The 121,327-nt window shown below is 42.6% G+C and overlaps 6 protein-coding genes, 1 long non-coding RNA gene and 2 pseudogenes across 8 annotated transcripts; 3 read left to right on the plus strand and 6 right to left on the minus strand.

The window, feature by feature from the left end:
* Positions 1-4,633: 4,633 nt before the first annotated feature.
* LOC128482764 (uncharacterized) lies at positions 4,634-6,664 on the minus strand. Its single transcript, XR_008351013.1, has 2 exons — positions 6,603-6,664; positions 4,634-4,745 (listed from the first exon to the last, which is right to left on the minus strand). It is a non-coding gene; the product is annotated as an uncharacterized LOC128482764 (long non-coding RNA).
* A 19,799-nt stretch (positions 6,665-26,463) lies between these two features.
* CTSB (cathepsin B) lies at positions 26,464-35,219 on the plus strand. Its single transcript, XM_053458653.1, has 10 exons — positions 26,464-26,565; positions 30,011-30,151; positions 32,424-32,509; positions 33,156-33,270; positions 33,361-33,479; positions 33,770-33,855; positions 34,122-34,268; positions 34,487-34,603; positions 34,745-34,873; positions 35,084-35,219. The coding sequence occupies exons 2-10, from the start codon at positions 30,026-30,028 to the stop codon at positions 35,158-35,160; spliced, it is 1,002 nt and encodes a 333-aa protein (XP_053314628.1). The 5' UTR covers positions 26,464-26,565; positions 30,011-30,025; the 3' UTR covers positions 35,161-35,219.
* Positions 35,220-39,193: 3,974 nt separating this feature from the next.
* On the plus strand, positions 39,194-47,479 carry LOC128484173 (tubulin tyrosine ligase 3-like). The gene is made up of 14 exons (XM_053460491.1): positions 39,194-39,208; positions 39,354-39,414; positions 39,601-39,710; positions 40,012-40,191; positions 40,399-40,527; positions 40,757-40,871; positions 41,022-41,102; positions 41,425-41,578; positions 45,105-45,253; positions 45,529-45,772; positions 45,932-46,367; positions 46,511-46,698; positions 46,916-47,036; positions 47,342-47,479. The coding sequence occupies exons 1-14, from the start codon at positions 39,194-39,196 to the stop codon at positions 47,477-47,479; spliced, it is 2,121 nt and encodes a 706-aa protein (XP_053316466.1).
* A 5,204-nt stretch (positions 47,480-52,683) lies between these two features.
* On the minus strand, positions 52,684-59,922 carry LOC128482749 (squalene synthase-like). 2 transcript variants are annotated; one of them, XM_053458639.1, is made up of 8 exons: positions 59,761-59,922; positions 57,977-58,074; positions 56,202-56,385; positions 55,951-56,079; positions 55,522-55,713; positions 54,756-54,932; positions 54,367-54,519; positions 52,684-53,468 (listed from the first exon to the last, which is right to left on the minus strand). In XM_053458639.1, exons 1-8 carry the CDS (start codon positions 59,857-59,859, stop codon positions 53,253-53,255), a joined length of 1,248 nt encoding a protein of 415 aa, XP_053314614.1. In that variant the 5' UTR covers positions 59,860-59,922; the 3' UTR covers positions 52,684-53,252. The 2 variants fall into 2 exon arrangements, with proteins under 2 accessions (XP_053314614.1, XP_053314613.1); XM_053458638.1 differs by lacking the exon at positions 59,761-59,922 and having other exon boundaries at positions 57,977-58,449.
* Positions 59,923-69,806: 9,884 nt separating this feature from the next.
* LOC128482752 (squalene synthase-like) lies at positions 69,807-81,187 on the minus strand (annotated as a pseudogene).
* A 441-nt stretch (positions 81,188-81,628) lies between these two features.
* LOC128484174 (squalene synthase-like) lies at positions 81,629-97,087 on the minus strand. The gene is made up of 8 exons (XM_053460492.1): positions 96,957-97,087; positions 89,340-89,437; positions 85,418-85,601; positions 85,138-85,266; positions 84,805-84,996; positions 82,481-82,657; positions 82,098-82,250; positions 81,629-81,829 (listed from the first exon to the last, which is right to left on the minus strand). Exons 1-8 carry the CDS (start codon positions 97,053-97,055, stop codon positions 81,629-81,631), a joined length of 1,233 nt encoding a protein of 410 aa, XP_053316467.1. The 5' UTR covers positions 97,056-97,087.
* On the plus strand, positions 93,569-93,687 carry LOC128487837 (uncharacterized; annotated as a pseudogene).
* Positions 97,088-99,490: 2,403 nt separating the features above from the next.
* On the minus strand, positions 99,491-107,212 carry LOC128482754 (squalene synthase-like). The gene is made up of 8 exons (XM_053458644.1): positions 107,114-107,212; positions 105,792-105,889; positions 104,352-104,535; positions 104,044-104,178; positions 103,132-103,323; positions 101,254-101,430; positions 101,026-101,178; positions 99,491-99,706 (listed from the first exon to the last, which is right to left on the minus strand). The coding sequence occupies exons 1-8, from the start codon at positions 107,210-107,212 to the stop codon at positions 99,491-99,493; spliced, it is 1,254 nt and encodes a 417-aa protein (XP_053314619.1).
* Positions 107,213-108,135: 923 nt separating this feature from the next.
* LOC128482753 (squalene synthase-like) lies at positions 108,136-114,465 on the minus strand. Its single transcript, XM_053458643.1, has 8 exons — positions 114,367-114,465; positions 113,313-113,410; positions 110,930-111,113; positions 110,646-110,774; positions 110,345-110,536; positions 109,571-109,747; positions 109,232-109,384; positions 108,136-108,669 (listed from the first exon to the last, which is right to left on the minus strand). The coding sequence occupies exons 1-8, from the start codon at positions 114,463-114,465 to the stop codon at positions 108,454-108,456; spliced, it is 1,248 nt and encodes a 415-aa protein (XP_053314618.1). The 3' UTR covers positions 108,136-108,453.
* Positions 114,466-121,327: the final 6,862 nt, after the last annotated feature.

Raw genomic sequence — 121,327 nt, forward strand, 5'->3', positions numbered from 1 at the left:
TGGAATCACCTCCAAGATACGAGATATATCCTACCCAGCGCGATCCTCTTCATATTACTCGAGCGACTACGAGCTCGCACCCGGACCGGAAATGTGGGAAGTCAGCGGTTTTGGGTGGGTTTGTAGGAGGATAGATTAGATCTCTGCACTGGGTTTTTTTTTTATTCTCAAAAATAGTTTTTTTTCCCTCCAACATTTCTAGCTTAGTGCTCTCTGTCAGCCGTTCTTCTCCAGGCCGTTTAACTCAACAATGTTGCGTCTTCGTTAAAACGCGCCGTGTTTATATAAGTATTGCTGCCAAATAGGCGTTACCGCACAAACAAGTCCTGAAACCAAAAAGATGGCGTCTCACCGCGACGCTTGTAGACGTGCTGCGGGGGGGGCAATTAGCTCCCTTTCCGTGAAAAGACCCGCGGCTGCATTACTTACAGGGGGTTGGAGGGGGCGCCCTGCGGCTTCCGTCTCCCGCAGGTAGTCTGTCCATATACCTGGATGGATAAGGCAGCCGCCATGTTTACAGGAGACACGTTTATCTGTGCTGGTTAGGGACACGTGAAAGCGCTGCCTTCGTGTATGTTGTGTGCGTGAGCCATTTAGTGGATACGGCCCACATACTCCAGGGCACGGTCTGTAACGTATGAGATCGATGCGTTAACACGGCTGTCACTCATACATGCATCCATCCATCCATACATACTTACATACACCTATACATCCTTACATACATGTAAATAATACCACATGTAACATACTAAACTTCTTCGGGACCAAACTATTTCACTGAATGACTCTAAAGACTAGGAATCCCATTTTATAAGTTTATAATTATTATTAATATATAATATAATCGTTTAAAATTAGTATTTCCTCTAAAATCCTATAATAATTGAAAGAGTATTATTATCCAATTAATATTATTTGATAATTGTAATATATAGAAAGTCAGCATTTCCTCTAAATATCATATGTTAAAACTTGATATTATTATAATTATTATCATCATTATTATGCTAATATTATATAATTGTTATATATAGGAAAATGTCAGTATTTCCTATAAAAAAAAGTTAAATTGTAAAATTATTAAAATTATTATTATTAAGAAGTTAATCTATAATAATTATACTATATAGGACACTATTAGTATTTCCTACAAAAATCTTATGTGTTATTAATAAACTAATTGTTTAATAATTGTAATATTTAGGAAAATATTAGTTTTTCTTCTAAAAAAATAAAAAGATAAAGATTGCAATTGTTATTATTAAAATTAATAAACTAATATGATATAGTAATTGTGATATATATAGGCAAATAGTAGTATTTCCTCTGAAATCGTATACCCTAATTATTAATAGTAATATTATATTCTAATTTTAAGATATGAGCTAATATTATTTCCTCTAAAAATCTTATTTGAATTTAAATCTCAATTCAGAAACGAAGCAGTGTTGATGTTTGCATTCCAGCCACGTTTGGGTAAAGCATAGCTGCCGACAGTTCCAAATTTTTCTGGGGCAGTCCCAGCAATACCCTTACGTGAAAAAAACCCAGTCCTAGAGCCATTGGGGGAAGTGTGTACTGGGCCCCAAGATTTCTGATGGCGGCTCTGTACAAACTGTTATCTGTCCTTGTTGCCATTCCCTTGTAGCAGTGATGGCGAACGTTTTTGGGCCTGAGTGCCCATTTCTGTGCATCAAAACAAGTTGCAGACCTCAAAGTGCCAACACTGCATATTAAACATGGAGAGGACGTTATTTCGGTACAAAATGACTATACACAACAGTATGCATCAATATAACATATTAATAGAAATAGATTATTTTAGGAAAGGCAGTGGGACCCAGGGGACATTTCAGAGGACTGTGGGAAACAAGAGATGCAAACTATTGAGCTTAAATAATAACAACAGAGAATTAAGTATTAGCTCTTTCCAATATCTGCGGTGGGAGCGGGAGGCGTCCGTCTTCCCGTGGTGCGCGCTTCACAGCTGAGCGCCGGAACAGCAATCACATTCCTATCATGCCCAGGCATATCCAGATTCCAGGATGTACTAGCAGACTTGGCATGATAGGAGTATGATTGCCCTATCTACCCCTTCTCACTCCCTTCTGCCCTATCTACCCCTTCTCACTCCCTTCTCCCTATCTACCCCCTTTCCCATGTCTCACTCCCTTCTCCCTATCTACCCCCTCCTAACTATCTACCCTCTCCCTCTTTGAAGTTCACTTACCTTTCAGGAGTCCTGCGGTGGGGGTGCAAGGCTCTGCCACTGTATGGAACAGTATAGAGTGATGGGAGTTATGATGTACTTTTCGAGCATAATTAGATCATGAAAAAGACATTGGAAATGGTACAGCATAACACCCATCACTCTCACACACTTACCAATCCACACATATACTAATCCACACACATATACCAATCCACACACATACTCATCCACACATATACACCAAACCACACATATACACCAATCCACACATATATACCAATCCACACACTTACCAATCCACACACATACACCAATCCACACACATACACCAATCCACACACATACCAATCCACTCTCACTTAATGCTTTCCTACCTTTCCTTTCTTCTTTCAGCTTCTTTTCCTCCTCTTCGCTCCTCTTCTTCAGTTCTTCTATCTTCTCTGTCTTCTTCCGGGTCAGAGGGCACGGACAACGGTGGGCGCGGCTTCAGTGTTGTGCGCCGGGATCTGACAACAAACCCCGGCGCACAGCAGCTGTTGCCGCGCGGATCACAAGGGAGCGGTATCGGAGGTCTTTAACAGACCCCCGGCTCCCTTGAGTGATTTTAAGCCGGGTTCAACCTGGCTTAAAATCACTCAAGGGAGCCGGAGATCTGCTAAAGACCTTCGATACTGCTCCCTTGCGAGCCTGCTCCTCCAGCGGCGGACATTACTGTCCGTATCTGGAGGGGTGCCGGGTGCCGCAAGTTGGCACCCCCCTGATGAGCGGCGGCGTCGGCGCCCCCTGGAGTGTGGCGCCCTGTGCGGTCGCACACCCCAAAGGCCGGCCCTGCGCGGGAGCCGACGCCGTGACTACAGTGTATGACTGTAGTCACGGCGTGCCCACAGAGACGGCTCGGCGTGCCAACAGCGGCACGCGTGCCATGCGTTCGCCATCACTGCCTTATAGGAACTATAACTGATGTGATTGCTGACAAAAGTCCTGAGTTCGACAGTACAGTCCTAATCCCCAAGCTTGTTTCCCTGGTGTCCATTAACATTTCTCATCAGTCCCTTAAAAGAGCCTTACATATGATGATCTAAGGAAAGTTAGGGGTGGTCCAATGGAAAACATCCCTGCCATGATGCCCGCATAATTTGGACGAGCATGACATCACAAAACTGGCTACATTTGTGTGACATCACACTCCTCTGGGTGTCCCGGGAAGTCTCTGTATCTAAGCCATGGTCGTAAATAGGTGCAGACATCCCTAAATAATGGAATGGATTCAAATCATTAGTCTCTATTACCGGTATTTATAAATCTCCAATGCTACCTGAACACAGCATTTCACTCACCCGACACTAGAGGGCGCCACCAGAGATGTCTTGCCTCTATTGTCTTTTATGGAGGTTCGGTGCCAGATTGATGTACTCTATATATATATATATATATATATATATATATATATATATATATATATATATATATATGATAATGGTATATCGGGATGCCGAGGGGCGGAGCTTGGGCGGTAGAGTGTCACTCAAAATTGACGCTGTCCTGCACAAAGCGGGACAGTTGGAAGGCATGTAATGACAACAACATTTTATCTTACATATATATATATATATATTGATTTTTATGGCGCCATCATATACCGCAGCGGTACAATGGAAAACAGGTCATAACAAGCAGTGCGTCTCATAACGATTTGGATTTATAGAAACCGCACGAGTTTACAATCTAGAACAGGACGGAATTCACCATCTTTCTCCCACTAATATATATTTTATGGGTGATATATAAGTATATTTCCGAGGACAGGATCTCATTAAAAGGCTGTCAGCGCCAACCACGCGGCAGACTGCTGAACCCCCCCCAGGCCAGTAAACGTCACTGACCGATTGGCTAATTAGAATATTTTCCAATGCAAATATTAATTGAAAGGAAAAAAAAAAAAACATTGGAGGGAAAGTTGGATTAACCCTGTGTACTAACGGCTTTTTATCATTAATAAATTCATTCAAAATATGCCAGGATTTGGGGATTATTTTCTGGAGATACTTTGTTTAACCCCTTAAGGACAAAGGCTGTATTCTTCATCTTTATCATAAACCCCAGGATTCTTCACAAAGTTCCAGTTCTGAGCGGCCATTATTTTCAGGGTACAAATAAGAAAACGTTTTTTATTGTTCTGTTTTAGGGTACATTAAAGGACTGGATCGCTCCTTCTCACACTATCATTTTTTTTAATGTATTTGTGGATTTTTCCATGTAAAAAATAAATGTCCAATGGAAGTTTCTGTTTTGTGTTACTTTTTCATAGAGCACCATAACACGATTAGACACCCAAAGAATAGTTCTTATAACTAGACGGTTGCCCCGCAATGATGTCATGACACTATAGCATCCCTTAAATTTCTATTAATGTTTACATTTTTTTTTAATTGATTGATTTATTTCATTTTTTGAATTGCGATAAACTGTTACATACTCTCCAGGCTCCTGTTTCCCAGTTTCATGATCACACAGTCATAAGCAAGCAGGGCTGGAATGAACCAGAAAAAAAATATTAAAAACATTAAAATTGCTCCAAATGTAGATACACAACTGTGAATTTGAAAATCGCCACTAGATGGCGCCATTAGCACACACAATTCTCTCTGAATAAAGCAAAATGGAGATAACTGATTGGTCAAACAGAGGATGGAATCTACTGTCCAAGGGGATGCCTTTCATTGGCCCAACGCAGAAAAAGATGTGAAGATACATAAGCTTTGAAGACCTCAGAGGTCTTTTCTTCAGATGCGATGCACAAGTAAACGGAGTAACTCCAGTAACAGTCCATTGTTTGCTTTCCAGTGAATATACCGTATTTGCTCGATTATAAGACGAGGTTTTTTCAGAGCAAATGCTCTGAAAAATACCCCTCGTCTTCTAATCGGGGTCGTCTTCTAATCAGACCTCAAATAGAGGTCTGATTATGAGACTAAGATCCAGATCCCCCGCACCGCTGCAGGGGACCTGGATCCTCCTTTTAACACCCCCCCACACACACTTACCGGTGCTTCCTGCTGTATTGCCGGGGCAGCGGGTTGACGTCTACGCGATCCGCGTAGACAACGTCCGCTGCAGCCGGAAGGAGGTGTGGCTAGCAGCGGGGGTTGTCTGCGTCCGTCGCGCATACCTTCCCCGACTGTCAGAGATCAGAGTTCCCCGCACTCTGATCTCTGACAGCCGGGGAAGTATGCGCGACAGACGCAGACAAACCCCCGCTGCCAACTCCACCTCCTTCCGGCTGCAGCGGAAGGAGACGTCAACCCGCTGCCCCGGCAATACAGCAGGAAATTGGAAGCACCGGTAAGTGTGTGTGTGTGTGTGTTAAATGGGGGCATAGGGCATTTCTGGAATGCCTTATACCCCTATATGCCACTCTGGCACTTAGGGGGTTTACATGGCATATTATGGGGCAGAGTGGCATATAGGGAGGTATAAGGCATTTCAGGAGGCAGAGTGGCGTTAAGGGGGCATTTAATAGAGCACCCTGCCTCCTGAAATGCCTTATACCTCCCTATATGCCACTCTGCCCCATAATATGCATTTTAACCCCCTAAATGCCAGAATGGGATATAGGGGTATAAGGCATTTCTGGAGGCAGAGTGGCACATAGGGGGTCAAAAGGCATACCATGGGGCGCAGTGGCATATAGAGGGTTAAAAGGCATATCATGGGCCACAGTGCCTTATTGGTGTGGCAAGCCTGGGGGCAGATGTGCGTAACTGGGGGGACAGGTTGGAAAATACAAGGAAATAAAAACCAAAAAAATATTTTTCTCAATCCTAGCTTTTATTAAAAAAAATAGTTTACATGAATTAACATTTACTGGTAAAAACTTTTTTTTATATTCAGGCTTTTTCTTTTTTTCCTAAGTTAATATTCAGATTTTGGGGGGTCGTCTTATAATCAGGGTCGTCTTATAATCGAGCAAATACGGTAATAAAAAATAATACAAGATTCTGTGGGATATGTACAGGTCAGAACCGGCCAGATATTAAAAATAATAATTAAAAAAATATATATGAATCTAAATACAATGAAGCAGCAAATATACAAAGTATTTGATAAAAGCAATAAAAAAATGTACACATAAAAACAAAAAAAAAACTAGCTGCTCAGGGATTTTTTACTATGGTTTTTAGTTTTATTGTTTATATTTTTTATTTTATTATTTTTGTTTTACTATAACATTACAGATTATGGGAATTGTCAGCATTTTCAACACGGTAATTCTTCTTCCCCATTTAGAGTATCCATCTGCGGTCCCTAAAAGAAAAATCATGTAACAAAGCTACTCTAAAACTGAGTTGCCAAAGCGCTTAATCTGTTTAACCCATTCAGTACCTACCAGACTTATTTGACCAGTCGCTAATTGCAGGAGTAGTTCCAGAAGATTGGAAGTTGGCAACTGTTGTAAAAAAAGGAAGCAGGGAAGACTCGGCTAACTACAGACCAGTAAGTCTTACGTCACCAGTTGGGTTTGGATGTTAAAACAGTTACATAGATAAGGCAATGGTTAAGTGACAGGAGACATAATCATGGGTGGATCCAGGGGGGGGCATGGGGCAATAGCCCTCCGCCCCTGAACGTTGGGGTATGCTAGGGAAGTAGGGATAAAGAGATAAGGAGGAGGGCTTCAGCGGGGTCACGTAACAAAGTGCCTTGGCCCCCGGCACTCAAAGGGTTAAGCCGAATTGTTTAAAATACAGTATTTGTGACATAAATAAAACGATCCAAATTTGGCTTCACTCTCCCATTTTTGCACCGATCTCTCGTGCTAGCGGCCGGGGGTCAGCGCTTAGTGCGAGGCAGACATCACAATGATATCACCGGCCCATCGTAGGACGAGATAAGCTCGGACACTCGAAAGAGCGGGCAGCGTCTGCGCGTTTGATGTCCGAGCCGTGAGCTTCTGCAGAAGTTTGTACTCCTGCCAAAGTAACCAGCATATCCCCCCCCCTTCCCTTTGCCTTTCTGCGGTCTCTCCCTAACAAGCTCCCCTCTACGGGGCCGAAAAGGAAGGTGAGGTCACCGGTGATGTCATGTGTTTTTAGTTCTGACTGCATGGTAGACAGCCTGGCCTGCCCGTTCTGGCGCCTACGTGAGACGTGAGCTGTCCGCACGGAGGCCGCCCTTAGCCCTTATCTCTTAGAGTGGCATGTTATGCCCTGGGAGGCACGTAGCGCGGCTTTGTATATGAAGACTTTATACTAAACAGATTTACTTTTTATTATTTATTATTATTGATATATTTTCTTCTATTTTTGCTTATTTGTCACATTTAAAGGCTTCAGATCATCCAATAATTTCTATATCAGACAAAGACAACGTGAGCAAACACAAAATGTCGTTTTTAAAGGATCATTTCATTTATTGCAGGTAAAGAGTTAATTGAAAACTATATCAGTGAAAAAGTAATTGCCCCCCCTAAACCTAATAACCGGTTGTGTCACCCTAGGAGGCAACAGCTGCAATCAAATGTTTCCAATAACTGGCAATGAGTCTTTTCCATGGCTGCGGAGGAATGCTGGCCCATTCTTCTTGGCAGAATTGTTTTCATTCATTCGCATTGGAGGGTTTTTGCCCATGAACTGCCTTTTAAAGGTCATTAAATAGCATCTCAATCAGATTCAAGTCAGGACTTTGATTTGGCCTCCAAAACGTTAATTTTGCTTCTTTTGAGCCGTTCAGAGGTGGGTGTTGATTGTGTCCTGCTACAGAACCCAACTGCGTTTGAACTTTAGGTCACAAGCTCATGGCCGGGCATTCTCCTTCAGGATTTTCTGGTAGAGAGCAGAATTCCTGATTCCATCAATTATGGGAAGTTGCCCGGGTCCTGAAGTGGCAAAGCAGCCCCAAACTATCACACTACCATCGCCGCCGCCGCCGACACACTTACTCGTACTCACTAACACACAGTCCACATCCATGCTCACACACACACAAGTACACATCCATGCTCACCAGGGCTGGCCCTACCATGGAGCAGAGTGAGGCAATTGCTCCAGGCGGCACTTTGCCGCCCCAAGCCCTTTTTTTTTTTTAAGGAGGAGGAGAGAGAGCGCCCGCTCGGCGCCCCTCTCTCTCCTCTGCGAGCCCTCTAGCTCGGTCTCGGTGCGGCTTGTAATGCTGAGCAACGGAAGATGACGTCATTTTCAGCGCTCATCATTACAAGCCGGCACTGAGCAGGGAGACTCGCCGCAGGACTGCTGAAAGGTAATTACAAAGGGGGGGGGATAGGGACGGGGTGGGATGGCAGAGGAAGGGTAGATAATTGGGGGGCGGCACTTTAAACTTCGCCCTAGGCGGCATTATGCCTTGGGCCGGCCCTGATGCTCACACACACAAGTACACATCCATGCTCACACACAAGTACACAGTGTGCAAGCAGTCTCGGTTTGACCGCGGGGTCACGTGACCTCCGATACGCTCCTCTCTCCCCGTGCTGGTTCAAAACAGTTTAGAAAGGGCCCTTCCAACCTGGAGTTACGCCAGTGGCTAACGGCTCTCGCTGGGGGGCAATTACTTTTTCACATAGGGCCAGGTAGGGTTGGAAAACTTTTTTTTTCCCTTTTATACACAAAGTCATCATTTTAAAAATGCATTTTGTGTTTTCTCGTCTTTGTCTACGGAAAAAAAAAGTATTTTCAGAGCGCACTTTGACAAATGACACAATTCCCAATAAATAACTTTGGGACGGCGCATTCTGACTCCCGACCAATGATTCAAATCCTATCTATTTCTTTATATATATTTTTCTGGAAATGGTTATAAATGATTCATTTAAGATCATTTTGTTTTCCGTGGAAATTTTATGGCTTTACCCAAAATCGAGATTTTTTTTTTTATTCCTTAAAAAATAAATCCTGGCAGTTGGTGCTTTTTTTTAAAAGAAAAATTATAGGAAACTATCAGCTAAGGGAGGAATCCTGAAATACCTGCGTTTTTATTGGTATCTTGGAGAAGCGAGTCTATCAGTTCACGTCAGGAACACTCGATATAATGAGGTCAGACACTTGGCTTTATCTCGTTGAGTAATGACAGCCACTCGGGCGCGTTACAAATTACCTGGCTCCCCGGTGAACCAGCAGAAGAGACATCGTTATCTAAAGTATTCGTCAGAATCCCGCAGTATTCACCAAGGAATCGTTAAAAAAAGCACATATTTTTTTCTTAAAGGGGAACTCCAATTCTTTTATTTCTACTATTAGATTAAAAATACATTTTCCAAAATATTGTTTCCTTTCATAAAGCAGCTCTGGGTTTTGCCCCAGAATATAATGTTTTCAGGTATTTGTTTGAGTTCTCGCTCTGTTATTTGATCCCCAATCTACTAGACAGCTCGACTCCTTATCATACTGCCTGCCGGAAACAATACAATGGAATTGCTCGGTCTTAATCACACAGCAGGACTCTCTCCTTTAATGAAAAGGAACGGACTTCATTAGCATCGCCATAAAGCATCATCTCAGTGTGGTGTTTGAGCCGGGAAAATAACCCAAATTATCACATGACTGACAGCAATGGCGGCCTTGGGTTATTACTGTATACAGCGCTGGGGGGGGTTATATTACTGTATACAGCGCTGGGGGGTTCTATTACTGTATACAGCGCTGGGGGTTATTACTGTATACAGCGCTGGGGGGGGTTATATTACTGTATACAGCGCTGGGGGGGTTATATTACTGTATACAGCGCTGGGGGTTATTACTGTATACAGCGCTGGGGGGGTTATATTACTGTATAAAGCGCTGGGGGTTATTACTGTATACAGCGCTGGGGGTTATATTACTGTATACAGCGCTGGGGGTTATATTACTGTATACAGCGCTGGGGGTTATTACTGTATACAGCGCTGGGGGTTATTACTGTATACAGCGCTGGGGGGTTATATTACTGTATACAGCGCTGGGGGTTATTACTGTATACGGCGCTGGGGGTTATATTACTGTATACAGCGCTGGGGAGTTATATTACTGTATACAGCGCTGGGGGTTATATTACTGTATACAGTGCTGGGAGGTTATACTACTGTATACAGTGCTGGGGGGTTATATTACTGTATACAGCGCTGGGGGGTTATATTACTGTATACATTGCTGGGGGGTTATATTACTGTATACAGCGCTGGGGGGTTATATTACTGTATACAGCGCTGGGGGTTATATTACTGTATACAGAGCTGGGGTTATATTACTGTATACAGCGCTGGGAGTTATATTACTGTATACAGCGCTGGGGGGTTATATTACTGTATACAGCGCTGGGGGGTTATATTACTGTATACAGCGCTGGGGGTTATTACTGTATACAGCGCTGGGGGGTTATATTACTGTATACAGCGCTGGGGGGTTATATTACTGTATACAGCGCTGGGGGTTATATTACTGTATACAGCGATGGGGGTTATATTACTGTATACAGCGCTGGGGGTTATATTACTGTATACAGTGCTGGGGGTTATATTACTGTATACAGCGCTGGGGGGTTATATTACTGTATACAGCGCTGGGGGGGTTATATTACTGTATACAGCGCTGGGGGTTATATTACTGTATACAGCGCTGGGGGGTTATATTACTGTATACAGCGCTGGGGGGTTATATTACTGTATACAGCGCTGGAGAGGTTATATTACTGTATACAGCGCTGGGAGTTATATTACTGTATACAGCGCTGGGGGTTATATTACTGTATACAGCGCTGGGGGGTTATATTACTGTATACAGCGCTGGGGGTTATATTACTGTATACAGCGCTGGGGGGTTATATTACTGTATACAGCGCTGGGGGTTATATTACTGTATACAGCGCTGGGGGTTATATTACTGTATACAGCGCTGGGGGGTTATATTACTGGATACAACACTGGGGGTTATATTACTGTATACAGCGCTGGGGGTTATATTACTGTATACAGCGCTGGGGGTTATTACTGTATACAGCACTGGGGGTAATTACTGTAGAAGCAGGTGGTGGGGCCGGCAGGGGGGCCCTGCCATTAGGTTCTTCCTGGGCCCCCAGATTTCTGATGGTGGCCCTAGCGACAAGCAGGGGATGTGTTTGAGCAAAGCCTAGGAGATGGGGAAAGAGACTGAATCCCCCCATGCATTAAGGTGCAGTTATAGAAAATGCATGGTACGGGGCTGCAGGTAAACCAATTCTGCCGTGCGAGGGGGATTTTTTTCGTATCCTCTTCACAGGGGAGGTCTGGTTCACTTGCTCTGCATTTCCCAACCCAAAGACGCTCTTACCGGGGAGCTCAGCACCAATTGTCATTAATCTCACTTACGGCCGCTCGCTATCTGTCTAAACAGGACTCGGGGGGCTTCGCAACGACAAACCTCAGCCGCACGTCATAAATCCCGCGCTTACCGTCCGGATGCGTGTTACAGGCACCGCGTGTCTAACGAGGCTTCATAACTTAAGGAGTAGTTGGACACGGCTCAGGGGAAACACGATAATGTCTCTCACCCCCAGATACGAGAATTCCACCCGGGACACAAAGGATCTGTTTGGCGGCTGTCAGGCGGGAGGAAATGTGCTGCAGCTTCCTGCTTTTCATTAAGAAATATTATTTTATTATTATTTTATTATTATTTTTTGATTATTTATTGATTATTGTTTCTTATTTATCGATAATTATTTCTCGATTATCATTTATTGACCATGAATTATTATTTATTATTTATGGATTTAAATAGTGCCATCATACTCCGCTGGCGAACAGTACGACCAATGGGTGTTTGACTGACAGGGGGGAGGGGCAGGGAGGCCCAACGAGGGTACAGAGGGGTAAATGGAGACCCAGGGGAAGGGGGTATTTCTACACCGGAGAACTCTCCAGGTGAGGCACGCCCACTCCCCGCCCAATTCTTACTTCCATACAGATTTAAGCTAACTAGAGCTAGACCCGCCCTCTCTTGACTTAACCCACCCACATTTGCGGTTAGCGCACCCGTCACTAAGCCACACCCCCCACACAAAGAGCGTGAGCTCCAGGTAGCCTGACCTGGGAAGTTCCAATGTTACATCCCCACAGAGGGGTATTTTTTTTAGGGAAGGCATTAAAGATGGCGGGTGTCACCTGAGTCATATCCCAGCGTGCTGCATTTTAAGGATGCTGCGCCGTGTAAGTTTACTAGGAAGGCCATGTCCATGGAGCGGTGGTCCACCGAGGGGCCCCCTGGTTATCCACCCCCCCCACTTGAATCGAAAAAAAAAACTTCCCATGATTTTTTAACCTTAAGTGGCCAAAAACATGGATTTTTTATAGCAATCCATTCCGACGGGCAATTAGGTATATAATATATCCACTAGATGGCGCTACATACTTACCCAACACCGGAACACATTGTATAGAAAGTGTCCCGCGTCAGCTTAACGGATTCATAAAAATGATGGTTAGCCTGTCTGTGTTGAGCCAGACCACAATATCAGACTCATTCACCTGCGTCTGATTTAACGAGACCGAATCTTTAGTGATACCTTTTATTGAGCCAGCACAGAAAAGGGTATACAGATCACATAAGGTTTCCAGACCTCTGTAGTCTCTTTTTCAGATGCTATTATACGACTAATATGGAAACCTGTGACATTTTCCAAGCAGCGATAAGACCACTTGGAATGGGGGCCGTCGTGGGGTCATTTATAATTAGAAAAGCGCGCCAAAGGGCTCCAAATATTATCAGATGATTCAAATCACTTGAAATAATTAGCTGTGGTTTTGGATTATTCCCAACTCTGACCCGGGGAGGTATTTTTTTTACGTACACCGGTGCCTAGAAGGAATATTTTTTTTTTTTTTTTTTTATACAAAGTAATTATACAAATGAATGAAAGGAAATGACTCCCAGTTTAACCCCTTAAGGACTGAGGGCGTAATGCAAAACATAGAAATATACAATTTGCCGGCAAATAAGATCCATTCCGGCGACGGGTGATATCCGGCGAAAACTATTTAAAAAAAACACCTAGCCGAGGCATAAATATTGGGGATTCCGTCACACTATACGCCGTATAATATGATTATTTCGTGTATAAAATGGTAAATCGGCTTATTTAGTGTATAAAATGGTAAATAGGTTTGTTTATAAAATGGTAAATAGTATTATTAAGTGTATAAAATGGTAAATAGATTAATTTAGTGTAAAAAAAATGGTAAATCAGATTATTTAATGTTTAAAATGGTAAATCGGTTTATTTAGTGTATAAAATGGTAAATGGGTTAATTTAATGTAAAAAATGGTAAATTGGATTATTTAATGTTTAAAATGGTAAATGGGTTTGTTTATAAAATGGTAAATAGGTTATTTTAGTGTAAAAAAAATGGTAAATCAGATTATTTAGTGTTTAAAATGGTAAATCGGTTTATTTAGTTTATAGAAGAGGAATTTATTTAGTGTATAAAATAGTAAATCGGTTTATTTAGTGTATAAAATGGTAAAAAGGTTTATTTATAAAATAGTAAATCGGTTTATTTAGTGTATAAAATGGTATTTAGTGTACAGAAGAGGAATTTATTAAGTGTATAAAACGTAGGGTTCATGAGAAATCCGCTTTCTCTTTTTCCGCTGTGCGTAACTGTTTATAGCGGCCGGTGATCTTCGCGTTTCTGCTCCGTGAATGTACGATGCGCACGTCTGCGGTGACCTCTCTCAGCAATGCTCTGGGAAGCGTCCCGTTATCAGTAATAATGGCCCTACTTAGCCTGGTGACCGGGGTCTGACCTGCAGGGCTGTCCTCACATCCACAGGAGCCCGGGTTATCTCGCTGACCCAACGGACCTCGGCACAATCTCCGGGCTGCTGCCGTCACAGACCTTCCCTCCTTCCCCGCATCCTCAGGAGCGTCTGGCGAAAACCCCAGCGCTGGCTCCACTTACTGACAAATATAGCCGTGCAGATAACCCGGACCCGGCGCTCGTATGGGGGCCCCGCTGGGATCTCTGCTTGGACATTCCTGGGATAACCGATGCCATCACCTGCTTGACAATTTCAGCCTTAACTCCTTAAACGCCAGAGACGCCAGCAATGCGTTATTCTGCTTAGATTGGGGCCCCTTCTCCTTCTTTACCAGTGGAACAGCAGCTTTAATTTAGCAAGATAGCCTAATTAGCCAATACACAATACTCTGCCCTGTATGTATTAGATCAACGCTCCCTGATGATGCAATAATGTAACCGGGGCGCCCAGATCTACCAAGTGTTCCCACCTGTGTGTTGGCACAGAGTGACTCTTCCCAATTTATTCGATTGGGGTAATATCACGCCGCGCCCGTGTTACACCTTGATCTTTTCCTTACGCACTTGTGCAGTATGCTTTCAGATGAAGAAGAGACCACTGAGGTCTTGAAGTAGCTTATGTGGCTATACGTTGTGTTTTGTCCCCTACCACTAGAGACTCTCGGACGAAATACGGCTAAATAAAATTTTCCTGGTTGACGCCGGTAAATAAGTCCTTCTGTCAAGACTGAGCTGAGTGAACCAAGAGAGTTGGAAACTATGCTACAATCATTATATATATGGAAATGGTTTGAAATCACCCTTCCCCCCTTCAAAAAACTATGGCTTCCTCCTCTCGTTATTTTCTCGGTGTCTCTGTTGGAAGAGAGTGTTTTGAGCTGTCTAGAGCTTGCGCTCTCCTATCAGGGTCTCCCAATCCAGGATTTCCACTATGGCTTCCTCCTCTTTCTCCAAAAAAACTATTTCTTCCCCCCTTATCTTCCCAAATGTTCCTGTTTTCATGCCCCTTTCGCCTTCTCCAGCGCACGCTGAGACAATAAGGCTGGAGCCCTTTCCGTTGGTTGAGAACATTAGCGCTGATAGCTTCAGACAGGGAGTCTCGGGCCAACTTATTGGGACGATCATGGTGTCGCCACATCGGAAGATGGTAAAGGCAGAGGTCAAAGACAACGACGGACAATAGGGATCATCAAAACAATACCGACGGCTCCAAAATATACCCTTCAGACTCTTTCTCTACTACAGCCATGCAGCGGAGACCGAAATGGAATTCTAGAAATCTTCGTGCCACCAATGAAATATTTCATAAATATTCCAAATTTAATATTTTATAAAATTTTAGCATTACATACCATTGGGTAATATTTCAAAATATTTTTTAATTATTTTTTTGGCGCTTAATATCTATAGATATATATATATAATAAAATAAATATAACAATAATCATTATAATATGTTTTTATTTAAAGGGGCAGTATTTCTTAAGAGATGTTATATTATCAGAAACTAGCAGTTTGCTAAAAAAATATATAAAATATATTAAATATATATATATTTATATTATATTATATTAAATTAAATATATATATATATATATATATATTAAAAATATATATAAAAAACAATTTGATTTTGGTGGCTAGATTATTTTAAGTGGCAAACAAGGGACGTCTGTGATATGCAGCCCAGTTATAAAGTTACAATATGGTTTCAAAAGAACCAATGAAATAATTTGATGTAAATAAGAGAATATGTAGAATTCCTAATGCTGTTTTCATTTAAGAATCACTGAAAATAAAAAAATAAGTACAAATTAGATGAGCCCTTTACTAAAATGTGCTTAACGATTTTTTTTTTATCCGTTTACGTTGAATTTAGTTATGATGTTACATTTTGCTCATTGAACAATACAAATAAAAACTACCGTTGGTCAAATAAGCAAATAATCTATATATCTGACTACAGGAATATTCAAATCTTACAAATCTAGTAGATTCTCAAATTGTAGGAAACAGAAAATAAAAAATACATTTATTGTGATTTAATAAAAGTAATTTTTTTTAATTAAAAGTAAAATAAAACATAAAAAAATATAAAATATAACATTTATTAAATCACAATAAATGAAAAAATATATTTATCGATTAAAACCCAAATGTGGAAAACAAGCAAACCCAAAAAGTCTGCAGCATTATTTTGACAGTAGAAATCCTCCTTTCCCCAATCACCAGGTATTAAGCTGCTTTTTGTTGCCCTTTATTTTTTGCTTTTTTTCCTCACATTTTGGTTTTTAAACAATCTGTATTATAAATTGACATTTTATACATTTTTAAATAGGACATTTTATTTGTATTATTTATTATTTAATGATTAAGCAAACTTGGGTTGCTTTAAAAGTAAGGTTTAAACAATCTAAAAAAAAAACCTATATTAAGCTATTTTGGTATATATTGGAATTTGGTTAATCGCGTTAAATAATTAAAAAAAAAACCCATAATAAAGAAAAAATATATTTTTTTTTACCCAAAGTACAAAACACTTCGAATCGGAACAGGTTAGAGAAATTGTCCACTAGGTGGCGCTCCAATGCAACTTAAATATTACCTAAAATCAATGTTTCAAGGGACACTGATGATGTCATTATGACAGTTTAGCTCGCTGCCGCACATGTCTTTCAGTGGCTGTGTTTGCTGCTCTTTGAGCAAGTGGCACCCCAGGCAAGAATATTCTCTTGCCCCCCACTCCATTCTTTTACGCAGATGACAATATTTTTAAAGCATGACAGGAAAGAGCAGTGAAGGCGCCGTGCAGAGTAGGCTGTGAAGCAATTATTATGCCAACACACATTCTAACACCATACACTGACACTCCAACAATACACTAACACGTTGTCCTTGGACACTTCACCCAAAGTAATTCTCTATACTGACACACACACACTCACTCACTCTAACACCGTACACCAACACCCAACTCAGTCTAACGTTATACACGGACACCCCTATACACACTCACTGTACACGGACACTCAAGTGTTACCAACTAGTACATGTAAAAGTGCTGCAGTATGTAGGATATATGAATGCAGTTCTACATCCATACTGCAGAGGGCAGCACTGTATATGAAATGCACATAAATCCCTAATAAAAATGCTGCTATGGCAATGCTACCCCTCACCGTATTCCTCTTTCTCTCTGTCATTCTGGAACTCGTATCCAAGTTAGTTTCTACGGTTTTGGCAGCCAAAAGTCTACCGACTCTCAGAATCCTCGGAATGTTACGTTTTCTTACATTTATTTCTAACCAAGAACATTAGTAACGTGTTTTTAAACTGCACATTTTTTTTTTTTTAGAAATTACTGTAAGATAAAACCTAAGGTTCAGAAAGTCTGCAGTACCATCATCTCTGTGTGGTGGATCATCTATCAGCACCAGTTACATTTAATATAGGGCTGCAACTAACGATTATTTTCACAATCGATTAGTTATTTTTTTCTATTAATTGGATAAAAAAGTAAATCAAAATTTTTCGTTTATTTAAAATAACTGGATGTTAAAAATAAATGCCATTCCGCACTCCCCAGATATGCCTTATATCCCCTATATGCATTATACCCCAGTGATATGCCATTCTGCCCTCCATGATATGCCATATACCCCTCTGCGCCCCCAGATATGCCTTATACCCCAGATATGCCCATCTGCCCCCAAATATGCCACTGTGCCCCTCAAAGCTGCCTTATACCCCCTATATGCCACTCTTCCCCCCCAGATATAACCCCTGTGCCCCGTACTCCTTGATGTCTGGTAGGGCAGGCCAGTGAACGTCTACACAATGCACGTAGATCTCTGCTGCTGATTGGCACTTCTATAACTGAGCACCGGAAGGTCATGTAACGCTGGTACTCCATGATAGAAGCCCCAGTGGAAGTGCAGGCAGTAGCAGAGGTTGTCTGCGCTCAAAGCACAGACGCCCACCTTTTTTAAAAAAAAGAGTCAGAAAAAGTGACTCTAAATTTTTACTCATATTGTTTTGGTTTTTTTTTTTGTTTTTTTTTTCAGGAAATTAGATGACAAGATCAAAAAATGTCCTTGTCCTGAAAAAAAATCTAAACACGAGCACCGCCAAAGTGTCAAAACATCCTTAATCCCAAAGGGTAACAAAATAAAACAGTCTGGTCATTAAGGGGTTAATTGTCTTTTATTAAGTGTAAACAGGGTTTCTTCTCCTGTCCAAGCATCCTCAACATTGTCATCTATTAACAATCTACGAGTATTTCTGTGAAGCATGCTCAATGTCAGAAGAAGCCCTCACTTCTCAACACTGCAGAAAGTCTCTTTGGAACAAACCACTTCGTGTAAGGAGGGGGGGTCATGTGGAATATAACTGTCATTTGTGAAAGAGGCAGCTGTGTGTTGGCCCTGAGGATTATTGGAACAAGGGCAGAACACCCCTATGGTCCTTGCACTGTGGTACAGCCTGCCCTGACTGTGATGTCATAGTGCTGTGATGTCACAATGCTGTGATGTTCTGTAAAAGCACATCCAGACACTGTGGTTGTTTCAGATTGTGAGCAGTAGCAGTACTGAGCATAACAGTTACCTGTCCACGACAGGCAGCGAAATCGCGATTTCTATTGACTTTGAAAAGACAAAATAGGCAGAGATTAAAAGGCCTTCATTCGTGTGACGGAATACCCGGCACATAGGCGCGAGTCTCTGCACCTGAACATCTTTGACTGACACCCGACAGGTACACGTTTCAGCCATCATGGAGCGCACTTGCTTCGGCACTCCTGGCCCTCGCACAAGCAGCAGAATAACATTCGCGCTGTGTGTATTTGGCTGGGCGCTCTTATTCGGCGGATCTCTACTTTCTGTCTATGGGTTCGCGACATGCCAGTCCGACAGCTGTATCGCCTACAAGGTGACGGGCCCGGTACTTGCCGGGTTAGGGCTGGCATGTTTAATAATGGCGGAGTATACTGTCCAACGAGAGAGAAGGAGGGAATTAGAAGGAGACCTGACAGATGCAGATAGCAGCTTCCTCTGCGGGAAAAGCCGGCAGTTTGTGCAGTTCGTGATACTCGGGATGCTGTTACTGGTTTGCGGGGTAATAGTTAGTATCCCAGGACTTGTGGTTCCAGCCTGCAAACCGGCATCCAACACAGACAAAACCCCTAAAGTCTGTGCAGCTCGCTTAGTGCAGGTAATCGCAGTCGCACTCGGCTTGTGTTACTGGCTGGCTGTCTGTGTGATCAGAAGCCGTGGTTGTTCAGCGAGCAGGGAGTCTCCTTCCTACGACAGCATCGATTTGGAAAGGGGCGACAATGATTCCAGCGGGGAAAATGAACACGACGTTCCATGGCTGCGCGGGACGACCGTACAAAACATCAACGAGTGTTACCCTTCGGAGCCGCCTCCAACATGCGAGGACATAAACCCTACTGAGCCGGATCCTGAAGAGAGTTCATCATCATCATCATCGTATCACTCGGTTTCCCAATCATCGGAGTCGAGTGACTATGAGCTCGCACCAGGACACTAAACGTGGAAAGTCTGAACTATTGGGGGGTTTTTTTTTCTAACATTTCGACTCAGTACAGAGTTTGAGCCGGAAGCGTCACCCAAAACATCACCTCTGACGATATCCAGGTCTGCAGATAAAGGACTGAAATCAGACCGGGTTTTTTGTCAGTGCCGGCACCGTACATGACGCCTGTCGAAATGTTTTTTTCCCCCCCGTGAGACTTCCGCCTTAAATAACGGATAAATAAAATGACATCTTTTCATGGTTGCCCCTCAAACAGTATCAGTGTGTGTTTGTGTGTGTGTGTGTGTGTGTTGGATGTACCGCGTGTACGAGGTCACATTATCGTATGGAATCTATAACATAAATCTCTTACATGTGAAATCAATGAGTTATCTCTGGCTTGGAATCACCTCCAAGATACGAGATATATCCTACCCAGCGCGATCCTCTTCATATTACTCGAGCGACTACGAGCTCGCCCCCGGACCGGAAATGTGGGAAGTCAGCGGTTTTAGGTGGGTTTGTAGGAGGATAGATTAGATCTCTGCACTGGGTTTTTTTATTCTCAAAAATAGTTTTTTTCCCTCCAACATTTCTAGCTTAGTGCTCTCTGTCAGCCGTTCTTCTCCAGGCCGTTTAACTCAACAATGTTGCGTCTTCGTTAAAACGCGCCGTGTTTATATAAGTATTGCTGCCAAATAGGCGTTACCGCACAAACAAGTCCTGAAACCAAAGAGATGGCGTCTCACTGCGACACTTGTAGACGTGCTGCGGGGGCACAATTTGCTCCCTTTCCGTGAAAAGACCCGCGGCTGCATTACTTACAGGGGGTTGGAGGGGGCGCCCTGGGGCTTCCGTCTCCCGCAGGTAGGCTGTCCATATACCTGGATGGATAAGGCAGCCGCCATGTTTACAGGAGACACGTTTATCTGTGCTGGTTAGGGACATGTGAAAGTGCTGCCTTCGTGTATGTTGTGTGCGTGAATACAGTGAATACCGCCCGCATACTCTTTATATTCTTTATACCCCCCTATTTGCCAGAGTGCCCTCTGATATGCCATCATAGAAGCCCCAGTGTAAGTGTATGTGTAAGTATAAGTGCCAGCAGTAGCAGAGGACGTCTGAGCGCATCGCACAGACGCCCACCGGCTGCCAGAGAGGAAGATCCAGGTCCCCTGGAGCGCTGCAAGGGATCCACCTCTCTGGCAGCTGGTGAACATGCACGATGCACGCAGACAACCTCTGCTGCTGCTGGCCGGTACTTTCGCCGGGTCTTCTATGGTGGAGCACCGGAAGGTAATGACATGCTGGATGTCCATGATAGAAGCCCCGGCGGAAGTGGAGGACAGTAGCGGAGGATGTCTGTGCACATCTCACAGACGCCCGCAGGCTGTCAGAGAGGAGGATCCGGGTCCCCTGCAGCGCTGCGGAGGATCTGGATCTTAGTGTTTGAGGTCGGGTTATAAAACGCAGGGTATTTTTCAGAGCATTTGCTCTAAAAAAAAACCCCTCATGTTATATTCAATAAAATCGATTCAACTAATCATTAATTAAATTTGTTGGCGAATTTTTCTTTATCGATTAGTTGTTGCAGCCCTAATGTAATATATTTAACAGGAATGGTTGCCATTGCAGCTTCCATTATCTAAGTCACTAATTAAAACTAATTATAGCCTGAGCGCTTTTATTTCCTAATCAGTGTAATTGCTTTGGAGATATTTAGTTTAACAATACACTTCATGAAAGTACATACTTTCCAAGTGTCCTTCTTTAGGAAGGCCAGTCCCTCTCTTGGCCTCAAATCAGCAACTTAACATGGGGACATAATGAGGAGGAAGAATCATTCAGATCACAGGAAGTTGAGATGGCTGCTCCCGTGGTAAACACAACCATCCCATAGCTTAATTTTGTGCGTACAAATTATAAAGCACAGGATACGCAAAAAACACGAGTGGCTCCCTTTAAGGGCAGGAAAGTCCGGGGAAGATTGGCTTAACTGTTCAGCATGGCGAGGGGTGCGTCTTTACCTCTCCTGTGCTGTCGCAGATCTCCTAAGTCTCCTGGAAATGAGGTTGTTTCCCCTCCTGTCTGAAACACACAGGCATATCCCTGATCCACGCTCTCCCTCTCTCTCAATGTCGCCCTACTTTCTCCACCGACCTCTTCCGTGACTGCAGAGGCTCTTCTTCTCTCGCCTCTTTTTGCTCTGTTGAGAAGGCCTTCAGCAAAAGGCCAGAGCCTCTGCGCACACCATCTCCCCCCGATTAGAGAAGCTGTCCCTGTGGGGCACCCCGTGTCTCGGCCCCTTCGTGCAAGTATTCTTGGAGTACTTCCGCAAAAGGCGGAGCCAAGGAACGTCCCACAGAGACAGCTGACCCCCGTTCCTCCAATGGGGAGAGGGTGCGCACGGACACACTGCTCTTTTACGGAAGCGCTCCGGGAGGCCTGGTCAACGGAGCTGATACCGGAGAGAAGCAGATGGCGGAAGAAGAAGAAAAAGAGGCGAGAGAAGAAGCGGAGCTGCGGGAAAGGAGACGGGGACACTGAAGCGGGCAGCGGGGAGGGTAGGGAGACTTTGGGTAGACTTAGAGGAATTTAAAAGAAATGCTGCTGTCTTTAATTATATATTTATTTATAGAGGCATTCTCTACAGCAAAGAGAGCGCGAGGGTAAGCGTGAGGGTACTGTAAGTGTGAGGGTAAGTGTGAAGGTACTGTAAGTGTAAGTGTGAAGGTACTGTAAGTGTGAGGGTAAGTGTGAAGGTACTGTAAGTGTAAGTGTGAAAGTACTGTAAGTGTGAGGGTAAGCGTGAAGGTACTGTAAGCGTGAGAGTAAGTGTGAAGGTACTGTAAGCGTGAGGGTAAGTGTGAAGGTACTGTAAGTGTGAGGGTAAGCGTGAAGGTACTGTGAGTGTGAGGGTAAGTGTTCGTAAGAGTGGAAGAAAGTGCGAAAATACTGTTTTACTTTTCTATATTTTTCCCTTAAAAATGTAGTTTTCTTTAAAACTGTAAAGGTGCGTCCTATGCGTTAAAGTGCATCCAGCGGACGGGGTGTCGCTTTTCATCTGCACATAATAAGGTTTTATTAGAATAATTACAAGGCGTGGTCGCTCTCGTGGGACCTGTAAAAGCAGAAGCTAAGCCCTGGCGCATGTGCTTCGTCTGCAGCCGCGTCCGGGAAGGAGGAAGTGAGATCCACCCCCTCCACACACGATATTCGGTTCTCCGTCGGAGTCACATGACTGGTGTCAGCACAAACAAGTCACAAGACTGGAATTGCGCAATGTGTCATGATTTACAACACAGAGGCCTCGGCTGTCTGCTAATGAATCACTTCCCTATCACCGTAGCACCTGCACAGCACCAAGTATACTGCGTGCACCGTAATACGTTTCCATTTCTCCTTTCAATTTCTGCTTTTCAGATCCCATTGTACAGCGCTGTGGAATATGATGGCGCTATATGATCAATAAATAGCAATAATGTCCAAATATGGCCTGTAGAATTAAACTACTTGTATCGCATAGAAAGTACACGGAACACAGTTTGCTTCATACACGCGTCATGCGTGATTAATACGAAGGGCCGGTGTATCTGGTCATGGATGCCATACGGAATAATCTGGGCTGGAAAAATTATTTTAAGAGTTTTTTGATCGTACATAAAAGACAAAAATGTACTTTTGTTGGGAGGCAATTATTACCGCATGTGTTAGGATATATACATTGATCCAGTGGCCTAAATTATTTGATACACCCCGGGTAACTGGCATATGCACTGGCACACATTTGTACACACTCACAGTAACACATTTCTACACACTCACACCAACACACATGCACACACACATACTCAATAACACACACACCCTTATACTAACACGCACTTACACACACTGACACTGACACATCCATGCTCTCACACACATTTACACATTCATCCATACTCACACGTACACACCCATGCTCCCCCATACATACATTATCCATAGACATACACTAACACACATCTATACGCACACACAGATACATGCTCACACATACGTACGCATACACATTCATGCTCACACACACATTTGTGCTGACATATTTACTCATACACATCAATGATCACAAATGTACACGCAAACATTCATGCTGACGCTCAAACACATTCGTACATATATACATGCTCACACACTTATACGCTCTAACTCCATAACAACACCAGCCTGTTCCGTGGATTCCCCACTTTTCTGAGGACCCCCCCCCCGCTGCCTGTGTGAACGCAATAAAATATATACCCCAGTGGGCAACCCCAAGCATTTCACAGTTTTGGCCGAATGTGGTGGAACTCTCTCTCTCTGTCTGATCTCTTTACGCATCAGCCGCTGGCTGGACCAAGCGGGGAGGACAGACGGCTGTCTCGGAGATCGCGTGAAACTAGAAGAGGGCACTCGGCCAGTCAATGATTGCCAGCGAGTGGGAGGACAATGGACCGGATGGTGCAATTACTTCCCGAAAAGTATGGCAGATACCAGTGTATGAAATAGCCCCGGGGTAAATGTGTGCGTGTGTACGTCTCATACGGGTCATGAGATCTAATGTGAGAAAACACCATGTGAGTTCTCACGCGCGACCAAGAAATTAAGCAGGTTTGTCCTTTCATTTTCTATTATCTCAGAATGTTGGTTTAAAGAAATACCTTTGAGAAGCCTTTTCCTGGAGCTATGGCAACAGCCAATCCGCGTGGCCCCAGAGTATGATCTAGAATGAGGCAGGTGTGGAAAGAATACGGGCCAAAAGCTATTTACGGATAGACGTGGGGAAAAAAAAGTGGTTTTACTTTACTGAGAGGGTGGTAGATAAGTGGAACATCCTCCCAGCAGAAGTGGTAGAGGGTAATACAGTGAGGGAAGTTAAACATGCATGGGATAGACATACGGCTCCTGAATCTAAGACGAGATCAACGACTGATTAAGGTCGGAGTCTTTTCAGCAGGAAAAGCAGGCGACTAGAATGGGGGCCGAATGGGGCCGATCTGTGGCTCCCTGGAGTAGTAAGAATCCTATCCTGAACCCAAGAGACAGAGGAGAATATGTTGGTACTCGTACACGGGAACAGGATGAGTTTGTCCCAAAGTATCAGCGCTTTTATTAATATTATTTATTGAGTTATATAGCGCCATCATATTCCGCAGCGCAGGTCCTTGGCCCGTGGGATACAGCGTCCCGCGCAGAGAACCGACGCCGTTCCGGAGCACTGCGTGTAATCCTTGGAGTTCTGCCAGTAAATCTATGATGTGAACCAAATGCTTTGGCCTGAATTCGGAACAGGTGGTGGGGTTTATGAAGTTGCTTCCCAGCAGAGGTGGTAAGTTCATGTACCAAATCCCTAACCAGAGATTCTCACTTTGGAATGTCTGCCTTATAACGGTCAAAATAGACAAGTTTTTGGGCTTACAGGGTGGGCTCCAAACCCCCCCCGCCCCCCCCCGCCCGACATATAATGTGTGTGGAGAAAGAAGGACGTTAGGGTTGTAAAAAAAAAAGCCCTGGTCATTAAGGGGTTAATACATTTAGAGGTTTTTTTTACTAAAATGATTTCTTTGGGTTGTGGCTAAAATTACATAATTTAACCAAAACGCCCTAAAACCGCCGGCCGCATAATCTGCCATCTCATTGGATTTACAGTCAAACAGCATCCGCTGATTAATGAGAACGAGCGCAGATAAGCATGTCTGAGACCGCAGTACAGAGTCCCGAGTACACCGACAGCAAATACTCTATAGACCCTATAAACATAGAACCTGCCGGCAGATCGGCCCCATCCGGCCCCCGTCTAGTCGCCCGTTTCTCCCGCTGTAAAGACTCAAACCTTAATCAGTCGTCGGTCTCGTCTTAGATTCAGGAGCCGTGTGTCTATCCCATTCGTGTTTAAATTCCCTCACTGTATAAACCTCTACCACCTCTTCTGGGAGGCTGTTCCGTTTATCTACCACCCTCTCAGTAGAGTAAAACCACCTGCTCCGCTGTAGAGAATGCCTCTATAAATAAATATATAATTAAGGACATCGGCATTTCTTTTAAATTCCGTTACGCCTACCTTATGAATAGTTCTTTAGTTGTATACATTTCTGCCCCATATTTTTGCCACACCTGCTTCTTTCTAGATCATAATCTAGGGCCACACGGATTGGCTGTTGCCATAGCTTCAGGAAAGGGCTTCTCAAAAGTTATTTTATTAGTGTTATTAGTGTTATTTTATGTGTTTAAACCAACATTCTGAAACAAAAAAAACACGAAACGACAAACCTACTTAATTTCAACGTCTGTGTTGCTTGAGTTTTGTTTTGTGACATCACATCTCAGCACAGGACGCAACATATGAAGTCATACGACGCGTCTGGGAGGTTTTATATGCATTGTACAGCGCTGCGGAGTATGACAGCGCTATACAAATCCGTACTAATAAAGATTGTAAGCTCCTGTGCGCAGGGCCCTCCTCGCCTGTTCCTGTATGTCATCAGGTTAAGTTATTTACTACTTATGTCCTGTCTACCCTTTGTACAGTGCTACGGAATATGATGGCACCATAACAATAACAAGGAATGTCCCTTTAAATGACATGTTAGGTTTTGGCAGACACAATTACCCCGGGGCTATTTCATACATTGGTATTTGACATACTCTTTGGGAAGAAATTGCACCGTCCGCCTTCTTGTTCTTCCCTCTACCACTTCTTCTGGGAGGCTGTTCTATTTACCTACCTCCCTCAGTAGAGTAAAACGTCCTTACTTCGCGTCCAATGCTGTCTGTGTTGTATCGGCAGGCAGTCCCGCGGTAACCGCTGCGTCGCTGCTTCGTTGCCATGGCAGCCCCTAAGCCAGTTTCGCCTCTTCCTGGATGAGAGTGATGGCTGATTTACTAGTCATGTGACCGAGTCAGGCGGTACGGGGCGGGCCTATGACCACCCCCGGACAGTTTATATAAGGAGCAGCCACCGGGCCAGCCCTGTCTATCCCTGATCGTTGTTTGGAGGGGTAACAAGTCCTAGGTAAGTGACCCCGCTGTTATACCGCCTGCTCCCCCATATACAGCTCCCAGGCCCCAGAAGTGTAAGCTCTTGCGAGCCGGGCCCTCCTTACCTGATGTCTCGGTTTGTCTGTTCTAGTTTTATCAGACCCTTTGATTGTAGGGACTGTAAGACGTGCTGCGGGAGTTGGTGTTATATAAAGATATCACATTTGCTTTAAGGAAGGGGGGGGGGTAGAAGCTGTATTGTAGACACTGTACTGGCTTTAAGAAAGGCCCCCTGCTTTATCCTTATACTCTGGAAAACCTGCGTTCAAGCAGATATTGAGGTTAACTCTGTCCATGCCGGCCTGGAGCTGAGGTTTGGTGGTGTTTACATTGATTTGTCTCCCTGTAATCAGCCATTGCTTTTTTTTGACACTATTAACGTCCTCTGTACCGCTGAGCGTTCCTTTAACACTTTGTCATAAAAAAAACGTATTTTGCCCCTGAGATTAACCCTTTTTTTCCCCACAAGGGGTATTGACATATTTTGTTGCCAGATAAGTAATGTTTCGCCCGTATCTTTGGGTCTGCGCTGTTAAAGTAGGCTTGTTTACTGTATTCCACCTATATGCATGCAGAGTTTTTGTAACCCTTTCCGTCTCAAAGATGCGAGGCTGGCATTTTTTTGGCTGGGCCGCTGTTACAACGGGGGGGGGGGGTTAATTACTGTAAATAGTACCCCTCCTCCCTCCGTTTGTAAAGTACTGGAAATTACCCCACACTGGTTAATTGCCAGGCGTATAGTGGGAAGGTGCCAGGAATAAAGATGGCGGCCGCAGCCGTGTCACGTGCTGAGGTTGTGGTCTTGTTTACACCATGCCCTTCCCGGAAGTTTGGCATGAAGCCGAGCCCTGCCCTCACTTTGCACCGGAAATAGAGTGGGGGGGCAACTCTTAACATGCTCAGGCAGCCCTTTTATATGCTAAGTTTATTGCTTGATCCGCCCAAGGCTTTAATGCTAATGGAGTTTTGTGGCCTCTGAAGCCCCTCGAAGCCTTAGTGCTAAAAACCAAATAATTGTCATGGGTATAATAAAGTTTTTATTGCCCCAAAGCAGGGGGAAGTTTGCTGCCTTTGCTTGACAGGTTTATATCGCTTATTCCTTAGCTTTCCTGATACAAAGCTCTGTTTTGCTGCCTGCCTGGTAAAAACACAAGCTAAGGGGCCATAGCGGGCTGGGTGGGGGCTAAAGGCGTCCAGCATGAGTGAGGGGCAACTGGAAGGTCCTGCGAACTGGTACAGGGCAACATCTCGGGCTGCGAGTCTCTGAACGTAGCATATGCTCATTATCGGTGCCTGTCCGCTGGGCTTGTAGCCACACAGAGCTGATATTATAATATAGTGCCATCATATTCCGTAGCACGGAATGAGTCGGGATCTCGGCCCTGCTGGATACTCCGGTTTACACGCCGCCTCGTTTTGCTCCCGATGAGCAGAAAAGGAAGTATCTTGTGTCTGCGTATTGCGGAAGGGAGGACTTTCGCAAGGTCAGCGTTTCTTCGGAGCCCTTTGTTGAGGCGGGTCGGGTACTTATAGCGTGTGACTTGTGCTGAGAAGCACTAGGCGGAGGGGGTCGTATTTTACTTTCAGCCTTGGAATTTTTTTATTGGAGGGGTTCGACCCCACGTGTGCCGCTTTAATGGCCTTTTCTAGTCTCTTGAGCCCCATCAGCAGGATATTTGCTCGAAGTGATTGCGGTGTTTGGGAGCGCACGGATCTTTGAGCAGGACCGTCACACGCTGTTGGAATGTAAGAACTGGAGACACTGTCCACAAAACTATCCCAACCGATGAGCGGAATATTCTAGTCTCCATAATCCGACCAGCACCGCTCCAACCGCCGCGTCCTTATAAACCTCACCAGAGAGCTATTATCGGATCCATTCCATACGGCTATGGGCTGATGTCATAGCGCACCTTCCTATGACTTCCAGCATCTAGGCCACAAACCATGGAATTCGCCTTTTAATTGCGTTCTTAATGACTCCGCTCCTGACCTACAAACCTCGGTGAATACAGAGCTTTGTAATCGGAGCTTTGTAAAGGCTCTACAGTTACATAGTTTCCCGGTTAGAGAGCAGCTTTGGTTTCTGTTTGGCCAACAAGCTGTCGCTCATCGGCGTTTGTCTGGTAACAGAGCTGGAAAAAAGGTCTCGAGCATCCGGCCTCAGTGTGTTAGTTTGAGCTGTGATAACTTCTCAGACTAACCTGCGACCGGAGGTCGTAATTGAGATTTTTTTTATTGATTTTATAGCTATATATATATGTATTTGCTGGCAGATCAGGCATATTTGTCCCATATAGCTAGGATTAGGTGGAAGGACAACAAAGCCAACCTTTCGATGCCTGAAAAGGCGCATCTGTCCTGAAACCACCCTCCAAAAAATAACACGGTGTGGTTATCTCCAGTCCTTTCCAGATCTTTACAGCCCTTGCTGTGAAGAAGACCCTTGTGTGTAAACCATTGCTGTTCTTGGTGGTATAGGTAGGTGCCCTCTTACCTCCTCTGTCCATGGAGTAAAGAAGTTGCCCTTGAATCTATTTGATCACTCTGAAATCGTGCCTTGAGGGGGGTGGTCTATTTTTCTGGAGTAAACAAGCCTTGGATATCTAGATGCTGCTCGTAGATATGCCGGTGTAACGAGACTCTTATGCTCCCTGTCACTGCACCAAGAGTGTGTTCTTGAGTAGTTTTTCAATGATTTGCTAAGAATTCCACTTGAGATGCTACAGCTGATGTTTCTTCAAGAAATCCCCACTTTAATCAAATATATGATTAAACATCTTAAACTGGCAGTGGAACAATGAACTTCTTGGGTTACACCTGCGGCCCTCGCCCTCTTTATGAAGTTTTATCTGGGTGAATTTCTAGAAGAATAAAATTTAGATCCAAGACTGTCTCTAGCAATACCAGCTGAGAACACCACTGTTCACATGAGATGACCCATGAGATGAAAGCTTGCATTAAATATGATTCTCTTTGTTGGCCATTAAAGTATCTGGGCTCGTGTCCACTGGTGAACATTGACCGTCCTTTCTCTGTATGAAACTGAAGTCTTGTTGGGTGTTTTGGCAAAGAATATAAACACAAAGCCATGGGCTTTTAGAGGGAAGGTGAGTCCAAGCCATCGACTCGCCATGGCCTACTGATCATCTGTTACCAAAATGGTAGACCTTACAATAGCTTTGCCAGGGAAACCTTTTGGTTCCCTTGGGTCCCAATTGTGTCTGACCCCACCACCTCTGCAAGCGTTTCCCCCTCTCTGGGGCAGATCTATAGATAATGTTCAAGGATAGCCTTGATAAGTTGATCATTGACCTTTTGTAGACGCCTGGTTTATCTTTCATCTAAAGCTTGTTTGACCGGAATGTTATAGTTGACACAATGTATCAATATTGTAACACTGTTTTTCCTTCCCACAGGGGGAAATATTCATCATGTGGACACCGGTAGCCCTCCTCTGTTTCCTGGCCACCCTGGCCAGCACTCGCAATGTCCCCCACTTTGCCCCTTTATCTCATGAAATGGTTAATTTCATCAACAAGATCAACACCACGTGGACGGTAAGACGGGAAACGCGTTCCTTGGCTTATAGGCCCGGTTAATAAATGGAATATGAATACCGTATTGGCCCGAATATAGGCCGCACTTTTTTCCCCCACTTTAAGTCTTTAAAGTGGGGGTGCGGCCTATATTCGGGGTCTAGCGCCCGACGCCTGGGAAATGCATGTCCCGGGTGCCGGGCAGGCAGCGGGGTTAGGATACAGATCCCCCGCAGCGGTGCAGGTGACCTGCATCCTACTGTCTGATACGCTCAGACAGCCTCCCCTGTCAGCACTTCCCACGGGGGTAGTACCGGCACGGGAGGTTGTCTAAGCGCGTCGCACGGACGTGCAGCGGCGATGCGCCGTTGCCGGTGAACGTGCGCACGATGCATTCTAACCCCTCCGACTTACCAGGGCAGACTCCCGGGTGTCTTGCAGGGCCGGCGGAAGACATCTACGCAATACGCGTATACAACTTCCGGTGCCGGCACTTCCGCTGAGTGGCGGCACCGGGAGTTATATACACTATGTGCATAGATGTCCCCCTCCGGCCCCGTAAGACACCCGTGAGTCTGCTCTGGTAAGTCGGGGGGGGGGGGAGGACAGAGTGGCAGCATATCTCGGGGAGGGGGGAGGACAGAATGGCAGCATATCTCGAGGGGGGGGGGGGAGGACAGAGTGGCAGCATATCTCAGGGGGGGAGAGGACAGAGTGGCAGCATATCTCGGGGGGGGGGGAAGAGGACAGAGTGGCAGCATGTTTTTTGGTGCTTTTTTAAAGAAAAAAACTCTTTAAAAAAGCACCAAACTTTTAGGGTGCGGCCTATATACGGGGGCGGCCTATATCCGAGCCAATACGGTAATTGAGGGTTTCTGCATGGACCGGTGTTTTTAACCCTTTCTCCAGTGAGTCACAGCGCCCCCTTCTGGTCAAGAGTCTGAGAATGTTAATGTTTGGTAGCTTAGGGTCTAATGCCCTTACAGGAGGCAGAAAATCTGCTATATAGAACTAGGAATTCTAGGCACTCCAAGATATTGTGAGTGACAGCTCTCACTTCAGTTATAGGAAGGTGCTCTCCACAAAGTATCTGAATATGACTGCACCCCATGAAAGGAAGCTATATATATATTTAAGAAAACTATTGTGATCTCTTGGCCTAATCTGCTAGGCTAACCCCCTGACTCCTTATATTGTGTGTGGTAGAATGGCTGTCATAATCTCCCAGCCAGGCACTGGATAATTAAAGCCAATAGGAAGGAACTTTTATAGCATTACTATAAAGAATAACTGTCACAATCACCAAACTGGACACTCTGACTAATAGAGGAATGGACTTCATTAGGATTGCCATAAAGCATCAGCTCAGTGTGGTGTTTGAGCTGGGAAAGTCACCCAAAATATCACATGACTGGCAGCAATGGAGCCTCCAGATCTGCGGATAGAAGGTTTGTTTCGTCAATGCCAACCAGCATTGCTGGGGGTGATATATTGCAGTATACAGAGCTGGAAGGAGTGGTATGTTCTGTTATGTTGTGCAGGGGGCTGAGTGTATAAATGGTATGCTGTGCTGGGGCTTATGCTCATAGAAAAAAGTTATGGACTTTGGCTTTAAGGATTCACCTGGTTACTTTTCGCAGCCTCTTCTGAAGGCATTACGCGCCTCACTTAAACAAGGAATGTATAAGCATCCACTCGGTCATACTCGCTCAGAATCTGCCCAGCTGAGTGGCACTTCAAAGAAATCAAACAATGACTGTTCTATAAACCAAACTGCCCCGTCTAATGGTATCTACAGGTTAAATCAAGCCGTGTCCATCAACAAATCCACATTGTTTATAACATGGGAGCAATCATTTGAACTTGCTGTTCTCGGTATCTGATTATTCCTCCCCTTTGTCCTTCCATTCCCAAGTCTTTGAACACAACCTTCACTGATGGATCACGGGAACACCCAGATCCTCGGGAACCTTTTCAAGCTCCTGTAGAAGCAAAGCTTCTAGTATCTAAGGAGGCTTTTTCCATGTGACTTGTAGGCATTGAGCTGTTGAGTTCTGCTCACCGTTCTATAGTTAGGGTTGAGAAGGTGTATTCTTGATGGTATTACCTGTAGCCGTCTGATGGTATTACCTGTAGCCGTCTGATGCTATTAGTGAAGTCACCTCTAGAGTCCCCAAAAGCTAAGGTTTCTTTGTTGCCCAAGGCAATTCAATAAACCACTTCAAACAGTTAAATACATCTGCCCCAACTTTTGCCCTTTAAGGACTTAACCCATTTAACTTCTTTCTTCCAGGCCGGGCATAACTTTATTAATGGAGATGTGAGCTACGTGAAGAAACTCTGCGGAACTTTTTTAGGAGGTCCCAAGCTCAAAATGAGGTAGGATATGTGACATCACCCCGCTGAGGTCATGTCTGTTTGGTGGAAGTCTATCAGTTCTGGCATTCTTCGTAAGGGAGGAGGGATAAGCGTTAGGGTTTCAGAACAAGAAATCAAATATGTTAGATCTGTCGCCTTCTGCCAGATATCTCTGCTTCTCTGGGGCAAAATACTGTCCTACCCCCCTGCCTTTTAGCCTTAGTAAAGTCAAACTAATGTGCCAGTTCTCCTTTAAGTTGGTTGGGAGACCCTGGTTGAGAAGTAGATGGGACCTTTGGCCAAACTAAAACTTGGTGCTTTGTGAATAAAGCTGTTTATCCACCTGGTCCTTCTTGATTGTATGGAACAGTCAGTTGGGTTGATCAGAACTTACAGATGGCCCTTAAGCTTTCGTAGATGTAAATCAGAACAGTCATTAATCATATATTTCTGGCTTGCCTTTGCTTTACAATGCTGAGGATATGATGATGGTCTTTGTCTTCCGGTTATTCCTATGATGATGGATGAGTAGAAACGTCCTAAGAATGAAATGAACCTACATTTATTAGAAGCATTTTTATATCTTAAAAGAAGTTGTTAGTTCTAAGGACTTAGAGTTTGGAGACCGTTGCAGTTTGTAAATCCTATTTGCTTCTGCTCCTGAAAGGTACTCCTTTGCTGGAATGATGAAGCTGCCAGAAAACTTTGACTCCCGTGAAGCTTGGCCAAACTGTCCGACGATCAAGGAAATCCGAGATCAAGGCTCTTGTGGGTCCTGCTGGGTACGTCGAAACATTCTGCGAGTTTCTCAATCGCTTCATTAGTGAATTTAATCGGGAACGTGGCATCTAAATAAATGCTCCTGCTTCCAGGCGTTTGGGGCGGTGGAAGCGATTTCTGACCGCGCCTGTGTCCACTCCGGGGGAAAAGTAAATATTGAGGTGTCGGCAGAAGACCTCCTATCCTGCTGTGGCTCGGAGTGTGGAATGGGGTAAGAAAAGGTTTTATTGGTAATACTATGGACTGTGCCATTGGATTAGAGGAGCAGCTTTTGATTTATATTGTGCTGTATAATGGTTTATAATCCTGGCTTCTACCTGTATTTAGAAAGCATTAACCTTCTACCTGTAGTAAGACCGCCTTGCTGATTATAAGCCTGACATTAACCTGGGAACTCAATAGGGGCAAATACATGGGGGCTGAAGCAGAAGTGTATTTTACGCAGTTTGTATGCAGTGTGGCTGCCTTTACATTTTGACGTTGGAATTGTTTCTTCCTTAGATGTAATGGGGGATACCCCAGCGGTGCGTGGCAGTACTGGACTGAAGATGGCCTTGTTTCTGGAGGCTTGTATGACTCCCATGTAGGTAGGTAAAAGCCATGCGCAGTGATGTCACGCGGCAATTCCCCACCCCGCTGTTACATGGGATCACGCATCGAAACATTGTTTAGCGAGTACATGTGGATACACACTCGCCAAAGACTACTAAGCTAGTCCGGAAAGGCTCCACACTTAATCAGCACTTGGTCTTGCCTTCCGACCACTTCTGCTGGGAAGCTGCGCCACTCTACCACCCTCCCGGTAAAGTGAAATCCTTACATGCCTGATGTTTCCATTCTTGCTCTTTGACAGGCTGCAGGCCTTACTCCATCCCACCCTGCGAGCATCACGTCAATGGCTCCCGCCCTGCCTGCAAAGGAGAGGAGGGGGAGACTCCAAAATGTGTGCGGAAGTGTGAAGATGGCTACTCTCCGTCCTACAAGAGCGACAAGCACTTCGGTGAGTGGTTGTATTTGAAGCCCCAGCCCCCTCTGCCCTGGAAGTAGCAGTAATGAAGCTGTGGCCGTCTGGAGGACCTCGCTGGTCAGACTGTCCCAGACCCCCCTCAAGGGTTACATTATGACCGCTATCCATAGTCTGAATAAGCCCTCCTTTCTCACCTTGTAACACTTCTGTCACGGTGTTAACCAGATGTGGTAAATCGACTTGCCTTGCAGGTGTCGACTCCTACAGCGTCCCAAGCAGTCAGGAAGAGATCATGGCAGAGATCTACAAGAATGGGCCTGTAGAAGGAGCGTTCCTGGTCTACGCGGACTTCCCGCTGTACAAATCAGGTGAGTTTCAACTCCTCTTCTTGTCTCAAGCAAAACATATTCATTTGTTTTAAAGACCACTTTTATTCTAAGGCTCTATGGCTACTATCTGTATATAAAAGTGGTTTCCTCCTCGCCACTCATTTCCTTACCTTCTCCCAGGTGTATACCGCCACGTGACGGGAGAGGAGCTCGGTGGACATGCTATTAAGATCCTGGGCTGGGGTGTAGAGGACGGCACCCCCTACTGGCTGTGTGCAAACTCCTGGAACACAGACTGGGGTGCCAATGGTACGTATCGATCGCCACTCTCCATATTCCTAGGCGAATATTCTAGAAGATCTAATAGAATATCCTGGTGAAACTGAACCATTGCGACAGCGTTAGTCTAATTCTTCCCCCCCCATACGAGGAAGTCTGTCCCAGTGTGACTTTGCTTTCTTCTACCAGCTCCTTCACCCCCCGGGAGATCTCTTATCTGTACTTCATGCTGTCTTGCAGGCTTCTTCAAGATACTTCGTGGGGAAGACCACTGTGGAATAGAGTCTGAAGTCGTTGCTGGAGTTCCCAAAAACTAAACCACTCGGACTGGGCTTACATTTTCCTGGCTGGCTGTAATTTTTTTTATTTTTTTAAAGAACTTACATTATAGAATATGGTTTTAATTGATGGATTATTTTATCGCTCAATCAGATAATTAGATTATATATAATTTCTTGCCCAGGGAAAGTTATGACTACATCTACAGCTGGGGTCGGTTGGGGATGTCTGCTTATGAGTGTAGCCGGCGCTGACTAGTGTTCCATAGGCACCCCTAGGCGCCAATACTGAAGGCAGGCAAAGACTGTAGCTTCACCCAGTTCATGCCCTACCAATGCTTGCCCCAGTCTAGAGTGCCTTATTGGAAATTACCCCCCTGAGGCAGATAAACGGGGGATGCTCTAAACATTGGCACAAGGACTCCAGTTCTTAGAGCATCCGGCCCTTTCTTGCAAAGCCACGTTAAGAAGTTTAGGGATATCATGTGATTTCCGTCTTAAATTGATTTTTTTTAAAGTTTTTTTTATTTTAATAAAACATTTTACGTTTGTTTTTTTTTCTCCAATGAGGAATTAAAAAGCTGCTTTAAGAATTTTTTTTTATGTACGATGGATTTTGGGTTTGACGGCCAGGTCCCGTCTAGCTTTTTATCTGAAATATTCTGCACAAATCTCACGTGGACTGTGGAACCTACCAAACTTGGGTGTTGTACAGGCTGGCTTTTATCCTTAAACTCTAAAGAGATGCTACTGGTCTTAATGCAGACGTTTAAATCCAGGTCCTGAAGGCTTGTAGCTTCTATTATGTTGTAGATAATGGTACATAATGGCTGCCACATCTGTATGTTCATGGTCTGCATGTGATCGCCAATTTCGTTTTGGTGTCTTAGGTATTTTTATCAATTTGGAATGTTGAAATGTCTTATTTGCCAATAAAATGCCTTGTCTTCCTGTATCGTTTTTCATTTTTGTTTGAGTTACACACACCTGCTGTTCTTTATCATGGAAATTAACCCAGCCACAGAAAATACATACACACATACACACATACACACATACACACATACACACATACACACATACACACATACACACATACACACATACACACATACACACACACACACACACACACACATACACATACACACACATACACATACACACACATACATACATACACACACATACATACATACACACACATACATACATACACACATACACATACATACACACATACACATACATACACACATACACATACATACACACATACACATACATACACACATACACACAGACGAGCTGCTATGCTACCTGGGATAGAAGACACTTGGCTCTCAGCAGTTTTTAAACAATCTTGAGACCGTCATGATTATGGTGGAAATGTTACCTCTTCTGGTACAGCTCACAACTGCTCCCTCTAGTGGCTGTACAGTGCATAGCACCAATTATTGTATGTTTATTTCAGTCACATGTGATGTCACTTGTGACATCACCTATCAGTTTACACCTGTGTCTCAGAAGACTCCTACAGAGCCCTGTGATCACAAATTGAAGCTCCATGACCGCTCTGCCCTAAGGACCCAATCTCTACTGACCCGCATCTCCATTGAATGTCAAGAGTGCCGTCAAATTCAATATGCTGTTGAATTTTGGTCCCACCCCAGATTGTGTGACGAAATAAAACTTATCTGGACCTTCTGTACAGATCTTCACCGTAGGTTTTCATAGCAGCGTCTCTCGTATGATCGTCTTTCTCTTCAGAATAGATGGACTCAGAATAAAACCTCCTAGAATTGGTCTTTTCCCGAAAGTATCCTTGTTCCCCGGAATGTCTCTGTCCCAGGGAATTTCTATCATCCCAAGATACTTTGTTTTATAAGCAGTTCTGGCCACCTGTAGACTTTCTCTTAATTCTGGGTCCAGGATGAAGTTCCATCATAAACAAGAAAGGAGTTTCTGCTCATGGATTTTGAGCTAAGGAAGCCCGTATCTACTGGAGACTTTAATGCAGAGCATTCAAATAAACAAATTAATAAATATGCATGTAAAACTTTAATAGCTAACTATAAATTATCCAATGATTAGCCTGCCTCTGCTGCTATAACATAAGTAAAGATTTTCTTTCTATGCCGGCTTATCTGAAGGCCACCTTGGTTATGTTTAGACATTCTGAAAACACTAAGATTTGCTTCGCTTGATGCTCCCTCTAGCTTTGTCTGTGGCTCCTTTCCTGCTCCCCGTAAATATGATTACGGGGGTTATAATGCTGTCTGGAGCTTTCCAGTTCTAGCAGATTTGTTTTCTAATTGAACAAAAAAGTTCTAGAAAGCTAACCGAGTGATCCTACTGAACAGCCAGTGCCTTGCTGATACACCGTCATCGTAGGGTGTGCCGATCTATTTTCGAGGGGGCTTTATGTAACGTTTTAGCCACAGGGCCCCACTTGAATTTGATCTGCCCCAACCTTCACCATAACTCACTACACCTTCCTGATTTCAGTAGGCATAAGACTTGTACACGAGGTCCAACATGGATTTTAGATAAAGTTTTTGTATCGTTTTTACTAATTTGTTCTTTGGGCAACTAGTTTTGTTTCTAGCCCTTTCGTTTAGAACTAAGGGGGCTTTTTTACTTCAAAAATAACATTCAAGGCCAAAAACACATGGCCAGCACTTGGCCGCTCACCTTCTCCAGCCATGCAAGGAACTCTTACTTTAATGAGAAGGTGGTGGATACGTGGAACAGCCTCTAAGAGACGAACCTTGAAGTCCACAGGACCCCCCCTAAGATTTCATGTAATGTATGGGAGATGTACATTACCGTAGGGGTGGTGGATATGTGGAATTCTGCCAAAAATGTAAACAGCAGGCAAGTGAATGATCAAATGTAACACATTTTCGACGGTTTTGCAATTCCTTTTCTTTAGGTTCGTCTAGAATCGCTGTCGTTTTTGGAGTTTTGTATGAATGTAGAAGAAGTCTTTAATAAGACATCTACTCGATGAAGACCCAAGCCTTGTGTTAACCTGAAGCCATTATACTTCGTCGGTGGTGTTTAATGCTACTAACCTCCCGTCCCCATCTTTTTTCTGTACCCCCCCCATATTATCTCTTAAAAAAATAAAAACCTTTGATTCGGAAGAAAAGTTATTATGATTTATTGGTTTATATGGCGCCGTCATGTTACGCAGTGCTGTACAATGGGTAAGCACGACATAACAAATACGACGTAATCATTCCCACCCAGAAAAATAAAAGATAAGGGACCGGTGAAAAACAGGCTTACAATCTAGATGTAGTTGGGGAATATTATACACAAAAACTTTCACTGATAATAATTTATACACCTTGGCTCACTTTGGGAAGAAAGGCTGGAAAATCCAAGACGATATTTATCCGTCGCCATCTATATTTATTATGCATTTACGTATAAATACACATTTATTGGTCGCATTGGGGTTGGAATTATTTTTCCAGGGGTACAATTAAGGGGTATAATAAATAAAAGACAGTAGGAAAGGGGGCACAGTAAGGGGGTAGAATAGGCTGTAAGTAAAGGGTACAGTCTGGGGGTACAATCAGTGCACAGATAGTTCCTCCTCAAACCTGCATTATTATCTTCACATATCTGCACATCATGCTGGCACTGAAGGGGTTAAACGTCCTGGGAAATGCCCACAAGAGACTGCAGGCGAAAATGCTGCTGCCCGTGATGTCACAATGGCCCTGGTTTACCTCAGACTGCAGAGGCAGTGTTGCTGATGCAATAAGAATGTTGCTGTCTGTGATGTCACAATGCGCGCAAGCCACAATAAAAGGGGCGGCATTCCGCGGAGCCGCCAGTGTCAGTTTCAAACTGAACGCGATTGGATAGTGTCTAGTGTTTGTGCAAACCGCTAGCGATCCCCCGAACTTGGGCCAAGCCTGAGTCCGGAGCTACCCGTCATACCCACGCAGGTGGGTGTTTTTACCCTGTACCCCGGCAGATTGTGTGTCTCTTTCTAAAAGAACACATATTTGGAGCGTCCAACATACTCCCATCACCGGTTGAGACAGCCGCCACCATGGTGGTGCAGAAGGTACCCTTCACTTTTATTATTTCGAATAATCTATACATTCAATAGCGAAACATTAACCCCTCTCCTCCCTCTGTTTTTCTATTTTATTAATCATAGGGATTTTTTTTTTGTTTGTTTTAATTTTCTTTCAATTTTCCCCCCCCAGATTTCTTCTGAATCGCAGAGAGGAAGGGGGAATCCCACTGGGAAAGGAATACCCGTAACAGGTAGGAATCCTTTTTATTCACAGGATCTGTACTGTATTTACTAAATACTTTACTGCCGCTATGCGTAATAAATACGTATCTACGGATATATTTACACCGGCGCGCATACTCATATACAGAGTTATTCCACGGAGTGCCATTTAAAAGGCAAAACAGAAATAATTTTATTGTTTTTTGTTTCTCTAGAGATAATAACATCTTCTTCTGATGGGCGTCCGTTTAAAGGAACCCTTCCCTCGAGCGTCAATCCGGATCAACTGAGACAGGCCAAGCTCCTGGCGGAGAACGCCGTGAAGGTCAGCAGAAGTCACCGTTACTGGTTTAGTTAGATGATGTCATATACAGAAAGTCCTCTATAGAAACATTTCCATGCATTATGAAGCCCAGGGTGTTACTGTATGATCTAAATGAGAACTCTAAGGTCTATGATGTCGCAAACTGGTTTCCATGGTGATTTCGCCACATTTCATCCCAACAGTACTTTATTTCTGGATTAATGGATATGTTTCTCGTTTTGATACATGTATGTAAAATGTAGCGTGTTCAGAGTATGATATTTCAATGTGCATCTCCTCTCTTAACCCCCCCCCCATACAGGAGAAAAAGATCTTCACCATCCACGGCCCGTACCCAGTGATCCGCGCATGTCTTCGGGAGCGAGGATGGGTTGAGCGCGAGCTCCCCAACCTTACAAAGCGTCCCAAGAAAGACAAGTATAAAGGCGTTGGAAGTTGGAACGACGACGACGGTGATCTGGAGGATTCCCACAAGCTTGCGGTAAATATTTCATTTATATATTAACAGAAATGACTTTAAGGAATCATCTTTGGGTTCCTTTTAAAGACTGAAGGCGGATAAGAATAACTGTATCCGTTATACATTCCCTCCTGTTGTGGCTTTGAGTTCTTTGGGTGCTTTGAATAACCATTGGTAATATATATGTATATGTATGTAACCCGTGTTGTGTTTTTCCTCCCCATGTAGTCATGGCTTGTCCGCGACGAAGACCCCAGTTTTTTGTGGACAGTCAGACGCGACTCGGTGGGCAGTCGTTACCAACAAAAGGATCAGATGATGAACCACTACGCACACGCCGCCGCGATCACAACCAAGGTGAGCCACGCCGGGGAGCTGCCCTGCCCCCACTATATTATTCCTACATAACCTGTAGGTCATTATTTGCCCCCCCCCCCGTTCTGGAAACACCCCCTACACAGAACGATCTGGCGGCTGCTTATTTATGGGGTGAAACTCGCTGTTTGTTTCGATCTCCGCTCACTCAACTGAGCTAATAGATCTCGGATGAGAAATAAGAAAATAAAATGAATGGCTTTTCTTCTAGGTCGGCTTGTGCGTGAATTTAAGAAATCTACCTTGGTTCGCTGCCGCTGATCCCGACGCCTTTTTCCCCCGTTGTTACCGACTCGGGGATGTCGACGAGAAGCAAGCATTTATGGGTAAGAATACTTATCGTGGTAACCGTGTCTTCTCTGAATTCTGATACGTGGGCCGGATCTGGATGTAATTCTAGAGCCCCGATACATCGTGTGGATCGCAGCCCCGTATATTGCTATTCATTTGTGAAAATCTATTTTTTCCCCCATTAGACGACTTTTGGATAACTGCTGCCCAGAGTATCCTGAAGCTGGTTTCCGGAGGTCACCACAGGAGCGCCATCAGTCTGACCGGTGAGTGGGGTTTAATAAAATGTATGTGATATTTACAGTCATACGATACACCGCATCCCAATGAACAGCGGGGTATCAGGGCGACTGATTACCCACTAGGACGATCCGTCCCTGGCCAGCGAATAAGTTGGACCTTTTATTAGACCAGCATAGAAAAAATTTAGTTATAAAAGCTTTCTGGAACTCAGTGGTCTCTTCTTCAATCCACGTGAAAAAGAGAGCACTAATGTGTCGAGAATTGAATATCTAGGACTATTATACTGATGAAAATGCAAAAAGCTCCAATTAATTCATGTAATTTTGCATTCCTTCTTCTACCCAGAAAACCGCGTCCCGGCTCAGGTTGTCGTCACTGCCCTGCAGGCCTGCGAATCGTATCTCGCTACATTGGAACATCGAGATATTGATACAGAGACTCCCGCCGTCACCGAAGCATCGCGGAACGAGTTTTTACGCAGCTACTATCATATCATCCAGTAAGTGACGCCGCACGGCGCGATCTATTACCTATTATCATAACCATAATAACATAACGAGCGAACATGTATGATCATAACCATAATAACATAACGAGCGAACATGTATTATCATAAACACAATAACATAACGAGCGAGCATGTATTATCATAAACACAATAACATAACGAGCGAACATGTATTATCATAACCATAATAACATAACGAGCGAACATGTATTATCATAAACATAATAACATAACGAGCGAACATGTATTATCATAACCATAATAACATAACGAGCGAACATGTATTATCATAACCATAATAACATAACGAGCGAACATGTATTATCATAAACACAATAACATAACGAGCGAACATGTATTATCATAAACACAATAACATAACGAGCGAACATGTATTATCATAATCATAATAACATAACGAGCGAACATGTATTATCATAATCATAATAACATAACGAGCGAACATGTATGATCATAAACATAATAACATAACGAGCGAACATGTATGATCATAAACATAATAACATAACGAGCGAACATGTATTATCATAAACACAATAACATAACGAGCGAACATGTATTATCATAAACACAATAACATAACGAGCGAACATGTATTATCATAAACACAATAACATAACGAGCGAACATGTATTATCATAACCATAATAACATAACGAGCGAACATGTATTATCATAACCATAACATAACGAGCGAACATGTATTATCATAACCATAATAACATAACGAGCGAACATGTATTAACATAACCATAATAACATAACGAGCGGACATGTATGATCATAACCATAATAACATAACGAGCGGACATGTATTATCATAACCATAATAACATAACGAGCGAACATGTATGATCATAACCATAATAACATAACGAGCGAACATGTATTATCATAACCATAATAACATAACGAGCGAACATGTATGATCATAACCATAATAACATAACGAGCGAACATGTATTATCATAAACACAATAACATAACGAGCGAGCATGTATTATCATAAACACAATAACATAACGAGCGAACATGTATTATCATAACCATAATAACATAACGAGCGAACATGTATTATCATAAACATAATAACATAACGAGCGAACATGTATTATCATAACCATAATAACATAACGAGCGAACATGTATTATCATAACCATAATAACATAACGAGCGAACATGTATTATCATAAACACAATAACATAACGAGCGAACATGTATTATCATAAACACAATAACATAACGAGCGAACATGTATTATCATAATCATAATAACATAACGAGCGAACATGTATTATCATAATCATAATAACATAACGAGCGAACATGTATGATCATAAACATAATAACATAACGAGCGAACATGTATGATCATAAACATAATAACATAACGAGCGAACATGTATTATCATAAACACAATAACATAACGAGCGAACATGTATTATCATAAACACAATAACATAACGAGCGAACATGTATTATCATAACCATAATAACATAACGAGCGAACATGTATTATCATAACCATAACATAACGAGCGAACATGTATTATCATAACCATAATAACATAACGAGCGAACATGTATTAACATAACCATAATAACATAACGAGCGGACATGTATGATCATAACCATAATAACATAACGAGCGGACATGTATTATCATAACCATAATAACATAACGAGCGAACATGTATGATCATAACCATAATAACATAACGAGCGAACATGTATTATCATAACCATAATAACATAACGAGCGAACATGTATGATCATAACCATAATAACATAACGAGCGAACATGTATTATCATAACCATAATAACATAACGAGCGAACATGTATGATCATAAACATTATAACATAACGAGCGAACATGTATTATCATAACCATAATAACATAACGAGCGAACATGTATGATCATAACCATAATAACATAACGAGCGAACATGTATTATCATAAACACAATAACATAACGAGCGAACATGTATTATCATAAACATTATAACATAACGAGCGAACATGTATTATCATAACCATAATAACATAACGAGCGAACATGTATTATCATAACCATAATAACATAACGAGCGAACATGTATGATCATAACCATAATAACATAACGAGCGAACATGTATTATCATAACCATAATAACATAACGAGCAAACATGTATGATCATAAACACAATAACATAACGAGCGAACATGTATTATCATAAACACAATAACATAACAAGCGAACATGTATTATCATAAACACAATAACATAACGAGCGAACACGTATTATCATAACCATAATAACATAACGAGCGGACATGTATGATCATAAACATAATAACATAACGAGCGAACATGTATTATCATAACCATAATAACATAACGAGCGAACATGTATTATCATAACCATAATAACATAACGAGCGAACATGTATGATCATAAACATAATAACATAACGAGCGAACATGTATTATCATAACCATAATAACATAACGAGCGAACATGTATTATCATAACCATAATAACATAACGAGCGAACATGTATGATCATAACCATAATAACATAACGAGCGAACATGTATTATCATAAACATTATAACATAACGAGCGAACATGTATTATCATAAACATTATAACATAACGAGCGAACATGTATTATCATAAACATTATAACATAACGAGCGAACATGTATTATCATAACCATAATAACATAACGAGCGAACATGTATTATCATAACCATAATAACATAACGAGCGAACATGTATTATCATAACCATAATAACATAACGAGCAAACATGTATGATCATAAACATAATAACATAACGAGCGAACATGTATTATCATAAACATTATAACATAACGAGCGAACATGTATTATCATAAACATTATAACATAACGAGCGAACATGTATTATCATAACCATAATAACATAACGAGCGAACATGTATTATCATAACCATAATAACATAACGAGCGAACATGTATGATCATAACCATAATAACATAACGAGCGAACATGTATTATCATAACCATAATAACATAACGAGCAAACATGTATGATCATAAACACAATAACATAACGAGCGAACATGTATTATCATAAACACAATAACATAACGAGCGAACACGTATTATCATAACCATAATAACATAACGAGCGGACATGTATGATCATAAACATAATAACATAACGAGCGAACATGTATTATCATAACCATAATAACATAACGAGCGAACATGTATTATCATAACCATAATAACATAACGAGCGAACATGTATGATCATAAACATAATAACATAACGAGCGAACATGTATGATCATAACCATAATAACATAACGAGCGAACATGTATTATCATAACCATAATAACATAACGAGCGAACATGTATGATCATAACCATAATAACATAACGAGCGAGCATGTAGCGTTACGACCTGATTCTTGTGTGTTGGCTGTGAGCTGTACCCTTTTATTGTTGCAGTGATGGGGCTGCGATTGAAGACTCGCATCTGTTTGAGATTCGGTGCAACGATGTGCTGCAGAAGTTAAAGGCAGTGAATCCGCAGCTGGGCATCGATGGCGTCCGGAACATCTGGATCGTGAAACCAGCAGCAAAGTCCCGTGGCAGAGGTGAGAAGGTTCAGATATGACCGAGACAGAGACAGAGCCTCAGCTATTGCTGAATTATCCATAAAAAGGGGATATACGTCCCTCTAGACCAGGGAATTCATTAACGGCCCCCATGGTTTTAGGATAGCTCCCCATATAATTGCATCTGAAAAGGAACCCCTGCGCATTTCACACGTTCGGTTACATTGACCAGTGTCTGCTTCTACTGTTACTTTGAAGCCGAGCATGTTTTCCATCTGTGATGATTCTAAAGTCCACTGTTTGTCCCTGCGCAGGTATTGTCTGTATGGATCACTTAGAAGACATTCTGGAGCTGGATCAAGGGGATTCCATGACTGCGAAAGAGGAGAAATGGGTCATCCAGAAATACATCGAGAGGCCGCTGCTCATTCACGGCACAAAGTTCGATGTGCGCCAGTGGTTTCTGGTGACCGACTGGAACCCTTTAACAATCTGGTTCTACAAAAAGTGTTACATCCGCTTCTCATCGCAGACTTTCTCCCTGGAAAATCTCGACAGGTAACTTAGCGATGGAATCAACGTTATTTAAGTCTTTTAGTTTCTTATAAAAATAGAGCATTTAAGGCATTTTGTAGTGAATGGTAGAGAACTTTAGTTTTTTCATTGACTTGAGCCTAAAAGCTAAATACCATCAAATGTCTTCTCTTGTTACTACAGCTCCATACACCTCTGTAATAACTCCATACAAAAGAACTACAAGAACTCGAGGTGCCGCCACCCGCAGATACCTGCGAGCAACATGTGGTCCTCCTACGAGTTCCAGAAACATCTGGAGAAAACGGGAGAAGGTCGTGCCTACAAGGAGGTGATTGTGCCAGGGATGAAATCTGCCATCATCCATGCTATTCAAAGTTCCCAGGATCTGGTGGAGCATCGGAAGAACAGCTTTGAGTTATATGGGGCAGATTTCATGTTTGGAGAGGACTTCAAACCCTGGTTAATTGAGATTAACGCCAGTCCAACCATGGAACCATCCACGGCAGTGACCACCAGGCTTTGTCCTGCTGTTCAGGAGGACACTCTGAAGGTGGTGTTAGATCGGAGACGTGATCCAAAAGCGGATGTGGGGTCATTCGAGCTCATCTATAAACAGGTATTGCCCTGAGTATCCTTTCTATGTTTTGTTAACCCAACACTTGGTCTGTGGGTTAATGTGCTTTATAGGACAAACATGTTTTACAACACAAACCCCTTTCACATTCTTTAACCATGTTTTGCTGTGTTTGGTTCTTGTAGGCTCCTGTAGATGTTCCCCATTTCAAAGGAAGAAATGTACATGTGGTTGGATCCGCTATTAAGATGCCACGTCCCCCTCCTCAGAGACCTTCCCGTGGCGGCGTTAATGTGGGGATTGCTCAGAGGATAAGACAGAGTTCTCCAGCGATGGTGCAGGCGAGAGTCCCAACAGCACCTTCTCAGGCCAGGCAAGAACCTAGAATGAGGTCAACGTCAACTGGGTCATCGAACAGGCCAAAGACATCGGTACTCGGGAGAGAAAACAAAACATTAACTCCGACGCCACCGAAAACACCTAGAATGGACCATAAACATGAGACAGGACAGGTATACGGTGGTAGATTATACAGGAGAGGAGTATCTGCCTCCCACGGTCATTTACCAATTGACCTAAAACTGCCCCAGTCTGAGAAGCCGCTACGCCTGCATCATTCCACCGGACTCAGAGATAGAGGCTACATGGATGCAAAGAACCCCCGCCTTAACTCTAATGTCTTACCGATCCTTGGCAAAGGAGCAACAACAGGTAAGAAGACAGCAGCTTCCGTTATTTGATACATTTGTATCTAGAAGTCTATTCAAGACGTGTTAGAGAATGCTTTTCAATAGTTCAAGTTTCTTTAAAAGAATGAAGTGCTTTCCTAGAAAACGATTCCTAGTTGCTACCCCCATCGTAACACTTTTTCACAATCTTCACAAACGTCACGTGAAGTGGTCCTGAAATCTTTGGGGTGTGGAGAACAACTTTAGGGCATAATTGTCAAGTATAACCAACTAAAAGTCACATGACTCAAGCTTTTCCTAAAACATCCTTATTCCTTTTCTCCACAGGTCCCGTTTACCAACAAAAGGGTCCACACCCCCCGAAGATCCCGCGTGCGTCAGGTCCGAAAAGTGGCAAGCTACCACCTATATCCACCTCTAAAAAGAGCCACGGACGAACACCGGCGCATGCGCGGAATCCAGTGATCCCCGAATCCCTCTTTCTGTAGATGCCATGTTTCCTTATACTGCGGACAAGTCATCTACCGCAGAATAAATTAGACTTTCCATCATTCATGTTTTCAGGACAAATACCTTATTTTACGGACTTGAATGACTTACTTGGGATATTTTCATGTCAGATACATTTTTATTTATTATTATTTACATGATATATTTCATTACATAAGTTATGGTGGGTGAAGGTGATGGAAAACCCTTCCACTTAAAATTAAGGGGGTAGTAGAAGCATTATTAACCCCTTAATGACAATACGGTTTCTTACTCGTACATTTTGGGACAATGGCTCTTTTAACATTTTTCAGTGTTGCTGTTTAGCTGTGATTTTCTCATTTTGTGTACCCACACACATTATATATTGTTTTTTTTTTTTAGGACAAACAGGGCTTTCTTTAGATACCATTATTTTTATCATATCATCTAATTTACTATAAAAATGATAGAATATGGTGATTTTTTTTAAAAATAAATGACTTTCTCTCACTTTTCTTTGAAAGATATTTTACTCATCTGCAAAAACCAATGAAAAAACCTGCTAAAAAGATTCTACTATTTTTCCTGAGTTTAGAAATACCCAATGTTTTTATGTTTTTTTTTCTGCACGTTATGGGGCAATAAGTACCAGTAGCGTTTTGCTATTTCAAAACCATTTTCCCCCAAATCTGGTCATTCTGCCCCCATGTGCTATTTCGGGTATCTTTGAAGCCAGCCAATACAATTTACCCCATCAAACCATATATTTTTTAATACTAGACATCCCAAGGTATTTCAAATGCTGGGTTTTAACCCTTTCCATGCACTAATTCTACCACCAGCCTTTGTCAAACTTTATGGTAGTCAAAAATTTTTGTATTTTTTTCACACATGTTGTACTCCAGGTATACATTTACCGCTCCTGGTATATGTCACTGTCAAACAACACCCCAATATGTGTTCAGTAACATCTCCTGAGCGCAGTGATACCCCAAATGCATGGGTTTGTTGCATTATTTGGTAAAAGGCCACCTTTGTGAGGTGTGTATTTTTTTCCCATTTAGACATCTGGTCAGTCTGTAACCCCATGTCCAATATTTGGGACATCTTTGAAGCCGGCCAATTCAATTTACCCCATCAAATCATACATTTTTTTAAACTAGGCACCCTATTGGCATTTATAATGCCAATATATTAACTCTTTCCTTGCGGGAATTTTTTGGGAAGATATAGCGCTAAGGTGTAGGACTTGCTCATAAAAAAAACATTTTTACATGTTACTATATATTTATATATTTTTTTTTAATTATTTTTTTTCATTTGTTACTATACACTGAGGTTGTGTAGCCCCTTCTGGGGCATTGCAGGTTTGCCTCAATGGAATGCCCCTCACCAGATTTGCATCTGGCTGGGCAGGCGTAATTGACAGACCAGTGATCATGGACAGCTGTTTCATCCTTAATGGGACTCGTCAGCATGAGCTTGTGATATTGGCTTAATAGTTGAGGCTTAGGGTAGCACGAGAAATACCATTACATAAGTTATAGTGAGTAAAGGTGATGGAAACCCTTCCACTTAAAATTAAGGGGGTAGTAGAGGCATTATTACTCATCTACAGACACCAGACAGGCCAGAAGGCTTGTTTTCCCTCAGAAATCTCATGGTGCTGCCACAACCACAAGGGATTCTGGGTAGGCACCGAATGGAGCTCCTTGTTCAGCTGCCAGAACCAATAGACACACAGGTGAGGGACTATCTAGCTATCTATCTATCAACTCCCTTACTCTCCCAGCCACTCCCTCGAGGCTCTGTTTTGACACGCCCCTTCCTTTCCATTCTTGCTTCCTGCTTTTGTATCTGCTGTAGATCCTAGCTCTGCTTAAGGTGAAAGGCAGGGATTGTGTGATGGATGTGGTGTGATGGTGGAATTTCATCGGAGTGGTGTGTGAGGTGTGATGGTCTTGGTATGTGAAGGGTATGAGGTGTAATGAGACTCTAGTCTGGTAGATATCAAGGAGTGAGTTGTGATGTGTGAAGAAAGAAAAAAGAAATCAGGGGAGACGTGATAAGAGAGAGAAAAAAAGATAAAAAAATTTAAGTTACTGAAGAAAATAAGTAAAAATGAAAAACGAGGCAAAGAGCCAAAATAAATAAAAAGAAAAAGGAAGAAATGAAAAATGAGAGAAAGAGAAATAAGAATAAAAGAGAGAATAAGAAAGTGTATATATTTGATGGGGACAGAGGACAACAGCAGTGAGAAAAAAAAGAGAGAGATGGCCTTTTTATTAAATTCTGAAATAAAATTTGGTCACTTACCTTCCCCAGCCATTTTCTCATCTCCGCTGACTTCTTGGCAGATGCAGAGACCAGGATGACAGGGAGCAGGAAGGAATCAGTATGTGAGACAGCATCTTCCTGCAAAGAAAAAATAACATAATCCATGCTTGTCTGTAGAGGTAAATTAATGCACAGCTTTCCTTACAGACATTGAAATGGTTAATTGTCATTTCTATATTAATTACGTCCCTCCTGAGATTTTTACTTCTAAGCAATGTAATAAAGTCTTCTTAATGTATGGAAGGTTTAGTTTACTGTAGGGGTGGCAGATACATGGAATAGCCTCCCAGTAGAAATAGCTTGAGGTCCACAGAACCCCTGAGATCTTTATTTTGCTTTTCCTCATCTTTGTTCCTCTCTAACATAACTGGTGTTTTGGTTTTGTGCTTTTAAAGATATTATTAAACTTTAATTTTACAGTGATCGGAGTTAAGATTTTTCAGTGTGTATATATATATATATATATATATATATATATATATATATATATATATATATATATATATATTACATATATAAACATACAATTTGCACCTTCTCCCCGATTGTTTCCAGTGGAGTTTGCATTTGCTTATACTTTATAAGCAGCACCTGTTAGATTTATTGGACTCCGAGTGCTTGATACATGTACCCACTTTCAACCTTAACCCTTTTCTGGGAATACTGCCAAAAATGCTAAGCTTAGCTTTCTTAAGCCTATACGACCCCAGATAAAGCAACAACTGTCCCAAAAATATGCTAAGGGGAGAGAGGCATCTCAAGCAGGCAAACAAATTGAATCGAAATTTCATCGGTTTTGCAATTTGTTTTTGTGACTTTCATCGGGGATTCCCACATTTTTGGAGATTCATACGAATGCCAATCTTCTTTAAAACAAGCCTGTACAAATCAGAATGCACAAGTCTAATACACATTATGAAAGACCAATCCCAATGAGCTGTGTGACCCCGTCCATTTTCTTGCTTGATGCCCTGAAAGTACATTGAGCCTACTGAGAAATACCCTCCATCAAAAATGAGGGTCTCACAGTGTAGGACTGTTCAGGTCGCATATACCCCTGTGCAATCATTTTTTTTTAAGTGTTTTAAAGGGGCAAAAATGCCTTTTATTTTTCCTCCTTAATCTGCTCAGTCATCCAATCCAGGAGTTTTTATAAATTCAGTCATGTTTACGTCTGGTATGGATGTGTACAACCACTTCCAATGCTGTTGACTATAGTTCGAGCAAAAACTTGGTAAATATTAACAGACAGGATATTCTATGTCCTATGGTATAATTGTGCATATATATATATATATATATTTTTTTTTATCATACTGCCACACGTTAGCATTTTGGAAATCTTGAAATACGAAGAGCCACCTTTTAAGATTAACAGTTTTATTTAATAAAAAAAAATTAAAAACCACATTGTATAACAATGTCACAATACAGATCATTCTCATCACTCCGAAAACATATAGTGTCGAATGGACATCTGTAGAACTTTCCACGTCTCGATCGTAATCAGCACAAAGTTAACGCGGCACTTTGCAGGCCTCGCTCCCACCCGTTACAGGGGCCGCAATCTGATGACACCCGCTTAATTATTGGTACAGGCTGATGTTGTGGAGAGAAAAAACACAAAACAAAAACAATGGAGATTCTAGAATGATTTATAAATATTTCCAGACATTTATTAAAATAACTTTTCCATTGGGACCTTTATAAGCTATAAGAGGCTAGACATATTTTGCGCCGTGTTATAAAAATCGCGATGTCTCGATAAAGCATTGCTTGTAAATTGTTGGCCATACAGGGTTCGTAAACTGCAATGTATGGATTAGTGGACATTCCCTGGATCCCATAGAGGGCCCTAAGAATGATATGGTGAAAGTGACCAATTTTTATCAAAAACTAAATGAAAAGTGCCTTTTAAAAAAAAATAATAAAATAAAATATAATATAATATAATTATATATATATTATATTATATATTAGTTGCTATATAGGAGACAAAACGGGTTTCTGGCTTACCAGGGAATGCAAGAGCGTCAGCTCTCCATGATTTAGGAAGTAGACAAAACCGAAAGGGTTTTATCTGCTAAATGGTATAGGCACGCACGCTTCTAAGAAGTCAGGAGAGTTGTGGTTCAGCTCCACGATGTCTCTTTTGCCTACATCTTTACAAGCAATGTTATTAGGAGAGTAACTTTCAGAAGAATAACGTCTGCTCTACGTTGCATTATTCTGGGGTTTTTCCCCCCTACATTTTACAAATGTACAGAAAAACAACAAAATTACCAAACTTTTTTCAGACAGTTTGCTTGTCTGATCCCCGTCAAAGTAAAAATCGAGCAGCGCTCCATTTTGTTTACATTCTTGGCGACTTCTGAACACGCGTGTGCAGGCATTTCCATCAAGCAGCTGGCTTCAGAAATGGACACGTTAGCCTGCCACGATCGTGCAAAACTCTGCAGGTCACCGGAAAGCTGCGTGTACAGAACACAGGAGCTGGTTTACGAAAGCAGGGACTTAAAAATCTCCAGGGGCGCAAGCAAATTTCAAAATGAACAGAAATGCAAATTACAATCCAGTTTTGTCACCATTCGGCATGGTGTGTGACCCAGTTACGCAACAACCCAAAGTGTCATTTCAAGTGACTAGCATGGAACCATTTATAAAAGTCTCTAAAAGGCTACTGCTTGTGTTCCAGGACACGGCAATCAAATGACTACGTCGGGCTCCATAACAGAATCAGAGACATTTTCTAGTTCGGGAGACAAGAAGCAGGTATACGCCATTATTTGACCACAAATAACCAAGTGCTTCACGGCTGTAATATATAGAGGAGGTATATTACTGCAGACATTTTTGGGTAAGAATCTAGTAACTTTTCTATGAATTTCCCCCCCAAGCTCTATAGAACGAGATCCCCATTACTTAACCAACATTGTATTTCTTCAATAATAATAAAAAAAGAAAAGATTTCTAAAAAGGCATTTTTTTTTCTATTTTGACCAAAAATAAGCTCACAAGATCACCTGGTGCTATAATCCTCGCCATTAACTGGCATGACCAACGCATTCTGATTGACATGGTGCACTGGAATCAGGAGGACAGAAGCTAAACGGACGATAACCCAAATCATTTTGAACGCAACAAAGCGATAAAAGCAAACAAACAATATCCTGTTTGATAAGACGCCTCATGCTTGAATCTTGCAGAACTAGTTTGGGATGTATGTGCTTAAAGTGCTATGTTCTTGTTTGAAAACGTCCTCCAGGAACCTGTAAGGCGTCATGGATCTAGTAGGATAAAGCAGATGGCATTTGGAACGTCCATAATGAGACTCTCAGTGAAGAAACAGAACAAGTATCTGATAATGCCGTGTTCTCCGATAGTCACTAAAATCATCAGTTTACCTCCATGAGCCCTGCGCATGCTTAGATCACTGGCTAGTGTGCACTTCTTCAGACACCTGGGACACCGTGCTCAGGTACTGATAACTGAGGGCAGCCAGAAGCATAGCGCAGGACAGGTAAATGGGGGACAAATGATTACGCGACACCACCGAACCGTTGGGTAAGCTGAGGTTGCGTATGGAGGAAATGATGTGCTGTGTCTTGCCCGACGTGGGGTCTGTCAGAGGGATTTTCTGATAGATCTGCAAACGAAAGAAAAAAAATATATATATTTCAACAAATTAGGAAATAACGTTAGGATTTAAAAACATAGAAAGTGACAGCAGAAAAGAACCATTTGACCCATCTAGCGTGCCCAACCTGTGAATACTTTCCTTAGCCTCTGGCCTTATCCCATCTCTAGCCCAGTCTCATGCCTATCCCATGCTTGCTTGCATTTAACATCTACCACTTCTATCTCTCCCATACATCCACTACCCTTTCAGTAAAGAGATATTTCCTATTACTTTTAAATCTTTGCCCCTCTAGCTTAAGACTATGTCCTCTTGTTGTGGCAGGATTTCTTTTTGAAATCTTTCTTTATCATGTTGATTCCCTTTAAGTATTTAAATGTTTCTATCATATCCCCAGTCTGTCACATCTTTCTCCCAGGCTATATATGTTAAGATCCTTTAACCTTTCCTGGTAAGTTTTATCCTACAATCCATGAACCATTTTAGTAGCCCTTCTCTGAACTTTCTCCAACATTTCTATATCCTTCTGAAGATCCGGTCTCCAGTACTGTACACAATACTCCAAGCGAGGTCTCAGCAGTGCTCTGTACAACGGCAGGGGCTCTTCCCTCTATCTACTGCTAATACCACTCCCTATACAACCCAGCATTCTGCTCGCGTTACCTGCTGCTCTACTGCATTGTCTACCTACCTTTAAATCCTCAGAAGTAATTACGCCTAAATCCCTTTCCTCACACGTTGAGGTTAGGACCGTATCAAATATTCTATACTTTGCACTTATCCCAATTAGACATCAGTTGCAGCAGCTCTGACCATTTTTCCAGTTTACCCAAGTCATTTGCCAACTGTCTGGAGATGGCCGTCTATGCGCTTGATTTTATATACCTAATAAATAAAAAGGTCTTACCTCTTCAATATACTGGTACATGATGGCCCTCACGGCTTCCATGTTGGTGGCGTCCATCATAAGCGTCACAGCCTGTCCCTTGCGGATTTTCACAACACCTTTGAACACTTGCTGGTTGTTGTAACACGCGGCCAAAGTGGCTATAGCCATTACCTTAAATACCGTAATAATAAAATTAGATTTTGTTTAAATGAAATAAAAGAATTACTAGTTTGAAGACAAGAAACTCACTAAAAGAGGCAGTAATTTCTATAAACAAACTTAGTGTTTACAGAACCGATCGTGTATTAGGAAGCACAAGGGAAAAATTATTTTAGAAAACCGAGGTATTACGAGAGCGACAACGGCTCTTTAATGGTTAAACATCAGACATACAGCTAGGTACCCACCTGGGGGATGGCACAGAAGTTGAAGATGCTTTGGTTTTTAAGCCGTGACAGGTAAAGGAGGACGTCCGGCACGTGATTCAAGGCATTGGTAATCAACTCGTTCAAACACTGCACAGCCGGGACGATGTTCTCTGGCTTTGCCAAATCTGAGAGCTTCTTTCCATATTTACTCCACGCCTGGTGAGCATACAAAGGGAAGGTTTGATCACTGCTTATAAGATGCATAAACTGAAGCATATTCTAACCCAAGGATGCTGTTACGCAAACAGATTGCACTAGAGAGCGGTTCTCAGTTGCACCAAATGTGACCCCAGACGTGGCTCATCGTGCCATGCTCGCTGAAAAAAAACAAAAAAAAAAAACAGGCTTGGCTTTGCCTCACACTCCTCCACTATGGATGGGCCAGGCCAGGTGCTTGGCTTCCCAAACTATACCAATACATCAATACATGTCCAGTGACAGGAACACACTCTACTCTTATGAGGTTACGAGAGTGCTTCTATGTGCCTCCCCAACTATGGTCATGTTTAAACTACAGTGAACATTCAACAGAGGACCAGTTCTATTGACAGGGACTGACCGATCTCATTCGGACCGGGGAAAAGTTGCAGTCTCTAGAGAATTAAGCATTTATTGGGTGTATCAATGAAATCCATGGGTTACAGTTTACCAAAAATAGAGCTTTACATTCCAGCAAAATATTAATGGCTAAGCATTTCCCTTTAACTCGTTAACTTCACCAAATGAACATAGGTTCTGTGCTGACCTCTCTTGGCCAGAACTCCCGACCTTCCAATTGATCTTCCAGGTAGTCACGGATGATGTTGGTTTTCTGGAGAAATAAGCCCATGGAGTTTGCAAGGTGTGTGTCCAGGCCAACAATGGCATCTTCCAGCTCTGATGCCGAAAACAGACGGGACAAGCCAATTCCCACCAGACCGGCAACATAATGACAGTACTAAAAAAAGTAAAAGTTACAACTGAGTATCTATGTGTACATAACTGCTAGAAACGGTTGGCTCATCAGCAGATGAAGAAAATTATGAAAGATGCTTATCAAAAGGTGGAGAATGTTAGAAGAGGAGACTAGATGGGGCGAACGGGTCATTTCTACTGTCAAGTTCTATGCCTTCCCAAAACAAATATTTGAAACATCTTGGAAGAGCATCTGAAGTGTACTGTATGGATCTCTTACTCTGTCCCACTCCTTCAGAGAGTCCACCTTCTTCTCCAGGAAGTCCGCCATCCCCTCTCCCATCTTGGCGCATATGTCTGCAATAACCTCTTGGTAAACAACAGCTAGATTTCTGAACTCCAGAGAGATCTGATAGGGGGGAAAAAAGAAAAAAATACTTGAAATTCGTTACTAGGTGTTAAAGATGCACAAACTTGAGCGTAATCTAAATTCCCCCACCCCCCTTTTAAGGCCATACAAAGAGCCTTTACCGTTGGGAAGTCTTCGAGAACCTGTCTGTCCTTCTCTTTGCTCTCGGTGAATTTCCACTCCGGGTCATACAGGTAGGTGTGGAAGTTATGTAGCATTGGAACCTTACTCTCAAGGTTAATGGTCATATCGTCTTCCACGGTGTCCAGAGCACGCAGGACCAGGTAAAATATACAAACGGCATGCCTGAAAACAGGAGAAAAAAAACAAAACAAAATAATAAGTCCGCAGCCATAACGTGTCACCAGCAAGAGAAGACTACGGGCAATGTGGTGTCCCACTGGGGGAGGCTGGTCCTGGCTCACTTAAACCCCCCCCCCCCCATTACCACAAAGCAAGGAATCTGACCCAAGATCACTACACTGGCCCAGCCGATCTTATTAAGAGAAACATAATCCTCTGAGTGGAGTGCCGGGCTTCTTCCCTAGGAGGCCAGACACATTTTCATATTTTTTGTAGCTATACAGGTTCCATAAACATAATCTGTTTGTAACATTGTTACCTTATTATATATTATATTCTTTTCCACCAGGAAAAAGGTACCTATGCATAGAGGATAATCTTAAAACAAGCCGTGCATCATACAATGGTGCAAAACACCTAAACAAAACAAAAAAAAACTAAAAAATTTAAAAAACTGTCCACTTTGTTACCGTGTATATAGGAAGCTAAATAATAAAAGCTATTAAATAATTTAATTTAAAAATTATCCAGTATACACGAGTTAAGTTGTGTTTGGATATCTGCCAATATTTCTACATCGACATAAAGTACATCAATCATATCAGCAATCTGTCAATAACGCTTGCCACGCATGCGCGAAAAAAAACACAGAAGGTTTTTGAGTTCAGCAAAAGTTAACTCTAGTGAATAAACCTTGATGGCGTTGAGCTCCCCGCTCTAAATCAACAGCTTCAATAAAATAGTCATTCCTATATTGAAATCAAAATGTGCAACTTGGTTTATGGAAGCCGTTGTAGTCGCCTACAGCACTGCCCAGCGCACGGTCAATTACATTTCTTTGGTTCCTTACTTTTTAAATAATTGTATCACTTAAAAAGTGTGATTTTCTGTTCAATAACAAAGATTTTTATTTTGGAAAATACAGACATACAGTGGGTTATTTGTTTTATTAGCTCTGTTATCGTGGCCCAATCTATTTGACACACGGAGTTCTTATTATACTGCCTTGTGCTAAACGCGACCTGAAGAACCCCCTGACTAATTTAATGACTGAAAGCCTATGGAGAGGACTTCATTAGCATAAGTGGTGACTGACCAGGGGAAGTCACACCAAATATCATAGTGCACCGTAGGCTTTAACACTCAAAAACTATTTCATGATACTTCCCCTTTAAGTGAGAAAATATCATTAGGGAAGTTAAAGGGGCAGTCACTCAAACTGTCTCCTCGCTGTCCCCGTCGTTCTGCAATCTGATCGGTGTATTAAGAAGTTACGCTGTTAGTTACTCCTCCAGCAGCTGCTTCATGATGTCAGTAAGACAGCGCAGCTCAGCGTGTGTCCCCTGGATTCAGCAGCAAACCTACCTGCGCAATCGGCGCCTTTAAGCGCACACAAGGGTTAATGATCACATTCACGGAGTAAACCCCAAACCTGGCAGCTACCGATAACCCCCCCCCCACGCTGCCCAATCACATGCTTAGCGCATAAAGAAGCCACCTTAGGTTTTTATTTAATCCATGTTTTTTGGGGTAGGATGACTTGTTCCACCAGAGCCGCCTGTTTGGAAAGAGTTAAATCGTTGTCTTTTCTCACCTCAATTCCCCATCCAAAGCCTGGATGACGGCCGCGAAGCTGCGACTGGTTTCGTTCAGGTATCTGTAGCAGGTCTGCAGGCTGTCGCTCATGGAGTCCTGTCGGGGGAGAGAGACAGGATAAGATCTACATGCTGCCAAGTGCTGGGGGGCGAAGCATTTGTGTACGGTGCGGCCTTCCTTCAGCCCTCGTTCTTGGAGCCTAACGGTGAGCAGTGACCGCTGGCCGCTGGGCTTCTGAGCTGGGCCCAGTGACAGAGTCCTCTTGAACAGAGAGACCGCAGTCTTACAGTTCATGCTGGCCATCAGCCAAACGTGGAGTGAACTTTCCCCAGGGCTGGGGGGCTCCAGCGATCACAAAGAGGAACAAACTTTCCACACGTGCCGCAGGGGACAAAGCGAGCGACCATAGGCACTGCAGTGGCAGAAGAAACCATTGCAGGGGAGGGGGTCCTCAAAACAAACAAGCAGCACACCCACTCCGCTCCTCCCGCCCAGCTAGCAATGTTTTCATAACTCTGTGGGCGTGCCCAAGCGAGCTAGAAACATTAACTGTCTGAGCGCCAGAAATCTGTCACTTAATAGAGGAGGAAGTCGGAGCGTGGCATCTGGTAACATGAAGCAGATGACTAGCAATGGTGCCCTTTTGGTGCCCATACCCCTGGCGAACAATACGCAGCCCTATTCTTTGCCCTCCCGCTCTGGATTTTTAGGGAGGGGGCGCCTGCGAATGTATGGTACGAATAAATCCTGAATACTGCATTGAGATTACCCAGATTCTATGTCAGCCTGGCACCTCTAGGACAGGTGTATTGGTCATTGCTACCAGCTCTAATAGAGGTGTTACTAGGACAGGTGTAGTGTGTATGGGTCAGCTGGCGATGGCTGGCGCTCCAGGACAGGTGTGCTGCCTAGTAAGGTAGCCTCAGTGAGACACGCAACCTCAAGGGGACACCACTAAGATATGTGTATCTGTCCATGCAGTAACTTCAGGACAAGTGTGTTGGCCAGCACTGTATCCTCAGTGCATCATCGCTATCACAGGTGCATGGACCAGTACTGACACCGCTAGGGCTAGTGTATTAACCTGGACTGACACCTCAATGTGGCACCTCTAAGACAGGTGTCTTAGCCAGGACTGTGACCTCAATGTGGGACCTCTAAGACAGGTGTCTTACGCAGGACTGTCACCTCAATGAGGCACCTCTAAGACAGGTGTCTTAGCCAGGACTGTGACCTCAATGTGGGACCTCTAAGACAGGTGTCTTACGCAGGACTGTCACCTCAATGAGGCACCTCTAAGACAGGTGTCTTAGCCAGGACTGTCACTTCAATGTGGCATCTCTAGGACAGGTGTCTTAGACAGGACTGTCACCTCAACGAGGCACCTCTAAGACAGGTGTCTTAGCCAGGACTGTCACTTCAATGTGGCATCATTAAGACAGGTGTTTTAGCCAGGACTGTCACCTCAACAAGGCACCTCTAAGACAGGTGTCTTAGCCAGGACTGTCACCTCAACGAGGCACCTCTAAGACAGGTGTCTTAGCCAGGACTGTCACCTCAACGAGGCACCTCTAAGACAGGTGTCTTAGCCAGGACTGTCACCTCAATGTGGCACCTCTAGGACAGGTGTCTTAGCCAGGACTGTCACCTCAAGGTGGCATCATTAAGACACGTACACTAGCTAGTACTGCTAGCCACCTCAAGGACAGATATATTAACTAGTAGTCATCTAAATGTGGCACCTCTAGGACGGGAAGCTGGCATCCCCCCTGGCAGACTCACCCGGTCCAGCTTGGGCATCACCGCCCGGCAGCCGCCCATCTTAAACCTGAAAAGGTTATAAATCTCCTCCGGGTGCCCGAGAGACCTGAGGAAGTCCATGTCCGCCAGGTGTTTGCCCGCCGTCTGACCAGCTGAGTATTCCTCGTAATACCGGCAGCTTCACCGGCTACAGCTTCTATCGGCACCGCCCACTCCCACGCAGCATCCAATCCCAGAGCACGCACACACCCGCAGGCCTATCATCGCCCTCATCCTAGGTGGACTGACGCGCGTCATTGGACTGAGGGCTGTCGAACCAGACATTGCCAACCAATGAAAGAAGACCTGTTGCTGGGGTGACGTTCGGCGCTATAGCCGCTCATTGGCCCGGAAAAATAGCGGTCGGCACTCTGTACCACAGGGGGGGTCTGTTGTTTTTTTTTTTATCGTAAATTACCATAGAGAACACGAAGGTTTCGTGACAGACATTACCTCTCATTGGGTATTGGAAGCAAAATCTGACTGGTTTACCTGATTTTTTTAATCTCTACATAGCAATACAGCACACAGAGGGTTAATAGCAAACGCAAGAAATTACTGTAAACAAACGGTATAGTGAGGGGCCAAACGGCCTCACAAGGGCCACTTTCCATTTAAAAAAAAGGAACTATATTTCAATGAAATGTACTTACTGGTTTAAACAGCAACGTCATAAAATGCAGCGCCTGCAAAAAAAAAAACAAACGGACAAAAAGACCCCATAAAACCCAAGTTTAACCCTTTTAATACCATATGTCGGTTTAATCAAGATCCCCCTTTTCCTCACAAATTATACATCCTTGTTTCCAGGACATGTGGGAATTTCTTTTAAAACCATAGACGCAAACACACACACAAAAAATAATTACGAGTGCTAAAAACGATATTAAAATATACTAAAAATCATTTTGTGCGATTTTGCTTAGAATTTCTTCTACGCAGTAAGTGCCGCTGCTGAACAACGACCCCGTTTATGTACGGCAACATCCTGTGATTATAGAAATACCCCACATATGTAGTTTGGTTCTAAGTGGCCACATTGATCCTTTACATATTACCCTAAAGTGTACTTTAGAAAAAAAAATGTTTAATACTACTGTCCTTAACAGTTTGGGGATAGTGAAGGTTTTTTTTATATATATAATATATATATATATAATATATATATATATATAATATATGAAATATAATCAAGGGGGTTTAATGTGCTTGGGGGGGCTAGATGTTTGCAAGAGAATTTAAACTAAGAACGGGGCTAGACAGGATAGAAAGTGAAGGCGATATACTTAGTACCCAGGTGGATCTGGGTGCTTGATTAGAACAAATAATAGGAAGATGCTCATAAACCATTTATTATTATTATTATCTTTTATTTATGCAGCACTTTTTTACAATACATATATTCAAGGGGTCTGAAATGACTAGAATTGACAGACTAAGACAAATCGATATATTAGGTGGAGAGAACCGGCTCGCAAGCTTCCACAAATGGAACATTTGGAACAAAATGGAATGGCAATAATTGTATGAGATATATATATATATATATATATATATATATATATATATATATATATATATATATATATATATATATATATATATATATACACACACGATGACAGTAGTGAACACGTGGAATCCTTGTGGGTTGAAATAGTCTGTGGAGATAGAACTTCCCACAAAATATTACTGAGTTTATTGGTGATCTTGAAGAATCTGATGATGCAAAGGCTTTCATAACTAGGACGACTATAGTTATGAGGGATTTTAAGTATCCAGAAATATATAGATTGGAAAAATGGAACCTGTAGTTCCTCCGAGGGGAAGAGATTTTGGGGTATGATGAAAGATAACTGGTTGACTCGGTGGAAGAGCGAACCAGAAGTGAATCATTGCTGGACTTGGTGATGACATCCAATGTAGAAATCCTATCCATCACAACATCAAAAAAACATAAAATTGCTAGCAGTTGTAGGGGAACTAAATCTTTTCATTTAAAAAAAAGGCTGTTTTCGCTGTGTAGGTCTTCACTAAAATGTGATCAAGGGGATCAAGTTTTTTTTCAGGTAGAAAGCTGTTGGAAGAGGCATCAAATAAGTAAATACTTTTAAGAAACAAATAGCGAAGAATTTAAAGTAAACAATGATGTTTAACAGAGAGGTAAGAAACTGTAAAAAACAAAGCAAACTCATTTAAAGTGTTTAGGAATGACGGGATAGAGAAATAATTTCGAAAAACTTGAGAATTTGTAAAAAAAAAGCAATCATGTTAACTAAAATCCCAAAAATGTTTTCAAGTGTATTAATAGCAATAGGATGAAAGCAGAATATGTAGGACAAAGGAGGCACACTGGTGAAAAATGAAATCAGAGGTTCTCAGTTTTTTTTTTCTTCAGTTTATTCACCAGAGGATAAACAATTCCATCATACACTCTGAAAGTGTGTAATTCTTGTGTTGCAATCGGTGATATTGAATGTGCTGAGCGATTCCAAGTGCATAAAACAGACTTAATTTACATATTTGTGTATTTTACAGTAAAAAGACTACAGTAATGTGGGTCATAAAGGAACAAGGGGAATTATGGGATGGGCATCATTTTAGAGTGACTCTCCTAGCTAAGTTAACGTTTTCAGTTTCTGAAAGACGCTAACACACGCGATCCAAATGAAGTGTGTTTTCTTTACGACAAAGCCTTGTCAAGATGGTTCCTCTGATGCATAATCATTTTTAAATGTTACCATTTTTTTTTATTTTAAGCTTTTCTTCCCCATTTTTTAAAAAAAAATATTTTACTAATCACATAGTGATTACAAAGTTGGGCTCCATTGACTTGCATGGTTGAATGCAGTACCTGTTTTCAACCTGCAAGTGGATTTAGAGTTCTCTAGAGGGTCTGGCAAAAATCACTTGCAGTGGCGGTAGAGTTCGGTGTTGCTCGAGGCATTTCAGCAACACCATTGAAGTTTAGGAGCTGATTGTTGATCGCCTCCTAAACTTTTAAAATGAGTGTCCGCCGCCATACACTGTTGTTAATGCCCATGATGCTGATCTCGGTGTTGCAGAATGCCTTGACAACCATAATTGCCCCTAAATTAACCCTAAACACCCCATTAACCATAACTGCCCCTAAATTAACACTAAAGACCCCATCAACCATACCAATTTATTAGGTAATTTATCTGGAGTACATGCAATTAATTTAGGGGCCGTTATGGTTGATGGGGTCTTTAGGGTCAATTTTAGGGGCAGGTATGGTTGATGAGGTGTTTAGGGTTAATTTAGGGGCAGTTATGGTTAATGGGGTCTTTAGGGTTAATTTCAGGGGCCGTCATGGTTAATGTGGTTTTTAGGGTTAATTTAGGGGCATTATGGTTGATGGGGTGTTAGGGTTAATTTAGGGGCAATTATGGTTAATGGGGTCTTTCGGGTTAATTTAATGCTGATGACTGAGGGTTAATTAACCCCTTAATGACAATTGCCGGTCCTGGCACGGCACGGAAAAGCATGTGCTTTACGACAATTGACGTGCCAGGACCGGCACGTCTTTAAACGGGTGCAGAAAGCGATCTACTATCGCTTTCTGCACCCAAAAAGCGTTGCTGAATGCCTCGACCTCGAGGCATTCAGCAACGCCGCGATCGCCACGAAGGGGCCATCTCTGGCCCCTCCACGGGGCGTCAACATCCGCCATACTTTGTATGGCGGTGGACGCCCGTTTTAAAAGCGTTTAGGAGGCGATCGACGATCGCCTCCTAAACTTAAATGGTGTCGCTGGAATGCCTCGATCAGGAGGCATCCAGCGACACCAAACACTAACCTTTTGATGGGCTGTGACCGCTCCGGAGAGCGGTCACAGCCGCAGCTGCCGGCAATCTTCGCCATCAGGGAAGATGGCCGCCGTCCTGTAACAGGAACCACAAATTTTAAAAGTTCGCTAGATGGTCCAGACCATCTAGAGAACTTTGGCTCCACTTGCAGGTTGAATACAGGTACTGCATTCACCATGCAAGTCAATGGAGCCCAGCTTTCTAATCACAGTGTGATTAGTAAAAATAAATTAAAAAATAAAATAAAATTAATAATAGAAAAAAATAGTAAAAAAAACAGTAAAATGTAAAAATCATTTCCCACTGATGTCACTATCAGGGGAACCTCCAAGTTGAAAAAAATGTTAAATTTTTTTTAAAAAATAATAATAAAAAAAAAAAAATATATATATATAAAAAATATATTTTTGTGAGCAAGTCCTAAAATTAGCATATTAGCTTAAAACAATTCTCGCATGGAAAGAGTTAAAATACTGGCATATTAAATGCCCGTGGGGTGTCTACTTTTAAAAAATGTATGATTTGATGGGGTAAATTGAATTGGCCGGGTTCAACAACGTCCCAATTAACACGGGGGGAAGGATGGCCACACATCTAATTTCCAATTAGAAAAATGCACACGTACCAAATGTGGCCTTTTAGTTCCCCCAGAAAATGACAAACCCATGCATGTGGGGTATCACTGCACTCAGGAGATGTTGCTGAACACATTATGGGGTGTCGTGTGACAGCGGCATATACCAGGAGCTGTAAATTCATACATAAAGTAGGTGTGTGTGGGAAAAATACACACACAAAAATATTACTGCAAACTTTGAAAAAATGCTGGTGGTAAAATGTGTGCATGCAAAGAGTTAAAATACCAGCATTTAAAATACCCTGTGGTGTCTAGTTTTGAAAAATATATGGTTTTGTTGGGCACACTGAAATGGCCCGGCTCAAAGATGTACCAAATAGGGCATGGGCAGTGGATCCCAAATGCCAAAGTTCAACATTGAAAAAAGCGCATGCCCCAAATGTGGCCCTTTTGCCCCCAAACAGCCAGGCAAAATCATTCATGTGAGGTATCGCTGTACTCAGGAGATGTTGCTGAACACATATTGGGGTGTTTTATGATAGTGACATATACGAGAACATTTTAATTCATACCTGAATTAAAATGTGTGTGGAAAACCAAATGCAAAAAAATGACTACCACAAAGTTTGACAAAGACTGGTGGTAGATATGGTGCATGGAAAGAGTTAAAATACTAGCATTTGAAATACCCTGGGGTGTCTTGTTTTCAAAAATATATGGGTTTATTGGGCACACTGAAATGGCCCGGCTCAAAGATGTACCAAATAGGGCATGGGCAGTGGATCCCCAAATGCCAAAGTTCAACATTGAAAAATGCGCATGCCCCAAATGTGGCCCTTTTGCCCCCAAACAGCCAGGCAAAATCATTCATGTGGGGTATCGCTGCGCTCAGGAGATGTTGCTGAACACATAGTGGGGTGTTTTGTGATAGTGACATAAACGAGAACATTTTAATTCATACCTGAAGTAAAATGTGTGTGACAAAACAAATGCAAAAAAATGACTACCATAAAGTTTGACAAAGACTGGTGGTAGATATGGTGCATGGAAAGAGTTAAACTACTAGCATTTGGAATACCCTGGGCTGTCTAGTTTTCAAAAATATATGACTTGATGGGGTAAAATGCATTGGCCGGGTTCAAAGATACCCGAAATGGCACAAGGGGGGAAGAATTACCAGATTTGGAAAAAATGGCTTTGAAATAGCAAAACGCTACCTGTACTTATTGCCCCATAATGGGTAGAAAAAAGCAAAAAAACATAAAAACATTGGGTATTTCTAAACTCAGGACAAATAGTAGAATCTATTTAGCAGGTTTTTTCATTACCTTTTATAGATGAGTAAAAGATTTTTCAACTAAAAGTTAGAAACAGTCATTTTTTTCTAAATTTTTCACCATATTTTATAATTTTTTTAATAGTAAATAATATGATACAATCAAAACAATGTCATCTAAAGAAAGCCCTTCTTGTCCTGAAAAAAACAATATCTAATGTGTGTGGGTTCAGTAAACGGGAAAGAAGAAAATTACAGCTAAACACAAGCAGCGCAGAAATGTTAAAAAGGCCATTGTCACAAAGGGTACAAAAAGTAAAATCAGCCTTTGTCTCGAAGGGGTTAAACTAAGGGGAATCTAAATCCTGGGGGCAGTGAAGATTATTAATGTATTTATTTATAAAAGTATGGTGTCAGTGATATTCTCTGAATCTCTGTAAAATCCAGATCTTCGGATCTTTGAATCATTCGAATCTTTGAACGAGTCTCTGACTCTATGAGTCATCGTTCCTCTGTGAATGAATGAGCTGTAACCTGATCCCAGAGTCTGTGTCTGAGTGCTCTGCAGATGACTCACAGCTCTAGGATCAGGTTACAGCTGCATGATTCACAGACTGAACCGCTACAAATGAATCGTTCAGTCTACTGAACCGATTCATCCGGATCACTAAAAAGAAGAGGATCAAATGAACGGTTCGTTCATGATCCGGACATCACTAAGTCAGTCCGGTGAAGCAGGTGGGAAAGTCAGAAAAAAGGTAGCTGGTTGGCTGGCTGGGGGGCATGAGTACTCAAAGTGATGGGGGCAATAATACACAATAGGGAAAAGGCTGGGGCATTATATAAATCAGGACTGGGGGCATACATACACAGTGGGGAAAGGCAAGGGACACAAGGTTGTGGGGGCATTAATACACAAGGGGGGCTGGCTAGGGGCATCACTTACATCTATACTAAAACGGGGCTGGCTGGTGGTATAAATACACAATGGGGGGGCTGGCTGTGGGCAACACTCAAGGGGGCATAAAGGGGGGCTGGCAGGGAGCATGGAAACATAATAGAGGCCTGGCTAGGGGCAATACACAAGGTTGTGGGGTCACCAATACACAAGAGGGCAGCTGGGGGAGATGCACAAGGGGGCAATAATAATGTGGTATTCTCTCACTGGTACTTGCTATTAATCCCCAAATTTTCCGCTCGTAAATTACCCCATATGCGGGCTTGGGAGAGGGAGCTGCGGCAAACCTTCCCCTTAGATTCGTGGTATGAATCTGAAGCTATGATGCGAGGGGTGTCCTACTGTCTGAATCATTTGGAACTCCAAAAGAAAGTTAGCTGTAGATGGTACCTAACCCCAGTGCGACTCTCTTATATGGTCAACGGCTGCTCCCGACTCTGCTGGAGGGGTTGTGGCCAGGAGGGATCAATGCTCCATGTCTGGTGGTCCTGCCCGGTCCTATCCCCTTTGTGGACACAGGTTTTCTCCATTATACGCCATGTCCTTCACCTTAGCTTAGACCCGCTGCCCGAACTAGCACTATTGCACATCTTCCCTGATCCCCCCCCTGGTCCAGTGCGTAAATTGATTGTACACTTTTTTATAGCTACGAAACTATGCATTGCACGTCACTGGAAATCTGGCCCCTCACCTCAACTCGCTGAGGTCCTTTTTACTTTGGAGAGACATAGGGTAATGGAACACATGTTGCATCGCTCTTCCCACACGCCCCTCCTTTATCAATCGATCTGGTCTCCCTGGCTAGATGGCCAAGACACTCTACCTACGGCACCGTAGATCGTCGTCGCTTGGTCATTACCTTAGCTCCTCGTCGTCTCCTTGAACCGCGCCTGGCCAGTGACTTGATAACTCTCCCTCTTTCGTTACAGGGAGTTGTTGCTTTACCCTTTATGGTCCGTGCATTTCATGTTTCATTTCTGTAACGGCTATGCCCCTCCTTGCGTGAAGCCTGGGTACCCGCTCCTAGAAACCGCTGTTTTGCCGCATTGCCGTCATTACCACTGACTCTGTATGCCTTTATGTTACCTACTGTTTATTTTTGTTTATTGGTTGTATAACTGTTTTCATTATACATCACACACTCTTGTAGCGCTTGTGCGCCTTTCCATATTTGCTTTACCTCGCCTTGGTTCATGTCCAGGCGCTCTCCTTTACGCGTATTTTTTCTACTTATGTGCTATTTGTGTAAAACGTTACAAAATTCTTTGGATCCTGTTGACGCGCTGCTCTGACTCTCGCCGCACATTTCGTTATTATGGCTGCTCCTCGTGGGTTGTCGACTCATCTCCCAGAGCGGCTTCTTCTATTATTTTGTGCTCTGCCTATGGACATGTACTTACTGCTGATTCATGATATGTTACTGTCGCTTGTTACAATGTCCAACTACATTTCTGTATCTTATTTTATTACATGGATTTGAATAAAAACCATTTCAATGAAAAAAAAAATAAAAAAAAAAATAACAATAATAATGTGGTATTCTGTTATCGTTAAGGAACAATTTAATATTATTTCAAAAAGAATGGGAGGGAGGCCAACATTAGAATTTTTTTGGTAATTCTAAAAAAAACCCAAAATCTCTTATGCTGTGGATTACTCTTCCAATGATGCTTAGCCAGCATCATGGTGGACACCTGGCTGGCTGAGCATCATGGGAATTGTTGCTCATGGCTAACATCTGCAGCTTTATCAACTGTTAAATGCATTTCCCATGATGCTCATCCATCTATCTGGGGCATTGCCTCGATGGGCAATCTGGGGGTATAAGGCATATCAGGGAGGCAGAGTGGCAAGCCTGGGGTGCAGATGTGCATAACTGGGGGGGCAGGTTGGCAAATAAAAGGAAATAAAAACAAATATTTTTCTCGATCATAGCTTTTATTAAATATGAAAAGATACTAATAATAAAGATACTAAGACAATGAATAATATTTACTGGTAAAACTTTTTTCCTATAGGGTCGTCTTATATTCAGGCTTTTTCTTTTTTTCCTAAATTAATATTCAGATTTCGGGGGGTCGTCTCTCTTTCACATTTTGAAGCTGAAGGAAGCGCCCAGAGAGTAAGAGGCTTCGCTTCCTGAGTGACTGATCACCATGGCGGTAAGATGGAAACCTGGCCGGAAACCATTGGGATCAGGTGATAGCAGCTAAATGCATAGCTAAAACCCAGTTCATTTTAAACACAAAACTGATAAGAAATAAGAGAAAGTTCTAAAATCAACCTTAAGCTTAATAAAGACTCCTTGTGCTTGGATCTTGCAGAGAGCCAGAACTAGACATGTGCTTAACGTGTTATGTTCTTGTTTGAAAACTCTTCTCTGGGATAGAATCTCTAGGGTTTCACAGGTCCGGGAGGATAAAGCAAATGGCACTTGGAAGGTCCATACAGAACCTCTCAATGAAGCAGCAGGGAATGAGAAGTACCTCAACTGCCGTGTTCTCTGATGAGTCACAAAAATCAATGTTACCTCAGCTGGCCCTGCATGTTCTTAGATCTTTGGCACCTGGGACATAGGGTGACCACATGTCCTGGATTGCCCAGGACAGTCCCGCAATGGGACTTAAGTCCCGGGCAGCCTCAATGTATTGTCCCGGGATTAAAACCTGTCATTTTTTTTGTTATGCGGAGGAGAGAGAGGGGCACCGAGCAGTAGCTCATGACGTTTTCAGCAACCACTCGGCGCCCCTCAGTCTCCGCCGCAAGGCTTCACATACCATGCCTTATTCAGTTGATCAATACCTGGAGTGCTGTTTCCATGTGTTGTTTATTTGATCTATACCCTCAGTGCTGAGTTTAGATGTGACTTCCAGTTGATCTATACTTGCAATGCTGAGTTTGTGTGTTCTGTTGATCTATAATTGCAATGCTATGTTTCCATACATTATTATTGTATACCTGCAAATACAGGATTTGTATGTCTGATTCTGATTCAGTGTGGAAGATTTGGTCCAGGAAAAAGGGAGTGATTGCATGATAGGTAGCGTGGAGCAGGGCCCAGTTTTTTTTCAATATAAAATGAATTGGCAACAAGGTCTAATATTTTTATATATATTGTCAGCAGGGTCTAATATTTATATATATCGGCAGCAGGGTCTAATATATATATATATATATATATATATATATATATATATATATATATATATTAGCAGCAGGGTCTACTATTAAAGAATGAAAACTAACTGCACAGTTCAGCTGTTATTTTGAAATCATATTTTAATCACGGTCTTTACTTTCAAAGAGATAAGTACATATTATGTAGTTAAAAATGCATGTCTAAAGTGTGTGTGTGTATATATATATATATATATATATATATATATATATGTGTGTGTGTGTGTAATCTCATGCGCTTCATAGTGTGTCCCTGAATGGCAGAAATAAAATGTGGTCACCCTACTGGGACACCGTGCCCAGGTACTGATAACTGAAGGCAGCCAGAAGTACGGCACAAGACAGATAAATGGGGGACAAATATTTATGTGATACAACCGAAGCGCTGGGTAAGCAGAGGCTGCGTATGGAGGAAATTATTTGCTGTGTCTTGTCTGACGTGGGGTCTGTCGGAGGAATTTTCTGATAGATCTGTAAATGAAAAGATATATATTTAGCAACCGGTGAAATTACAAGCAGTTTCTTTAGGTTTCAGCTAAGTGAATATTCCTTAAACCTGCACATCACATTTTAAACCGTTCTCTTATTTGCAAAAATAGGTTTACAAAGGGTCTTGTAAAGTTGTAAATAATACCCAGGGATAAAGGCTCATGCGCAGTCTGTCAAAATAACGCAGGGAGAGTCCAGAAAGTGGGTTACAAAATCCTGTTTGGGCTGACGGTAGGATTCTAATGCAATCCCCGCTTGGGGATCATGGGAAACAGCCGGAGGGGGGTTTAGTTGTGTTTTTAGATCCTGTTTATATCTGTAATCATGTAATTTTTTTCAGTTTTATGCAAGGACAATTAGTGCGTTCCACTTGCAATAACAACCTGAACTGGCCCTTCATAATGCATAGTGTCTGTGTATTCTTCCTAATATGTGCTCTGTTAATACTAATACAAGTTTATATCAATGAAAGAAAGGAGAACAGAACATTGAATTTCTAGCAGATGTTGGTTGATAAAAACAAAGAGAAAACTTTCTTACCTCTTCAATATACTGGAGCATGATGGCCCTCACAGCGTCCATGTTGGTGGCCTCCATCATTAGAGTGACAGTCTGTCCCTTGCGGATTTTCACAACGCCTTTAAATACTTGTTGGTTGTTGTAAAACGCAGCCAAAGTGGCTATAGTCATTGCCTTAAAAATAGTAATAATAATAATAATAAATTACATAACAAAATTAACACAAGAGGCTGGTTAAGGAGGAACACTATATTTTTGTAATAATGTGTACAGAGCTTGTCATGCATTTTCTTTTAAGCACCAGTGAAAGATGGATTTAGTAAATTATTTTGGATATATTAAAATCTATAAACAAAGACAACGGCTCTTCAATGGTTAAACATCAGACATACAGCTAGGTACCCACCAGGTGAATGGCAAAGAATTTGAAGATGCGTTTGTTTTTAAGCCGTGACAGGTATCTGAGGAGATCCGGCACGTGGTTCAAGGCGTTGGTAATCAACTCGTTCAAACACTGCAGAGCCGGGACGATGTTCTCTGGCTTTCCCAAATCTGAGAGCTTCTTTGCATACTTACTCCACACCTGGTGCACAAACAAAAGGTGAATCAAGGAGTTGACAAAAGAACACAATTAACCCCTTCAGTCCCCTATAGACGTACCGGTACGTCCAAAAAACGCATCCCAAGAATCCCCTATAGACGTACTGGTACATCCTGCACTTCTTGCAGCGGCAATGACACACGGGGGACAGCCTGAACTCCCCCCTGACAGCAGAAGCCAGCTTTCTGCTGTCCGATCTGATGTAATCGCTTCCGGCATGAACGCTGAAAAACTGTTACATTTTTAAACACCGATTGGGCATTCCCTTCCGGGTCACGTCCAGACCCTGCTGGGATATCCGATCGCTCCAATAAGGCACACACTGCAATCTATATGCAAGTCTGTGGGGGCTTGCATAGCGATCACAGTGTGATCGGTGCAGGGGGATCGCAGGGAGGAGAGTGAGAAACCATATTTCTCACTGTCCTCACATACTGAAACACAAAACAAAAAAAAATGATTAGTGATTTAAAAAATAAATCACTAAAATAATACAATAAATAATAATAAAAAAAACAAAGTGAGCTAAGTGATGTCATTGTGACATCACTGGCATTTATAACATGTTCAAAAGTTCCCTAAGAGGACCTCTAACCATATAAAAAAATACAAAAAATAAAATAAAAAAATGAATATATAAAAAAGATAAAATTAATTAAAAAAAAAGAAAAACCTTAAATCCCATTGCCCTAACACAACATCCAAACAATATAACCCTCCTGCCCCCGTTTACAACCCCCAAACCCGTTAAGCCATAAGCATAAAAATTATACGAATATTGTACACCTTATAGTATGCTCCCTATAAGTGCTGGGAAAGTATGGAAAATCTATATAAATTAGGTATTTCTTTAAATCAGGACACCTGAATTCATAAACTTGGAGGGGATTTTCCATCACTTTACCTAATTTTGTGAGGATTTAGAGGAAAAATTTCAATTATCTCAAAATTTTCTCATTTCCGCTAGTTTTTACTAAATTTCTCATCCTAAATGTTCAGCTCATCATCTTACTATTGTATCAAAATAAAGCTCTATCTCTCCTTGAAAAAAACAAAATATAGATACAGTTTACATGGGTACATTATTCACAGGAAAGGAGAATAGTCGCTGAACCGACATACCACAAAAATGTAAAATTTTCTCCGGGACTTGAGGTACCAAAAACCCCTGGGATTGAAGGGGTTAAAAAAGTGTTGTTACCAAACAGATGGTACTAGACAGTTCTCAGCTGCACCACCAATTAGAGGCAGTTAAACTGACCCATGTACAGCACAAGCCAAACTTGACCACAGACTTTGCTCATTGTGCCGAGCTCACCCAAAGATGAAAAAACTCTATACAAGTGTTCATGTGGATGCTTGCGAAGACCAAAAATGTAAATGAAAGGAGTTTTGCTTTTGGCTTACACTCTTCCACCATGAATGAGGCCGCTTCAGCAGGAGCCAACATCAGCTTGCCCAGCGAGACTATTAATGATCCACAATCTAGGGATGACGTATTTTAAATCCAACAGGTAAAGCTAGAACCTTGAGAATATTTTTAGAATCGCTGATTTACAGCCTGTATGTACATCTCCAGTAACTGAGAACCACAAATCGGTCAGGAATTTTGTATATCCTTGCCAACAAACAACAAATGTTTACCTTTTCAAAAAAATGAGATGCCTTAGATCAAGAATGGACATCCAAAAATTGTGACCTGTTTGTAGCCCTCGAGGCAGAAGTTGTGCACCACTATTTTATGTAATCTTGGTATTATGTCTAACCTAAAAACATTGCAGGCCTTCCTTCCGAACTGTGCTCATGACTAACTACGGTGGACATCAGAAGATGGCCGATTCTCATAACTGTCGGTGGGAAAGAATCAGTCACCAGAAAATCAGGAACTTAAAAGCTGCTCCAGTGAAATCCATTAGAAGACCCAAATGTCTGCACTGAAGTCCAGAGTGTCTGCTCTCACATTTTACTAAACCTTTGAGTGCAAGCAAAATGCTAATGGCTAAGCATTTCCATTTTACATAAAATAATTATAACTAGAAAAGCTGGAATTTCCTCAACATCACCAACACTAAAACAAACTAAACAGCGGACTTGGGGTCTGTGCTGACCTCTCTTGGCCAGAACTCCCGACCTTCCAATTGATCTTCCAGGTAATCACGGATGATGTTGGTTTTTGCAAAAACAGGCCTATTGTGTTTGCAAAGTGTATGTCCAGGCCAACGTCTCCATCTTCCAATTCTGATGCCGAAGCCAGATGGCACCAGCCAAGTGCAACCAGACCACTGGTTGTAATGCAGTACTGAAAATGAAACATAGAAAAAAACTTACAAAAAAATTAATACTTAAGCTTACAACAGCTAGAAACAGTTGGCTGAACAGGAGAAGAGGATGCTTCTCGAAAACAAATAACATCTTGGAAGAGCATCTACAATTTATTTTGTGTATCTCTTACTTCGTCCCACTGCTTCAAAGAGTCCACTTTATTTTCCTGGAAGTCCGCCATCCCCTCCTCCATCTTGGCACATATGTCTGCAATAACATCTTGGTAAACAACAGCAAGATTTCTGAACTCCAGAGAGATCTGATAAGAAAAAAAGAAGTGAGAAATTATTTACTACATGTTGTTTATACTAGCTAAAACAGTGGTAATGAAATTATTCTATATAATAATGGAAAAAGTGGAAAGTACCGTTGGGAAGTCCTTGAGAACCTGACTGTACTTGTCTTTGCTCTCAGTGAATTTCCACTCTGGGTCATACAGGTAGGTATGGAAGTTACGTAGCATTGGAATCTTTTTCTCTAAGTTAATGGTCATATCGTCTTCCAAGGTGTCCAGAGCCCGAATGACCAAGTAAAATATACAAACTGCATCCCTGCCAACAAGAGCAAAAAAACACAAACACGTCACCAACATGACAAGACTGCAGAACATAATAACGTTTAACTGATACAGCAGTTTTGATCTATGCAATACATTGGAGTATGGAGTTGGGTTTCTGGAATACAAGGGCAAGGGTTCTGATACTAAGGCAGCCACCAGAACAGGCAAAGGCATTGTCAATAAACAGTCCAAAGGTCGATATCAGCAGCAAAAGTTCAGGAACGAAAAACACAGGAGTTCAGGGCAGCAAAGACTGCTGGAAAGCAGAAGCAAGTGCAGCAGTCAACTGAGCAACTGGAGCGTTGATATATTATATATATATAGGGCTTTGGGTAATTAACACTCATCTGTAGCATATGAGAGATCCTTTTCAGGAGCTGGCTGACCAAGAACAGAAGTCATGTTTCACTAATTGGACTCCATTAGCATAGTGATGCCTCCCAGTGCTAGACAGAATGTGACTAAGGCCTGTTCATTGTGCACGTGGGTTTTTGCGATTCAGTGATCGCGGGGAGATGAGCCTGCTGCAGGATGGTGTTGTTTCCTACCCCATGACCAAGCAACGGAGCTCTGGTCAGCAACAGATGTGGAGATGGCTGTCCCGTCTATCCTTACCTTTGTCCCGCTTTGCAGGGGCAGAGGTAGGGTGAGGCAAGAGCTGTGCTCACCTCAGGTGCAGCTGCGGGGGGACGCACAGCCGCCCGATCAGCAGCTCAACATTAGGGAGGACAAGTTCTGTCACTTCAGTGTAGCTGCTGTGGCCTCTTCCCGGGTGGACTCTTCACAAGTGGGCAGTTAAGAGTTACACTGGAGTTAAACTGGAGGGAAACTACATACCGAGTACCGCTGCAGAAATCTGCCTCATACGCAACTTTCAAAAAACAACATTCCTTCCCATTACTCCCAACCATCATAATCAAACCATCGGAAAAATCAGCAGCTTCAACACAACATTGGAACTAGATCAACTCATCCCCATCCAAGCAGTGCTCTCCTATTGTCTCCCCTCAACCGCCCACTAGATTGTAAGCTCACAAGAGCAGGGCTCTCCTCTCCTTTGCACCAGTTTGTTATTGTATGTGTTTATAAATTGTTCTACTCACTGTAACAGCGCTGCGGAATCTGCCGGCGCTTTATAAATAAATGTAATGTCATGCAATGATGTCTCTGAGCTTCCATATAACCCCAAGAAGGTTTTTTTGCTTTATCAAAAGGAGAGTAAGTACACTTAAGGAAATATACTACAATGGCTGTCAAAAGAAAATGGCTTAAATTAATTGTTAATCTAGATAATGAGCACAGCTTGGTTAATGGAATCTGTAGTAGTCACCTACAGCACAGGACGAGTTTGCACTGGAGAAAGAGACTTCATTAACATAAACGGGACTTCATTAGCATTGTCATAAAACCGCAGCTCAGTGCGGTGTTTGAGCCGGGAAAGTCACCTAAAATATCACATGACTGACAATAAAGGCGCCTGCAGATAAAGGGAGGTGATTGGAACAATATTAAACAAAACGCACTTCTCTTTGATGTTACATTGTGTTCCAGTATACAACACAGGCCTGGTATGTGCTGCCTGGATCCAGTAGTGAAGCAACCTGTGCAATCGGCTCATTCAAGAGGATCAAACTCCCCATTTATGTGTTAGATTTGTTTTCCCATTAAATTTGTAGACTGAGTAAACAGGAAAACAGAGAATCCGGTTTATATAAAGCTCGATGACCTGATTTCCTTGTGATCTTGAGATGCTAATGATTTAGTAAATATATAATATATGTTAAAAAGAACAGCTGATAGAATGCAAACAGAAAAGTATTTTCCGTGGTAACTCATGTTCTGCACTTTGATTAAATTTTTAACCGACACGTCTTGGGGCCGCCTGTGTCTAAAGTCATCTTCTTTTCTCACCTCAATTCTCCTTCCAAAACCTGGGTGATGGGCGCAAAGCTCCGACTGGTTTCATTCAGGTATCTGTAGCAGGTCTGCAGGCTCTCACTCATGGAGTCCTTTTGGGGAGAGAGACAGGATAAGATCTACATGCTGTATCAAGTGATGGAGAAGCATTTTGTAGCAGATGACTAGTAACTTGTGCAATTAAGAAGAGAACATCTGGGCCAGATAATCACAGTCTAAGTACCGTATTTGCTCGATTATAATAATAAATTAGGTTTATAATCGAGGTCGTCTTATAATCAGACCTCAAATAGGTCTGACTGTGAGACTAAGATCCAGATCCCCCGCAGCGCTGCAGGGCATCTGGATCCTCCTGTCTTATGCCCCCATTTAACTCCCCCCCAAACTTACCGGTGCTTCTGACTCCCTGGTGTGTAGTAGGGGCAGCAGGTAGACGACCAGATTCACGTAGGCAACTTCTGCTGCAGCCGGAAGGAGGTGCCGTTAGCAGTGGGGGTTGTCTGCGTCCATCGCGCAGACCTTCCCGGCTGTCAGAGAGGAGAGTTCCCCGCAGCGCTACCATAACTGCCCCTAAATTAACCCTAAACATCCCATCAACCATAACTGCCCTTAAATTAACCCTAAACACTCCATCAACCATAACTGTCTTTAAATTAACCCTAAAGACCCCATTAACCATAACTGTCCCTAAATTAACCCTAAACATCCCATCAACCATAAATGTCCCTAAATTAACCCTAAACATCTCATCAACCATAACTGCCCCTAAATTAACCCTCACCTCCCCTAACTTTCAGCAGCCTAAATATTAATTTTTATATTTACTGTTAGATGAGTTGCTGAACAGTGTGGACGCTATAAGGAAAGGGACGGGGCCAATCATCAGTGTGACTGCAGGAAGGGACTGGGAAGCAGAAAGTTGTTAGCCCCGCCTCCCCCCTCACGTCAGTCACTTGGGAGGGCAGGGAGACTTTGGGCTGGGCGGGGAACTGATGGCTGGGAGCTCTTCCCCTACTTGCACAGCTTGTACTGTGTGAATGGCGATCAAATGTGCGGCTCAGTAGTGTACCTAGCGAGGGTGGTCCGCCCTGGGTGCTGCTCATCAGGGGGGTGCCACCTAGAGTGACCACATGTTCCGGATTGCCTGGGTCCTGGGCAGCCTCGTCAGTTTTTTTGACGCGGAGGAGAGAGAGCGGTGCCTAGCACAAGGCCTCTAACTCTGTCGCGGTCAGGGGCATGTCATGCTGAGCGCCGGAATATGACATCATATTCAGGCGCTCAGCAGCGCGCACTGCGGCAGAGCAGGAACACGGAGGCAGATGGGGGGCTAGTGAGAAGGGAGGGAGAGGAGGGGGTAGATAGTGAGAAGGGGGTAGAAAAAGGGGAAAGGTAGATAGTGAGAATGAGTGAGAGAATGAATTAATGTGTGGATTAATTGTGTGAATGAGGGAGATAATTAATGAGTTTGTGAGAATGCATTCATGAATGTGCAAATTATTTGTGTGAATGAGTGAGAATAAATGATTGTGTGAATTCATTATGTGAATGAAAGTGTGAATTAGTGAGTGACTGTAAAAGTGTTTGTGTGTATCATAGCTGTATAATTGATTTGTGGAAAGGGAAAGATGGCACAAGCAGGATGTTTGAGCCTTGGGGACCAAGATGACATAGGCAGGGTGTTTATGGGACAAAGATGGCCCAGGCCGGGCTGTCTGGGGACAAAGTTGACTCATGCTGGGCTCGGGACAAAGATGGTAAGTCCTATGTGTGTAATTTGGGTCCTGGTCAGGTTCTATGTGGGCAGTCTGGACGCAAGGTCGCAGTCTGTGCAACCTGTCATCTATGCCTGTAATTTAGGGGGTTTAATCAATACCTTTATTGCTGAGTTTTTATGTGATTTCCAGTTGATCTGTACCTGTAATGCTATGTTTCCATACATTATTATTGTATACCTGCAAATATGGGATTTGTATGTCTGATTCTATGCCTCCAGTGCTGAGTTCACATGTAAACAATAATAATAACAATATTAATATATATATATATATATATATATATATATAATTGCTAACAGCAATCGCACTCCTATCATGCCCAGCCAACCAGTACATTATTATTATTATTATTATTTATTGTTTTATATAGCGCCATCAAATTCTGTAGCGCTGTACAATGGGTAGACAGGACATAACAAGTAGGATGTAATGTAACACATTGACTAACAGAGACAACAGGTTAGGAGGGCTCTGCTCAAACGAGCTTACAGTCTAGAGGGATTTAGGGTGTATTACACAATAGATAAAAGTATTACACACTAGTAAAAGTATTGCAGGAGAGGGACTAAGAAAGGTGAGAGAAAGGAATATGGGAGGGCGTTAGTGTGCTATGTCTTAAGCATCCTTAAAGAAGTGGGTCTTGAGGGATTTTTTGAAGGAATAAAGACAAGGGGAGAGACGGATAGACCGGGGGAGAGCATTCCAGGGGATAGGGGCAGCCCTGGGGAAATCTTGTAAGAGGGCATGAGAGCTATAAATCGGAGGAAAGGATAGAAGGAGATCATTGGATGAGCGGAGAAACCGGTTAGGAGTGTATTTACAGATGAGTAAGGAGATGTAGGAAGGGGAATCTCTGTGAAGGGCTTTGAAAGTAAGAATGAGGATTTTGAAATGAATCCTGAAGCGCACAGGCAGCCGGTGAAGAGACTGACAGAGGGGAGAGACATTAGTAAAGCGATGTGAGAGGAAGATAAGTCTGGCAGCAGCATTCATGGTAGATTGTAGAGGGGTGAGACAGTTAAGAGGGAGACCGGCTAAGACAGAGTTACAGTAGTCAAGACAGGAGATAATCAGGTCATGGACAAGAGCCTTAGAGGTATCCTGTGCTAGGAAGGGACGATGCGGGCAATGTTTTTAAGATGGAGGCGACAGTTTTTAGAGACAGACTGAATATGGGGTGTGACCGAAAGGTCGGAGTCAAGGGTGACACCAAGACAGCGTGCATGAGTAGACAGGGAGATGATGGCACCATTAACATTGAGGGAGATAGATGGGGGAAACTTAGCATTGGAGGGAGGGAAGATGAGGAGTTTCAAGAAACGTTCAGACATCCAGGTAGAGACAGATGCAAGGCAGTTAGTTACACAATCTAAGACAGAGGGAGAGAGATCAGGGGAGGATAGATAGATCTGAGTGTCATCAGCGTACAGGTGGTATTGAAAGCCAAAGGATGAGATCAGTTTGCCAAGGGAGGAAATGTAAAGAGAGAACATAAATGGGTCCTAAAACTGAGCCTTGGGGTACCCCAGCTGAGAGAGGGAGGGGAAGTAGAGTGTCGAGGGCGAAAACCAGATTGAAGAGGGTCAAGCAGGAAGTTGGAGTCTAAAAACTTTAATTGTTAATTGTATATAAAACAATTCTTTCAAGAAGCTTGGAGGTGAAATGAAGCAGAGAGATGGGACGGTAGTTGGAGAGATCAGTCGGGTCGAGGGAGGAGTTTTTCTAGTACATGCTAGAACCTGGGCATTATAGGAGTGTGATTGCTAACAGCCAAGTCAGCTAGTACATGCTGGGTATGCCTGAGGCTGCGGTTTTGGCCTTTCGCGTTTGCGGGTAGTCGACGCTACTAATGACCGCGGCTTCATCCTACTCCGCGAAGTTTTGGACGGCCTGCAGTGACGGAGGACAGCTACGGGGGGGCAGGTAAGGGTGAGAGGGGCATGACAATATCCTTATAGAGACGGGGTCACCAGAACTGCACCCAAAACTCTATGTGAGGTCTGACCAGAGATCTAGGAAGGGGCATAGATCAACTGAAAAATCACAAGCAAACTTGATCGGTATAGATCAAATAAATAATGCATGGAAAACAAATTGCAAACATAGATCGCAAACCCCAAAGACCAGCACTGGCACCCAGATTGAACACATAGGACTTGTCCCAGTAGCAGATTGCGTCCACAAGACCTGCCCAGCACCCAAATTGGACACATAGGACTTGCGATCTTTCCGCCAACAGCATCTGTGCCACATTTGCAACAAGCAGAAACAAAAAGTCAGACTTTGTCAGGTTGGAATAAATTTTTTCCAATTCGTATTTGGAGATAACTGGACGTCTCACTCAGGGTCGTTCTGTACCCTGAGATAAAACAGTTTTTTATTCAGAAATGTTGAAAAAAAAGCTATTGTTTTACTAAAAAATAAAAAAACAAACAATATGTGGTTTGTGTGGGTGGAATAAAAGCTGAAAAGCCTTCCGTCCTCTAGAGTAAAATAGTGTAAAATACCTGCGCCCCCTAAGGGGTAAAGGAAGGAGCGACTGACACCTCTAGGACAGGTGGTCAATCAGTTTGGTGTAATCCCTGGCCAGAGCTTTGTAATGACTCTGGGGCAGGTGTAGTGTGTCTGGGCCAGCTGTGAGCTCGGTGTGTGTGTGTGTGATGGCCAGTGCTATAACCTCAGCTGGACACCTCTAGGACAGGTGCGCTGGCTAGTTTTTTATCCCCGGTCCAACATCTCTATGACAGGTACATGGACCATTAGTGACACCGCTAGGGCAGAGAGGGAATTTAAACATGTATGGGATAGGCATATACTTCCAGAGTCTGCCTTCAGTCTTTATAGCAGGAAGAGACTCTGGGGTAGGTGTACTACACACTCCTGTCACCTATTGTGGCACCTCTAGGGCAAGTGTATCAGCCAGTGGTGTTACCTGAAAGTAGTACCTCTAGGACAGATATATAAGCCACTTCTGTCACCCTAGACACCTCTAGGGCAGTTGTTTTAGCCATTACTGACTTCATCCAGAAGCTCTAGTGAAAGTGTCCTACCCAGTGCTGTCACCTCAAAGCAGTACCTCTAGAAAATGTATATGAACCAGAACTGTCACTTTTAATGTATCACCTCTAGGACAGCCCAGTAGAGGTTTAAGCGCCTATTTCATGTTACAGGTGAGATTTATTAGAGATCCCCCTCAACACAGCAATTTGGAAAATGATGCAGGACACTGAATACCTATAACCCCCTGCCAACCTCTAGGAAAAGAAGCTGGCATCCCTCCTGGCAGACTCACCCGGTCTAGCTTGGACATCACCGTCCGGCAGCCGCCCATCTTAAACCTGAGAAGGTTAAAAATCTCCTCCGGGTGCCCGAGAGACCTGAGGAAGTCCATGTCCGCCCGGAGTTTGCCCGCCGTCTGCCCAGCTGAGGTGTGAAGGATGCTCCTCGTTATCCCAGTAACTTCACTTGCTACAGCATCCCTACCGGCACCGCCCACTCCCCCGCAGCATCCAATCCCAGAGCTGCCAGCATCCTAGTAGGCTGACGCATGTTTTTGGACGGAAAGCACTCAATAAAGATATTGCCAACAAGTGATGGGTGGAGCTGTCAGTGTGGGCGGGCCTTGATGTTCTATAACTGGCACTGTGCTGTCCTGTATTTACCATAGGGAGCACGCGGGTTGTGTGAGAGACATTACCATTAAAGTTATATGGCATACAGAGGGTTACTAGCATATGCTGTGCGGAATTACTGTAACAAAATTATATAGTGGAGGCCGATCGTCTTCACGGGGGCCATGTTCTAAATAATAAAAGAAATTGCATCCAAATAAAAATAATTATTTATTGATTTATGTAGCAACCCCTGTGTTACAAGTGCCCAGGTACTGATAACAGAAGGCAGCCAGAAGTACGGCACAAGACAGATAAATGGGGGACAAATAATTATGGGATACAACCGAAGCGTTGGGTACGCAGAGGCTGCGTATGGAGGAAATGATGTGCTGTGTTTTGCCCGACGTGGGGTCTGACGGAGGAATTTTCTGATAGATCTGTAAATGAAAAAGATATATATTTAGCAACTGGTGAAATTAGAAGCAGTTTCTTTAGGTTTCAGCTAAGTGAATATTGGAGGATCTTGTAAAGTTGTAAGTTCCACTTGCAATAACAATCTGAACTGGCCCTTCATAATGCATATTGTCTGTGTATTCTTCCTAATATGCGGTTTATTAATACTAATACAAGTTTATATAAATGAAAGAAAGGAGAACAGAATGTCTAGCAGATGTTAGTTGATAAAAACGATGAGAAAACTCTTACCTCTTCAATATACTGGAGCATGATGGCCCTCACAGCGTCCATGTTGGTGGCCTCCATCATTAGAGTGACAGTCTGTCCCTTGCGGATTTTCACAATGCCTTTAAACACTTGCTGGTTGTTGTAACACGCAGCCAAAGTGGCTATAGTCATTACCTTAAATATTTTAATAATAATAATAAATAAATTACATAACAAAATTAACACAAGAGGCTGGTTAAGGAGGAACACTATATTTTTGTAATAATGTGTACAGAGCTTGTCATGCATTTTCTTTTAAGCACCAGTGAAAGATGGATTTAGTAAATTATTTTGGATATATTAAAATCTATAAAAGACAACGGCTCTTCAATGGTTAAGCATCAGACATACAGCTAGGTACCCACCTGGGGGATGGCAAAGAATTTGAAGATGCGTTTGTTTTTAAGCCGTGACAGGTATCTGAGGACGTCCGGCACATGGTTCAAGGCGTTGGTAATCAACTCGTTCAAACACTGCAGAGCCGGGACGATGTTCTCTGGCTTTGCCAAATCTGAGAGCTTCTTTCCGTACTTACTCCACACCTGGTGAGCATACAAAGGGGGGGTTAGATTGTTACTTATAGTATTCAGAGTAAAATCACACACAGAGGCAGACATTAACCCAAAAGGTGAATCAAGGAGTTGACAAGAGAACACAATTAAAGAGCGTTGTTACCAAACAGATGGTACTAGACAGTTCTCAGCTCCACCACCAATTAGAGGCAGTTAAACTGACCTATGTACAGCACAAGCCAAACTTGATCACAGACTTTGCTCATTGTGCCAAGCTCACCCAAAGATGAAAAAAAACTCTATACAAGTGTTCATGTGGATGCTTGCGAAGACCAAAAAAGTAAATGAAAGGTTTTGCTTTTGGCTTCCACCATGAATGAGACAGCTTCAGCAGGAGCCAACATCAGCTTGTCCAGCTAGACTATTAATGGTCCACAATCTAGGGATGACGTATTTTAAATCCAACAGGTAAAGCTAAAACCTTGAGAATATTTTTAGAATCGCTGATTTACAGCCTGTATGTACATCTCAAGTAACTGAGAATCCCAAATCGGTCAGGAATTTTGTATATCCTTGGCTACAAACAACAAATGTATGGCTTTTAAAAAAAAAATGAGATGCCTTAGATTGGACATCCAAAAATTGTGACCTGTTTGTAGCACTCGAAGCAGAAATTGTGCACCACTATTTTTGTGGTATTATGTCTAACCTAAAAACATTACAGGCCTTCCTTCCGAACTGTGCTCATGACTAACTACGGTGGCCATCAGAAGATGGCCGGCAGGGCCGGACTGGGACTGAAAAGCAGCCCTGGAAACATTTGGAGACACGCCCCCATATAATTTATCTCGCAGTCGAGCTCTTGTACCCACACGCATCCCTTATACATACCCGAGTCACACTATTTGCCATACAAATAACTATAAAATATTCTTTTTATCACATTATTTGTACTAAAATGCCTGAAAGCAAACGTGTTAAAAGGTCATAATAAATGAAATACATTACACAGAATCTAATCAAAACATTTGCTACTGCAAACATTTTTAGATTAAAAAGTTCAATTTTATTCAGTGGAACAAAACAGAGATCACATTATTCTCCACAACATTCTTGTAAGAAGCTTTTATTTCTTTATTAATTCATTTAAACTATTTTTTCATATTTAAGAAAAGCTTGTGATTGAGAAAAATATTTTTTTTTGTTTTTATTTCCTTTTATTTGTTAACCTGCCCCCCCCCCCAGTTATGCACATCTGCCCCCAGGCTTGCCACTCTGCCCCCAGAAATGCCTTATACCCTCCTATATGCCACTCTGCCCCGTGATATGCCTTTTATCCCCCTATATGCCACTCTGCCCCATGATATGCCTTTTAATCCCCTATATGCCACTCTGTCTCCAGAAATGCCTTTTGATCCCCTATATGCCACTCTGCCTCCAGAAATGCCTTATACCCCTATATGCTACTCTAGAGGCAGAGTGGCATGAAGGGGGTTAAAAGGCATATCATGGGACACTCTGCCTCCAGAAAAGCCTTAAGCCCCCATATAACACCCCCTCTCCCAAACTTACCACTGCTTCTGGTGTCTGGTGAGGGCAGTGGGTGGAAGCCGACATTCATGAAGTTAAAGGGGCCGGTGTTCATGCACCGCGCCGCCCAATGGTCGTGTCTCAGCTCTTCGTCCCACCCCTTTTAAGACGTGGGACGAAGTGCTGAGGCACTGCCATTGGGCAGCGAGGTGTGTGTACCGGCCCCCTTAACTTCATTAAGCTCCGGCGGCAGGAGGAGGTGGCCTGGGTGCCGCTTTCAATACTGCACGCAGCCGCTTAGCTGCTGTTTTGAAGGTTTGTCTCCCGTGACCGGCCCACGGAGCGACCGGCCCACAGGGAAATTTCCTGGTATCCTGGTGGGCCAGTCCGGCCCTGATGGGCGGTTCTGATAACTGGGACTGACCTTAAAAAGGTGCTCCAGTGAAATCCATTAGAAGACCCAAATGTCTGCACTGAAGTCCAGAGTGTCTGCTCTCACATTTTACTAAATGTTTGCTTGCAAGCAAAATGCTAATGGCTAAGCATTTCCATTTTACATAAAATAATTATAACTAGAAAAGCTGGAATTTCCTCAACATCACCAACACTAAAACAAAGTAAACAGCGGACTTGGGTTCTGTGCTGACCTCTCTTGGCCAGAACTCCCGACCTTCCAATTGATCTTCCAGGTAATCACGGATGATGTTGGTTTTTTGCAAAAACAGGCCTATTGTGTTTGAAAAGTGGATGTCCAGGCCGACGTCTCCATCTTCCAATTCTGATGCCGAAGCCAGATGGCACAAGCCAAGTGCAAACAGACCACTGGTTGTAATGCAGTACTGAAAATGAAACATAGAAAAAAAACTTACAAAAAAATTAATACTTAAGCTTACAACAGGTAGAAATAGTTGGCTGAACAAATAACAAAAACAAATAACATCTTGGAAGAGCATCTGCAATTTATTTTGTGTATCTCTTACTTTGTCCCACTGCTTCAAAGAGTCCACTTTATTTTCCTGGAAGTCCACCATTCCCTCTCCCATCTTGGCGCATATGTCTGCAATCACACCTTGGTAAACAGCAGCTAGATTTCTGAACTCCAGAGAGATCTGATAAGAAAAAAAGGTATCATTTACTACATGTTGACAATATACATTCTTGCTCAGAATCTGATTTTTTTGATTTAACGGATCCATTTATACTAGCTAAAACCGTGGTAATGAAATTATTCTGTATAATAATGGAAAAAGTGTAAATTACCGTTGGGAAGTCCTTGATAACCTGACTGTGCTTCTCTTTGCTCTCAGTGAATTTCCACTCTGGGTCATACAGGTAGGTGTGGAAGTTATATAACATTGGAATCTTCTTCTCTAAGTTAATGGTCATATCGTCTTCAATGGTGTCCAGAGCCCGAATGACCAAGTAAAGTATGCAAAATGCATCCCTGCCAACAGGAGAAAAAAACCCACAAAAGCGTCACCAACATGTCAAGATTGCAGAGCATAATAGCTTTTAAGTGATACAGCAGTTTTGATCTATGCAATACGTTGGAGTATGGAGTTGGGTTTCTAGAACACCAGAACAGGCAAAAGCATTGTCAATAAACAGTCCAAAGGTCGATATCAGCAGCAAAAGTTCAGGAACGGGAAAACACAGGAGTTCAGGGCAGGAGACAATCAGCTGCGTTCCCACCACAGGATGGAGAATGAAGGATTGTGGAAGAGGTAAGTGATGGTGTGTAATGGCAGTGTATATGAATGTATGTGTTTGCAAGAGCAGTATAGGTATTTGTTAGCTATAGGGCAGTGTATGTGTATATGTGTGTGTAAGCACAATGCACGTGTATATGTGTGTGTAAGGGCAGTGTAGGTGTATATGTGTGTTTATGGGCAGGTGAGTGTAAAGGCAGTGTGTAAGGGTCCTGGGAGGGAGGCTAACATTAGCGTTTTTTTTTTAAAGCCCGCCAGACTTCAAGGTGCAGCCCGCGTGAGGAGGGCCGGACTGGCTCTCCGGGAAATTTCCATTAAGTGGCCAGCAGTCTTACAGCCGCACGACGGCTGCCTTGAACGTGACGTTAGAGGGGGCAGGCTCACAGAAGGTGTTCCTCGTGGCAAGGAGAGGGTCATCACATCAGAAGAGAGCAGGAAAAAACTAAAATGTAAGTATTACCAAAAAATAGCTAGATATTCAAGGGGGTGCCTGGGTTATGGTATTACAAAATAAATACACAAGGTTAGGGGGGGGCATTAATCAATAGTAAAGGGGGCCTGGCTGGGGCATCAGTACACAAGGGGACAAAAATATACAAGGGGCAGTTAATGACAAAGTAGTGTAGAAAATAAATGTTTTATGCTTCAGTGCGGCAGAGCCTGTCCTTGTGTGTGTGTTTAGGTGTCTGTGTGGCAGAGCCTGTGTGTGTTTGGGTGTCGGTGTGACAGAGCCTGTTCTGGTGTCTGTGTGTGTGTTTGGGTGTCGGTGTGGCAGAGCCTGTCCTGGTGTGTGTGTGTGTTTGGGTGCAGTGTGGCCTGTCCTGGTGTCGCCAAATAAACCCTGTAGTAATAAGCATTATAAAGCTAAAAGGCCATATTTTCTCTCAGTGAAAAATGAGTGCGGCCTACGCACTCCTACATTTCTGATGAAGTGGTCCACTGCAGAAAAAACTTGGACACCCCTGTGCTAGAGCGATTAAAAAAAATAAATAAAAAGTGTCCCTCTTTCACATTTTGAAATGTTGGGAGGTATGGTAACATAATTACAAAAGGGTTTTCTAACAATCAATTATCTTTTTAAACTTAAACTTGGATTAGTGAACACAACGTGCCATAGGAACACAGGAGTGATGGACGTGATAAAGGGCCATTGGAACACAGGAGTGATGAGAGTGATAAAAGGGCCTCTGTACGCCTATGAAGAGATTCCATCAAAAATCAGCTGTTTTCCAACTACACTTATGAAGAGTCCACTGGGGAAGAGACCACGGCACGACCGCTAGGTACGCTACTGAGCCGCCCATTTGATCGCCATTCACACAGTACAAGCTGTGCAAGTAGGGGAAAAGCTCCCAGCCGTCAGCTCCCAGCCCAAAGTCTCCCTGCCCTCCGAAGTGACTGACGTGAGGGGGGAGGCGGGGCTAACAACTTTCTGCTTCCCAGTCCCTTCTTGCAGTCACACTGATGATTGGCCCTGTCCCTTTCCTTATAGCGTCCACACTGTTCTGCAACTCATCTAACAGTAAATATAAAAATTAATATTTGGGTTGCTGAAAGTTAGGGGAGGTGAGGGTTAATTTAGGGGAAGTTATGGTTGATGAGATGTTTAGGGTTAATTTAGGGACAGTTATGGTTGATGGGATGTTTAGGGTTAACTTAGGGACAGTTATGGTTAATGGGGTCTTTAGGGTTAATTTAAAGACAGTTATGGTTGATGGAGTGTTTGAGGTTAATTTAAGGGCAGTTATGGTTGATGGGTGTTTTGAACAGTCCTGCAAACACTAGAGGTACAGCCCCCTATAACACAAGCAAAAAAACAAACAAAAATCATAGTGCTTTCCGTCTTAAAACAAGTATGTGCCAAATGCTTCCTCCAGGATGGTATCGCACTCACATAGGTTTGAGCAAATCAGCTTGCTCAGACTTGTTCGGACACGCAACAGATAGAAAATTCTGACTTTACAGTCATCAACCGTATTTCTCCGGTATAAGTATTATTCAATTGCTTCTTTTGTGGGATGCACTTTGTGTTGTTTTTGGTGGAATTTATTTTATTTTATTGTCACTCCATAAGTTCAATATATATATTTTTGGCGCAGCACTTTATTTCTCACCGCATCTAAGGTTAACCAACTGATGGCCGCGGTGTCGTTCAGATGTAAGTTGGTGGGTGAGGTTCATTTCGGTAAGGAATTCCTTGTCCAACAAGCCCTAAAAGCCTTCCTTTGATATTTTGTCAGCTTTGTGGTCAAGTAATTTTGGTCTGATCGGATTCGTATGAGAGGGTGCTTTTTGGTGCTATTAGTGAGTTGGTCAGTCCGTCTCGGGAGCTGGGGGGGCTACACCTTGATGTTAGGGTGGGTAGCGAGTCAGTCAGGATTGTCATCAGGCGGTCTAAGATGGATCAGTCTGGGAGGGGGTTTACTGTGCTCCTGCATCATTTGGCCGGTTTCGACCTTTGCCTGGTTGCATGTGCGTCCTGTTTTTTGCTTCGCAGCTTCCAGGCCCCTTTTTTGTTCATGCGGATGGCTCCTTTTTGTCCCAATACCAATTTGTGGCAGTATTCTGTAAGGGGCTTTCAGGTTTGGGTTTGGCTCCAGGTGAATTCGCTTCTCATTCTTTTCGGATTGGGGCTGCTACAGAGGCGGCTAGGTGGGGGCTGCTGGAGGAAACCATTAAGAGGCTGGGTAGATGGGGTTCTATGCGGTACCGGTCATATGTTAGGCCGTCTCTGGTTTAGCTGTTTTCCCCCTTTCTTCTCTATTCTTATTAGTTCTGTCTTTTTTTGCTGATGTAATTTATTTGATTTCTCTCTTGCAGATTCTGAACGCAGTCGGGTCTGGATTTTAGGGCACTCTTTCGTCTGCTGGGCTGAGAGGCGGGCAGCAGTGGGGGCCCAGGGCTCTCAGCTCGGTCTCTCTGTCGGCGAGGCACAGGTTAGGTGGTTTGATTTTAGAGGTAAGTCTTGGGTTGAGGTCTTGTTGGGGTTTTACGATCAGGCTGTTGCGGATGATTCCCCTTTGGTGTTACAGGGAGTGGATTAGAACAATATTAACCAAAACGCACTTCTCTTTGATGTTACATTGTGTTCCAGTATACAACACAGGCCTGGTATGTGCTCCCTGGATCCAGTAGTGAAGCAACCTGTGCAATCGGCTCATTCAAGAGGATCAAACTCCCTATTTATGTGTTAGATTTTTCCCCATTAAATTTGTAGACTGAGTAAACAGGAAAACAGAGAATCCGGTATAAAGCTCGATGACCTGATTTCCTTGTGATCTTGAGATGCTTGTGATTTAGTAAATATATAATATATGTTAAAAAGAACAGCTGATAGAATGCAAACAGAAAAGTATTTTCCGTGGTAACTCATGATCTGCACTTTGATTACATTTTTCAGTATTTTGTTTGTTTAACTGACACGTCTTGTTGCACTGGGGCCATCTGTGTCTAAAGTCATCTTGTTTTCTCACCTCAATTCCCCATCCAAAACCTGGGTGATGGGCGCAAAGCTCCGACTGGTTTCGTTCAGGTATCTGTAGCAGGTCTGCAGGCTCTGTCTCATGGAGTCCTTTTGGGGAGAGAGACAGGATAAAATCTACATGCTGCCAAGTGATGGGGAAACATCTTGTAGCAGATGACTAGTAACTTGTGCCATTGAGGAGAGGATTTCTGGGCCAGATACTTTTGAGTGTTTAAATTGCAACTACAGGGGGGCACTTGGGACCTTAGCCTCTGAATTAGTTCTTTATACTACATTGTGATCACCCTCATCAGATGTCATTCTGGTTTAGTTAGGACCACACTCTATACGACAGGTATATTAGACAGCAATGTGGTATTTCTTGCACAGGGATATTAGCACCTCCTATTGATCAGTACTTGTTGATCAGGAAAGACTAAGGGGTGTAAATATGTACAGCATATAGGAAATAAGAGAGGTGTGAGGGGATAGAAACATTTGGACACTTAAAGGGATTTAACAAAATACAGAAGTGATTTCTGTTTCAAAGGAGGAGAAATGTTAGAACAAGAGGCCATAATCTAAAACTAGAGGGTCAGAGGCTGAGATGTAATTTAACCCCTTCGAGACAAAGGCTGATTTTACTTTTTGTACCCTTTGTGACAATGGCCTTTTTAACATTTCTGCGCTGCTTGTGTTTAGCTGTAATTTTCTTCTTTCCCGTTTACTGAACCCACACACATTAGATATTGTTTTTTTCAGGACAAGAAGGGCTTTCTTTAGATGACATTGTTTTGATTGTATCATATTATTTACTATTAAAAAAATTATAAAATATGGTGAAAAATTTAGAAAAAAATGACTGTTTTTAACTTTTAGTTGAAAAATCTTTTACTCATCTATAAAAGGTAATGAAAAAACCTGCTAAATAGATTCTACTATTTGTCCTGAGTTTAGAAATACCCAATGTTTTTATGTTTTTTTGCTTTTTTCTACCCATTATGGGGCAATAAGTACAGGTAGCGTTTTGCTATTTCAAAGCCATTTTTTCCAAATCTGGTAATTCTTCCCCCCTTGTGCCATTTCGGGTATCTTTGAACCCGGCCAATGCAATTTACCCCATCAAGTCATATATTTTTGAAAACTAGACAGCCCAGGGTATTCCAAATGCTAGTATTTTAACTCTTTCCATGCACCATATCTACCACCAGTCTTTGTCAAACTTTATGGTAGTCATTTTTTTGCATTTGTTTTGTCATACACATTTTACTTCAGGTATGAATTAAAATGTTCTCGTTTATGTCACTATCACAAAACACCCCAATATGTGTTCAGCAACATCTCCTGAGCGCAGCGATACCCCACATGAATGATTTTGCCTGGCTGTTTGGGGGCAAAAGGGCCACATTTGGGGCATGCGCATTTTTCAATGTTGAACTTTGGCATTTGGGGATCCACTGCCCATGCCCTATTTGGTACATCTTTGAGCCGGGCCATTTCAGTGTGCCCAATAAACCCATATATTTTTGAAAACTAGACACCCCAGGGTATTTCAAATGCTAGTATTTTAACTCTTTCCATGCACCATATCTACCACTAGTCTTTGTCAAACTTTGTGGTAGTCATTTGTTTGCATTTGGTTTTCCACACACATTTTAATTCAGGTATGAATTAAAATGTTCTCGTATATGTCACTATCACAAAACACCCCAATATGTGTTCAGCAACATCTCCTGAGTACAGCGATACCTCACATGAATGATTTTGCCTGGCTGTTTTGGGGCAAAAGGGCCACATTTGGGGCATGCGCTTTTTTTCAATGTTGAACTTTGGCATTTGGGATCCACTGCCCATGCCCTATTTGGTACATCTTTGAGCCAGGCCATTTCAGTGTGCCCAATAAAGCCATATATTTTTCAAAACTAGACACCACAGGGTATTTTAAATGCTGGTATTTTAACTCTTTGCATGCACACATTTTACCACCAGCATTTTTTCAAAGTTTGCAGTAATATTTTTGTGTGTGTATTTTTCCCACACACACCTACTTTATGTATGAATTTACAGCTCCTGGTATATGCCGCTGTCACATGACACCCCATAATGTGTTCAGCAACATCTCCTGAGTGCAGTGATACCCCACATGCATGGGTTTGTCATTTTTTGGGGGAACTAAAAGGCCACATTTGGTACGTGTGCATTTTTCTAATTGGAAATTAGATGTGTGGCCATCCTTCCCCCCGTGTTAATTGGGACGTTGTTGAACCTGGCCCATTCAATTTACCCCATCAAATCATACATTTTTTAAAAGTAGACACCCCACGGGCATTTAATATGCCAGTATTTTAACTCTTTCCATGCGAGAATTGTTTTAAGCTAATATGCTAATTTTAGGACTTGCTCACAAAAATATTTTTTATATATATATATTTTTTTTTTATTATTATTTTTTTAAAAAAAAATTTAAAATTTTTTTTCAACTTGGAGGTTCCCCTGATAGTGACATCAGTGGGAAATGATTTTTACATTTTACTGTTTTTTTACTATTTTTTTCTAATTATTATTAATTTTATTTTATTTTTTAATTTATTTTTACTAATCACACTGTGATTAGAAATCTGGGCTCCATTGACTTGCATGGTGAATGCAGTACCTGTATTCAACCTGCAAGTGGAGCCAAAGTTCTCTAGATGGTCTGGACCATCTAGCGAACTTTTAAAATTTGTGGTTCCTGTTACAGGACGGCGGCTATCTTTCTTGATGGCGAAGATTGCCGGCAGCTGCGGCTGTGACTGCTCTCCGGAGCGGTCACAGCCCATCAAAAGGTTAGTGTTTGGTGTCGCTGGATGCCTCCTGATCGAGGCATTCCAGCGACACCATTTAAGTTTAGGAGGCGATCGTCGATCGCCTCCTAAACGCTTTTAAAACGGGCGTCCGCCGCCATACAAAGTATGGCGGATTTTGACGCCCCGTGGAGGGGCCAGAGATGGCCCCTTCGTGCCGATCGCGGCGTTGCTGAATGCCTCGAGGTCGCTTTCTGCACCCGTTTAAAGACGTGCCTGGCACGTCAATTGTCGTAAAGCACATGCTTTTCCGTGCCGTGCCAGGACCGGCAATTGTCATTAAGGGGTTAAGGAAGATTTATTTTACTGAGAGGATAGTTGGAATTTAAGCATGCATGGGATAGACATATGGCTTCGGAATCTAAAACGAACGACTGATTAAGGTTTGAGTCTTTATAGCAGGAAAAACGGACAGATTAGATGAGGTGAATATGTCTTCTCTGTCATCAGATTATGTTCTTATTGCCAAATCAACGTGGCACCGCTATGGAACATGTATTAGTCAGTATTGTAAACTCAATGTTGTACCACTAGGACAGGTATTCCATGGTCCCAGACTGACTTTGACATCCTCTTTTATTCTACTGAGGATATGTATCATCGGCACAGTAGATAATGACAAGGGAGGAAGAGGGGGTAGATAGTGAGAAGAGAGGAAGAGGGGGTAGATAGTGAGAAGAGAGGAAGATAGTGAGAAGGGAGGGAGAGGTGGGTAGATAGTGAGAATGGGGTAGATAGTATATTGAAATAAATAAACAGTGAGATTGGGTGAGAGAATGAATGAATGTGTGGATGCATTGTGTGAATGAGTGAGAATGAATGAATGTGTGGATGCATTGTGTGAATGAGTGAGAATAAATGAATGTGTGGATTGTGTGAATGAGGGGGATATTTAATGAGTTTGTGAGAATGCATTAATGAATGTGTAAATTATTTGTGTGAATGAGTTAGAGAATAAATGAAAGTGTGAATTAGTGAGTGACTGTAAAAGTGTTTGTGTGTATCAAAGATGTATAGTTGATTTGTGGAAAGGCAAAGATGGCACAAGCGGGATGTTTGAGCCTTGGGGACCAAGATGGCAGTGTGTTTTCGGTGCATCCCTACTAAGCCAGACACTGAAGTGGTAGGCCTACACCACATCAATGTTTGGCTTAGTATATAGTGATAGGGGTTATGCTGCACAGTTGTCAATGTCTGGCTCAATGTATAGTGATAGGTGTTATACTGTACCCCGTCAATGTCTGCCTTAGTATATAATGATAACAGTAATGCTGTACCACCGTCAATGTCTGCCTCAGTATATAGTGATAGGTGTTATGCTGTACCCCGTCAATGTCTGCCTCAGTATATATAGTGGTAGTCAATTGACTCAATAGGGAATTGGACATTTTTGCGAGCTTACGGCCGTACCATCCTGAATACACCCGATCTTGTCTGATCTTGGGAGCTAAGCAATGTTGGGCCTGGTTAGTACCAGGATGGGGGACTACTTGGAAATACCAGCTGTCATAGGCTTTTTAATTTGTGTGAAAGCCATGCCCGAATATGAGATATTTAGGATGATTGTGAATTAAATTATTTAGAAAAAAATATATATTTTTACATAATGACATTCTTATGTATGTCCCTCAGCATCCAATCAGAGAGCCGCCCACATTCTAGGTAGACTTGCATGCGTTATTGGACAGAGGGTGGTTGAAAAGTATATAACTAACCAATCAAAGTGTGACATGAGGCTGTGCGCACGCAGTGTTCTGACATATCTCCTGCTTTAAAATAAACTTCCTTCCTGAACTGTTTCTGCCACATCTCTCCTCTCTCTTCTTTCCTCCAAGCCATACAGATCAATATTAATTGATTGATAATTGATTATTCTTATCCTGCAAACCATTCACCACTTTAGCCTCCCTCCTCTGAATTCCAATGTGACAATATCTGTCAGGATTGGGCTGGGAGTGTAAGAGAGGAGGATAGTCCAATGCGATGTCAGTAAACAGTTCAGAGTAAAGTTATGGAACACTGGAGTAGAGTGTTCATAGTTGGAGTGTTTTTTATAGTGCTGCAGGTATCAAGTCCTCCCCTGTGCTGAACAAGCTCCTTACTGGATTGCTTACCAGCATACCTGGGAACTTCTGGGCTCCGGGCTCCTTGCGGGACGCGGCCAGGACTGCTCAATGACGTCCCGCTGACGTCGGTGGGTGGTCCCGCTGACGGCAGCAGGAAACACCCCCATTTAAAGGAAAAATGGTCTTGTCCCGGAAAACCGGAGGAGCAGCGCTCACCCGGCAATCTCCGGGTCAAACCTGGAGAGTTCCCAGGTATGGCTACCAGGCAGGGCTGAATCCATGGCACCTGGTTCATTAGTTCTGTATGTGGCCTTTATTGGTGGATAGTTGATGGGGATTACAGGTGTTACCTCCCCTCCACAGGTGTACTGCATTATGTTGATGTGTGCAAAACCTGGAAGTTCTCCCTGGGGTTTGCTGGTTTGCTTCGGCCTACTCCGCTGAGCTTTTGGATGGCTTGCAGTGACGGAGGACAGCTGGGGAGAGCAGGTAAGGGTGAGAGGGGCATGGCAATATCCTTCTGGAGACGGGGTCACCAGAACCGCACCCAATACTCTATGAGAGGTCTGACCAGAGATCTAGGAAGGGGCCCCACCCTGCTTTTACAACGCTTTATTGCATTATTTACTTATTAAGTAATCAAAGTAATTACTCCTAAGTGCATTATTTTACATTTATCAATATTAAATTGCAGCTGCCACAAACGCAACCGTTCTCCTAATTTACTTAAATCTCTTGCTATTTGACATGTTCCACTCGGAATGTCTACCATGTTACAAACTTACCTTACCATTAAGACCTTTTGTAATACTGCTAAGAAAAGTATTAACAAGTATGGGCCCCAATACTGATTCCTGAGGTACTCCACTAGTATCAAGTTTTTCTTGGTGTAATCCCTGTAACAGAGGTGTACTGGCCAGAGCTTTGTAATGATTCTGGGACAGGTGTAGTGTGTATGGGCCAGCTGCTGAGCTCGGTGTGTGTGTGTGATGACCGGTGCTATAACCTCAGCTGGACACCTCTAGGACAGGTGTGCTGTCTAGTATGGTAGACTCAGTGGGACCCCTCAAGGGGACACCACAGGTGTATGCAGTAAGTTTAGAAGGATACCTCTAAGACAGGTGTGCTGGCTAGTCCTTTATCCCCGGTCTAACATATCTATGACAGGTGTGTGGACCATTAGTGACACCGCTAGGGCTGGTGTATTAACCAGGACTGCCACCTTTAGGACAGGTATATTAACCAGTACTGGTTGGGGGGGCATCCTAAAATTTATCTGCACAGTATGAAGGAAAAAAGAGAGGGGGATATGATAAATGTTTCTAACAAAGTACAGGAGGGAAGTTTATGTCAAAGGAGGAGAAACAACAAGAGACCAGAATCTAACACTAGAGGATTAGATGGAATGGGAGGAGGTTCTACTTTATAAAGAAGGTGGTGGATAAACGGAGCAGCTTCCCGGCAGAAGTGGTAGAGGTTACTACAGAATAGAAGCAAAAAATACAGTGCTTAATATTACCCAAAAGAAAAAAAAAACACACGGACAGGGGGAATGATCAAGAGCCAAACCCACACACCAATAAGTGGAAAAAAACCCCGAAATAATCAATAATAATTACCAGTCTTATGTGTTTAAATCAAATGTGTATATAAACAATAAACTGGTATCATAACCAGTAAATGACAAAGCTGCTGGTCTTGAATAGTGCACGTTCTCCAACAGGTAGAGAAAGCCTACAAAGATAAACACAAACTGAAAACAAGAGACAGCGCTTGGATAAATGTAAAAACAATATGTTTAATACAAAGACAAAAAAAATATACAATACATTAAATAAAAGAAATAGAGACTATATATATATATATATATATATATATATATATATATAAATAAATAAAAGACCTCAATAATTGGGTACAAATATAAAAATAAAACAAAAGCAGTGGAGTGATGTTCAGCCTGCCCCACTAGGGGTTAAAACAATGACTATACAGGGAGAACCAAAAAAGAAATAAATATACTATATATATATCTAAAAGAAAACCGCTTACCACTCGTAACGACTGTGCCTGGCCAGGCTTGCGCCAAAAAAAAAGCAGGACGCGTTTCGTTTGCACTTCCTCAGCTGCAATGAACATCACTCCACTGCTTTTGTTTTATTTATATATTTGTACCCAATTATTGAGGTCATATATATATATATATATATATATATAGTCTCTGTATTTCTTTTATTTAATGTATTGTATATTTTTTTGTCCTTGTATTAAACATATTGTTTTTACATTTATCCAAGCGCTGTCTCTTGTTTTCAGTAGAGGTTAATACAGAAGGGGGATGTATAGGATAGGCATATGGCTCCTGAATCTGCCTTCGGTCTTTATAGCAGGAAAAGACTCTGGGGTAGGTGTACCAGACACCCCTGTCTAGGGCAGTTGTATTAGAAGCTCTAGTGAAAGTGTCCTACCCGGTGCTGTCAAAGCAGTCTCTCTAGGAAATGTATCTGAGCCAGAACTGTCACTTTTAATGTGTCACCCCTAGGACAGGTGTATTAGACAGCTCAGTAAAGGTTTAAGCGGCTATTTCTTGTTACAGGTGAGATTTATTAGAGATCCCCCTCAGCACAGCCATCCGGAAAATGATGCAGGACACTGAATACCTATAACCACCTGCCAACCTCTAGGACAGGAAGCAAGCATCCCTCCTGGCAGACTCACCCGGTCCAGCTTGGACATTACAGCCCGGCAGCCGCCCATCTTAAACCTGAGAAGGTTATAAATCTCCTCCGGGTGCCTGAGAGACCTGAGGAGGTCCATGTCCGCCCGGTGTCTCCCCGCCGTCTGCCCAGCTGAGGTGTGAGGGATTCCCCTCGTAATCCCGGCATCTTCAAGCGCTACAGCATCTCCACCGGCACCGCCCACTTCCCCGCAGCATCCAATCACAGAGCCGCCAGCATATTAGGTACTCTGACGCGCGTTATTGACCAGAGAGATATTGCCAACCAGTGAATAGGTGGAGCTGTCAGTGTGGGCGGGGCTACATGTTCTATAACTTGCACTGTCTTGCCCTGTATTCACCATAGAGAGCACGTGGGTTTTACCACTAAAGTTATATGGCATACAGAGGGTTAACAGGAATTACATCCCAATCCAAAAAAATATTGTAGCGCCATCACATTCCATAGCACCGTAGAAAAATAACACATTCACAAACCGACAAAACAACTTTTTATTTATAAAATTACCTAAGAGATCAGTGATAAGCCCTACAGTGTATGTGATGTAATCCTCTGTCAAAGTGTGTGCTAGGTTTCTTTTCTGTATTTATAAATGTATGGTTTGATGGGGTAAAGAGAATTCGGGTGACTTTAACCCCTTCAGTCCCAGGGGTTTTTGGTACCTCAAAGCCTGGAGCAATTTTGCCATTTTTGCGCTGTCAGTTCAGCGATTATTATCTTTTCGTGTGAATAATGTACCCATGTCAACTATATATTGTTTTTTTCCCAAGGAGAGATAGAGCTTTCTTTTGATACCATAGTTAGATGATGAGCTGACGATTTAGGATGAGGAATTAAGTAAAAACGAGCAAAAATAAAAAAAACAACTTTTTTTTAAATATATTTTCCCTCTGAATCATTACAAAATTAGGTAAAATCCCTTCCAAATTTATCAATTCAGGTGTCCTGAATTATATAGATTTTCCATACGTTCCATAAGTACTATAAGTTGTACATTATTCATAGAATTTTAATGCTTATGGCTTAATGGGTTTGGGGGTTGTGAACAGGGACAGGAGGGTTGTTATACTTCTTAGATGGGATGTAAGAGCTTTTTTCTTTTTTTATTATTATCTTCTCATATATATTTTTTTAAGCTGGGGGCCCATGTGAGACGCCCATCGAGCCGCATAGATGTGATGCTCATCTGGCCCCCGGACCTGTGAAATCTGCAAGTGCAGGAGAGTGAATGGGTGAATGAATGAATGCATGAGTGAGTGTTTAGGGGCAGACATGAGACAGGCAGGCTGTTAAGACACAAGCGAAAGCATAATGTACATACTCTGATCATACGTGACCTCACTTGCTGTTCTGCCCCCAAAATTGTTATTGCATGGGAGGTAAGATATCATGAGGCTTTCCAAATCGTTCATGAATTCCTGGTAACTGGGACACATTTGGAAAGAGCATACCGTCAGAAACTAAACTCAGTTGTTGTCAGTTGATAATTCAGGACATTGGGAAGCTACACCTGAACCCTTCTACCAGAAGACAGATACTGCAAAGCAAGCGTTTTTCAACAAAATCATGACCTATTTACCTTTAATGAAGGAACAAGTATCACCCCAGGATATACAAGTCATAAATTAACAATGACACAATGTTGGACCTACCCCTTTAAAAAATACCCCAGCTGTTTACAGTATTGCATAATAAAGACCGAAATCAAACAACCTCCCATGCGTCACACATTTATATTATAATTAATGCTTGAAATGCGTAAAAACATTATTAATACTTGGGCATAGTATTTCTTAATTAAGTGTTAGAATGCACGATACTGTCACAGTTCCAAGAACAGAATGAAGCGTGCATTAACTGGCATTTTTGTACAGTTGCCAAGATGTCATAAAAAGAAAACACCCAGAGCTTTCAGTGCAATTGGCTTTTCAGAAAGAAAAATCACCTGAAAAAACAACCTAGCGGGCCTTCTTTCATTCAGACTTCAGAAATAAACTATTCACTTAAGTTGTGAAGAGTCATTGGTTATTCCTTGAATTATTATTTATTGATTTATACATCGCCATCATATTCTAAAGTGCTGCACCAATGGGTAGACGGGACATAACAAGTAGTATAAAAATAACAATTTGACTAGAACAGGTGAGGAGGGCCCAACTCAAACAAACTTACTAGTGTACCAGTGCTTGCTGCGAGTGCCATTATGCTAGATCAGTGGGGAGAAGTCCAGGCTATCTAGGCTGTCAATATATACGGGAGATAGACTGATCTCCGGTGTAGCGGCAGCTGCAACAAAGTCAGGACTTAGCTGTATGTCCTAATGGGCTTCTAGCGACACGTTTTTACGATGTATAGGTACGTCCTAAGGGGTGTGAAAGTGATGGAATCTCTAGGGTTTCAGAGTGTTGGGAAGATAAAGCAAATGGCACTTGCAAGGTACATACAGAAAATCAGAGAAGAAACAGGGGATGAGAAGTATGTGAAATGTAAAATCAGTTTTCCTCCAGTGGCCCATCACTGGCTAGTATGCGCTTCTTTAAACAGCTGGGACACGGCGTTCAGGTACAGATAACCAACGGCAGCCAGTAGAAAAGCACAGAACAGGTAAATGGGGGACAACTGATTACGTGATACAACTGAACTGTTGGGTAAGCACAGGTTGCGTATGGAGGAAATGATGTGCTGTGTCTTGCTTGACGAGGGGTCTGTCACAGGGATTTTCTGATAGATCTGTAAATGAAAGAACATATACCGTATTTGCTCAATTATAAGACGACCCCCCCAAATTTTGAATATTAATTTAGAAAAGAAAAAGCCTGAATATAAGACTACCCTATAAGAAAAAAGTTTTTCTAGTAAATATTAACTCACGTGTAAACTATTTTTTTCATATTTAATAAAAACTATGCATGTTTTGTTTTATCTCCTTTTACTTGCCAACCTGCCCCCGGTTATGCACATCTGCACCCCAGATATGCCTTATTATACACCCTTATATGCTACTCTGCCTCCCTCATATTCCTTTTGACCCCCTATATGCCACTCTGCCTCCCTGATATTCCTTTTAACCCCCTATATGCCACTCTGCCTCCCTGATATTCCTTTTAACCCCCTATATGCCACTCTGCCTCCCTGATATTCCTTTTAACCCCTTATATGCCACTCTGCCTCCCTGATATTCTGTTTAACCCCTATATGCTACTCTGCCTCCAGAAAGCCCTTTAAAGCCCCCCCATTTGCCACTCTTACCCTCCCCCACTTACCAGTGCTTCTTTAGGCTTCTCCTCGTGCTCAGACAACCTGAGCTGCTGCTGCTGGGGCTTCTAGGAATGAGCACCGGAAGGTTATGTGATGCCGGTGCTCCGTCATAGAAGCCCGGCAGAAGTGGAGGTTGCAGATGCCCGCCGGCTGCTGGAGAGGAGGATCCGGGTCCCCTGCAGCACTGCGGGGGATCTGTATCTTAGTCTTGTAGTCAGACCTCTATTTGAGGTCTGATTAGAAGACGACCTCGAATATAAGACGAGGGACATTTTTCAAAGCATTTACGGTATTTTAGTATGTCAGGAAATTCAAAACAGTATCTTTAAGTTTCAGCTTAGTGAAGATTTCGTATACTTACATGCACATCACATTTTAACTGCACTTTTGTCTTAAGATATTTGCAATAACAGCTTTACAAAGTAACTTTAAAGTTTAAATAATATCCAAGCATAAAGGCTCATTCCCAGTTTGCCGAAACAATGCAGGGAGGGAATGGGAAGAGGATTACTGCTCCCTGTGTGGGCTGTAGAATTCAAACGCAATCTGCACCAATGAAATGCACTAAACTGCATTGAGTTCATTTTTTATCTATGATTTTCTGCAATCCTTCTCATTTTTATGTAAGGCTAATTATTGCATTTTCCTTACAATAACAACCCGAATTGGCCAGCCATCGTATATTGAAGTCTGGGCGCTCTTCCTATTATGCTCTCTGTTAATACAAATACAAGTTTATATCAAGGAAAGAAAGGAGACCGATACATTTCTGTCTGAGAAATCTGTCTTACCTCTTCAATATACTGGAGCGTGATGGCCTTCACAGCTTCCATGTTGGTGGCCTCCATCATTAGAGTGACAGTCTGTCCCTTGCGGATTTTCACAACTCCTTTGAACACTTGCTGGTTGTTGTAACACGCAGCCAAAGTGGCTATAGCCATTACCTTAAATATAACAGTAATAAAAAATAAATTATAGCCTTTGATGGTTAAACATCAGACATACAGCAAGGTACTCACCTGGATAATAGCAAAGAAGTTGAAGACGCCTTTGTTTTTAAGCCGTGACAGGTAAATTAGGACATCCGGCACATGGTTCAAGGCGTTGGTAATCAACTCGTTCAAACACTGCACAGCCGGGACGATGTTCTCCGGCTTTGCCAAATCTGAGAGCTTCTTCGCATACTTACTCCACACCTGGTGAGCATACAAAGGGAAGGTTAGATTGCTGCGCATATTATTGAGAGTAAAATCATACACAGAGGCAAATATTAACCCAAAAAGATTAATCAAAAGGTTGACAAGAGAACACAATTAAAGGTTTTTACCAAACAGATGGTACTAGACAGTTATCAGCTGCACCACCAATTAGAGGCAGTTAAACTGACCTATGTACAGCACAAGCCATACCTGACCACAGGCTTGGCTCATCGTGCCCAGCTCACCCAAAGCTGAAAGAAAGTCCATGAGAATATTCAGATGGATGCTTGCAGTAGGAGTGTACAACTCCAGTCCTTGATGGCCACAAATTGGCCAGGAATTGTGTGTATCCTTGCCTGGAAACAAATGATTTAATAGAAAAAAGAAATAAGATGCCTCAGCCCAAGATGGGCATCTAAAAATTGCGGTCTGCTTGCAGCGCTCAAGACATCGAGTTGTGCACCACTATCTTACAGAATAGTAAGAGTAATGTCTTCTAATGTAGTGTCTTCTAGACCTCACATGATGCTGACCAAAACTAAGCAAAAAGCTCAGAATTGTCATTCAAAATCCATGGGCCCTTTCACTCACACTCTCTCTCACTCTTATTCTGGTTCATTCTCTCACACTCTGACAAAAGTTAAAGACACTGCTCTCTTTTCTTCGTCAACATCTTCGCGGATATAACCTGGTGCGAACCTCATTGGAAGTGCCGCCATTTTGGAGGAAGTTCACCTTAGGGCAAAATCGTGGTACTTGATTGAAGGATAGAGGGGGAGAACGTCACTGGAAGCACCGCTATTTTGCCCTAAGGTTAACTTCAGTCAAAATCGAGACACATTCTGTGACGTCCTCGCCACTGATTGGAGGATTGGGGATGTTACTGGAAGCACCGCAGTTTTGCCGTAAGGTAAACTTCCTTCAAAATCCCGGGCTTTCTGTGGCATCCTCTCCCGTGAATGGAGGATCAGGGCAAAGGAGGTCACTTGAAGATAAAAGGTGAGAAGATGAAAGACATAAGGTAGAAGAGAGAAGATGAAGAACAAGACGATGCGGAATTGATCGGCGGAAGTGGTCAGCAGAGAAGAAAAGGGAAACATTAAGAGAATGTGAGCGAGAGAGTGAAATCAGAATAAGAGTGTGGGGGAGTGAATGTGGGCACTGGGCAACAAATTTTGTTCCCAAATTAAAAATGCCCTCCAACTTCCGTCCGAGAGGAACATAATTTGTTTTCCGCAAAATACAAATTGGCCAAAAAGTAACCGAAAAACTTGTCCAAATCGTTTTTGGCCAATTTGCACATTTGTCTTCTAGCCATACATTCAGGCTCCAGCTACCCAGAGCCTTCCGTTTTTGGGATGCGGGTAGGTGCGTGAACATCAGCAGATGATCAGTTCTAATAACTGATTCATATTGGGGAAAAGTAGCAGTATCTAGAGAATTAGGCATTCATATGATGATCGTTGCAATCAAATACACAAGTTTATGGTGATGGACATCCAAAACATCTGCTCTCACGTTTTACCAACAAAACTTAATCTCTGCATGAGAGCAAAATATTAATGGCTAAACATTTCCATTTAACACTTCAATTTCACTGTGCAGAACCACCATAAAATGATTACAACTAGAAAAGTTAAAATCTCCTGTACATAACCAACTCTAGAACTGAGCAGTGAACTTGGGGTCTGTGCTGACCTCTCTTGGCCAGAATTCTCGACCCGCCAATTGATCTTCCAGGTAGTCACGGATGATGTCGATTTTTTGCAAAAATTGTCCAAAGCTGTTTGAAAAGTGTATGTCCTGGCCAATGTGTGCATCTTCCAACTCTGATGCTGAAAACAGACGGGACAAGCCAATCGCCGAAAGGCCAGCAACATGATGGCAGTACTGAAAATATAACAAGAAAAATGTACATTAAGATATTGTATTTGCTCAATTATAAGACGACCCCCCAAAATCTGAATATTAATTTAGGAAAAGAACAAAAAAGCCTGAATATAAGACTGTCCTATAGGAAAAAAGTTTTACTAGTAAATATTGATTCATGTAAACTATTATTTTTATATTTAATAAAAGCTACGATTTTTGTTTTTATTTCCATTTATTTACCAACCTGCCCCCCCAGTTATGCACATTTGCCCACAGGTTTGCCACTCTGCCCCCAGAAATGACTTATACCCTCCTATATGCCACTCTGCCCCATGATATGTCTTTTAACCCCCTATATGCCACTCTGCCTCCAGAAATGCCTTATACCCCTATATGCTACTCTGGCATATAGCGGGTTAAAAGGCATATAATGGGACAGAGAGGCATATAGGGGGGGGGTATAAGGCATTTCTGGAGGCAGAGTGGCAAAAAGGGGGTTAACAGCTATATCATGGGGATATGTAGCTGCGGGGATCTGGATCTTAGTCTCATAGTCAGACCTCTATTTGAGGTGTGATTAGAAGACGACCTTGATTATAAGACCTAGTCTTATAATCAAGCAAATACAGTAATATTTATGCAGCCACAACAAGTAGAAATGGTTGCCTGAACAGATGAGGATACTTCTCCAAAACAAATCATCACCTTAGAAGATAATCTGAAATGAATATCTCTTACTTTGTCCAACTCCATCAAAGAGTCCACCTTGTTCTTGTTCTCCTGGAATTCTGCCATTCCCTTTCCCATCTTGGTGCAAATGTCCACAATAACCTCTTGGTAAACAACAGCTAGATTTTTGAACTCTAGGGATATCTGATAAGAAAAAAAGAATTGAAATCTATTACTTGTTGACGATACACATACTTGAACAGAGTCCGATTTTTTTTTGCCATTTTCTAGGGCATACAAAAAAACTGGATTGAAGAAACTGCTTGATTTACACCAGATTAAATTGTCTGTCTGTCTATCCATCAATTGGTAAGTACCGTTGGGAAATCTTCAAGAACCTGTCGGTGCTTATCTTTGCTCTCAGTGAATTTCCACTCCGGGTCATACAGGTAGGTATGGAAGTTACGTAGCATTGGAACCTTTCTCTCAAGGCTAATGGTCATATCGTCTTCCACGGTGTCCAGAGCACGCAGGACCAAGTAAAATATACAAACTGCATGCCTGCCAACACGGAAACAATGATTGGCTAATAATAAAACTAGATTACAGAACACTATATACTGGATGACAAACAGCTTGTTATCAATACAGTAGGTTTGATCTATGCAATACAAACCAAAATACTAATCCACTCCCTTGCGGTCTTCTCGTCTTCCGCCTTTTACCGCTCCAATCCGTCCTCAACACTGCAGCTCGATTAATCTTTCTCCGTCACCGTTCCTCATCTGCTGCTCCTCTTTGCCAATCGCTCCACTGATTCTACCCTTCAGAGTCAAATTCAAACTCGTGACCCCGACCTACAGAGCCCCTAACAACTCTGCACCCCCTTATAACTCTACTCTCCTATTCAGATTAACCCTTAACTGCCCTCTTCATTCCTCTCACGACCGTCGTCTCTCTTGCACAGTGTTCAGGATTTTACCCGTGCTTCCCCGTTCTGTCAGATTTTCCACCCCATATGCAAATTTCAAAAGCTCTCTGAAAACCCACCTCTTTGAAGAAATATACGACCTCTCCTCATAACACTCTCAGCCAGCAACCTGTCCAAGAACCTTGACAGCTCATCCTCATTCGACCAACTCATTCTCATCCAAGCCGTCCTCTCCGACTGTGTCACTTCCTCCTCAACAGACTAGATTGTAAGCTCCCAAGAGCAGGGCCCTCTTCTCCTGTTGTACCGGTTTGGTATTGTTCGTGATTTTAAATGTATCCAAACTGACTCACAGAATCTGCTGGCGCTATATAAATAAATGTCATGTAAATAAAACCCACTTGCCTCCACTGTGTTACAGTATGCAGATTTAACACTCAACATTTTATGAAACTTCTCCTTTAAGTGAGAAGTTAAAATTTGGGGATTTAAAGGGGCAAGCAAAACCTTCCTCTCGCTGTCCCCGTCGTTCTGCAATCTGATCGGTGTATTGAGAAGTTACGCTGTTAGTTACTCCTCCGGCAGCTGCTTCCTGACGGTTCGGTGTGCGTTCCTTGGATTCAGCAAGGACCCATCTGTGCGATCGGCGCCTTTAAGGGTTAATGATCACATTCACTAGTAAACGCCAAACCTGGCCGTTACTGATAATTCCTCCACGCTGCCTAAGAAAATACATGATGCTTTCCTTGTGACCTTGAGATGCTAATGATTTAATAAGCATAGCAAATAACTATAATATATACATTACAGACAACTGATAGAATACAAATAGGAAAGTAATTTCCATGGCAACTTATGATGCCTGATTTGGCTACGTTTTTCTCACCTCAATTCTCCATCCAAAGCCTGGATGACGGCCGCAAAGCTGCGACTGGTTTCGTTCAGGTATCTGTAGCAGGTCTGCAGGCTGTCGCTCATGGAGTCCTGATGGGGTAGAGGACAGGGTGAAATCTGCTGCCAAGTGCTGAGAGGGAAAGCCCTTGTGTACGTTGTGGACTCTCTCAGCCCCCTTTCTTGGAGCCTAACGGTGAGTGACCGCTGACCAGTGAGTTTGAACAGAGAGATCAGCTAAAGGTGGAGTGAGCTTTCTCCATGGCTGGGGGGGGGGGATCAAGTGATCAAGAAAAGAAACAAAGTTAGATGTTATTTCAGAGGCTTCGATGTAATGCAAGGGATTACTTTACTAAGAGTGTGGAAGATAAATGCAAGAGCCTCCCAGCAGATGTGGTAGGGAATTTAAACATGCATAAGATAGGAATATCTTCTTCTGTCCCCCACATATTCCTCCCTATTCCTATCACTCGCAACCACCAAACTTAACCAACATGGTCAACCTAACCAATTTTATTCTTATCATCTCCAAACATAAACTCCCTCCTGCCCCCATATCTCTGGAATCTACTTCTACTGAACCTTCAGCTTTCACCCTCCCTCCCAACAGTCAACAAAAATCCCAAAACCCACTTCTTCAGAGAAGCCGCACCATCTTAGCTGCTAGAACTTCCTTGTCATTGAGACAACCACCACACTACCTCTCACCCTTTCTCTGTGCCTTATGTTTGTCACCCCATTCCCTCAAGATTGTAAGCTTGCGAGCCGGGCTCTCTCCACCTAATGTATTGGTTTGTCTTAGTCTGTCAATTCTCGTCTTGTCATACCCCTTGAACTTATGTATTGTATTAAGCGCTGTGTAAATTGTTGGCGCTATATAAATAAAAGATAATAATAATAATAATAATAGGAATACGGGTCCTGAATCTGAGACGAGGACAAGAACTGATAAAGGTTTAGGTCTTTAGAGCAGGAAAATAGGTGCAGAATGAGGAAGATGGACTGAATGGGCTTTATCTGCCATCAAATTCTATATTACTGACACCTCAATGTGTACAGGTGTATTAGCTCATGCTGCCACTGTAGTACCTGTAGGACAGGTAAATGAGGCAGTACTGTCACCTCACTGCGGCACATCTAGGACAGGTATCCAATGGTCTTTGTCATCAAGTAAAGGTCTAAGCGGCTCTTTCATGTTACAGGTGAGATTTATTAAAGATCCCCCTCAGCACAGCCAACCGGAAAGTGACGCTGAATACCTATAACCACCTGCCAACCTCTAGCACAGGAAGCTGGCATCCCTCCTGGCAGACTCACCTGGTCCCGCTTTGGCATCACCGCCCGGCAGCCGCCCATCTTAAACCTGAGAAGGTTATAAATCTCCTCTGGGTGCCCGAGAGACCTGAGGAAGTCCATGTCCGCCCGCTGTCTCCTCGCCCTCTGCCCAGCTGAGGTGTGAAGGATGCTCCTCGTTATCCCAGTAACTTCACTTGCTACAGCATCCCTACCGGCACCGCCCACTCCCCCGCAGCATCCAATCCCAGAGCTGCCAGCATCCTAGTAGGCTGACGCATGTTTTTGGAGGGAAAGCAGCCAATAAAGATATTGCCAACCATTAATGGGTGGGCGGAGCATAGCTGGCACTGTGCTGTCCTGTATTTACCATAGAGAGCACGTGGGTTGTGTGAGAGACATTACCATTAAAGCTATATGGCATACAGAGGGTTAACAGCACAGGCTGTGCGGAATTACTGTAAAAAATGATATAGTGGAGGCCGATCGTCTTCACGGGGGCCATGTTCTAAATAATAAAAGGAATTGCATCCAAATAAAAATAATTATTTATTGATTTATGTAGCAACCCCTGTGTTACAAGCATCATTCTGTGTATTGCATTGCATGGGTTTATTTTTCCACTTAACACACAACACCCTCAGCCACTCAGATACTGTTTGCTTCATCGCTAGGACTGTGGACAGTGGTGGGCAGAAGGAGGTGTTGCCTAGGCAACTCCTGAGCTGAGGTCAGGTGACCTAACTCCATGAGTAGGATGTGAGAGATTCCACGTTGGAGAGAGAGGAAGGAGGACCGAGCTGCAGGACTAAAGTTGTGCAAGGCCCGAGGTTGGATGAGGCCTACCTGGAGGCATGGATCCTGGCAGGCGCAGGCCTGGTGGGAGGCTGAAATATCATCAGTCTGGTTTCCCAGGAGCTGCCAGACTGTGGAGTTTAAGCAGCCGGAGGAGCTGAAGGAAGCGCCCAGAGAGTAAGAGGCTTCGCTTCCTGAGTGACTGATCACCATAGCGGTAAGATGGAAACCGGAAGCTGATAGCAGCTAAATGCATAGCTAAAACCCAGTTCATTTTAAACACAAAACTGATAACAAATAGAGAAAGTTCTAAAATCAACCTTAAGCTTAACAAAGATTCCTTGTGCTTCAATCTTGCAGAGAGCCGGAACTAAACATGTGCATAAAGTGTTATGTACTTAGAATCTCTAGGGTTTCACAGGTCTGGGATGATAAAGGAAAAGGAACTTGGAAGGTCCATACAGAACCTGTCAATGAAGCGGCAGGGAATGAGAAGTATCTCAACTGCCGTGTTCCATGATGAGTCACAGAAGTACATTTTACCACCGCTGGCCCTGCATCTTCTTAGATCATTGGCTTGCATGCAGTTCTTCAGACACCTGGGACACCGTGCCCAGGTACTGATAACTGAAGGCAGCCAGAAGTACGGCACAGGACAGATAAATGGGGGGCAAATATTTATGTGATACAACCGAAGCGTTGGGTAAGCAGAGGCTGCGTATGGAGGAAATTATGTGCTGTGTTTTGCCCGACGTGGGGTCTGACGGAGGAATTTTCTGATAGATCTGTAAACGAAAAAGATATATATTTAGCAACCGGTGAAATTAAAAGCAATTTCTTTAGGATTTAGCGAATAAGTGAATATTCCTTAAACCTGCACATCACATTTTAAACTGTTCTCTTATTTGCAAAAATAGGTTTACAAAGGGTCTTGTAAAGTTGTAAGTAATATCCAGGGATAAAGGCTCATGCGCAGTCTGTCAAAATAACGCAGGGAGAGTCCAGAAAGTGGGTTAAAAATTCCTGTTTGGGCTGACGGTAGGATTCTAATGCAATCCCCACTTGGGGATCATGGGAAATGCCCTAACAGCCGGAGGGGGTTTTAGTTGTGTTTTTAGATCCTGTTTATATCTGCGATATCCTGTAATTTTATGCAAGGACAATTAGTGCGTTCCACTTGCAATAACAACCTGAACTGGCCCTTCATAATGCATAGTGTCTGTGTATTCTTCCTAATATGCGCTCTGTTAATACTAATACAAGTTTATATCAATGAAAGAAAGGAGAACGGAACATTGAATTTCTAGCAGATGTGGGTTGATAAAAACAATGAGAAAACGGTCTTACCTCTTCCATATACTGGAGCGTGATGGCCCTCACAGCATCCATGTTGGTGGCGTCCATCATTAGAGTGACAGTCTGTCCCTTGCGGATTTTCACAACGCCTTTAAATACTTGCTGGTTGTTGTAAAACGCAGCCAAAGTGGCTATAGCCATTACCTTAAAAATAGTCATAATAATAATAATAAATTACATTAAAAATTAACACAACAGACTTGTCATGCATTTTCTTTTAAGCACCAGTGAAAGATGGATTTAGTAAATTATTTTGGATATATTAAAATCTATAAACAAAGACAACGGCTCTTCAATGGTTAAGCATCAGACATACAGCTAGGTACCCACATGGGGGATGGCAAAGAATCTGAAGATGCGTTTGTTTTTAAGCCGTGACAGGTATCTGAGGACGTCCGGCACGTGGTTCAAGGCGTTGGTAATCAACTCGTTCAAACACTGCAGAGCCGGGACGATGTTCTCTGGCTTTGCAAAATCTGAGAGCTTCTTTGCATACTTACTCCACACCTGGTGCGCAAACAAAGGGGGGGTTAGATTGTTGCTTATAGTATTCAGAGTAAAATCACACACACAGGCAGACATTAACCCAAAAGGTGAATCAATGAGTTGACAAGAGAACACAATTAAAGAGCGTTGTTACCAAACAGATGGTACTAGACAGTTCTCAGCTCCACCACCAATTAGAGGCAGGTGAACTGACCCATGTACAGCACAAACCTCGAGGCAGAAGTTGTGCACCACTATCTTGCATAATCTTGGTATTATGTCTAACCTAAAAACATTGCAGGCCTTCCTTCCGAACTGTGCTCATGACTAACTATGGTGGACATGAGACCAAGCTCAAACAGAAGGAAAGAATCAGTCTCTAGAAAACCAGGAACTTAAAAGCTGCTCCAGTGAAATCCATTAGAAGACCCAAATGTCTGCACTGAAGTCCAGAGTGTCTGCTCTGCTCTCGTTACGAAACCTTTGAGTGCAAAGCAAAATGCTAATGGCTAAGCATTTCCATTTCACATAAAATTATTATAACTAGAAAAGTTGGAATTTCCTCAACATCACCAACACTAAAACAAACTAAACAGCGGACTTGGGGTCTGTGCTGACCTCTCTTGGCCAGAATGCCCGACCTTCCAATTGATCTTGCAGGTAATCACGGATGATGTTTGTTTTTTGCAAAAACAGGCCCGTTGTGTTTGCAAAGTGTATGTCCATGCCGACGGCTCCATCTTCCAATTCTGATGCCGAAACCAGATGGCACAAGCCAAGCGCAAACAGACCAGTTGCTGCAATGCAGTACTGAAAATAAACAGGTAGAACTAGTTGGCTGAACAGGAGAAGATGATGCTTCTCCAAAACAAATAACATCTTGGAAGAGCATCTACAATTTATTTTGTGTATCTCTTACTTCGTCCCACTGCTTCAAAGAGTCCACTTTATTTTCCTGGAAATTCGCCATCCCCTCTCCCATCTTGGCGCATATGTCTGCAATAACATCTTGGTAAACAACAGCAAGATTTCTGAACTCCAGAGAGATCTGATGAGAAAAAAAAGAAATCATTTACTACATGTTGACAATATACATTCTTGATCAGAATCAGTTTTTTTTTTTAATTAAATGGATTCATTTATACTAGCTAAAACCGTGGTAATGAAATTATTCTGTATAATAATGGAAAAAGTTTAAAGTACCGTTGGGAAGTCCTTGAGAACCTGTCGGTGCTGCTCTTTGCTCTCGGCGAATTTCCACTCCGGGTCATACAGGTAGGTATGGAAGTTACGTAGCGTTGCAACCTTACTCTCAAGGCTAATGGTCATATCGTCTTCCACGGTGTCCAGAGCACGCAGGACCAAGTAATGTATGCAAGCTGCATCCCTGCCAACAGGAGAAAAAACCCCACAAACACTTCACCAACATGACAAGACTGCAGAGCATAATAACTTTTAACTGATACAGCAGTTTTGATCTATGCAATACATTGGAGTATGGAGTTGGGTTTCTGGAACACAGAGTCAAGGGTTCTGATACTGAGGCAGTCCAAAGGTCGGTACCAGCAGCAAAAGTTCAGGAACGGAAAATACAGTAGAGTTCAGGGCAGGAGACAATCAGCAGAAACGATAGACAAGCCAGGGGTCCGAAGTCTCGTAAAGACGCAGCAAAGACTGCTGGAAAGCAGAAGCAAGTGCAGCAGTCAACTGAGCAAATGGAGCGTTTGATGGGATTATATATATATATATATGTAATTAACACTCATCTGTAGCATATGAGAGATCATTTTCAGGAGCTGGCTGACCAAGAGCAGACGATCCACTTGTCCAATGTCATGTTTCACTAATTGGACTCCATTAGCATAGTGATGCCTCCCAGTGCATCACAGAATGGGACAAAGGCATGTTCATCATGCATGTGTGTTTTTGCGATTCAGTGATCACGGGAAGATGAGGTTGGTGCCGTTTCCTACCCCACGACCAAGCAACGGAGCTCTGTCAGCAACAGCTGTGAAGATGGCACGTAGGAGACCTCTGTGCCATGGTACAGAAGTACCAGGCACCTTACAAGCATACATTAGCTACTGATCCAAATTGTTTGTGAGAGATAAGTAAAAGTGAACATTCCGCCTGGAACCCAAAACGTATTCTACTAACCCACTCCTAACTCTACTAGCTCTGAAACAACAACGTGGTGACCCAAACTACTGTTTAAAAGTTTGGGCTCTCTTAGCTGTTTTCATGGAAAACGAGGAAATTTCTAGCTGTAACATAATTGCAAAAGAGTTTTCTAACCATCAATTATATTTTTAATCTTAAACCTGGATTAGCGAACACAACGTGCCATTGGAGCACAGGAGTGATGGGAGTGATAAAGGGCCATTGGAGCACAGGAGTGATGGGAGTGATAAAGGGCCATTGGAACACAAGAGTGATGGAAGTGATAAAGGGCTGTTGGAACACAGGAGTGATGGGAGTGATAAAGGGCCATTGGAACACAGGAGTGATGGGAGTGATAAAGGGCCGTTGGAACACAGGAGTGATGGGAGTGATAAAGGGCCTCTGTACGCCTATGGAGAGATTCCATTAAAAATCAGCCGTTTCCAACTACAATAGTCATTTACAACATTAACCCCGTCTGTGCTGGATTTCAAATTCATTTCATGTTATTTTGATAATTAATTAAACAAATTTGCTTTTCTTTCAAAAACAAGGACATTTTTAAGCGACCCCAAACTGTTCAATGGTGGTAGTATATATACTTTATCAAGACCCCCTTTGAAAAAAATTCAACCACCATATGTGAATGTCAGTCATGGTGTTTTAGTGAGTATTTACCAAAGCAACAAAAAGCACGTCAATAACTGCCACAAATGTGTGAACAATGGCTGCACAAAATAGGAGCGCTGACTGATGTCTCTGAGCTTCCACATAGCCCGAGGAAGGTTTTTTTTTTTATTATTATTTATCAGCTGGGAAAGTCACATAAAATATCACAAGACTGACAATAACAGCGCCTGCAGGTAAAGGGAGTTGGTTGGAACAATATTAACCCCTTAAGGACAATGGGCGGTCTATGCATTGAAAACTATGCATTTTGAGCCCGTACATGTACGGGCTTTGTCGTTAAGGGGTTAAACAAAACCCACTTCTCTTTGATGTTACATTGTGTTCCAGTATACAACACAGGCTTTAACACTCAAAAATTATTTGGGGGCTTAAAGGAGCAGTGACTCAAACCATCTTCAGCCTGGTATGTGCTCCCTGGATCCAGTAGTGGAGCCACCTGTGCAATCGGCTCGTTCAAGAGGACCAAACTCCCGAGTAAACAGGAAAACAGAATCTGGTATAAAGCTCGATGACCTGATTTCCTTGTGATCTTGAGATGCTAATGATTTAGTAAATATATAATATATGTTAAAAAGAACAGCTGATAGAACGCAAACAGAAAAGTATTTTCCGTGGTAACTCATGATCTGCACTTTGGCTACATTTTTTCAGTATTTTGTTTGCAGGCGTAAAGTGATAAGTGACACGTTTTGTTTTACTGGGGCCGCTTGTGTCTAAAGTCATCTTCTTTTCTCACCTCAATTCCCCATCCAAAACCTGGATGACGGCTGCATAGCTCCGACTGGTTTCGTTCAGGTATCTGTAGCAGGTCTGCAGGCTCTGTCTCATGGAGTCCTTTTGGGGAGAGAGACAGGATAAGATCTACATGCTGCCAAGTGATGGAGAAACATCTTGTAGCAGATGACTAGTAACTTGTGCCATTGAGGAGAGGACTTCTGGGCCAGATAATCACAGTCTAAGTACTTTTGAGTGTTTGGGACCTTAGCCTCTGAATTAGTTCTTTATACTACATTGTGATCACCCTCATCAGATGTCATTCTGGTTTAGTTAGGACCACACTCTATATGACAGGTATATTAGACAGCAATGTGGTATTTCTTGCACAGGGATATTAGCACCTCTATTGATCAGTACTTGTTGATCAGGACTAAGGGGTGTCAATATGTACAGCATATAGGAAATAAGAGAGGGATGAGGGGATAGAAACATTTGAACACTTAAAGGGACAAAATACAGAAGTGATTTCTGTTTCAAAGGAGGAGAAATGTTAGAAAAAGAGGTCATAATCTAAAACTAGAGGGTCAGAGGCTTACATGTAATTTAAGGAAGGTTTATTTTACAGAGAGAGTGGTTGATAAGTGAAATAGCCAGTCACCAGAAGTGGTAGAGGCTAATACAACTTGGAATTTAAGCATGCATGGGATAGACATATGGCTTCGGAATCTAAAACAAGAAGACCGGCTGATTACGGTTTGAGTCTTTATAGCAGGAAGACAGATTTGATGAGCTGAATATGTCTTCTCTGTCATCAGATTATTTTCTTATTGCCAAAAAACGTGGCACCGCTATGGAACGTGTATTAGCCAGTATTATAAACTCAATGTTTTACCACTAGGACAGGTATTCCATGGTCCCAGTCATCCAGTAAAGTGCTTTGACATCCTGTTTTATTCCACGGGGGATATGTATCATCGGCACAGTCATATATAAAATAATGCAGGACAGCAAATACCTATAAAAACCTTCCGACCTCTAGGACAGGAAACCAGAATCTCTCCTGGTAGACTTACCCGGTCCAGGTCAGGCATCACTGCCCGGTAACCACCCAACTTGAACCTAAGAAGTTTGTAAATCTCTTTTGGGTACCCGAGAGACCTGATGAAGTCCATGTCTGCCCGGCGGATGCCTCCTCTGTGTCTGCTTGGGATGCAACTTGTACTCTCAGGAACCTGGCAGCTTTACCTGCTACAGCATCCTACCTGCACCGCCCACTCCTCCCTCAGCATCCAATCAGAGATAGACTGGCGTGCGTTACTGGACAGAGGGTGGTTGAAAAATATATAACTAACCAATCAAAGTGTGACATGAGGCTGTGCGCACGCAGTGTTCTGACATATCTCCTGCTTTAAAATAAACTTCCTTCCTCAACTGTTTCTGTCACATCTCTCCTCTCTCTTGTTTCCTCCAAGCCATACATATCAATAATAATTGATTGATAATTGATCGTTCTTATCCTGCAAACCATTCACCACTTTAGCCTCCCGCCTCTGAATTCCAATGTGACAATATCTGTCAGGATTGGGCTGGGAGCATAAGAGCAGAGGATACTCCAACGGTGCCAGTAAACAGTTCAATAGGTCAAGGACAGGCGGCGATCAGAGTAAAGTTCTGGAACACTGGAGTAAAGTGTTCACAGTTGGAGGGGTTTTTATATTGCTGCAGGTATCTACTCCCCCCTGTGCTGAACAAGCTCCTTACTGGATTGGTTACCAGGCAGGGGTGAATCCATAACACCTGGTTCATTAGCTCTGTATGTGGCCTTTATTGGTGGATAGTTGATGGGGATTACAGGTGTTACCTCCCCTCCATGTATTGCATTATGTTGATGTTTGCTGGAACTTTAGGCCACAGTTTTGGCCTTTCGCGATCGCGGGTAGACGGCGCTACTACAGACCATGGCTTCGGCCTACTCCGCGATTGTGGAGATTTTGGACGGCTTGCAGTGACGGAGGACAGCTGGGGAGAGCAGGTAAGGGTGAAAGGGGCATGACAATATCCTTCTGGAAATGGGGTCACCAGTGTTGGGGTAAATACAAAGTATGTATATCTGTAATTAATATGTGCTTGATTAAGTTTATGTGTGTATATGTATGTATGATAGCTGCAAGCCACTTAGGGGGGAAGTAACAGGAAAGACAGCTGTAAGAAGATATCACACCTACATACTATGTAGAGAAGGAAGGAAATGCATCACCTGGAGATAGCACGGGAAAAATAGCAAGTCAATAACATCACACGGTGGGGTCTTGGGAACACAGGACAGGGACCTCATTTACACATCAATAGAGAAATCCCTTAAAAAGACATTGTAGAAACACACAGAAGGAGACTGGATTGGAGAGTCTCACCCTTGGCACATCACCCACACAGTATACACACTTAGCAGCAGATATTAGATAGATGGGATGTTAGCAGCAGATATTAGATAGATGGGATGGTTGTGAGTGGTATGAATGATTGTCATCTGTATATCACTGTAACTCAGGTTTTGTCTTTGCTGTAGCATTAATCTGGGCAGATTCTAATTAAAGCTCTCTCTCTGGTAAGAATCTTGGGTTGGCTGTTTTATTGTAATATCGGGTAGAAAACCTTAGTAGAACTAGACATATAAATTATCTGGAAAAGGGGATACGGTTATATGTTAGTTCTTGGAGGAGGTAACAAGGGTATTACATTTATCATTAATACACAACGCAGAGCGGATTATTCTCCACGCATATCAATTGGTGGTATTGGTTTGAGAGAGGAGAAGTATATACAACAACCAGAACTGCAACCAATATTCTATGTGAGGTCTGACCAGAGAACTAGGAAGGGGCCCCACCCTGCTTGCTTATTTTTGTACAACGCTTTATTGCATTATCTACTTATCTTTAAGAAGAGAGACACACCACTCCTGCAAGTAAGTTGTTTAGGCAGGCACAGGTAGGCTGTTGGGGGGGGGGCAAATTTGGCACAGGCAGGCTGTTTGGGAGCACCAACAAACTGTTTAGTGGCAAACATGGCACAGAAAGCTGGGGACTAAGATGGCACTGACAAGCTGTTTGGGAGCAAAGATGTCACAGACAGGCTGTTTGAGGTAAATATGGCAAGACAAAGTTTGGGGACAAACTGATAAGCTGTTTGGGGGCACTATGCTTGGTGTCTGGGACCTTGTGGTTTCTAGTTATGTCAAGGGGCAGCTAAATAGTGCCGGGCCATTGGCTCGCTGCTACATGTCTGGTGGTCGTGTCCTTACATTTCCGCGCCTTGGACAGCTGTCTATGCTTTCATTTCATCTGCTCTAGAAGTTCATCTCCCTTTTACTCCTGAGGTTGCCCTTCTCCATATGTTTCCTGATTCTGTGATCCCCCCCACCAGGAAACTTATCATACATCTTTTCCTTGCATTGAAATTGTTGATAGCTCGCCACTGGAAGTCTCCCTCTGTCCCTAGCCTGTCGGAAGTGTTCCAAACTGTAGACCGTGTTCACACTCTTGAGAAGCTCTCATTTCAAAATGACCAACAGCTGCCTCTATATGAAAAAATCTGGTCGCCGTGGCTCCGTCACCGTTCGGATCCTTGTTGGTCTGCTCCTACATAATCGCTCACTCCTTTTTTGTTTACATATGTGCGGGCTGCGCCCCGCTATTTGTGTCTCATTTGCTGTACCCCCTCCTCGGCTCATCCGACGGTCACTTGCTCCTTCCTTTTGCCGGGATTTGTTCTGGATTGTATGGTTCATGTTTTTTGTTTTTTTTGTTTTTTGTTTTCTTTATTTCTATGTATAGTGTTCTTGGCACCACTTTTTGAGATTGTCTTCTTCATGTCTTGTACTGATCTATGTGTGTGCGCTATTAATCCTTTTACAACTGATGTTCAAAAAATAAAATAAATTTTGAATTTCAAAAAAAGGGGCAGCTAAATAGGATAGTGTCTGAATGTCAGGAAGACTGGAAGACCTGGAAGGTATGAGAGAATATTAAATAAAATCTACATGAGTTTTTTGATTGAATATTACCCTGCTTTAATAGGGAGCAAATTACAAATTATATGCAATTCATGGGGGGAAAAAATCACCATCTCATAATATTGCAAATATTATGTACATACTGTGTCAGCAGGTGTTCCAACCACAGGTTGTTTTGCCAAATATTTTGACCGTTAAAGTAGAAATAAGAACAAAAATGGCTGCTGGGTGTGTACATAGACAGCTCTGCATTACATACTCACACAAACATTATGTTAAGAACACGAGTTATCCTTGGCAGCAGATGCCCATTGCTTGAAGAAACTCCTAACCAGGTAACGAGCGCTTCACGAAAATGTGCCAGTAGTAGTGGTTCTTAAAGGGGTTGCTGTATTTGCTGTATTTAAGCAACTGGCACTTTTGTCAGGCTGCACAGTTGTTGTTAGACTACTCCTGCTGCAACTTGGCGTCAGAGATCGTTCCCTGCTCCCGAATCTGAACCTGTCCTTGCTCCCAGTCTTCTTACTCGTACCCTGATCCTGTAACCCTGCCTTGATCCTTTGGTACTGACCTCAGACTCATTCTTGACTATGATTTTGCATTGTCCTTTGGTCTCAAACTGTCTCCTGGCTTTGACCTTGGCTTGTCTCCTACCACCAGCCTCTTGACTATTTTGTCACTCCTTCGCCAATAATTGATCCCAGAGCTAGTGGCTGTTTTATGGACATTGATCTAGCGAAATTTATCGCTGTAGTTACCTGTTCCAAATCTAGACCTTCCTTCGTTTAGGTCAGGGGCGTCCAACCCGCGGCCCTCCAGCTGCATGTAGTCCTGTAGCAGCTGGAGGGCCGCTGGAGGGCCGCAGGTTGGACACCCCTGGTTTATGTGGTAGATGGAAGTCCTCTGTCCTCAGGTCATGTTGTGATGGAGGCTGTTCTTCTTTTACTCAAGATGGGTTCAAAGCATCACAAGACTTTTGGACCCAATTTGCTCTTGTCTGTTTCTTCTGATCCTTGTAATTACATGGTTCTGCTACATAACACATGTATTAGTATGTATTGGTCCTTATGCCAAACTGGACAAATTTATTTTTGAGGTTCAGATGATTTAATTTTTAGGTTTCATTTTGTCTCCAATGGGTTCCAGGAAAGTTTTAGCGATTAAGAAGTGGCCCATTCCTTCTTCCAATAGAGGTTTATTGGGTTCACCAATTTCTGTTGTAAGTTTATGACTTATCCTGCCCCTAACTCCGCTAACAAGATATCCACTTTACTTGGTCTACTCAGGATCAGGAAGCTTTTCACTTTTTGAACAAAAAGCTTACCTCTACTCCTTATTTTAATACATCAAACTGCGTATTACTCAAGCAAATTGAGCTAGATGGGCTGTTTTTCTCACCAGTTTAAGCTTAACAAATCACTCGGGCCCAAGAATACTAAAGCAGACGCTCTTCCTCGTCTGGGACCAGAAGACTTGGATTCTCCAGTGGATTCTCATGGATTTTGCCAACCACCTATTTTTTTACCAGTCATCTTTCCTGGAGTTTCTCAGAACTGTAAATGCCTCCCTGCCACAAATTCAGGGACTATTAATCTGACCTGAAGGCATGGGCTCCTTTAAAAAAAGGATAAAATCTATGTTCCTCTTACTGCTCAATTTGAAGTCCTTACATTCATGACTTACCTATCGATGTGCACAGGGGTGTACAAAAGACTAGATACCTTCTAACAAGAACCTTCTGGTGGCCTTCTGTCTCTCACAACGTTTACTGATGTGTATCAGCCTGTTCTCTTTGATCTAAGGATACTCATCTTCACCCAGCTAGCCTATTACAACTACTAATAGTCTTATCTCAGCCCTGGGAGGACATTGCTGTAGACTATAATACCATCTTGGAAGTGGTTGGTAGGTTTTCTAAGCTGGCACATTTGTTTCCCACTAAAGGTATCATGTCTACAGCTAATAATGCGTTGTTGTTGTTGTTTTTTTGTTATGAACAACACTTGTCAACTGCCTTTCATCCTCAAACTAATAATCAGACGGAAACAACCAACCAGACCTTGGAGCAGTACATGAGGTGCTACACTTCCTATGAATTCTTCATTATTCGCCACATATGTTTTTCACCCTTCTTGAACATCCCAGAAGTTCTTCTGTCCCAGGAAGCGTTTAAAGACTACAGTCCTTATTGAAACAGTTAGCCCTGATTAAGGACACTCTCATGCAGGCACTGTCAAGGTTTTCACCCTTCCCCCGTGCGTCTCACACTCAAGTCTCTCCTCAGCTGAAGTAATTTGCTTCTAATTACTTCTCTGGTTTCCTGCTGATTAGCCCATCCCTCCCTGCTAGAGTCTGGCTATTTAAACAGTATATAATTATAGCAGTTATGCTGTACCACCGTTAATGAGTGCTTCAGTAAATAATAACAGTTATGCTGCACCACTGTCAATATTTGCCTCAGTATATAATGATAGCAGTTATGCTGCAACACCGTCAATGTCTGCCTCAGTATATAGTGATAGGTGTTATGCTGTACCCGTCAATGGTTGCCTAACGACAGAAGCTATGCAGTTTTTCCCAATAAAAAAAATAATTTGTTTGTAAGCCGTGACAGGTATCAGAGGACATCCGGCACATGGTTCAAGGCGTTGGTAATCAACTCGTTCAAACACTGCACAGCCGGGATGACGTTCTGTGGCTTTCCCAAATCTGAGAGCTTCTTTCCATACTTACTCCACACCTGGTGCACAAACAAAGGGGAGGTTAAATTGTTGCTTATAGTATTCAGAGTAAAATCATACACAGAGGCAGACATTAACCCAAAAGGTGAATCAATGACATCACAAGGAGATCACTCCTCTTTGTTCTTCCTCTTGGCTCTTCTTCTTTTGTGTCCTTCCGGTGCAGTGAGTGCGGTTGGCGTGGCTTCAGTGTTGTGTGCCGGGATATGACATCAAATCCCAAAACCAAATGAACTTCTGTGCATCAAACATTTATATTAATGTGTTTATATGAGTGTAAGATAATACATTGCAAGGTAGGAACCTTGCAAAACTGTCTCACTCACACAGGATAAAATATCTCCTGGAGTGGTGAAGGACCATCAATAATGGTGGAATAGCTATTGTTAGTGGTGGAAGGCCCATCGCTAATGGTTGATCTCTCTGTTGTGGTAGGATGATTTGTAATGGGGGATCTTCCTATGGTAGTAGAGAGATAATTAGTGATCATTCTATGGTGAAAGGACCATCATCAATGGTGGGTGTTCCTATGGTGGAAGAGCCATTACTACTGGTGAATATGTTTATGGTGGGAGAACCATCATTTGTGGTGAATCTTTGTGTGATGGGAATTCTTCATTAGTGGTGGCATGTACTGTGTGGTGAATGGTAGGTTTCAGCTGAAACTAGCAAACCCAACCAATAAGAGACAAACAAGTACCAGAAGTCTCTCATGCTTGGCTCACCCACAAGATGGGGGTATGATAATTATTAATGGCAGATCCTTTTGCAACAAGATGACCATCATTAATGGCTAATCATCATGTGGTGGTAGTGCCAACATTAACAGTGGATCTTCTTATAGTGGGAGTGCCAATATTAATGGTGGATCTTTCTATGGTGGGAGTGTCAACATTATGGGTGGATCTTCCGTTGTAGGAGGATCATCCTTAATGGTGGTTCTTCTGATGGTGCGAGTGCCAATATGATGGCTGAATGACTTCTTTGATGACTTTATGGCCCTCAATATTTCAGGTAGATATGGTAGTCCTTCAGTCCTTTCCCTTGCATGCTGATTCTTAGTCTATCAGAGACCATCAGAGAGTTCTAACTGCTGCAGAGCCAATGAGGAGTGGGCTGGTGAGGATTGGATCTCAAAGAAAAAAGTTGCTCAAATCCAACCGTTAACTACAAGAAACTGGGATAATCCTTTGGATAGACTAATATGCAATGCGTATTTAACTTAAGATAAGAACTATGTTCTAATAAACCGTGTGGTACTGCGCCAGACTCATATACAAC

The sequence above is a fragment of the Spea bombifrons genome, chromosome 3 (assembly GCF_027358695.1).
Source record: "Spea bombifrons isolate aSpeBom1 chromosome 3, aSpeBom1.2.pri, whole genome shotgun sequence".
Taxonomy (NCBI): Eukaryota; Metazoa; Chordata; class Amphibia; order Anura; family Pelobatidae; genus Spea; species Spea bombifrons.

Excerpts from the sequence above, each read along its gene's own strand:
- CTSB (XM_053458653.1), top strand. The coding sequence starts at position 30,026 with ATGTGGACACCGGTAGCCCTCCTCTGTTTCCTGGCCACCCTGGCCAGC. Across the intron at positions 33,480-33,769 it reads GGCTCGGAGTGTGGAATGGG|ATGTAATGGGGGATACCCCA; the intron begins GTAAGAAAAGGT and ends TTTCTTCCTTAG. Across the intron at positions 34,604-34,744 it reads CTTCCCGCTGTACAAATCAG|GTGTATACCGCCACGTGACG; the intron begins GTGAGTTTCAAC and ends ACCTTCTCCCAG.
- LOC128482749 (XM_053458638.1), bottom strand. The coding sequence starts at position 58,281 with ATGGCCAGCATGAACTGTAAGACTGCGGTCTCTCTGTTCAAGAGGACT. Across the intron at positions 56,386-57,976 it reads GCTTTGGATGGGGAATTGAG|GCATGCCGTTTGTATATTTT; the intron begins GTGAGAAAAGAC and ends TCCTGTTTTCAG. Across the intron at positions 54,933-55,521 it reads GGGAGTTCTGGCCAAGAGAG|GCGTGGAGTAAATATGGAAA; the intron begins GTCAGCACAGAA and ends TATGCTCACCAG.
- LOC128482754 (XM_053458644.1), bottom strand. The coding sequence starts at position 107,212 with ATGGACTTCCTCAGGTCTCTCGGGCACCCAGAGGAGATTTATAACCTT. Across the intron at positions 105,890-107,113 it reads TGATGCCAAAGCGGGACCAG|GACTCCATGAGCGACAGCCT; the intron begins GTGAGTCTGCCA and ends CTACCCCATCAG. Across the intron at positions 99,707-101,025 it reads CGCTCCAGTATATTGAAGAG|ATCTATCAGAAAATCCCTGT; the intron begins GTAAGACAGATT and ends TTTCATTTACAG.
- LOC128482753 (XM_053458643.1), bottom strand. The coding sequence starts at position 114,465 with ATGGACTTCATCAGGTCTCTCGGGTACCCAAAAGAGATTTACAAACTT. Across the intron at positions 110,537-110,645 it reads CTTTGAAGCAGTGGGACGAA|TACTGCATTGCAGCAACTGG; the intron begins GTAAGAGATACA and ends GTTTATTTTCAG. Across the intron at positions 108,670-109,231 it reads CGCTCCAGTATATGGAAGAG|ATCTATCAGAAAATTCCTCC; the intron begins GTAAGACCGTTT and ends TTTCGTTTACAG.
- LOC128484173 (XM_053460491.1), top strand. Across the intron at positions 39,415-39,600 it reads GAAAGGAATACCCGTAACAG|AGATAATAACATCTTCTTCT; the intron begins GTAGGAATCCTT and ends TTGTTTCTCTAG. Across the intron at positions 41,579-45,104 it reads AGCTACTATCATATCATCCA|TGATGGGGCTGCGATTGAAG; the intron begins GTAAGTGACGCC and ends TTATTGTTGCAG.
- LOC128484174 (XM_053460492.1), bottom strand. The coding sequence starts at position 97,055 with ATGGACCTCCTCAGGTCTCTCAGGCACCCGGAGGAGATTTATAACCTT. Across the intron at positions 89,438-96,956 it reads TAATGTCCAAGCTGGACCGG|GACTCCATGAGACAGAGCCT; the intron begins GTGAGTCTGCCA and ends TCTCCCCAAAAG. Across the intron at positions 81,830-82,097 it reads TGCTCCAGTATATTGAAGAG|ATCTATCAGAAAATTCCTCC; the intron begins GTAAGAGTTTTC and ends TTTCATTTACAG.